Source organism: Tiliqua scincoides, chromosome 6 (assembly GCF_035046505.1).
Source record: "Tiliqua scincoides isolate rTilSci1 chromosome 6, rTilSci1.hap2, whole genome shotgun sequence".
Lineage (NCBI taxonomy): Eukaryota > Metazoa > Chordata > Lepidosauria > Squamata > Scincidae > Tiliqua > Tiliqua scincoides.
This window is the reverse complement of record NC_089826.1, coordinates 21,080,526-21,224,704: the sequence shown is the minus strand read 5'-3', so window position 1 is coordinate 21,224,704 and position 144,179 is coordinate 21,080,526. Positions and strand designations below refer to the sequence as shown.

Genomic DNA, 144,179 nt, shown 5'->3' with positions numbered 1-144,179 from the left:
GTTACCCATGCAGCAAATCCCCCCTCTCCACGTCGCTGAAATTGTCCAATGAAAAGGCAGAGGCCAATACGGTTGGTTCCAGCGGCGTCGCAGGAGTTGCCAGAACATGACTGTGTTCAGCCATGAACTGCCTCAGAGACTCTGGCTCCGGATTTTGTCTCGAGGTTGACTCCTGAAGCCTTTTCCATAACTGGATGTAGCCACAAGGCAGTGGAGGTTTGGGATCAGAGTTTTCCTTCTCTCAGATGAGCTGCCTTCCCAGGCTGACGAGTCCCATCTACCCGGTGGCTGTTTAGTCGCCTCTTATGACAAGTACAGCCAAACTGAGGGCCTATTCTTATCCCCAGCCCCCAGGCTGAAAATATAAACCTAAAAAATAAACACATCTTTGGGCCCAATTCTAGGCTTGTCTACTGAGAAGTCCCATTATAGGCAATGGGGCTTTATGCCCAGGTAAGTGTGGATAGGTTTGCATCATGAGAAAATAAAAAGGGGGGGGATCTGTGCACTCCTAATAGTTCATATTTATGTTCCCATCCTAAACATATGTTTTCACTGAAATTAGTCCTATTCTCTTTATTGAAGTTAACATCCAAGTCCTATAAGCATGCTTAGGATTGCAATCTTGTTTTAATGTTCATTAATGGTTCAGCAAGGGAGAGTTGAACTAGTTGCCCAGGTTTCACTTCCTATGTCCTCCTGCATCAACTAAGATAAAATGGTGAGCTCCAGCAACAAAGGTGCATCACTTGCCTTGTTTAAGTTTATGTCTGCTTCATGTGTTACACTGCTGGGCATGGTTATTACTAAGCAAGAAAACTGGCCCACCTTAACTGGGGGTCACTTAATGTAAAGCAGCTGCCATCTAGTCCTTGAGCACAAAATCTTTGTACAATCAGGTTGCTCACATCCTGCATAAAACAAGGCATTCAGCATACATGAAGAGCTTCCCTGATGGTTTGCTTTCTCCATAGCCAGCATTACAGTGTGAAGTGGGCCTCCCTGTATGAATGAATGAATGGGTGATGCATGCAATGCCTTAAAATTTGCCATTATGCAAAGATGGACATAAGGAAAGGTTGTCTCTGTTGTAATTGACCTTGACTGGTACATTTCCATCATTCCCATAAAACCAATGCAAAAATCAATGGAACCCTCTAATTTAATCATTTCTACATTCTTTTGTTCCACTACCACAAGTAAGTGGGGAGGCTGCTAATAGAAGGGATGAAAGCACCAAGCTTGCTATTTAGAATAAAATAGGCATCTTGATGAGTCATTATATTCCATGTATGAAATTTCAAAACGCTCCAGTGCCTCAACTGGTACAGATCTGTGTAATCCTGCCAGCACACTCCAAACAATGTCCCATCTTTTGTGTTTGACCACAATGTTTGGCAACCTTCAGTCTCGAAAGACTATGGTATAAGTCTGGGGTCGGCAACCTGTGTTTTCAGAGCCGCATGCGGCTCTTTCAGTCCTCTGATGCGGCTCCCCAGTGGGGGCTGGAAGTGGGGCGCCTTCCCCTTGGCCTCCGCACAGCCAGCCCAGCCCCGAGGGCGCCTCACTCCAGCACGATGTGCTGAGGGTGGCTGCTGGTGAGTGCGGGGTGCAGCTCCTTCCCTGCAAAGCTGCAGCTCCTTCCCTGCAGCTCCTTCCCTGCAAAGCGCCCCCTCCGCATGCACAGCAGCTCCTTCCTCGGCAGGCAGGCAGGGGCAGCGGTGCTGTCCTGGACCTGCTCTCCGCGCCCCACTGCAAGTAGGTGAGGGGGGGCAGCTGGGCACCTCTTCCCTGCGCTCTTCCTTCCAAAGTGCGGGAGACGCAGCGCTGCTGAGGCAATGGGCAGGAAGGAGCGAGGTGAGCTGCATTCCTGTCCACACTTTCCCTGGGAGGAAGCCCCGTTCACTCTACTGGGACTGACTTCTGAGTAGACAGGCAGAGGAGCCTGTCCACACTTCCCTGGGAGGAAGCCCCGTTCACTCTACTGGGGCTGACTTCTGAGTAGACAGGCAGAGGAGCCTGTCCACACTTCCCTGGGAGGAAGCCCCGTACACTCTACTGGGACTGACTTCTGAGTAGACAGGCAGAGGAGCCTGTCCACACTTCCCTGGGAGGAAGCCCCGTTCACTCTACTAGGGCTGACTTCTGAGTAGACAGGCAGAGGAGCCTGTCCATACTTCCCTGGGAGGAAGCCCTGTTCACTCTACTGGGGCTGACTTCTGAGTAGACAGGCAGAGGAGCCTGTCCACACTTCCCTGGGAGGAAGCCCTGTTCACTCTACTGGGGCTGACTTCTGAGTAGACAGGCAGAGGAGCCTGTCCACACTTCCCTGGGAGGAAGCCCTGTTCACTCTACTAGGGCTGACTTCTGAGTAGACAGGCAGAGGAGCCTTCCACACTTCCCTGGGAGGAAGCCCTGTTCACTCTACTGGGGCTGACTTCTGAGGAGACAGGCAGAGGAGCCTGTCCACACTTCCCTGGGAGGAAGCCCGTTCACTCTACTGGGGCTGACTTCTGAGTAGACAGGCAGAGGAGCCTGTCCACACTTCCCTGGGAGGAAGCCCCGTTCACTCTACTAGGGCTGACTTCTGAGTAGACAGGCAGAGGAGCCTGTCCATACTTCCCTGGGAGGAAGCCCTGTTCACTCTACTGGGGCTGACTTCTGAGTAGACAGGCAGAGGAGCCTGTCCACACTTCCCTGGGAGGAAGCCCTGTTCACTCTACTGGGGCTGACTTCTGAGTAGACAGGCAGAGGAGCCTGTCCACACTTCCCTGGGAGGAAGCCCTGTTCACTCTACTAGGGCTGACTTCTGAGTAGACAGGCAGAGGAGCCTGTCCACACTTCCCTGGGAGGAAGCCCTGTTCACTCTACTGGGGCTGACTTCTGAGGAGACAGGCAGAGGAGCCTGTCCACACTTCCCTGGGAGGAAGCCCCGTTCACTCTACTGGGGCTGACTTCTGAGTAGACAGGCAGAGGAGCCTGTCCACACTTCCCTGGGAGGAAGCCCCGTTCACTCTACTAGGGCTGACTTCTGAGTAGACAGGCAGAGGAGCCTGTCCACACTTCCCTGGGAGGAAGCCCTGTTCACTCTACTGGGGCTGACTTCTGAGTAGACAGGCAGAGGAGCCTGTCCACACTTCCCTGGGAGGAAGCCCTGTTCACTCTACTGGGGGTGACTTCTGAGTAGACAGGCAGAGGAGCCTGTCCACACTTCCCTGGGAGGAAGCCCCGTTCACTCTACTAGGGCTGACTTCTGAGTAGACAGGCAGAGGAGCCTTCCACACTTCCCTGGGAGGAAGCCCCGTTCACTCTACTGGGGCTGACTTCTGAGGAGACAGGCAGAGGATGTCCCCTGGTTCTGGTGTTATGTGAGAGTGTAAAGAGCATCTCTCTATCCACTCTGTCCATCCCCTGCATAATTTTGTATGTCTCAATCATGTCCCCCCTCAGGCATCTCTTTTCTAGGCTGAAGAGGCCCAAACGCCGTAGCCTTTCCTCATAAGGAAGGTGCCCCAGCACCTACAAGGGAGCTACAAGAAGGGGCTACATTATAAAAATGGGACCTGTAAGAGGGGAGCGCATTATAAAAGTTGCATATACAAGAGGGGAGTGCATTATAAATTGGGACATACAAGGGGGAGTAATAACTATAAATCTCTTTATTATATTGAAAAATACTAGTCATTAGATTTTGTATTTCATTGTACCTCTTTTACATTACTGTGGAAAAGACCCAAAGGTGACTATTTACTGTTGGTCAGGATTTTCTGCTAGGGAGGGCACCAGCCCAAGTCTTGCCTATAGCACCAAATTGACTAGAGCAGGCCCTGGGAAAATAAATTAGTATTTAATTTAAATGTATTTTATTTTAGCTCTTTCATTTTTTATATGTAATTCTAAATTTAAGATTATGGTGATCTTGTAACATTAAAATATTTTACATATTGTTTTCTCTGTAGCAGTTCATTCATTTCAAAAATGCAACACACTATTTTTTTTATACATAGCATAAAGGTAAAAAAAACTATATATGCAGTGTTATCTTCATTTTAGATGTCAAAAGGGTTTTGTGGCTCCTGAGGTTTTCTTTTCTCCAGAAAACGGGTCCAAATGGCTCTTTGAATGTTTAAGGTTGCCAACCCCTGGTATAAATCTACAGCACCCGGTTTTCCCAAGCAGTCTCCCATCCAAGTACTAACCAGGTCTGACAATGCTTAGCTTCCAAGATCAGACGAGATTGGGCATGTGCAGGGTAACAGTTGCTGTGTATTGGTAAAAATATGGTTTTTAAGTAATACATTGATGTTTACATACGGTCAGAAGCAGGTCTGAGAAACACCAGCATCTCTGGTGTTCTGAGGAACCCAACCCTAAGAGAACAGCAGTTTGAGATGAATTGTAGAAAAAATCAAAACATGAAGAGCAACCAGTCACCTGGATTGGCCTGGAGCCTTTGAGAATCAGTAGTCTCCAGGTGACTACTGCAAGCAAACTTGGAGATTTTAATGGGGCCTCCAAAAATGTCCAACATTACATCAGGTTGGAAAGAAAAATCTCCAGTAATAGCTTCAGAGTGTGACTCAAACTAGGCTCTCCACCAACACAGCAGCTGCTGCACTAGCCTGGGGTGTAGGAAATATACAATCAAGGACGTATACAGCACCTTGAGAGTGCCAAAAGGGAGCCCTGTGCCATCCCACCATTGCTACATCTAGAAGGATGGCCAACATAGAATAAGAGTCACACAGGGCAGCGGGGAGTGTAGATTGGTGGCAGACAGGGGCCATTTCTGGGGTGCATTACAAGGCAGGTCAGACCCAGGAGGGGGCGGGATTGGTGCAGCAGGCCACTATATCCTATCCTCCCTCCTGAAAGACCCACACAGGGCTTGGACTTAAGCCTGCTGGGTGGCTGGGATGTCACTCAAGGTAAAGGGAAGATATTTCCTTACCTGAAGGAGACCTTTAGCTGCTCCAAAGCTGTGCTGGATATAGTGTAGGCCATTTGACCCAGATGTGCCAGCATAGTTTAGAATTCGTCTTCCCGTCAGAGAAAACTATGAATATGAAGTTTCCTGTTACTGAGTCAAGCCTTTGGTCCATCTTTCTCTATATTGGCTGCACTGACTGTAAGCCGCTCACCAGGGGGGATCTTTTCAGCCCTTCCTCAAGATGCTGGGAATTGAGCCTAATATGCATGCAAAGCATATATTATACCTCTGAAGTGCTGCCCATCCCTCAAACGTCTGGGCTGTCTGAAGAAAATGCAGCAGAAAACAAAACTGTGGAAACAAGGATTTGAATGGTACTACATTGCAAGTAAATCTGGCATCAGTCAGTGTCATTTCTGCACAAGGCTGTTGAAGAGACAAGAGATGCATTTAAGATTTTCAGTTTAGTGGCAATACAGATTAAAAAATGCAAGCTTTGCTGAATAAAGGTCAGTCATATTGTGCAAGAAAAATTATGTACAATGAAAGAGACAAATTCTGTATACTAGAATGAAGGAGAAAACTTCATGTATACTCCTATGTGACCGATAGTAAAACGGTTAGCATTAACTTTTGGATTAGCAAGGTTTTGCACCATGTTTTGCACCATAGAAAGTCAAACCAAAACATGTTGTTGCAAGAAATTGATTTAAGTCTGAACCCTGCGGTGGATTTATGGAGGGCAAAGGAAGTAATTACAAAGTAGTTGACTGGGGAAAGCATAAAAACAAATGAAGGCCCTGCAGGCAAAATACTTTTAGAAAGCCTTAACAAAAGAAAAATCACTCAGAACATAGGAAACTCAAGAACTAACCAATCCCCAAAGAGTTGTGCAGTAACCTTGATGAGCATAAGAATATTGAAAATGAGGCAAATTTAATGATTGTCATAGGACACAGGGGTGAAACTCATTTCATACAGCATCTGAAGTGCATTCATGATGTCTTTTGAGGGTCAGTTGTGATGATATAAAGCAGGAAATGATGTCATTAAGCAGGTCACACTCAGAAATAAGCACTTTTGTCTCACTAAAGAATTTTTAGCTGCAAATGACAGAACAGAAAATACACTAATCTTGATTATATTTTCAAGATATGCAAGAGCCAAATTATCATGTGGGTTAGCCTTTCAGCAGAGATAAACTCAGCACTACTCCCCACCCCAAAGTCATGCATATGATGTATTTCTTTAAATTACCCAAAGGGTTGCATAAGAAGGCAGTCTGCTTTGCACAGGCTGCAATTCAGTGGGGGGGTGGGGGAAGGTGAATAAAGAGATGCCAGCATCGGAAGCAAGATTCACTCTCTGATATATTGGAGATGATTTTGGGGGAGCCCAAATCAAACAGCCATAGCTTATACCTTTGACATACAATCACATCTTTGGAGTACCCTGGTTTCATTAACGTGGAATTATACAATGCATTCAACTAAATCATGCTGAACCTGTTTTGAATGACTTGTTATGATTGCCACCCAAATACTGGCAAAATTCTGGAAAATCTTGTTTTGTGCAAAAGATTTAAGAAATTCAAAGGCAGTACAGTTTTGAGAATACGGACAATTCAGCGGTAGAAGGTAGAAGTCACACACCCATATTTCTTATAATCAGGACTTTAATAGATATTGTTAGTCACGCTCTGCTGTGCATTATCTGCATCTTTCTTGCAGAGGATTTGATCAGAGAACAGGCAAAGTTGATCAGAGAACTGGGTCTAGACTTGCCACTACGTTTTCACCTTGTGAAATGTTAAGCTTTATTTGAAATTCCTTCCTATTTTTTACCTATTTAGAATATTTTGGCAGCATTGTGGCATCTAAGGTGAAAAAGAAAATAAATCACAAAAGAAAAATACAGAGCCCAATCCAAGTCTATTCCCACCTGCTGGGGCACGCGCAAGCGCGCGCACACACACACACACACACAGCACTGTACCCAGTTGTGGGGGGGATGGATCAGGAGGCTTTGCTAGAGAAAGGGGAATTATTTCCCCTCCCATTCTTCAGTGGGTCTCCTTGGACCTGTGCTAGCTCTGGATGTTGCAAGTCCAAGGAGAATAAAGGGGTAGGGAGGCTTCAAAGAAGAGAATAGGATCCAGCACACACTATCACTGCCATATACCCTCCTGAAGCCTCCCCATCCTGTTTCTCCCCTCTTCCCACTCATGCCTTATTGAATCTCATGATGGACTGAGTAATTAGCATTAATTTTAATTTGAATGTAAAGCAGTATTTATTTATACTATACTATACTATACTAAAGCAGTAAGTATTTATACTATACTATAAGCATATTGCCATTATCCTTTGAAAATAAAAAAGGTGTTTGAAGGAGAATAAGCATCCATAGTAAAATGGGCAGAAACATATCCCAGATGTAGACATCTAAGAAGGAAGTCTATGACTTAAAGAGGTTCATATAAGAGATGGTTCACAACTGAACAAGTTTCTTTTGAGCAATAATTTTTTATGGAGGTGATGAATTTAACTTCCTGATGTCCGCCCTGAAGTAGTTTCATAGATTAAACTGTGTGATTCATTAGCTTTCCCAGATTGTTCCTAAAACAGCCGACAACATGAAATGGCTCAAAACCACTTTGACATCAGCCAATTCACAGAAAATGAGAAATGTGCAAAATTGAATCTTTTACAGCCTCAGTTTCCATTCTCATAAAGAAAACTACAATGAATGATTATGTGCTATACAGACCATGGTTAGGCTTTTCAGCTTTTATGTGCCACCAAACCCCATTTCAAACACCACACACACATATTGTAATGCAGGCTTTAAAAAAAAAAATTCTTCATGCTCTGGTTTATCTGAACATCTGAATGACTACAGGCATAATCTTACCCTGCACTGGAACAGGTAAGCCAAGAGTCTTGTGCTGTATCCAGTACAGGATAGGGGCCCATGACAGCTCAGCCAGAAGCAAGGGGAAACTTTTCCCCTTATCTCTGGATAATATGCCTTTGCCCAATGGGTCTCCTCAAACTTGCGCCACCTCCTGAGGTGTGTGAGGTGAGGTGCTGAGTGGGGCAGCTTCATGCCACTCCAAACTCCCTGGGAATGAGGTTTGCGATCCAGTATAAGAGCTGGATCCCAGTCCCACCTCCTGCTCCCCTCCCCCGGCTGCCCCCGGGGCCACCCACTGCCCGCCCACCCCCCTGCCCAGGATCACCTCCCTCCCTCCTGCCCACTCCAGAGCCAGCCAGGCCAACTCAAGACTCACTGAGGAATCCAGCACGGAGGCCTGTGTCAGCCACCGCAGGCTGGCGCACCTCTGAGCCTCTGCAGGCTACAGCCTCTGCAGGCCAGTGCACCTTCCTCCTGAGGAGGCACAAACATGCCTTATGGCTCAGGATTGCACCCTACATCTTTTTGCACATGATCTCATTTGTGAAATAATTAACTAATACGCTGTTTGGTGCCATTGGTTTTCTTTTTTTTAATTCTGAAGGATTGTAGAAAATGAAACTCATAAATATTAAATATGCTGATATCATATGCTTCATCTTTTTTGTCTTACAGTGGTAACACATTACTCCCCACAGATGCCAAGACACAGGCATACTAAAGCCCAGCAAAATATACCAGTGTTTCTTGATGTCAGAGAGTGTCTACTTTTCAAGCCTGCCCATGCAGCCATGTCTTTAGCAGGAAATCTTGCACAGTTATGTTTCTGCACAGCGGCCTCTCTGGGTGATGTGCACAGCAGTAGTAGGAGACATCGTTACTGGTCAAACTTTTTAAAAAGCTTGGTATTTTCCAATAATACCATCATATTATACATCATTCAGCACATTATTTCTTGCAGAATGCAACAAAACAAACTACGTTGAAGTATCACTTTTCTATCAAAGGTTATAGTCAAAAAACCGGGGGGGGGGGTGGAACAGTGGTGCATCACCACACCCACCTTCCAAGGTGTTGCCCCGCCCATTGTATAGGAAGTGGACCATCATGGAGCCAATGCGCTGGCCTCCTGCATCAGATGACACAAATCCTAGTAATGGCACTGTCCAACATTATTGGATTTGTACCCAGTCGACATGACCTTGAACACAGCGTTGCATAACACTGTGTTCAAGGTCATGTCGACTGGGCACAAATGCAATAATGTTACTAGGAAAGCAGTAACATATAAAACATTATTACATATAAAACAGAGTGTATCAGAATGTATCAGATCTGAACTACATTACATTAAATACAGTGTTTGTTCCTGTCAGCATGTTAGATAGATAGTAGCCCCAATGTGGTCAGGTTTGGGACCATGGCATTTGGGGCTATGTCAACCTTTCCCATTACATCATGATCCTGATTAACACAGTCAAGCTGCTATTTGCCTTGGGAGGGAATTTCCCATTTTGATGGGTCTGTGGCATAAGAGAAAATAGTTAATTACAACCTTCCTGCTCATCATAGTCCCAATCCTGGTCACTCCCCCCCCCCCAACTGTGATTGCTGTTTACTTTAGGGACATGCAGGGCCAAACTATGCATTGAATGTAACATAAAGTTTTTAGTTCAGGGCTCAGTAATCGTGCATTGTTTAGAATCTCTTGCAGATTTTGTACTTGGTAGTCAACAGATCCATAAGAATTACTGGGTCTCAGATGGTGGTCTGAGAAAGACCTTGCAGATTACAGGGATAAAAACCAGGACTTTCTACAGGCAGGTCGTCCATCACTGATAGATGAACTCTTCCCATGGAATAATATAAAATGGGAAAATGTATTTCACATTCCATTCCGATTCACCTTCTATGCGCAAGCAAACCATTAAAAAAACTTTGTGGGCATTTTTGCACTCCTTCCCATTCTTAGTGCTGGAGTTCAAATGGAAATAGTCTGAGCTCAGGACAAGTTACAAGCTGCTTTTTTTCCTGTTTGCCTTCAGCTACAGAGATCATACTGAAACCTTCTAAAAATGTTTATGTGACAATAACACTGTAGTTTCTCTCTGAGGAAAGCAATAACATACAATAAAACCTGAATAAGGGGATAGTTTGTATGACAAACAATTTTAGACGCTCTTACCCCATATGCAAGGGTTGAATCATGAAATTAAGTTTAGCTAAGGGTGCCCCTGCTATGACTTTCAGCCCAGTCATGAGCTCCCATGGTGCATGGCTGCGGCGGCACCGAAAATGGCTACTGCTGCATCGTACGCACCAAGGGCAGGCGCAGGGAGCACCTCAGCAGGTGAGAGAAGTAGCCCTGCAATGGAGCCCCACTCAATTCACTGCTAACCAAATCACTCAATTCATTCAATTCACTGCTAACCAAAAGGTTGCCTTCCTCCGTCCCCACTCTCCCCCCTGGCATGCCTCCTGCCTGCCCTCTCCCCATCACACCTCCTCTCTGCCCTCACCTCACCTCCCCCCTCCCTGGGATGCCTCCTCACCGCTGTTCGGTGGTCCATGCAACCACCGAGTGGTGGCGGCTGGGCACCCGCCCAGTGCTAGCTCAGCAGCACATTTCCAACTGTGCGAGCCGGCTGTAAGCCAGTGCGTTGAGCCCAGGATTGGGCTCTTTTTCTGCTTATTCATTATAACAGCAGAGAAACATTTAAAGAAAAATCCCTGGGCTTCATCCTTGGTTTAGTGAGAACTGACACAATTGTTATTCGTTTCTAAGAATTTTAATAAAGCATGTAATTTGTTATAGATCTTTGTGCGACCAGGGTCTGAATGGAAATTCAATATATGTCTACTGCTTTTCATGGGGCTCACCTACAAAGTGAAGAGGACACATTCAGAGCCAAATTGTATGCAGTACAGGAGCAGTGGTGCCAAATGGCTAGCGCTGCATCCTGTGCTGGATTTGAGCAGGCTGGAGGTCTTACCCCAGTTAAAGCCTCGGCCTGTTCCATGGGGCTTCTTGGAGCTGTGCCAGCTATTTACCTAGCCCAGACTTGAGTAGCCGTGTGTCAGGCTTCCAAGTGTGGGAAGGGGGGATAGGATTTGGCAGAGGGGGCGTCACCAGTTTCGCTCCCTCCTAGGCATTCCCACCCACCACCGTTCTGCCTTTCCCACCCAGGAACGGCTCCGCCATGCCACTGGGCATTTATCTCGTCCCTGCCAGCAGCCAGGATTCCAAATGCAGCATCAGTTGGGCAGTGCAGGTCTCCCCACCGCGACTTGCAGCACATTTGCAACACCCAGTGCTGGTGCTAGGGCAGTGGAGGACTGGGCTGTCCATAAATTCCTTGATCTGATTTCAACATCATCTGAAAGAAAAAATGCCGCTGTGATCCATCACCTCAGGTTTTACTTCACAGTACTGTGTTTTGGAATGGCAGACCCAAGCTCTACTCTATACCAGTGCAGAGAACATACAGCACATGCAATGGGATAACTTCTAAAGCAATGGCACTTACATGGTCTGTGTAAACTGCCACCTTAGATGTGACAATGGCTTGTGATGTCTATATAAGGGCACCCAAGATGCGAAAATAACACATGGGACACACCAACATCTTGAATGCCACTGTACTGCACATAGTAGTAGTAGTAGTTTATTTAATGGTCTCAGACCAGCATAAAAGCAACAGTACATCTCCACAAACACATCATCATCATAAACTTTATTTATACCCTGCCCTTCTCCCTAAAGGGACCCAGGGCGGCTTACAACATGTTAAAAACAGATTAAAACATAATTTAACAAACAGATAAAAACATATTAAAAACACGTTAACAGATACCATAAAACAATAGTTAGATAAAAAGTCAGATAAAAAGAGCATAAAGCAGCAGATCGTAGAGGAATCAGGCCTGTAAAAAATACTAAAAGATGTTAAAAAGATGTTAAAAAGGCCATCGTATCAAAACAATCATAACCAATCTCAAGGGCAACTTAAAAAGAAAAAAAATGATTATATAATCAATGCTTTAAAATTAAACCAAGATTCACTGTCAGCCAATAAATCTGCAAAACCCCACCATACTAAATTAATTTCTAAAACAAACTAAATCTATAAACATAATAAAGACATTTATCCAATTTATCAAATCAGGTAGAAAAAGGAGCCTTGCATGCCAATAACTCCTGGGCATCATAAGGGAGGCATCATCCTTAACCATTTTCCTACGGATTTCTATTACCACCGCGAAGAATGATAGAAGCAAAGAGATATAATATTGACTTGTACGGCCTGGTAATCTGTTCAATAATGGGGAGATAAGCTCAGCGGGATGTCTTTATAAAAACAGCATCTCAATAAGACATGTTCAATAGTCTCTATTTGCTCAGCACATTAGCAGAATTGCTCAGAATATGGTATTTTCTTATAGTGGCCTTCCAATACTGCTAAGGATAGCCCCCGACAGCGAGCTAGTGTAAAAGCTTGTCTGTGTTTTGGTATTTCTAATAATGTAAGATAGGATACTGGAATAGCTAGATACCTGAGGTTCTCAGAAATATAAAACCTTGTATTTTATATATAAAAATATATACTGTATAATATAAATATAAAAACTTGTATTGCACATATTTGCAGATATATCCAAGACAGTAGAACTGATATGATACGTGGTTGTATATGGCTTTGTCATGGTCATACACACATAGCAGAATTCAAGATGATCACACTCTTGTTCTTGTATATGACAAAATACTGGGATTGTTGGGGAATTGGTGGGGAATTCCAAATTGGCAGTGTATTTAGCCAACTGAATTGCAAATCAAGCACTAGTGTCAGGTTATTGACCTTGCCCACTTTGACATTTTCTCCAAATAAAGGGGAGATACCAGTGATAAGAAATTGCAGTTTTCCAGGTTATTCAGGAATTTTGCTACTTTGCTATGTAGACTGTTTTGCTTTGTCAAAACACGGATACACATGTGATGAAGTAAAATGTCTTCTGGATCAATCTCTTCATAAAATGCAAAATGTGTTGCCAGTACCTTGTTTTTTGGGCTGAAACAACCTTGCGGCACAACTGTATGTGACATTTTTCAGTAAATACAATCACATTTTCATTTTGAGAACTGTTAGGAGTCACAATATTCGGCTTAAAAGCCGAACTTCAGAATAAGAAAACAGCTTTATAAAATGCTGAATCAAATAACCATGCTTGTTAGTCTACCACTCACACTGTCTTCTGTCATCACACCAAAACCTTAAATCTTTTTTAACCCTTTAATACCAGGAGAGAATGCTATTCAATTCAAGATGCTGTTCAATTCAATGCTATTCAAGATGCTTTGAGTTTTGTTTGCCAGCTAAGACAGAAGGCCAAGGCAAATCAAGGTCATCATATGATTCTGTTACTACTCAATTAGAAATGCAGCCTTGTCTCAACATTCAGGCTTGTTTTGAAGTTGCAGTCAACCTTTCAAATTTGCAGTATTACTTGAGAGAAGTGCAGGACAGTTCTATACCCATAAAATATAGCTGTTTTGCAAATGTGTCTATACATGGCAGTGTGTAACTTGCATATTTTACCACTCAGCTCCCTGCACGGCAATCAGCAGCTGCAGAAGCTTAACAGTTCTATGCGATAAAATTAGCATGAAGGTCATATTAGTATGGTCCATATTATTAGGTTGCAATTATTATTGCCACACGTTTGTCAGAAGTATATGAGTTGTTGTTGGAGGAAAAGGGTACAACAATCCTGCACAAGCTTCTTGCTCTAAAGCATTGGTTCCCAACCTGTGATCCAGGGGCCACAGGCGGTCCACGAGACATTGAGAAGTGATCCACAAAGTCTCATAAAAAAAATTGCTTTTGATAACTTCCAGCATCTCTCTGAGCAAGCAGTCCCCCATGCACTACCAGAGAGAGTGGAGAACGGACTGCTAGCAGCTAGAAGGAAAAGCAGCAAACCCTAAATCTTTTCCTAATTACAAGTAGCCCACATTATCTGTGGGTTCGGTACCTGTGGATTTCTTCATCTGCGGGTTCCCGAACCTGTGGCGTGGGCCAAAGTGGAGACTCCCAAGGTTAGGGGAGCTGTGCTCCTCCTGCTTCCATAGGCTCTTCTGAAGCCCGCAGAAACAATGTGCATCCACCCACTGCCACTGCGAGCTTCGGAAAAGCTTCCAGACTGATTGGAGCTCAGCTCCGGTTGGGTTTGGGAGTGTGAAAACCTCAGGTTTCAAATACCTGCTCTTTTCCTTTGTTGGGGTTCTAGGAATGGATAATGAGGACTGCCTGAATTTCAAATTTAAATTTATTTTTTGTGTGCAGGGGTGGAAGTGTGCATGTGGTCCCTGACAATTCCAGTTGTCCGTAATCTCCTAAAGGTTGGGAACCACTGTCCTTAAAAAGAGCATTGATGGAACATTGATGGGGCATTGATATAACACAGAAGGCAGTAAGTTGGCAGAGCTCTCTTCCTATATCACTGAAAACCAAGAGCAAAGAATACCTTTTCTTGTACTAAACCGATAATGGTTTAGATAAATTTTGCCACTAAATTAATTGGAAAGGCATGTTTCCATGGCATTCACTCTGTTAAAGTCCTGGTCATAAAAACTACTTGATAAATCTTGTGTCAGCTTATCAGCATCACCAAAGATGTGACTGCAAGGGTGTTTCTAATGGAGTCCTCTGTACATTCAAGTCCCTGTGTAGGTTCCAGTGGGCGTGGTGGTGGAGTCACACAGTCATGCATCCTGTGTGATTTTATGTCCGCAGAGAAATATACAAACAAAAGGAGACAAACCTTCATAACAAAATTCAATTACTCTACAAATGCTTCAGCATTGAGGTACCATTTTGGCTAGAAGTGGAATTAAAACAGAATTTCCACACAACATGAAATATAGTGCTATATTATTAATTATTATTATTATTATTATTATTATTATATAGCATTGCCCTTCCTCATGGCCAAGATGCCACTATAACGTTTACTCACAAGTAAGTCCTATACAGCAAAGGTTAAATAAAAGTTTCCTCCTTCTAGCCCCTCTTTCTTTCATTGTTTCCTGTTTGATGTGACTCAGAGATTAGTGATGAACAACCTTTTTAATTTCACCTTTTACACTGCAATCCCATGCACACTCAGAAGGCAATGCCGCTATGTTCCAAGGAACTTCTCATCAGATTGCAGTCTAATAGCCCAATCCTGAGCTGCCTGCTGAACACCAAACATGGTTGCCACTGCATTCAAGTGTGCCCCAGGCATCTGCTATCTCCTCCTTGGAAGAAGGAGACTTTTGTCCCTTTCCCCCAGATAAACTGAGTAAACCCGCAATGGGGCTACTCGATTCAATGGCCTGAAGATCGGCATATAATAGCCTCCATGTTGGGCAGCCAGCCCAATATGGAGGATCTGGATCCAATGGATGAAAGCTCCACTTGTCCCACCTCCCTCTCTCCACCCAGCATGTCTCCTCCCTATCCTCTTCTCACACACCCTCTGCCTCCCCCCCACCCCAGAACACTTCCTCCCCGCCCCCACCTACTTCTCCACTGCTTGGTAGTCTGTACAACCGCCAAGCAGCAGAGCTCCAGTGCTCCACCAGCGCTGGGTTAGCGCCGGCAAAGCACTGGCACTAGGGGGCCCACTAAAGTGCCTTATGGCTTTGCGACTGTGTGTTGGCAGTGAGCCAGTATGCTCTGAGTAAGACTGGGCCGGAAGTGAGCTCTGAAAATACTTTCAAAAAGTTCCTCCAAACCTTGGACCTGGCGCTCCACTGGTCAATGGACTTATCAGCTTTCATTAACATGCCATGCTAAGATCAAGTGAGGCCCAGCCGCAGTCACCATTACTGTTCTTGACAATCCCATAGTTTGAAGAGCCTACACCTGGAATGCCGATGGAGGATTGAGCAAATACTGTGAATAACTACAAAATATTTGCTTTATGTATAACGATGAGTAACTCACTGTACAATCTCTGTCTCAAGTTTCACTGGTGCAGTGACCAGTGCGCCCGCATGCACTGTCATAAGCAAGCAGTGCAGGGGCTGGGGAAGTTTGGGGGGGGGGGGTTGACAGATGGGTCCTAGCACACTGGAGCCTATCCTCCTTCCCAGACAGATCTGCCAAGACGGTTCCACTCGGACTTGCGCCAGTGAATTAGCATGTACAGATCCTATTAAACCTATAACTACAGCAACTGTTACCCTGCACATGCCCAGTCTCATCTGATCTTGGAAGCTAAGCAGGGTCAGGCCTGGTTAGTACTTGGATGGGAGACCGCCTGGGAATACTGGGTGCTGTAGGCTTATACCATAGTCTTTCGAGACTGAAGGTTGCCAACCAAACCCATAACTGTGACTGGTGCTTTCCCCAGGGCAAGGGGACAAATGAGCTACTTCATCTAGCAGCTATGTTCAGCAAAATGTCATCTGGCAACTAATGTTCAGCAATACACAGCTAAGCAATATACGAGTAAAATTGCTTATAAACTGCAATATAAAATGGGAGCCCTGTGTCCACAGGTTCTATACTTTCTGGGCAGAAACATTTCTAAGTGTCAAACTTGCCAGATGAGTTTTTTCTATAAAAACATTAGAACTTCTTTCTCATTCAAAGGGAAAAGAGAAGAATTGGATCTATAATACTGGAAAGTCAAAGTTTTAGAACTATGACTGCAAACACAAGAAATGCCATATAAATCTTTCTCCCAGAATTCAGAAGTGCCTGCATGTATATTGACTTGGTGTTCATAGTTTACAATAAGGGCTAGACAAAGGAAAAGCCAATAGTGTAATTATTAAAGGTTGCTCAGTGGGTGAATGGATTGCAATAAGGCCACACAGCATGATTCTCAAATGAGAAGTGCATCTGAATTATGTACTGGTTGGCTGGATGAAGGAGGATACAGTCTCCAGCAGTGTAAAGCCAGGTTCCTTAGACTGACACTGATAGAGCTTGCAGTGGTAGAGCTGCTGCTGCTCTCTTTGTACTTGTGACATATTGGATGGGGAATAACCTTTCCATTAACAATGACCGGTGATGCATGACCATGCTATTGGACACCATTCACACTGGTGTACTCAGACCCCAAAGCCCTTTTGCTTGAAGGCATTACTTCATGATTTTTAAATGAGCATGCAACAGTTTATGCGGAAGGAGAATTCCTGCCCTAACTTCCATTTGTCAGGAAGTGGCAGTGAAGACAGGAGATGCAGCAGCCACCACATTCCAGTGCATAGTTGCTTCCTGGACAGGTGCTCTAGTGCAAGCATAAGCTGCTGAGGCCAGCAGGGACAACTGTCCAGTTATCACCCTCCCCCCCAAGGCCGGAGAGCGAGGACCAGATTTCCCCTTTCTCATTTGTGGAAGCCTTTGCAGTTCACCTAGAGGAACACACATCCGGTCACCACTGTATTTAGGACAAAATTAAGCGAAAGCAAAAACATTTTTTTAAAATTGGTCTATATAGAAAATAGAATTAGTCCTGCTTTGTATCATTCAGTAGATTAGCTGGAAAGAATGCTGTCCCGGGGTACGCCTTCCAGAGCCACCTTTCCCTTGCTTGCCCTGGCACCTCCTCTGAATGTGACCGAAGCTGTGTTCCGATCACCTCCAAAGGGTGTGCTGAGCCCTTTGGGAGACCTTTGAGAGAACCACTTCCGGTTTTGGGGGGAAAAGTGGAAGTGATGTTTTTAGAAGACCTTCAGAGGCCTGGGGAGACCACGTGCAGTTCCAAGTCATGTTCAGAGATGGGTGAGCGTGGGTAGCAAGACCCAGTAGATTCCAGCAGCTGCAGTTGGGGGGGACACACATTGCTGTCACCTGGGGTTCTGTGACCCTTGTGACCCCCCTTAGCTATGCAACTAGTAACATTACGATTAAAGCACAATTAGACACTCTGTGGCCCTGCAGTACTGAAGACCACAGGTGATGGTTAAAACAATCTAATCCAGGAGGAAATTAAAGATGAATAACATTGCTTCTACTAATGGCAAACAGCTGTTACACAGGAAGTCTTGTCACTGGGATTGTGAAACTTGGAAAGAAAATAGAACTGATTTTATAGATGGACCACTGAGATAATCAGGACTTAATTATCTTAATAACAATGACATTTTTCAAAATGAGTAATTGTTGACGCTGATGAAGGTTCAGAACTGACAGAGGCAGTTTTCATGCAACTTGTAGGAAACCACAGGGGAATCCAAGAACAGGCTCTTGCCTGAGAAGGAAAAACAAACTGTTGATATTCTCTCTCTCACACACACACACACTTTGTGATTAGAGAGATAAATTGAATTCCTTGATGCCACATCAGGATTAGATTTTTGTTTTAAGTATGTGCACAATTGGTATTATAATATCATATCCCCTTCTCTGGGCAGGAGTTCTGGTCTAGAGGGTAAAGCCTCTGTTAGCCTGAAGATAACATCAGAAAGTCACCAGTTCGAGGACACCGGCAGCTCCCTGAACGGCTGAGAATGGCGAGATCTTGAAGCAGCTGACAAGCCCAGCTGAGTGATTCCACCTGCTCTTGGTGTGAGCAAGAAGCATCTTGGCTGCCCTCCATGTGAGAGATGGAGCTGCTTGTCAGCCTGTGTGGGAGAACTGGAGGCCAGGAGTGAGACCAAACCAGGAAGATCCATTCTGAAATGTTGTTGGTTCTTGAAAGAGAAAACCCTATGATTGTAAAAAACCCCTTGGGAGATGTAGAAACGCCTGTCTATGTAAACCGCCTTGAATAAAGTCGGAGGAGTAATCCGATGGCCAGAAAGGTGGTATATAAATACCTAGTTATTTATTATTATTATTATTATTATTATTATTATTATTATTATTATTATTATTTTTCTCTGTGCAAATGGGACTTTAAAAAGAGGCCAGATCCTTGCCCCAGGCACGCTAGCAGCAGTTAGTGCCAGAGTAGGCGTAGCACGAGCCCATGCTAGGCTAGCACCTGTTGGAGGTAGGCCGCCTGCAGCCCGGCGTTCTGTGCAAAGCACCGGACAGCTGAAAGTTGAGCCAAGGGAAAGCCAAGGGAAGGCATGGGGGGAGGGACAGGACTGGTGAAGCTCAGCTCCTCTGGCTCTAAATAGCCAGCACAGAGTAATGCCTTCTCTATGCTGGCTATTTAGCTGGTGCAGAGTCAAGTAGCCCCATTGTGGGGGCCACTTCCTTAACTTGGGGAAGGGCACAAATGTCCCCCTGGCATTTGAAGCTACCTGTGGCTGCTTGAACAGGTGTAGGATACAGTGTCAGCCATTTTGGCACCACTGCAGCCTTATATGCTGGGCAGTTCTGGACTGTAAAAGTTACAATGTAGAATTCAAAGCAGGGAACAAGAAAGAAAGGGGAAAGAAATGGAGTCAGAGTACACAAAAGATGATTTTTGCAGAAATATTTTCTATAAGATTTGCAGAAAAAAAATTTTCTACAATGTACAGGGAAATGTTCCTGAAGAACAGTGGTGTACTGGTTTGGGAGGTGGACTTAGACCTGGACGATCCAGGTTCCAATCCCCCCTCAGCCACGAAGCTTCCTCGGTGACCTTGGGCCAGTCTCATCCTCACCTACCTCACAGGGTTGTTGTGAGGACAAGAAGGAGGGGAGCAGCTATGTATACTGCCCTGAGCTCTTTGGAGGAAGGGCAGTATAAAAATGTGAAAAATAAACTAAATAAATAAACAGTTGTGTTGAAGGTCATTGAAGGTAACTGTATGTGCTGTCACTCTTTTCAAACTTGCTAGATTCTGGGGATTTATCTGTTCAGGAAACCCTGTGTGTTGTAGGGTTCTGGGATTTCTGGGAAGTGTTTTCTGGGAAGCGTTTTCAAGTAAATATATTCCATTGTTGCAGGATGCTGGCTAGGACTGTGGGCATCATTACTATTTGGGAGTACCTAGTTCTCATGGAGGTAGTAAGCTTGTGTTGGTGCTGTACCACTGATGAATACACCCTACTAAGTGAGACTATTGATCCAATTGGTTAATATTGGCTAAATTAACTGACTCTCCAGCATTTTGGAGGGAGTCTTTCCGATGCTTGGAATTGAACAAGGGACCTTTGGCATGCAAAACATGCATTCTACCTGCACCCTACTGTAGTACAGCAGTTTTCATGATCCACTGGGACATGATTCACTGTTGGTCACAACATGATTTTTGGTGGATAGTAAAAAATCTGCACCCTCATCACCACAATGACAAGCTGATAGTTGACAAGGACAATGTATTGAGCCTGATGGAAACCAAACACTAAACACATGTATGTGTTTACTCACAAGTAGGCAATCATGCCTTGGTCCACTTTGAAGGGCAGACCGAGGGGAATGCAATACCACCTGAGTGGTACTGATCTGGTAATCACAGGCCAAACTATAAAGCCCCCCCCCCCCAACTGACAAGGAAAAATATATTGAGCCCTATGGAAAGCAAGAAAAATATCTACTTCTGCTTCATTGACTACACTAAAACCTTTGATTGTGTGGATCACAACAAATTGTGGCAAGTTCTTAAAGAGATGGACGTACCAAACTACCTTATCTGTCTCCGAAGAAATCTGTATGTGGGTCAAGAGACAACAGTTAGAACTGGATATGGAAAAACTGATTGGTTTAAAATAGGGAAAGGATGAATCACAAGTCAGAGTGCAGATCGAAGGGAGAAATAACAATAAACTCAATTATGCAGATTATACCACTCTAATGGCAGAAAGTGAGTAGGATCTAAAGAATGTCTTGATGAGGGTGAAAGAGGAAAATGCAAAATGTGGTTGAATCTTAACATTTGAGAAACTAAGATCATTGCATTTGGTCCCATCACCTCATGGCAAATAGTAAAGAAATGGAAGCCATTACAGAGTTAATCTTCTTGGGCTCCAAGTTCCCTGCAGATGGAGATTGCAGCCATGAAATTAAAAGACGCTTGCTTCATGGGAGGAAAGCTATGGTAAGCCTAGACAGCTTAATGAAACATCACCTTATCCACAGTGGTCTGTAAAGTCAAAGCTATGGTTTTCCCAGTTGTAATGCATGACTGTGACACCTGGACCATAAGGACAACTGAGCACTGGAGAATAGTGTAAAGGATAAAATGGGTGCTTGAGCAGCTGGTAAAGTGAAACTTTTTTGTAAAGCTAGCTACATCCCAAAAGAGTGTTGATTTTAAAGGTGGGTCTTGGTGCTGAAAAAGTTGGGAACACCTCTGTGGTATATTCCAATTGCAAAGGGGAGTTCATATGAATTCTCCAAAGAATGTCTCCATATGGATAGCAAACTATCATGTCAGTGACAAAGCTAAACTAGAACACTTCTCCCCAACATCTCGTTTAGTTTCCTATGTACTGAGAATTTTTAAGAATAGCGTTCAATTTTGAGAGCCCCCCTCTCACAATATGAAGTGGAATAGTCAAGACACAGATGTAGCCCTTCAAGGAGAAGTAGGCCTAAATGTTCCTCTGAGAGCACACCTGGCACTCCTTTGCAGCTAACACTGTAGTGGCAAGCAAGTCACTTCTCAGGAAAGCTTGCCCACCACCCCTAATACCTGGACCACTGAGTTACCTGGCTCAATTCTGGAAGAATGGCAGCATTCCTAGAAGTGCAGTAGGAAAGTCATCTGCCTAGAGACAAACATCTTAATCAATCCATCATTAATCATCTTAATCAACCCACATGATGAATGCAGTGGTGCCTGCAGAGTCCCCATTAGCCCTGCTCAGAAGATGATTGACTTGCAGCACTGACCGCACTTACAAAGCTGTTTATCAGCAAGGCACATTAGGATCCTGATCTGCCCATTACTTGGCTCAGGTTCAACTTGCCATGTGCGGCCTCAGAAGCTGACCCCTCCCTCCCCCGGCTGCACTGGGACAGTGTACAGTTTACAGCAGAAAGCCTAACTGCCTGCTTCATGAGATACATAGTGGATTGAAGAAATGGAGAGGATTTAAGCTTCACCCAAATCCAAACAACACAAAAGAAAAAAGAAAAAAGAGGACAGAAAGGGCTCTTACAGAAGGAAGAGGCACCGGCCAGGCATGTGCGGCTCGTCCTCCTCCAGGGAGACCCCGGACGAGAATGTCTTCTTACTGCTTGACGCAGAAGGTTGTCATTTCTGGGCTCTTGCCACACAAGGCAGCACTGGTTACACTTGCATTGTTGCCTCTCCTCTGGGGAGACCCTGGAAGAGATTGCCTTCACACCCACAAGCGAGGCAAGTCTCTTTTAGGCTCTCTCCAGAAGAGGGCACTGCAGCCGCTTCACATGCCCTATTACTTCTCCTCTCCAAAGAATGGGGCACTTAAAGTAAAGAGTTACATCCTCTGTACCTTGGGCAGAGCCTGGAGCCAGTCTTGATTCCCCCCCCCCCCAACTTGGCAGAGTGCCCAGAGTGGGTGCCTCTCAGGTTCTGTACTAGTTATGGCTCTGATGGACTGGATTATTCTTTTACTTATAAAAAGTAACTAATGGGAAAGTGGATTGCATTACCCCCTTCCAGATCAATTTCTGGACATTGTGCATAACCCTAACAATGATTTATCCCAATGAACTTCTTAAGCAACACCCGAGAAGAGCACCATCTACCGAGACTTCTCTTAATTTATTGTCTGTCAAACACCCACACTCTCATTAGTTTATGGCTGCCATATATTTTGAGCTGCTTTCTCTATCAATGACTGCTCAATTGGGCAATTAGACTCCACATAGATATTTTCTTTGTTTCCATTGTGCGACTGAAAAGCACTTGAAAAGATTCCTGCAGAGGACAGGTGTTTTGTTACATTAGCAAAGCAATCTGACACCAGGAAACTCTCCCATTAGAAAGTGAAAGGTTTAATTTCAACAGTTTCTAAAGAGGTGGCAGTGAAATTAGTCTGCTGCAGGAAAAACAACAAACCTTGCAGCATTTTGATGGGCACTCTGTGCTGTTTGCAAAAGGGTAACAGTAATTATCTATTGGGGGATATTTAGAATAAAACTGACCACTGTGATCTCTCATCTACAATTGCTCTCATATAGGAATGAAGCTATTGAGAGGGCTTTTTCTGACTGAAATTAGAACCCCATTTTTATCCCCCCTTTCCTCCACCATGACTAGACAACAACTTCCTTGTGTCTAGTCATTGGCCCAGAAGTGGGACAGGATTGGTGGAGGAGGCCTCCACCATATCCTATTCTCCCTCCAAAGCCTTTTCCTCTCTACTAGAGTAGCCCCATTGGGATGCAGGAGATGCCAGATCTGTGAGTGCACATGTCATTAAACATGTGTGGCCAGCCACACAGCTTAGGTGTTGTTCAAAAGAAACAGTATAGTCAAGACACAGGACTGTTTTTAACAACACCTAAGCTGTGTGGCTGGCCACGCATGTTTAATGACATGTACATTCACAGATCACCCACGATCATCGGGCTCCTCCCTTTGTTTTCGATGCATGTGTCTTGACTATACCACATCAAGCTGCAAATCACAGGATGGGATCCTCCTCCATGAAAAGAGATGCCCAACCTAAAAAAGGAGCATGTAAGATAGTAATCTAGGGGTAAGTAAGTAAGTAAGTAAGGGAAAGGAGCATGTCAGATAGTAAACTAGGGGTCAGGAGTAAGGGATATATGAAAGCCCCCACCTGCAGTCTCTGAAGCCATTCTTCAGAGAAAGTTTGAACTGCCTGGCACTCTTATTTCATTCACCAAATATTAACTAACAAGACAGCTCTTCTCTCTACTTTACCGTAAGCACAATGAAATCACCCTGTTGGTGGCATGTGCTAAATGAAACTGTTTCATACTCTTCCAAGTGAAATCTTCACTTCATGCCAAAAAATGTTTGCAGATGATTAGAAATACTATATATGATGAACATATTCAGAGCTGTGCTCATGTCATGATTACACAGTAGCACAGGAAAAAAATTGAGACCGTGATTATGGGTGCAGAATTCAATGCCCTAAGGATTTCAGTTTACATTTTAAAAAAAAAGTTATAGTCCTGAAGACTGTGAAGAGATGCTTGAAAGTATGTTGTAATGCCTGCTGAAATCTCTGAAGCCGAAGAAGAACTGAATGAGATTTTCAGTGATGGGGGCACTGGCATTCCTGAGGGGGTGTCAGGAGGGCAAATACCCTGGCGCACCATGCCTGTGAGGCCAGTGGGGCACTCAGTGGCACTCACCAACCTGCCCTCTGAAGCTCTTCTGAGGGATGGGGAGGCCTCAGGTGGCATCCACTGGCCTTCTAAAAGCCTTCTGAGGCCTTGGGAGGGCTGTTAAACATTAATTCAGGTTTGTACCCTGCACATTGCCTGATCTCGGAAGCTAAGCAGGTTCAGGCCTGGTTAGTACTTGGATGGGAGACCACCTGGGAATACCAGGTGCTGTAGGCTTATACCATAGTCTTTCGAGACTGAAGGTTGCCAACCAACCAATTTGACGAAAACCGGAAGTAATGCTTAAAGGCCCTCTGGAGGCCTCAGAAAGCTTTCAGAGAGCCAGAGGACATTGCTTGAGGTTCTTGACTGACTGGTAAGTAGGGGAAAAGGCAATCTCCTGGGGGGGCGCATTGTGCGGTCTGGGTCCCGGGTGGCACATGGGCCAGGAACGCAAGCGGATGGGGGCCTGACTTCAGTGCTCTGCATAACCTATACCTTTTCCCCATGACTCAGAAATCAAATATACTGTGCAGAGTAAGAAAAATTATGCAGATGTGTAAGATCTGCGTCATTTATATATGTCACATAATCCATCTTTTCTTTGAGTGAAATTTGGACTACCTGGGAGCAGCATCAAATTTCTTCTGAATAAAGTCAAGACTGTGCTGAATACATCAATCTACTGATGGAAAAGTGTTCACAGGACACCTCTAGCCTCCACTAAAAACCAAAGTTAAGTGGCATGTAACAAATACATTGAAAAACTTGAACTTCTCAGGAGGCCAAACCTGCAGGGAAAAGAATAGAATTCTCTTGATAGGCTCTCTTCCTTCAAGGAAAAAACCTAATTTCTAGAGAAAAAAAGAAACCCCTGGTGAAAAATGATTTGGCACCACTTTTTATTCATCTTGCTTCTGACGAAGAAGCACTTCTAACTGCATATAGAGACCAGGAGAGCCCGGAGATTGACAAAGCCCTCCCAGGATTCAACCCAATTAGGTCCAGCAATGCCTACATTATTTGCTCAGCCTCATCAGTGGCTATTCTGCAAGCAAATTCTAAGGAAGTCATTGTTCCAGAGGAATTTCACAATGATGCCTTCTCTGATCCCCACTGCTTCCCAATGAAATGTTTTTGTGTTCACAGAAACAGATGTAGAATTTTACCTCTTCAATAAGACAAACTTTTCTTACATAGACATGTTGTAAAAGTAGGACTTGTATTTTTCTCTTATCAATTTACTGGATTAATCTGTCTTTGATGTTCTATTTACCTGGGTCTGGGTACTTAAAGGCCCCTCTTCATATGTGTCTATGCCTATCCAGTGGCATAATTAAGGTATCTGGCACAAAAATTTTTAATATCCTGTAACACCTTCCCCCCCAAACATCTTAACATCCCCCCCCCCACAAGACATCTTAGAGCAGTGGTTCTCATACATTTAGCACCAGGACCCACTTTTTAGAAAGAGAATCTGTCAGGACCCACTGGAAGTGATGTCATGACCGGAAGTGACATAATCAAGCAGGAAAATTTTGAACAATCCTAGGCTGCAATCCTACCCATACTTACCCAGGAGTAAGCCCCATTAACTATCATTGTTAAAAGAATATACATTTAAAAGTACAGGTCTGTAACATTTCCCCAAATGCAGTCAAATACCATGGTAGCATCAATATATTAAAAATAAAATTTTGAAATGAATGGGGACCCACCTGAAAATGGCTCGTGACCCACCTAGTTTGAGTGGGTCCCTGTGGGTCCCAACAGTTTGAGTGGGCACCTGTGTGTCCCGACCCACAGTTTGAGAAACACTGTCTTAGAGGCCTCCACAAGGCACTTCCAATTTTTGGCCAAAAGTGGAAGTGCCTTTTGAAAGCCACCAGGAGGCCTTCTGAGGCCAAGGGGGCACTGGATACCTTCTCCTGAGTAACTTGCCTCAAGAAGATGTCTAAGAGGCCTCAAAAAACTGGAAATACCTTTCAGAGGCCTCTATGGCCTCTCAAAAGTGTGGTACCCAAGGCAATGTAACCCCCCTTAGCTTCACCACTGGTCCCATCTTCATTTGACTGTTTCTTCAAGTGCCTTTGTCATGTGATGCATGATGGGCATCTGCCACAAGCAAGAGCTTTCAGTGGTGGCACCAGCCTTAGGGAACATTCCATGCAAAGAAGTTCTGCTGGCCCTTATGCTCTCAAATCCTTCCAGCATCATGTTTAAACCTAGCTTCTTCACTGAACTTGTGAGGGAGACTGAAGCATTGACTGGTGGCTGGATGGTAATATTGGAGCTTTAATAATGGACCATGGATGGTTTCATCTATGGATTTTTATAATTTTGCTGCTGTTGTTTGGTGGCAAGTAGTCTGGGGTCAACTTTGGTGAGAAAGGTGGGAGAAAAATATTTTAAAACAAAATTATATCCTCATGTACAACCACAGCTAAGCAGAACGAGGCTGGAGGGATTTTTTGCATTTATGGCAACATGATGACACCTAAGATAAGAAAATGGTATTTCATGACCACAATTCAGGTGAAGTGAGACATGATATACAGCCCAATCCTTACCAGCTTATTCAGAGGAACTGAAATTCAGAGTTCCACTGAGGAACTTACTTCTTACCATTGGGGCTTACTCCTAGGTAAATGAGTATACAAGAGCAGCATAAACAGCAGCTCCTTCTTCTCTTTATGGCCTCCTAACTGTACTATAGGAATCAACAGTTCCTCATCATTACAGTGCCAGTCATTAACTGAAAGGACGATGAAGAGTCACTATCTGCATTGTACCTCCTGCTAGCTCTTCAAGCTGAGCTGTGACCCTCTACCCTTCCCCCCACTACTACTACCACAGAGAAACACCAACTGCCCCGTGAGGAGGAGGAGTCAAAGAGACATACCCCACCACCAAACTTTAGTATTCTACAAATACAGGTTGAGTCTCATTATTTGAGAGGGTTCCATTCCCAGAACTCACTTTTTGCCACTTTTGGATGGCAAAAATTTCACATGCAAATCCATTTAAAAAACAATCTCCCGTTGCTGGGTAATTTAAAAACAGCCTTTTTAAAAAACAATTTAAAACTTTAAAAAAAACTTTTTAAAAAGCAATTTAAAAACAGCCTTGCTGACCTTTTGCAATGCACACAGAGGCAGTCTCTGCAGGTGCTAATGGAGAAGGTGATAACTTGCATTCTTTCACATGCTCAGGGCGAAGGGAGGGTTGTAAGTGCCTGGAGGGAGAACGACTGATGGCTCGTCAGCTGGCTGCTGACATTACACATTAAGGGCAAAATGCTATCCAAATTTCCAGCACCAGTGCAGCCACAATGCAACTCCAAGGTAAGGGAACAAATGTCCCCATACATTGAGGAGGCCTCTGTGACTGCCTCCCCACCACAGGATGCACTGGCACAACTGCATGGGCACTGGAAAATCAGATAGGATTAGGCCCTAAGGAGGTTGTTAAATGACTGTTTTCCTTTAATTTAAAGGGCTCTTCTCATTGCCTTGAGATAGAAAAATCCATGGATTTTTCCCACAGGTGAAAAATAAGAATAGATAAGATATTCTTATCTATTCTAAGAAAAGCAGTTTTTAAAACTGATTTTAAAGGGATGGATTTTTTCCCATCTCCAGGGATCAGCACATTCCTTCTCATTTGCAGGGGCCATTCGTGTTGAGTCCAATGCGTGTATAAAAAATCTATGTATAACAAGGTTGAACCTGTACACAGGAAGAAACACTGTGTAACGCCAGGGTGCTGCTAACAAGCCATTGATCAGTCTCAGGCAGTAATTTCCTGCTTCTTTCATCTAGTGAGAGCAGGGTGGTTTGAGACAAGTTTGAATTCTACTCCCCCTGTAGAGTTTGGATCTGGAGGAATCATTCCTGACCTTTAGGCCAATCAATGCTTTTGGTAAACCAGGGCCTAAACCAGTGGTGTCAGGAGGGTTTGCATCACCCAGTGCAAGAGGCCAGCACATCACCCCCACGATGGACCTCCTCCCATGCAATGGGTGGGACAACGCTCTGGGCAGTGGGTGTGGTGATACATATCCCCACTAGTTTTTTGGCTATAACTTTGGATATAATAGAGATATTTCCGCATGATTTGTTTCCTTGCACTCTGCATGAGATTACACATCAAATGATACACAACATGATCGTATTATTCAAAAATACAAAGATTTAAAAAATTTTTTGGCCAGTAGTGGTGTCACTCCCCTGTGCTCTCAGCTGGTGCAGCCTGCACACCCCCAGTGACACCACTGGCCTGACCCACTCCTGCATGTCGTCTAGAACAGGTTTCTCAATGATTGGGAAGAGGCACAACATGCTAATCTATTTTTAATGGGTCCACTGAGAAATCAATTGTTTTCTATCTGTTGTGTTCAATAAATGCAGAATACAGTCAATAATGCTGGGGGGGGGGAGGAATGCATGAAACAGTCCTAATTGTTCCCCAAACCCAAGACTATGATAATGCGCAGTTGCACAGGGCTATCTTTGCTTACTTTCAGTATTGCTTCTTTGCACAAGGTACAAAGGACACACTGCACAGTCCAGATGAAGGGTGATACCGCCAAGTCAGCTGCATACCACTGAAAATATTGTGCCAATTCATTTTATTTTAGAACCCTTCTATTACTCCATTCCCGATAAGAAACCTGGCTGTTTCTGCTCTATCTAAAATCTTTTAATAACAGTTCTTATCAAGTTTATATTTCACCCAGTGGTGCCACTAGGGTTTGTGTCACCTGTTATGGGAGGCCAGTGCATCCCCCCCATGATGGACCCCCTCCCACGCAGGGCAATGCCCTGGGCGGTGGTGGGCATGGTGATGCACCATTGCTCCACATCTGCTGGGTTTTTTGCTATAACTTTTGATAGAATAGAGATACTTGGACATGGTTTATTTTATTGCATTCCACATTAAATTACACATCAAATGCTATTTTACATGATGCTATATTACACATCAAATGCTATATAACTCAAAAATACCAGTACCCCCTAACAATGTCACTGATTTCACCATGCCAAAAGCAACATATGCAGCTTGTAACTGTTAGGGTGCAATCTGGAGTCACCCTTGGGCTGGCGCAAGTCCCTTGCACCAGCCCAGGAGTGTCACAAACATGCTGTAAAGCATGTTTGCAACTCCTCGTGAGTCAGCTGGATTAGTGCAAGGACTAGTGCATCCAGCCTCTGCGCCGAATCTGCTGTGGAAACTTGAGTTGGCTGAGCTTGGCTGACACAACTGGTCGACACAATGCAAATGAATAAGTATTTTTTAAGTGCTTTTTTTGATCTAGTGATCTCAGTTGTTGGACCTTAGGAAGAATCATTTATATTTAAAATCTGGCTCATTTCTCCATCTCCAAAAGGACTCAGATCAAACAACATTATGGGAAACTATCAATATAACAGTGTTTATAATATTATGCAAAAAGTCCAAGATGTCAATGTATTGTTGATCACTATTGAAAAATCCTGTTATTTTGTTTGCAACATTCAATAAATGTTGAATGATGGGGCAGGGGGGAAAGATGCCTTGAACAATCCTAATTGTTCTCATCACAGTTCTAGGAAAACAGGAAAAAAAAGAGAAAGTTAATTAAATACTTCCACTACAGTGTTTAGAATGGGGGGGGGGGGAAATAACACCTTTGGCTGCCACCTGAGCAGATGTTGTCTTAGGGGCAACATCCAAGGTAGTTAGTAGTAGAACACACACTTTATATGCAAAGGTCTGAGTTGTAATCCTTGACACCTTCTAATAGGCTGAAAAGGAAAATTCCCTGAACCCCCAAAGACCCATTTGCTGGTCAGCATAGATAATATGGAGCTGGATGAACCTAATAGGGCATAAGGCAGCTTTGTATGCTAAAGAGAAACACACTGAGGTGGAGATTGTCAGTTGTCTCACAGGCCATACCCCAAACATTGATGCAGCTGTGCCAATATGGCACCTACTGTATCCCACAGGGTAGTTTCAGCCTCTGGGGTCCTCCTTAGGGGAACTTACCCCGGTTCCCCTTTGTTGCCTTACCCCAGGATGAGCCCATGCCAGCCTGCTGGATCTACTTGGACCTGTGCCAGTTCTATAGCTGGTGCAGGTTCACATGGACCCGAATCAGGGGATTGAGGACAGGAACAGGGATAAGATTTGGGGACGTGCTGCTGCTACCAATGCCATCCCCTCCTGCCCCTGATCCACCCTCCTTCCTGCCCCATTTCTCACTCTCCTTACCCTATTCCGCCTCCTCCCAACCTCCCTCTAACCCTCCTCCACTAAGCTACCAGCACTAGTGGGCATCCCCGGTCCACTGGTGCATGGACCTAGCTGCTAGCAGTAGTGGCTGGCCCACGCCAAATGGCTTACTGTATTTTGCAACAATTGTAAAGGGCCTTACACCACCAGAATTAGTATTCTGGTGGCGTAAGGCCCTAAAAGGAGTGAGCTGTAAACTTTTAGATAAACTGAACAGGTTACTCTGACCTGGTGTCTTTGGAAAATGACTCTCATCTCTGTTTTTGTATCTTCTTTGTCACAAAGTTTCCAACGTGGCATCTCCAGTATCCAGTTTAAAAGCTGAGAAAAGGATGAGAACAAATAGAATAAAAAGCATCCACATAGTGACTTGCCTGCTCTCTTTTTTTTCTTATGAGAGCAGCTCCATTAAAAAAAAAAAAGACACTGAAAGTGATCTTAATTTGGAAGCCAGGTAGGCTGGCTGCCAGACTTAGGAGAATCATTTCGCACATAACAAGCTGCCATAACAAACAGGATCTTAAAGGGCATTTGTGAATGAAATAGATGAGCAAACTGTCAAGCTGAAGCAGACAGAAAGTACACACAGAGTGCAACATTTTTTTTCCCCATCTGTCAAAAAAACTTGCCAAGACAGATGGTTCTTCAAGCTTTCTCACCTGGCATTTAACTGAAGGACTGGGAGCATGGGAAGAAAAGTTGCTTAGGGCAGATAATGGGACCACAAAACAATATATCCCCTCTTCAGTTCTAAGATGCAGATGTTGTTCCAGCTGTTCTTTCTTTTCCCTTATACAATAGGGTTGCAGGCCTATAGCCAGGATTCTAGAGGTGGGTGGGCAATTATATCGGGTATTTATACTTGTTGTGCAAAATGAAAGGATATGTGTAGAGAAGCATCAAAGACCTGTAATTCACCCAAATTTCATGAAGAGAAAATATTTGGGGGGAGGGGGTTGAAAAACACATTCATTATCCATAAAGCAATGTAACAATTTGCATAGAATAAATGCATCTCTGTACGCAATGTAAAATGTATTTGTCTACATAGAAACAACATGCAACATATCCTTTCATTTTACATACCAACGCAATACACAGGCTTGCATCCCTGCAAAAGTAAAACATATCACTGTGATGCAGGTAGTATTTACGGTACTTGTATTGAAAGCCTTTCATTTGCCGATAACACATTACTGATACATTGAAACATACTAAAATAAAATATATTTACTTTACATAAAAGCAAGAAGATATGTAAGTCAAATACAGTAATGCCATTGGAACATTAGTTTTTTTTTACAACATTCATTACTTTTAAAAAGCAAAGTACAGAAGATTTGAATGTATTGAACCTATCTAGTAGAGCTGAATTCTCCTATCTTTCTGAAAGTTGAATCTCCTTAGAACCAGGTGCAGATCCAGTGTCTATATTGGGGGGGGGGAGTACCATGAGCACTACTTTCAGAGCCCAGGTCAACCAAGCAGGTAGAACTGAGCTCCGCCTGGACTTGGAGTCCAGGTCTACCAACCAGGTAGACCTGGACTCCCAACTGAGTTTATCATCTCTGTTGCTATTTGCTGGGTGGGAAGACCTGGGCTCCTGATTAAGCTTATAGGCTCTGTGGCTATTTGCTGGCAGATAGACTTGGGCTCCCATTCTAGCCAATTTCCTTGGCACCTGCCCAGTGGGTGTTCCCCTGGCACACAAATTTGCTCTCCATTCCGGCAGGTGTCCTTCCCTGCCAGCAGGACAGTTTGGGGGGGGGTACACATCCATGGCCCCCCACATCAGCCCCTACTTAGAACCTTTTTCACATTTGTGTTCTTGGTTCTCTTTAGCTCAAATACTTTCCATGCTTTCTTCCACCAGAAAAAGGGTCTTCCCAGCCCCCAAGCAGCAGCCATCAATTTAAAAAATATATCTGAAAAGCAAAAACCTCACCATGATTTCTCCAAACAGAAACATTTCTCCCCGCCCCCCTAGCAGCAATACCTTTGTAGTAATTAACATGTTCCATACTAGAAGAAACAGCACCCTCCCCTCCAGCCAGTACAAGCAGAAATCTTTCCAGATCTTCCTTGTAGCTGCTCTCGACCAGCCTTGCTCTCCATGTGCTCTGGACAGGGACAGGGTGACCAGGGGTCATAACTTCCAAGAAGCCCCCCAGTCAGAGGCGTACCTGGAGGGGGGCAAGTGGGGCAAATGCTCCAGGCGCCAACCCCTGCAGGGATGCCTCCTCAAGCCTCACCCCCCCCCCCCGCCACCCATTTGCCTTTTCTCTTTAAAGGGAGAGAAGCCGGCAGCTCTGCCAGCTTCTGTCCTTTTAAGAAAAAAGCCTCCTCCCAATGGAGGAGAGGTGCCTGGGAGTGCTCCTGGACAGGCAGCAGATAGCTGCCTCTCTGGCAGTGATCCAGCGCCAGACTGGGCCATCCCCATCTTCCCTCCTCCTTTATAGGAGGAAAGGACCGCCCTAGAGAGGCAGCACGACAGGAGTTGCACTTCCGTTGCTCTAGGATGGGCACCCCTTTCCTCTCCTCCAGAGGAGGGGAGAGGGCACCCTAGAGAGGCAACATGATGGGAGTCATAACTCCTGCCATGCTATTGTTCTAGGGCGGCCCTTTCTTCTCCTCCTATGAGGGTAGAGGAGAGAGGGGGTGGCCCAGTCTGGCGCTGAGGAGAGGCAGCTTCTCACTGCCTCTCTACAGTGCTCCTGGGCACCCCTCCTCCACGTCTGAGGGCGTCTCTCAGAGTCAAAGGGGAAGTGGTGCACGCCTCCTCCGATTTCAGAGGAGACACGTGCCACTTCCCAGGCCACAATGGAGCCTTATGTGCTGCTTATCTCCTTTGGAGCGGTCTGGGGCTGCTGGAAGTAGCACCCAAAACAGGCAAACTTTCAGCAGCCCCAAACTGCTCCAAAGGAGACCTCTGCATGGCTTACAAGCAGTGCAGAAGGCTCCTTCGGGGCCTCGGCTGCCTCCTTCATTCCCCCTTCTTTTCCAAAGGTGGAATGGAGGAGGTAGCCACATGGAAGTAATTGTGGTGATAATGATGTCACCACAATTACTTCTGGGTCAGGGGTGGGGGGCAGAAAAGGGGTGTGAAAACAGGGTGTGCGGGTGCAAAACAGGGGGGGTTGCCCTGGGAGTTGGGACCCCCAGGTACACCACTACCCCAGGACCCTGTTTTACTCACTCTATGCACATGCACTCTCCCCCTCTCTTTCCCCTCATCCCTGCCAGAAGCACCTGAGTGTCCTTCCCTCCTGTGCATGAAAGAAACGTTGCAAAAAAGACTTCAACTCACCCCCAACTGGCACTAGACCAGAGCTCAGCAGACTGCAGGACCCTGCACTGGGCATGCTCCCAGCTCTGAAGAAAAGATGGAGGGTACCAGAAAAAGCACATTCAGCTCAGCAGATTTCTTCATGTCCTCCTGTTCCATGTCATGTGACTATCAGGGGATCTCTATGAGTGACCCTTAAGCTGAATTACTAAGCGACAGCAGCCTGAGCTGATTGGAGGAGGCTGCTGTGGAGAGGAGCTGAGCCTTCAGGGAACAGAAGCTATAATGGAGGACAAGAGACTGAAAAAGAGGACAGGATCCGAAAAAACGCTAGGGGTGCAAACTGCTGGCTCAGGGGGAGCAAAGCCCGCCCCCGTGGTGTTGCCCTGTTCTCCCTGCATCTTTCTCTACTGCTTGATTAGTTGTTGGCACCTCAGTCCCAACCAGTTTCCTTTGCGATACTGGGATTGCACACACATCATGTAGAGAAGGAGAAGGAGAGAAGTTGATAATGATCATGGTCTCTTCATGCTGCAAAATGCTTCACTGACTAATTTCTGCACAGCAAGCTGCTATAAAATTCACAGGAGTGAGTCAGGTCTCTGATCAGTTGGCAACTCTTATGCCCACCCTTTGGTCCAGTAAAGAGCAGGGAGAGGGCTATCTTTCACAAAAGAGAGAGAGATGACCTAGACCAGGGGTCTCTAAACTTTTCAGCTGAAGGGCTGCATCAAATGTCTGGCACAGTGTCGAGGGCCCCCCAAAAAATTAAATATAAAATTGAAATAAATACATTAGGGATGAAACTTAGATTAATAAATAAATGGGCTCAAACATCCAGGATTTCTCCAAACACCAACACAGCCCAAAGCACACACTTAAACGGACCCCCATTCCTCCACCCCACAAGCACAACTCTGGTTGTGTTTGGTCAACTGGCGCAGAGGCTCTCAGGGGATCAGAGGTTGGCCACAGGCCAGATAGAGGCTCACAGTGGGCTGCATCTGGCCCCCAGGCCAGGGTTTGGAGACCCCTGACCTGGACATATATCTGTAGCCCTGGTTCAAAAATCATACTTTAAAAAAAAATTCTATCTGGCCCCTGTATGACAAACAGCTAGAGGCTGATTGATATCAGTGGAAAACAAAAGCCTTGTTTTATATATGACATTTATTTCAGAAGATTGTCACAAAGCCTGCAATCCTTTACATGCTTACCTGGGAGCAATTCTTCCTGAATTGAATGGGACTGACTTCTGAGTAAGCATGCATGGAATTGCACTGTTAGTTTATCATATATTCTACTTCTTTTGGACTGTAATGTCATTTGCTACCAAGAATTTGTTAAATCAGTGACAGCAGGGTGCAAATCATGAAAATCAACAGAAATTTCCCAGTTGATTACCGCAACATGTGTTTCAATCAGATAAAGAATGATCTGCTTGCTATGCTGAGGAATGAAAAAGAGATGGGGAAGAACCCAGGTGAGTAGAAATTCCAGGTGAGTAGTACAGTTTGTGACACAGCAACCTATGGCACCCACGGACTTTTAGAACCCAATCCTATGCCTTTCTACTCAGAAGCAAGTCCCATTGCAATCAATTAAGCTTACTCTCAGGAAGGTGTCTCAGCAATCCTGAGGCTGCAATCCTATCCACACTTACCTGGGAGTATGCCTCATTGACTATAATGGGACTTACTTCTGAGTAGATATGCATAGGCTTGGGCTTCCAGTCATCAACTCGCTTTCTTGGGAGTAACTCAACTGAGCCAAGTGGAACTTCATGTCTGAGGGCCCAATCCTATCCAATTTTCTGGCAGCGGGGCAGCTGCAATGCAGCCTCAAGGTAAGGGAACAAATGTTTCCATCCTTTAAGGAGGCTTCTGTGACTACCTCCCCACCACAGGATGCACTCACACTGGAAAATTGGATAGGATTGGGCCCACAGTAAACTTGAATTGGAACTGGCTGAAGCAGCCCTATGTACACTTGGGAGTTCAGGACTTACCCATACTTCCAAGTAAACACTGCATCATGTTTGAATTGCCCTCGAGCTTTCACACAGGCTCTTTAATGGCTCTGATGAAAACAGGGTGACCAGATGCAAAGGTGCCTGTCCCTTTAACCACTGTATAGAAGAGGGAATTTGGGCAGGTGCAGCTTTTTAAACCCTTCCACGTTGAGCTGCACCTGCCCAAATTCCCTTTTCTATACAGTGGTTAAAGGGACAGGCACTCTGTCCTCCTTTGCATCTGGTCACCCTGGATGAAAATCACAAGGCGTTTGTGGGGTTGCTTGGTGTACACGAGACTGGCACAGGAGGAGGGGGAGGAAACGAACATGCTGACCAAACCAGTCCTTGCCCAAAACGTGGTGGAAAGGACGTCGAACCAGTGGCGTAGCTAGAGGGGGGGGCAAAGCACTAAGTTTTGCAGGGAGCCTCACTGCAGCGCGCAAGTGGCCCCCCTCCCCTTCGGAGCCATTCCAGGCGCGGGGAGCACAACGGAGGTGGAAGCCTGGCATCCCTCCGAAGGAGAGAGATCCCTTGTACGGAACTGGAGGCGTCCGCCGGTGCCGGCGCACGCGGGGAGGGGGGATTCGCGCTGAAAGGCGGTGCTGGGTGCTGAAAGGCGCGCTGAAAGACAGCTGCCCGCGATCGTCCGCTCCGTCGGTTCCTGGGCACTGCCAGCGCACGCTCTGGACCCAGGCTGGCCAAGGGAGGAGCAGCGCGGAGGAGGAGGGCGGGAGCCTGGAGCAGCCTATAAGAGGGGCTCCGGCGCCCCCTCGCCCCTTCCGTGGCGGCGGCGATCGCGCCAGGCTGGCTGGCAGGCAGGCAGGCAGGGGTGCGATCTCCGGGCTCCGGGAGGAAAGAGAGGCGCTTCTGCGCCCCGGGAGGGCTGGGAAGATGACTTCGGTCCCCGCCGCCAACTGGAGCGAAGCCGCCTGGAACGAGAGCGACGCCCGCGGGAACGCGAGCCGGGGCGGGAACGCGTCGGCGCCCTTCTCCAACCAGTTCGTGCAGGCGTCGTGGCGCATCGCGCTCTGGTCGCTGGCCTACGGGGCGGTGGTGGCGGTGGCCGTGCTGGGCAACCTGGTGGTGGCCTGGGTCATCCTGGCGCACAAGCGCATGCGGACGGTCACCAACTACCTGCTGCTGAACCTGGCCTTCTCCGACGCCGCCGTGGCCGCCTTCAACACGCTGGTCAACTTCATCTACGCGCTGCACGGCGACTGGTACTTCGGGGAGGCCTACTGCCGCTTCCAGAACTTCTTCCCCATCACCGCCGTCTTCGCCGGCATCTACTCCATGACCGTCATCGCCGTGGACAGGTGAGGCGAGTCTTGGGGCAGCTCCGGCTGCAGGTGCCTGCCTGCCTGCCTGCCTCTCGCGCCCCGCGCTTTCTCCCCCGGTGCTGTCGCGAGAGCGGGTGCAGAGCGCGAAGGCTGCGAGCCTGTCCGCACTTGGGACTTACTTAGGAGGAGACACGCCTAGGATCGTGCAGGAAGCTTCGCCGCAACGTGCAAAAACACCTCCGCCTTGCTCCCCCCTAGTGGCTCTGGAGCCCCTTGCACAAGGCAGTGAGGCTCCCTGCAAGACTTAGTGCTTAGTCTCTAGCCACACCGCCTCCACTTCCAATATGCTCAGCGAACATGATCGAGTTCTTCCCGTCCCTTCAGCATCCCCCCTTCCTCTTAAGAACCTGCCCGCGGGTATTAGATGCGTGGACAAACTCACTTGGGCTCCGCCTCCAGACGGCAACGATCCACCTTTTTAGGTAACAAAACAGAACGTGTATATTGCACTAATTCCAAAAGGTCATCTAGAGCTCAGTCCGCGGCACGTCGACCTGGAAGTAAGACCTATTATAGAGGCAGCGGGGCTTACTCGCAAGTAAGCTGAGCTTACTGAGCAAGTAAGCTCGCGGAGCCCAACCCTGAACTCCGCATGCCAGCTTACTGCCAGCTTGCACTGTTTTGAGCGCCCATGCTAGCCCAGCGCTAGCGCGGGTGCCCAGCCCCCGCCACTCTGCGGAGAGGAAAGTGGGGGCAGAGGCAGGAGGTGGGGAGAAGGCCATTACAGGGCTACTCCCTTTCCCTGGCGGAAGGGGATGAAAGGCCCTTCTCCCAAGGTGCCGCCCGCAGCTATCTTGGGTGGGTAGGATATGGCAGCAGCCATTTTCGGTGCTGCCGCAGCCAGGCGCCCCTGGCAGCTCAGGTTTGGGCTCGAAGTGTGGTAAGGCTTGTGGCCTCACATTCCAAGCCTATGCTTGCTTACTCAGAAGTAAGTCCCATTGAGTTCAATGGAACTTGCTCCCAGGAAAGTATGCATAAGATTTGCAGCCTCGGTCCTTTATCACATTCCCACACCTCACCTGAGCAGCGCTATCCAGCTCAGGTACGACCTTTTAGTAAAGATTCCTCCCCCCCCCCATTTTCTTCATCCTTCATCAGCCTCCCCCTTATTCCTGCATGTTCTTCACAACCCTCTCTCCTCCGCTCTGATCCTGCAAGCAGATAATACAGCTGTTCAGTTTCCCTCTCTGTAGTATTCTTCAGTGACACTCGGATCGATCGCTTAGAAACAGTGGGAGGGTTTGATTTGTTTATTCGGAATTTCCGAGCGTGTTTGCCAGCTCTCTTTTTCCCATAGCAATTGGTTCAGGTCCATTTCACCTCCTTCTGTGGTCTTTTTTCATCAATGAGATAAGGGTGGCGCTGGGAGGCGTGGACCTGGCAGGCATGGTACGTTGAACAATTGTGAGTCTCCCGCCTTCATAACATCAGATCTTGTACGGTTTTCGCTCATGAATGAATGAGATCATCTTGTTCTGGTGGTGTTCTTGGTTTCAGCAGATTGACTTAACTGTACTTCTTATAATTAAATGTACCATACTACTTTAAAAAAAAACTAGAGTTCCTTCTATCAATAAGAAGCATTTTACTTTTGGGTGGCCCAATGTTTCCAGTGTGGTTTATTTTTAGATGCATTGATATACTGTGCTTTTATTTGACCCTGTTACAGATTTGGGGCTTAGATGCCTTTATTCAACTTGTAAGTTGCTCTATCCCAGCGATTTTCAACCTTTTTCATCTCACAGCACACTGACAAGGCTTTAAAACGTCAAAGCACACCTTCAGTTTTTTGACACTTGTCAAGGCACACTGTGCTGCTGACAGACGGGTTACACCCCCAATGGCCCTACTAAGAAATGACTCTCCCCGAACTCCTATGGCACTGCTGTGAACCATTCACAGCACACCAATGTGCCATGGCACACTGGTTGAAAATCGCAGCTCTATCATCATAGAAAAGCAGGATATTAACTAGAACTTGGGAATTGTTATGTTAAAACCAAGGCTGACTTTACGTCAGTTGGACCAGTTGCTCCCAATTGTGCCCCATGTTTAAGGGGACCCTGTGCTCAGATAATCTACTCTAGTCACATTGCAACAGACACCTAACACCACATCACAGGTTTTATAGAGAACAGCAACAATTCTAATTGTCTTTTGAATTCTTAAAAAGTCAGTAGTGTTTGTTTAGATGTTTACATTTTGAAAATGGCTAAGAACCTGGGACTCTGCAAAAAGAAAAAAAGTTTCCAAATTTGGCATCACAGCTCCTAAGGCTGGGCCTGGCTAAATCCTATTAATGCATCACTGAAAGTAAGTCCCATTGAACTTAGAGGAACTTGATTCTGAGCAAATATGTATAAGCTTGGTCTGGCTTAGTGCTCTTGGGATAGAAACAAAGTTATCTCATCTTTTGCTTTAATTGAAGGCAGAGGTGGTACTTTGTTTTTTCAGAAAGAGGTGCTGGGATGAGTGGGCTCACACCTGCCTTCAAACCTTGGGGAGATCTCTCCATAATCTACTATGTATGAAAATTGACTGTTGTTATTCAGTAACCAAGGAATGCATTCTCATTCATTCTCATACATGCCCAGCAGCAGTCTCTTCTTGTTACCTGGCATGTTGAGGGAATGGAAGTGAAATTTGGTCCTATAATTCAAATTAAGCGCTGAACTTCTTACCATCAAGTAGCCACTGAATCACCCATTGACATGTTTGACATGATAGACATGATGAAGTGACTAGAGAGACTTTTCCTTCTCTTACTCATGATCATCTCATGAAATTTAATGGCTGCAGATGCAGAAGAGACAAAAGGAAGTACTTCTTCATACCACGCCTAATTAATTTATGGTATTTTCTGCCAAAGGATGTGGTGATATGAATGCCTCTAATTTTCAGCACTTTAAAAGGGGATTAGACAAAATCATGGAGAATAGATTTAGCAGTGGCTAAGAACCATTGTCCCTCTATGGAAATTCATTATAGTCAGAAGCAGAGTGTATCTGTGTTTGGGGAGCAACTGGAGGTGTTACCTTTATATCATGGTTGTGGGGTTTTTGAAGCATCCCATTGGCTACTGTGGGGAGTAAGATTCTGAACTAGATGAATGGCATTTTGATCCAACCCAGAATAGGTGGTCTTATGTTAATGCATTGTCCATATCTTACAATCTATTGTTATACTGTATCCTGTGACAGTGAAATTTATTGCTTAGTTTTCACTCAAGGAATGCTTTATTCCTTTCTTTAAAACTTGCTTCCCATGAATAGATTATTTTCTGCACTTTCAGAATGACTGAAGTGACTTAGGTCAACATGAACATATGTTAATAACTGAGATTTCCCCCTGTGGCTGTGGGATGCATCTGCTGAAAGCAATCAACTGGTTTTTCACTGATTTCAAGATCACTACTCAGTTCATTGCAAACTTTCCCTGACATTTCCTACAGATTCGTTTTGCCCAAATAGGGCCTGAATGTCACCCTGAGCTTCTTGAAAGACTGTGATATCAAGAAAAAGAGCTGAAATGCCTCTCAAGGAATTCTTTACTGAAATTCTTTTTGCTTCTCCCAAGATTTTTTCAATTTGCAGTAACAACCCAGGGATGTACAAACCTAACTCTGAGATATTTTCCTTATCTTGTCAGGATTCCTTTTACACCCCTCAGAATTTCTTAGTTATTCAACCTTGGAAGGAGCCTCCAAAGTTGTTTTAGATGACATTTTGACGTCCATTCTAGTTTCAGACTTTTTTTGCAAGGGAGACAATCCATCTTCCTGATTCCCATTTAGTTGTCATTCCTTTTTGTCTCTCTTCTTCTTTCTTACTTGTTTCCTTATTTTTTCTAACACATCATCTCTGTTCTGCCCAAATTCATTTTAGTACCTGAAGCAAGTGTTTTTTCCTATGATGGTAAAAATATTTTAATAGTCTCAAGGATTATTATTATCTCAACAGGGATGGGAACTCAAGACAGGTGACTTGAGTCTCAGTCACAAAAACGTGTTTTTTGCTGAATTATGTATACTCGTCACCTGTGTCAATGACTCTGACATTGACCTGAGTTTGAAGCCACTGACTTGGCACTCAGTTCCCAGGCATGTAGACTCCAGTCTGTGTCTGGGTGTGCTTGCTTACTTTTTTTTGATACATGAAAACCTCATGGGCAGTGGTTTCCAACCTTTTTCACTTGCATAACCCTTGGCAGCCCATTTCCATAAATTGTACTCTTCATATTAGCAAAATGTTTGTAATTAATAATACAAGCCCTCATCTCCTCTGTATGAAAGCCCAGGCTTCATGTATTTATCACAGTGTTTTCTCTTTTCATCTGTTTGAAGAACAGAAGACTCTGCCTTTGCACTGTTTTGCACCAGAGGTTGGCAACCTTCAGTCTCGAAAGACTATGGTATAAGCCTACAGCACCCAGTATTCCCAGGCGGTCTCCCATCCAAGTACTAACCAGGCCTGACCCTGCTTAGCTTCCGATATCAGACGAGATCGGGCATGTGCAGGGTAACAGTTGCTGCAGTGTGTGCTCAGAAATTCTGGGTGATTAATCACTTTCCATGTTATATTTCAGCTTTTTTACTGTGCTGGTTTTCAATCACTGGTTCACAGATGAATTGATGACCCAAAACTAGCTATTGGTGGGACTTTCACAGCCAACTAGCTACCTTCCTTCTGCCTTGCTGGCCCTGCAAGGCATTCTGGAGCACGACCTGCCTTTTTCTGCCAATTTGCCATTCTTTTTCAAGTACCCCTAAAGGTTCTGTTGTGTGCCCCTGGGAGTACATGAATCCCAGGTTGGGAACCACTGTTCTACTGGTATGTTGTTCACAGTGCACGGATAGTGTTTACAAAAAGGTGGTGAAGACCAGAATTTAAAAAGAATAAAAATGTTTTACTATGATCTTACTAGATCTTACTAGTAAAAAATGTTTTAATGATTTTACTAGATCTTTTACTATGTTTTTAATAGAGACTGTACAGTTCTTAGGTAACAATTAGTGATAAATTATTTTTCAGAATCTGACCTTGGGTAAAATCAGTCAAAACTATAGTCAGACACCCCCTTAAGTTTAACCCCCGACTTATCCGAGGGTCACAGAAAATTTCATACAAATACAAAAACAAATACAATCTTAATAGTCTTCAGGATATGTGGAATGAAGAGTTGAAGAACCCCATTTTAGATCAATGGAAGATTGTGATAGCAAATGTAACTAAAATATCTATGGACCTTAAGTTATGATTGATCCAACAAAAAATTCTTTTTAGAATTTATTGGATTCCTAAATGTTTGTTTAATAAGGGATTTAGGAAGGAATCAAATTGTTGGCGATGTGGTGAGCATAATGCATCATTTCAACACATGTCTTGATTTTGTGCTGTTATACAAGTTTTTTGGATAGAGGTCAGTAGTAGTATTAATCAGGTTTTGGAGAAATCAGTGTTCTTTATAGATATGTATATTCTTTTAAATTATATTCCGACCTTATGGAAACTTTCTGAAGGACAACAAATATGGACTCGCTGAGTCCTGACAACTGCAAAAATACTTAAATATTGGAAGGTCAAATGCCTGCCCCCTATTACCCAATGGAGGGAAGATCTCCTGGTGCTATCTGTATTTGAATCTGTTGCATACAGAAGACAACTTTGTGCTGATAAATTTTTTGATATTTGGAAACCTTTTTTATATAATTTTTTTGTACACAGGTGCAACGTATTTATCCATGGATTTTTTAAATCTTCGGATTTGTCTCAAGGAGATTCAGGTGGGAGGAATTCAAAGTCGCACACACCTTTGCCTCCTTTGCCCTGCGCTGGTGTCTTGATTTGTTTCAAGGCAGCCCAAAACACTGCAAAAAGGCTCCGCCTGGCCAGAGGGGATTGCTAAATTTCTGGAAATTTTGAAACTTGGAACAAACCTAGTTTTTTCTGAAAATACCGGAAATTTTTGGAAAAATTGAAAAAATGCTGCATTAGCACTTTTTTGCTTTTCCAGATTGAAAGTCATTTTAGGAAAATAATAATAATAATAATAATAATAACAACTTTATTTTTACCCCGCCTTTCTCCCCGAAGGGACTCAAGGCGGCTTACAACATATTAAGAACATAATTTAAAAACAAATAAAAACATATTAACACATCATAAAAAACAGCAGTCAGAGTAAAAAATAGGTAAAAAGAGCATAGAGCAGCAGCAAGTCATAAAAGAATCAGGCCTGTAAAAAATATTAAAAGATGTTAAAAAGATGTTAAAAAGGCCGAGAACTCAGAGGGCTTGTTTAAACAGAAGGGTCTTCAGGCCTCGCCGAAAGGTCTCAAGAGAGGGAGCCATTCTTAAGTCAAGCGGAAGGGAGTTCCATAGCATTGGTGCCACTACTGAGAAGGCCCTATTTCTTGCTGCCGCCCCACGTACCTCCCTAGGCGGCGGCACTTGTAAAAAGGCCTTCTCTGATGACCTAAGAGGACGAGCCGGATTGTACGGGAGTAGGCGATCTCTAAGATACCCTGGTCCAGAGCAGTATAGGGCTTTAAAGGTCAATACCAGCACCTTGAATTGGGCCCGGAAACGAATGGGCAGCCAATCCAGCCGCTGGAGAAGCGGACTGACAGAGTCGAACCGCCTATCTCCAGTAACCACATGGGCCGCCGCATTCTGCACTAGTTGCAGTTTCCGAACCGTCTTCAAGGGCAGCCCCACATAGAGCACGTTACAGTAATCTAATCTCGATGTCACTGAGGCATGGATCACCGTGGCCAGGTCAGCACGATCCAAGTACAGCCACAGCTGGCGCACCAGCCGAAGCTGAGCAAAGGCCCCCCTAGCCACAGCCGCCACCTGGGAATCCAGGAGCAGCTGCGAGTCCAGGTGGACCCCCAAGCTGCGGACCTGCTCCTTCAGAGGGAGTGCAACCCCATTCAGCGCAAGCCGATAGTCCAGCACCTGCATCGAGGATTTCCGAACCAGGAGAGCCTCTGTCTTATCCGGATTTAATTTCAGCTTGTTAGCCCCCATCGAGATCCTCACTGCCTCCAGACAGCACTCCAGGCCCTCAACCGCCACCCTGGAGTCTGGAGAAAAGGAGAGATAGAGCTGGGTGTTATCGGCATATTGATGGCACCCCACTCCAAAGCCCCGGATGACCTCTCCCAGCGGTTTCATGTAGATGTTAAATAGCATGGGGGACAGAATTGAGCCCTGTGGCACCCCGCATCTCAAGGGCCAGGGTGTCGAACAGGTATCCCCCAGCACCACCATCTGGGAGTGACCCTCCAAGTAGGAGCGGAACCACCGCAAAACAGTGCCTCCAGCTCCCAACTCGGCCAATCGGCCCAGAAGGATACCATGGTTGATGGTATCGAAAGCCGCTGAGAGGTCCAGCAGGACCAACAGGGACGCACTCCCCCTATCCAGTCCCCGGCATAGGTCATCCACCAAGGTGACCAAGGCGGTTTCTGTCCCAAAGCCCGGCCTGAAGCCAGATTGAAAAGGATCCAGATAATCCGCTTCATCCAAGACCCTCTTGAGATGGGACGCCACCACTCGCTCAATTACCTTGCCCAGAAACGGGATGTTGGAGACTGGCCAGTAGTTATCCAACACAGTGGAATCCAGGGAGGGCTTCTTCAGGAGGGGGCGAACCACTGCCCATTTCAAAGCGAGTGGTAACGTCCCCTCCATCAAGGAAGAGTTGACCACCCTCTCAGCCAGCCCACCCCAGGCAGCTCTTATCAACCAAGCTGGGCAAGGGTCGAGCAGGCAGGCAGATGGCCTCACACTCCAAAGGAGTCTGTCCACATCCTCAGGCTGTACAAGCTGAAAAGAATCCCACAACACAGGACAAGCAGTTGCCAAGGGGACATCGTCAGACACTGTCAATGTGGCATCCAAGTTGTGACGAATACGATCGATTTTATCTGCAAAATGTTGCGCAAACACGTCACAGCGGCTGACCGTGTATTCCTCCTGGTCTACTGGGGGGGGGCCTGATGGAGGAGGCCCCGCACCACACGGAACAGCTCTGCCGGACGGTTGTCAGCAGACGCAGTGGTAGCAGAGAAGAACGATCTCTCAACATAAAATATGACTATGGACAATTTGACTTGACATAAAATTATCACAACTAACATATTAAAAATATAGTGTATCCAAACAATTATTACAAACAGAATTTACTTTTTTACAATATTTATTTGTAATTGTAACAAATGGAGCAACAATCTCCTGAACTGTTTACTAGTTTATGTGGAACAGACAAGAAAACCTCCACAAACAATTTTTAAAAATCCAGAAGTAACAATTAGTCATATTTCCTCCCCACAGTATTAAATAAAAATTAAAAAATCCATTCTCATAAAAAGAATTGAAGAGGGGGGAAGTGTATAGAAGGGAGTGGGACTAAGTTTCAATGAAAGGGCATGAAATTTAATCAGAATCATTTTCTGAGCTGTAATTATCACTTTCAATCTCTGCTTCTACAGCTCTTCTGTTGTGTCTGTCATTATCACTGTTATTATGGACTTCTAAAAACTGAAGATTTGCTCAGATTGAAACAAGCTTCTCTACCCTTTCACGTGTCAGTTTATTTTTTGATTTAATGGGAATGTTTCCATAGACCAGATTCTTTCACATGCTGCAGAAGATGGAGGAATCTGAAGAAGGCGAGAAGCCTCTTGCCACCATGTTGCAGGAGGAATATGTTTGGCAGAATCCCAGATTGCATAAGAGCATTCCTGGACCAAATCCCTGAAGATGTTCTAAATTCTGCAACATTTGAAAGTACCTTCCCAACATCAAGTCCTAAATGTGATGCTTGTTTAGTAATCCAGTCAAATGCAGTAACAGTGTTATCATCACTTCTATTTCCACCTTTGAATCTTGGATCTAGCAAATTTTCAGCAGCATGATTTGGATGGCAACAAAATTCTTCCCTTTTTAAAATAAAATCTTTCACTTTACTTTCTTTTGTACGAGTTGTAGTTGTAAGTGGAGATTTACTGATATTGTCAAAACAGTTGTTTTTATCTTGCTCATTACATAAGGAATTTCTGAGAAAAGTGCACTATCTGATTCAGATGCAGTGATTGCAATTGGCTTTAGAATCTTCAGGGAATTTTGCAGCGGAACCCAGAAGACATCCTGATCAAGAACAGTTTCTCACACTCCTGGATACTTTAAGATCTTCAACCATTACTGTTTCTTAAAGAGCTTCTTTGTTTTTTAGTAGACTTTCAAAGGAGATCACCACTCCAGCCCACCGAGTTTGACTACAGAGCTTCAGTGTCACTATTTTATTCTTTGCATTTTTTTTCTACTTTCTTCTTCTTGAAAACTAAAGCTACAATATGAGTACCTTTTACGTTTTATAACTTCTTTTGCTCATCTATAGATCATTTGAAGGGTGTCCAGTTTCATAAGCTTCCTGCCAGTATGTATTTTCAGTTATTGAAAATGGTGCTGCAGAAGAATATATTGCTCTTGCAAGAGCTTGATAAATTTTTTCCTGATCTTCAGGAGTCCTCTTGCCTACAAATGAAGTTATTGAATAATTTTTGGATGCAGCTGTTTTCTGTTTACTTGAAGATGCTGCTGATGGGACAACACTTTTTGTTGCTGCTGATGTTACAGATGGAGTAGAAAGAGGACTTCTTGAACAAGAACATTGAGGAAAATTATGTGCATTTTCATCATTGTGGTCCTCTTCACTTAGATCCATGAAGGATTTTTTAATATCCACAGGACGCTTGATACATATAAGAATGTGTTGTGTCATCCTGGTAGCATTTGGAAATGCATATTTCATCAGACAATATTTGCAAATCACATTTTTCTTCTCAGAAGAACTTGTAATGTGAAAATGCCTCCATATGCGAGATGTTGGTCTCACCAACATCTGGAATTCTGAAATCAGATAAATGTAAACTCTTACCTTTTTAAATTAAGTATACACTTTCAGGTCCTTTTTGTTGCTCTGTATTTTCTTCCAGTGCTTTGAGGCCTAGTGAAGAGGACAGAACCAAACATACCCACCCACATGCAAAAACAAAACTGAAACCTTTTTCTTTCCTTTTTTTTCTTTTCTTTTGACAATAGTAGCACCACCTAAAGGAAGAAGTCCATCTGGTTCTTGCATTGGAGAGTTCAGTTTGTAACCTAGGAGATTTGCTTGTCCTCAGTGCACAGAAATTAGAATAATCTGATACCATACATATTTTTTAGAAATGATTTGGAAAATATTTGAACACTTTGTCTTATAAAAGATTTTAGTCATCATGTTAAAATAAAACATTCCATAATCAATGTTTTTCTTTTTCTTCAATTTTTCCAATTTTTCAGAAAAATACAAAAAAGGCTTCAGGAAAAAATGGAAAAAAAACCCTGGTTTTTTTTCTGAATTTTTCTGGTGTTTTTCCCGGTCTTTACATAGAGATGTAGTTCACATAGAGCTACTCACATAGAGAGTAGTTCACAGAGAACTACTGAGCTGCAGAGTGATGTTGGAATTGGTGCAACTCCGTATGCTCTCAAGGGGTGGCAGGAGACTGTCCTAAAAAGGGTTAAGCCATAGCCCAGTGTCCTTTGCAATCTACCTGTCCACTTCTAATGACCTATGTGGGAGGGGCGTGACCCAGACCCTATATAACTCCTGAGCACGCTCTCCTCCCCCCTCTTACCTCTTCCTCACCACAACTGAGCAGACAAGATGAAATGCAGCAGGGATCTGCTGGCGCCGCCATCTTGACCACATGGCATGCAGGACGAGGCAGCTATAGGGCCTTGTTATCTAAGTCAGTGTACCTCTGATTCCTAAATCAGATGCTGTAACCTTACTTCCAATGAACTGTGAGTAAATGAATCTGTTCTTGCAACTACAACCAGCCAATGTTGTTTGTGTTTTTCTTGACTAGCAGTCAGCCGGGTGTGGGAGGCTCCTTGGGGTTGATTCCCAGCAAAGGGGGGTTCTGCTGCTAAAGCGACTCTGCTCCCCCCCCAACGGAGGAAAACAGGTTTAAGAGATTCCTCCAACAGGTTATGGGCCCAGGGACCGTGCACTGAGAAACCCAGGGACCTTACACTAAGGGACCCAGAGACCAGGTACCAGGAAACCTAGGTGGGTTGTGCATTGGGAAGCCCAGATACCTTGGAAGGATATTTTTGATTTTTGGGAACTCTCCCCACCCAATCTAGAAGGCTGAACTTGCTTGGAAAAACAAGCAATGGCAGAAGGAACAGAAGTAGGCGCCTTAGCCAGCCAACCAACGGCCAGGCTGAACCCCAAGAGCTTCCATAATTGGCATTGCAGAATTTTGGCGGAAATTCAGATGCATGGAGCATCGTCCGCACTAGAGACAGAGCGTCCAACTAGTGGAGAATCTGCAATCGCGGCATGGAACAGAGAAGATGGCAAAGCAAAATGCCTCATTCTCAGATCGTTAACTGACCTCCAATTGCCCTATGTGCGGGAGGCTAAGACTGCAAAGGAGATGATGACAATATTGACTGATACCTATGCAAAGATGGGAGTGAAGGATCAGTTCAGATTGATCACTGAATTGTGTCGCCTCAAGTTGGAGAGGAAAGAGGACTGTGAGGAGTATTGCAGTAAACTGACTGAGCTTTTCAGTGACCTAGCGCTCACAAATTTGGTTTTTTCGGAAGACCAGAAGGTGGCATACCTCGTAGGATGTCTTGATGAATCAATTTTTGGGGGCTTTGCATCATCTGTGTTTGGAAGAGAGAGAAGGGAGTATAAGATAATACTCCAAGAGCTGAGGTCATATTGTGCACCCTTCAGGCAAGAGGAACTTGCAAGTGGCTCAGGTTACAAAGCAGAGTATAAGTCACACAAAAGACCCATCTGCTGCTTTGTCTGCCACGAGGAAGGTCACATGGCAAAATTTTGCATCTCAAAAGAACCAGGGAGTAGGGAGCATCACCTGAGCTCCACCCAAGACAAAGGAAAGGGTCGCAAAGAGAGGCAAAAGAAAAGTAGTAATCCCGCCCACAAACCTGCAAGAAACGGCTCAAACCATGAGAGCAATTTCAATCACTGCCTCAGAGAAAAGGTGGAACATAAGGAGTGGATTGTTGATTCAGGATGCTCGTTTCATACCTGTTCCATCCACAGTTTCTTTCAGGAAATGGACACAGATGAAGAAGGTCAGATTACCATAGCTGACGGTAAGAAGGTCCAGATCCAAGGAAAGGGAACAGTGAAATTGAAATGTGTAGTAGATGATTCAATTAACAACTTTACCATAAAAGATGTTAAGTACTCCCCAGAAATAAGTGGAAACATGCTGAGTGTGTCAAAGTTGGTCAAAGGAGGATGCATAGTTGTTTTCACAGAAGGGGGCTGTGACATAAGACGGAAGACTGATGACCTTTTAATAGCTCAAGGTTTTGAAAGGAATGGAGTCTATGTCTTAGATTTGTGCAATGAGGAAGCACAACTAAGGAGTGCCAAGAAAAATTGCAACAAAGACTGTTTGGATTTGTTGCACCGCAGGCTAGGACACAGGGACACAGCAGCAGTCCTGGACTTGCAGAACAAGGACATGGCAAAAGGGATACAGGTGAAGCACTGTGAGAATCATCCGGAGAGGTGTGTGTGCTGTATCAAAGGCAAAGTGGTCAGTCCATCCTTTCCAAAGAGGACTGGACAACGCAGCACCAGGGTTCTGGAAATCATACACAGTGACCTGGTAGGTCCAATGCCAAGTCCCTCACTAGAGAACTATAAATATATACTAACGTTTGTAGATGATTTCTCTAGATATACAGTGATTTATCTGCTGAAAGAGAAAGGTGAAGTTCCCAACATGCTGAGCAAATACCTGGCAATGGTAAAGAACAAGTTTGGGAGAAATCCTGGCGCACTGCAGACTGACAACAGTGGTGAGTACACCTCACGACACACAAAGTCAATACTAGAGAGCCAGGGAATTAAACACAGGCTATCAGTGCCATACACACCACAGCAAAATGCCGTCGCAGAATGCAAAAATCGGAGTCTGTTAGAGATGGCCAGATACATGCTAACAGATGCAGGTCTGCCTACAAATTTTTGGAGTGAGGCGATAATCACTGCCAACTATTTGCAGAACAGACTACCTACAAAGGGTGTCGTAAGTGACAAAACCCCTTTTGAGCTGTGGTATGGCAGAGCACCAGACATGAGTCATCTTCGCGTGTTTGGATGCAAGGTATATGCTTTCGTTCCAAAGGAGAAGAGGTCCAAACTAGACCTGAGAGCGGAAGAAGGTATCTTCATAGGATATACTCCTGGAACGAAGGGTTACAAAGTTATGGACATGCACACCGGAAAGGTGACCACCAGGCATGGTCTGTACTTTGCAGAAAATGAGGAAGCTGATAGAAGCAAGAGATTTATTAATGATCTATCTCAGACAGATGAGGAGCTCACGTATGTGCCAGTTTGTCACAGCAGCATACCAGGACCCTCATCACCAGAGTCTGAGGCAAGTGCAGCAGAAGAGGAGACCAACACAGAAGAGGAGGCTGATGAAGGAGAGGAACTGCTGGAGCCAGAAGTTGCTGCAGACGCAGACCAAGTACCAGCAGAACCCAGACGTTCATCTCAAGAGAACAAAGGCGTTCATGACTTGGGCTGACCTACCTCGCAGGGTCGTCGTCACAACGCGAACCAGAGTCCTGGGAAGAGGTAGAAGCGATGCCCGCGCATGATTCAAGTAAGTGGAAAAAGGCTGCACAAGAAGAAATAAGTGCATTACACAAGAACAAAACTTGGACACTTACTAAGCTACCACCAAACAAAAAGGCGATAGGGTGCAAATGGGTCTTCAAGGCCAAGACAAATGCACAAGGACAGATAGAGCACTACAAAGCAAGGCTCATAGCCAAAGGCTTCTCCCAAAAGTATGGAGAAGACTTTGACGAGGTTTTTGCTTCTGTAGTGAAGCACACTACCATAAGACTGCTTCTAAGCATAGCTGCTTTCAGAAAATTGTCTGTCCAACATTTGGATGTAAAACTGCTTTCCTTCATGGAGAAATTAAGGAGGAGCTGTACATGAAACAGGCACCTGGTTTCATAGATAGCAAGAAGGCACATTTGGTATGCAAGCTTCAGAAGGGGCTGTATGGCTTAAAACAATCAGCCAAGGCCTGGAATGAAAAGCTGCACCACATGTTGACACAACTAAACTTCACACAAGGTGCAGCAGACCAGTGCCTGTACACAAGACAAAAAGATGGAAAATGGACTTATGTATTGGTTTATGTGGATGACTTGCTATGTTTCTATGAGAGAGGACAAGACTACAAAGAGTTAGTCAACCACTTAAACAAAGAAGTGGAAATCAAAGAACTGGGAAAGGTGACTCATTATTTGGGTATGCATGTGGAGAGAGAACGGGATGGAAGTTTTCTCCTCAGCCAGAGAACAAAGATTTTGGACTTGTTGGAGTCACTAGGACTCAAAGATGCACACCCAGTAGCTACACCGATGGAGACCAACTTTCTAAAACAAACAGATGAAAGTGAACCTCTCCCTAACAACACACAGTACAGAGAAGCAGTAGGCAAGTTGCTTTATCTTTCAAACACAACTAGGCCGGACATTGCAACTGCCACTGGAATTCTGTGTAGGAAAAACAATTCTCCCACAAAATGGGACTTGCTTGGAGTGAAAAGGGTTGCAAGGTACCTGAAAGGCACCCAAAACTTCAAATTGAAGTTGCCAGCCAGTGAGAGACCCAAGTTAGTGGTCTACAGTGACTCAGATTGGGGAGAAGATAGAACTGATCGGAAATCGACCAGTGGACATTTGGCTCTGTATGGAGGTGGAGCAATCAGTTGGGCAAGCAGAAAACAAACCTCTGTTGCTCTTTCCTCTACAGAAGCAGAATATGTATCTGCATCAGAGACATGCAGAGAGGTAATGTGGCTTTGCAAATTGTTGGATGATTTGGGTATAGAAGAACCAAGGCCAATCCAGATGTTTGAGGACAACCAGAGTTGTATCAGGTTGGCACATTCAGAAAGCCACAATGCATGCACCAAGCACATTGACATCAGAAGCCACTTTGTGCGTGACATGATAAAGAGAGGACTTGTCAGGATGGACTACTGTCCAACCCAAAAAATGACAGCAGATATCCTGACCAAGCCGCTGACAAAAGAAAAGTTCCAGAGTCTACGAGAAAGTATGAATTTGCTGGACTTGAGCATCCGGAGTTGAGAAGGGGTGTTGGAATTGGTGCAACTCCGTATGCTCTCAAGGGGTGGCAGGAGACTGTCCTAAAAAGGGTTAAGCCATAGCCCAGTGTCCTTTGCAATCTACCTGTCCACTTCTAATGACCTATGTGGGAGGGGCGTGACCCAGACCCTATATAACTCCTGAGCACGCTCTCCTCCCCCCTCTTACCTCTTCCTCACCACAACTGAGCAGACAAGATGAAATGCAGCAGGGATCTGCTGGCGCCGCCATCTTGACCACATGGCATGCAGGACGAGGCAGCTATAGGGCCTTGTTATCTAAGTCAGTGTACCTCTGATTCCTAAATCAGATGCTGTAACCTTACTTCCAATGAACTGTGAGTAAATGAATCTGTTCTTGCAACTACAACCAGCCAATGTTGTTTGTGTTTTTCTTGACTAGCAGTCATCCAGGTGTGGGAGGCTCCCTGGGGTTGATTCCCAGCAAAGGGGGGTTCTGCTGCTGAAGCGACTCTGCTCCCCCCCTAACGGAGGAAACCAGGTTTAAGAGATTCCTCCAACAAGTGATGGCTTGGCACATCTGTGGAGGTGTGCATGCATGCACGGGGAGAGGCAGCATTGGGGGATTGAGGCAGCATGAGGGGCAATGCTTTCTTAGGTGTCTGGAGATCTTGAGACACCTCTACTTCACCCCATATAGAGCTTATGGCTTTTTCTCATTCTTTCAGTGCATGTTTGTGGCTCTGTCCTACTGTCGGTGGCTGATAGGTGGCTCTGTCCTGCTATAGTGAGTATAAGAATAGAGCTATGAGCTGGAATTCCATGGCTGAGCACTTGAACATTGGCAAATACTGTTTACATATAAAGTTCTTGTATGTTCCAAATTTGTCCAAGTTGCATCTCAAGATTCTTTCCGTATTTGCAATGTTAGGGGTTTTGTTTAACTGCTAATACAGCATAAAAGGCGAGTCAGGGTGATTCACTTGGGTGCTGTTCTTTCTCCGCCAATGAGTCATATCTGAACTGCAGCTTGAACACAAAGATCAGACTAAGGTTTGTCACACTGGAAACTCTCCTCAAGGAGTCATTACACTCAGTCAAAACAAAACCTCAGAAATCTTTCTCTGCGTGGGATGCAATAAGTATAACCCAGTCCAGTGGTGCAAGAATAGTTCTTCAGGTAATTGCCTGGTTCCCTTCAAATAGCTGATCTGAAATTGATCAAGCAGGAGACAATCCCTGTTTGTTCCTAATTGACTGCAACAAGAAAAACTTTGCTTCCAAAGATTCATTCCATACATGATACAACAGTAAACCTGAGCTGGCCATACAGTGTATTCTCAACAGGGGGCAGCAGTCAGTTCTGGCTCTTGGGTGAATGTATCGGTATGATGCGTGAGCTTCCAGACACAGGTTTGCCTTATTTACATTTTAGGTGTGCATCTAGAAATGAAATGTATGGAGCAGCCCTTTAATTTGACCGCCATTTTTATTATAGTGCCCAAATATAGACTTGGTTAGGATGTGCAGAAACCCCCACATTGTACAAAATCTTATTTGACTGTTTAAAGAGAAATTCCCCTCAAATTCTCAGATATTTCTCTTTGGAAGAAACCCTGAAATCCACCTGAAATTTCGGTTGTTCAAGATTGTAGTGCCAACCCCCATTGTCAATACATACGGGTCATGCCTCATTATCCACTAGGATTCTGTTCTAGAACCCTCAGTGGATTAAAAAAAAAAAATCAGTGGATACCAAATCAGTGGAAAAATAGCTTTAAAGACCCACTTCCAGGTTTCTTGTCCCTCCACTGTCACCCCAGAATGCATTGATATGTAGACACTATACTGCATTCAGCTGGAATAGCTTTTATACTGATGAATTCTATGGGAACAATGGAGGAGCAAGAAACCCAGAAGTGGGTCTTTAAAGCTATCTTTAACCCCTGAGAGGCTTGCAACCAGTGTAGTTTAACAGTGCAAAGTAGGAGATGAGATTTTGGCCCTTTTTTCCATGTTACAAGGCCAAAATCCATGTTTTTCCATGTTAAAGTTAACCCCCCCCCCCCCGTATCAGTGGTTACTCAAATCAGTGGATGCCAAATCAGGGGGTACCGAGGCATGACCTGTGTTAAAGGCAGAAATATGGGGTCGTACAGCTTGCATTTCATGGGCTTTGGGCTCTGTTATTTGCCATTTTTTCACCTTCTCTGTCTACATGCATTAGTTTGCATCCATGTGCCAACAAAGGGTTATACTTCACAGATCTGGTGAAGTGGTCTCCATAAAAGCATACGCCCTAATAAATCTGTCAGTCAGAGCTTTGTGGTATTTTAAAGACTAATATAGTCATCCCTCTAGATGCTGTTGTGCATTTTGTGGCATATGCCTGTGTGAGCTTTGCAGCTTCTTGTTTCTCATTGTAGGAGGAGAGGTCTTTCAAATGTGGGGACAGCTCTGCTGCACTGTTCTTCCTTACACTTGTACAAGTCACTTGCAAGATTAATGGAGAAAGAGATAATGTAATGTGCTCCATAACATTTTTGTCTCTTCATATTTGCTGAGGGGAACAGTGATGCTCACCATATGTCCAAGTTTGTTTCTCAATTTGTTTCTGCTGTTTCTGCACAGCTGCAGAGTCATATGGTTCATTAAGTCTACAAAGAGAGCCTGGCCCTTTTTATTACAGTGTTGGTGATAATATGGGGAACCTGTCCCTGTACTTGTCAAGGGTCAGACTAGTAGTCTACCTAGCTTATGGCCCAGACCTAAGGGTGCATTTTGTCTGTAGAACATATGGTCCACAGGCATAATGTGCTTTGCAGCAGTTGCAAACATGATGCCGCGGCAGGCAGCAAGCAGCTAGGCACATGCGGTGACTGACTGAGGATGGCTGCCGGTGCAGGTAAGGCCGCACAGGGGACTGGAGGAAGGTGGGAAGGGGGTGAAATAGAGCAGAGGCTGGGCAAAATGGGGAGGAGATGGGGCAGAGTGGAAGATGGATCAAGCCCAGGAAAGGGATGGGTTCAGTGGTGGCAGCAACTGCCAAATCCTAACATTCCCAGGCCTGATCCATCTTCATCAGTCAACATGGACTTGTGCCAGGCCTCAACATGTCAAAATTTCCCTGCCGAATACAGCAGATGGAAGATTGGTGCCATTGCACTGCTGCTCAGGGATTTGTGGTGGATTGGACTACATGTACTGTATCCTGGTAATGGATCCCCAGATGTTATATTGATGCTATTTTGTTGCTTTTGTTGACCATCAATACCTGATAGTCAAAGAGATGCTGGCATTGATAATAGTATGATCACCACCACCAGCTACTGGTGCCTCTTTAAGTTTGTTCATAGAAACAATCTCTGCCACTTACAGTGTCTATAGAAACAATATCTGGAGGAGATAGAAGAGGAGGAGCGGGAGACAAGAAGTAGGAACCAGTGAGGCATATCCTCCTCCCCTCAAACCTTTTTCCTGTTGTAATGATTTTCCCATTGATAGATTTTCTATAAGCCACTCTGGGAGCTTTGATGGCTGAAGGGCAGGGCACAAATCACTATAAATAAATAAATGTAAATAATGCTTTTGGCAGCACAGTCTGACTTACTCAGAAATAAGTCCCATTGCATTCAATGGGACTTACTGCTAGCATAGTGTGTATAAGATTGAAATTCCACTTGAACTAATAGGATAGTGTGTGTGTAGTGAGGTATCACTAAGGCTTGGGAGGATGTCATGTTGAGCTTCTGTACTACAAAATTTATCACTGCTGGGGTGATCTGGGTTCAAATTCCTACCTATCTATGAAGCTCATTTGCTGAAATTGGATGAATAATTTTCAGGCTAACTTGCCTCAAAGGGATGTTGTGAAGATAAAAATGGAAGAACTCTGAATGTCACCCTGAGCATCTTGAAATATTGTGATATCAAGAAAAAGGGCTGAAACATGTCTCAAGGAGTTCTTTACTGAAATTCTTTTTGCTTCTTCCAACATTTCTCAGATATTTTTCAATTGCAGTAACAACCTAGGGATGTACAAGCCTAACTCTGAGATATTTTCCTTACCTTGTCAGGATCCTTTTTATACCCCTCAGAATTTCTTAGTTATTCAACCTGAGAAGGAGCCTCCAGAGTTGTTTTAGATGACATTTTGATGTCCACCCTAGTTTCAGACTTTTTTTGCAAGGGAGATAATCAATTTCCTCAATTCCCATTGAGCTGTCATTCCTTTTGTCTTGCTTCTTCTTTCTTACTTGTTTCTTTATGTTTTCTAACGCATCATCTCTGTTCTGCCCAAATACATTTTGGTACCTAAAGCAAATATCTTTTCCTATGGTGGTAAAAATATTTTAATAATCTCAAGGATTATTGTCTCAACAGGGATGGGAACTCAAGACAGGTGAGTCGAGTCTGAGTCACAAAAATACTTGTGGTACACTCGTCACCTGTGTCAATGACTACAGCATTGACCTGATTCTGAGGCCGCTGACTCAGCATTCAGTCCCCACGCATGCTGACTTGAGTCTGCCTGTGTCTGGATGCGCTTGCTTATTTTTTTCAGGTGTGAAAACCTCATGGTCCATCATTCAGATTGGTCAGGCAGCAAGAAAGTTTTAGCCAGGAGGCAGGGAAGGGTTGATGTTTTGGTCTTGCATCAAGTGGGGTGGGCTTTCTTGTTCATCTCTGAAGGAACCGAAGATAATTGGATAAAAGATTTTCCCTGGGTGAGTGAGAGGAGAAGGCAGGGGGGAGGCGGTTTCTAGCTGTCCAGGAGAAATGATGTAGCTCCTGCAGGCTCATTGAATTTCTGGCCACAGTAGAACTACTTCTGAGTAGAGCTGGAAAGGAATGGGTCATATTGGTAAGCCTCCCAGCTGCTGTGTGTGACCCTCCTCCCTCTTGCCATTTCTCTTTTAGAGTCCCCAAAATGCTCTGGGTGACTTGGAAATCTGCCTGTTAGGACTTGCTTTCATGTTGAGTTAAAGGGGGCAGAAACTTGTGACTCAAGTCAAGCTGCCCTTTCATACCATCTCAGAATGGGCCTTCTGAGGGAGGCAGCTTCATCCCCCCTAGTTAGGGCCAGGTCTACACCCTGACTAGATGTAAAAATGAGTGCTTAAATTACTCTTCATTGTTAAGTGAGGAATCGCTGATATTATAGTAGCAAGTGAAGAATTCTTTCTATTTTGTTCTTCGTGGAACGCCTGAGAGCTTTAAATGAATGTGAGTCTATTGTGCACTTTGATTTCAGTGAACAATGCCAAGCAAAACATTTCATTTTTGCAAGCAGATCACTCCCATGGAACTGGGTGTATTGCTGGCAACATTAAAAATCATCAGCAATAATTGCCACTTAATTTTATACGAAAATGAAAGAAGGAAAATGGCTTCAAGTGGCATTATTTGTTGGTGTGGCATAGTGACAGGCAGCCCAATCCTATCTTTCCTAACTTTCCAGCACTGGGGCAGCTGTATCAATGACCATGCACTGCACCTTGTGGTGGTGGGCCAGTCATGAACATTTGTTCTCTTACTTCGGGGCTGCATTGCGGTTCCATCAGTGCTGGAAAGTTGGATACAACTGGGCTGTAAGAAAGTTGGATAGGATTGGGCCCTAAACTACAAATCCTGCTTTGAATCTTTGAACGAACTTACTAGCTGATCTTAGACTAGTTGCTCCCTCTCAGCCTCAAATGCAATGCAGGAATAATCCTTACTTTACTTGAAAAGCATTCTACTATGTGATTCTACCAAGTATCATGAATAAACTGATACAAGGAAAAGTTACAGGAGGCTTCCAAAGCTTCTGGAAACTAAAGTAGAAACAATAAGATAGATAGGAAAAAAGGGAAACCTTTTCAGCACCATGCACCAAATCCACCAGAACAATATCCATGAAATGGGTTAAAGGTACGTATTTGTCACTTTCTGCAACCATTAGATTTTTGCGGCAGAAGTTCGGTTGTGCTCATTTCTGCCCTGTCTTAGCAGTTGAACTGGACAGACATATGTCAGCAGCATTAGAACATAAGAACATAAGAACAGCCCCACTGGATCAGGCCATAGGCCCATCTAGTCCAGCTTCCTGTATCTCACAGCGGCCCACCAAATGCCCCAGGGAGCACACCAGATAACAAGAGACCTGCATCCTGGTGCCCTCCCTTGCATCTGGCCTTCTGACATAGCCCATTTCTAAAATCAGGAGGTTGCGCATACACATCATGGCTTGTACCCCATAATGGATTTTTCCTCCAGAAACTTGTCCAATCCCCTTTTAAAGGCGTCTAGGTTATACGCCAGCACCACATCCTGTGGCAAGGAGTTCCACAGACACTTTCCCATTTTTCTGACACTTCAAGTTGGGCACTACCAGTGGCATTTCTAGGGGGGGTACGGGCCACACTGGGTGACGTGCACGGGGGGGGGAGTGACACCACTACTAGCCAAAATTTTAAGAATCTTAGTATATTTGAACAATACCATCATGTCATATATCATTCAATATATAATTTCATGCAGAATTCAATGAAACAAACCATGTTGAAAAATCTCTATGCTATCAAAAGTCATAGCCAAAACCAGCGGGTGAGGAGAGATGGTGCATCATCATGCCCACTGCCTGGGTCTTTGCCCCACCCACTGCATCGGAAAGGTCTATCATGGGGGTGACACATTGGCCTCCCCCCACTGGGTGATGCACACTCTAGTGACTCCACTGGACACTACATCACCTCACAAGGCATGTCTAGAAACGGTTCTGAAGGAAAATGTGTTCTTCATGCCCCATTTGAGACCTTCCCCCCCCCCATGGTAAGCACAGGAAGCCAGACATGCAGGAAGCACCCAAAGTACTGTCAGCTGTGTGAGCTAGTGGGACACATGAAATTGCCTTATGTGAACTCGGACTATTGGTGTAGCTAGTCAAATACCATCTACTCTGATAGTGGCTGTCTCAGGGTCTTGGACAGAGAGAGGTCTTTTCCAAGATAAGTAGGACTGCTACCCAAGAGCCTTTGGAGATGCCATGAATTTAATCCGGGATATGCTGCATTCAGAACATGTGCTCTACTGCTGATTTTTGGCCCTTCCTCTGAATGTTTACTGGTACGTTACATGGCTTAGAAGCACTGAAAGAGTGCCATTCATTTCTAGGGTGGCAACCAATGAGAGCAACTGATCTGCTAAGATTTTTTGACCTCTGAATCAGTTGCCAGCTCTGTGTGTGTAATCCCTGGTTGACCTCTGGAATGAAGAAGTCACCCAGATTATCAAGAGCAGGGGTGTCCAAAGTTTTTGGCAGGAGGGCCACATCATCTCTCTGACAATGTGTCGGGGGCCGGGGAAATAATTAATTAATCTACATTTAAAATTTGAATAAATTTACATAAGTTTACATAAATGAATATATTGAAGATGAACTTATATAAATGAATCAAGGTCTTGCAATAGCTCTATGCCTATAAGAGGCCTTGCAAAAAGCAAGGCTGACCTTTCCTTAGCTGCCGCTGCTGCATCACAGACGTGAAAGAGCAAGCAGTGGAGGGAGCTCTCATCCCACAGCTCACACGAGAGGTCAAACAGTCGCCCTCACGCTGAGAGCAGTTGCGTTGGGCCAGTGTGGGCTTCAACAAATCTCCGGAGGGCCAGAGGCTCATTGGAGACTGGGGGCTCCCTGAGGGCCGCATTGAGAGGCCTTGAGGGCCGCAAGTGGCCCCCGGGCCGGGGTTTGGGCACCCCTGATCAAGAGGACTGCAGCTGCACATTTCCTATCACATGTTGGAGCCAAATTAGCTCCTCGATTTTCTTAGCAAAGGGTGAAGCTAACTCTAGTTAGTTCCAAGCTGCTGCAAAAGGAGCCTTGTGTCGATCCTACCATGTTGATCAGCCTCTCTTCAGTGTTCTGTTTTGGGCAGGTAGCTTAAGGATCAGGTGCTGAGAGATGGACCTGTACATTATTATTTCCCATACTTTCATTCCTCTAGTGAGCCATGCCATTGACTTCTTCCCTTAGAGGTTCTATATCATTGGAACCCTGTGGAAAGCAACCAATACTGCCTTGGCTCCCGTACCATTGAGGTAATGTCAGAACAGGCTCCCAAGTCTCATGAAGCTGATAGCACTTCTCAGTTTGTGGCAGCAAGAGAAAGGAGGCTAACCTTTTCAGAACAGACCCTTCATCGGTGCAAAATTGGAAGGGATGCTACCCTGGAGTGGAAACTATGAATGAACTTCCTTCTGGATTTCACCTCTGACTGTGCTTAATGTAGGTTCATTATTTCTAAAGTGGCAACCAAGTATGACAAGTTGTTTTGCATCTTTCAAAAGTTATCTTTTTATTCCACCCAATAGTTTTAAGTGTATGGATATGCTAGGATTGAAACAATATAACTCTCCAAGTGTGCTTAATGTTATATTGTCATAACAGTGGGAAATGTTTGGATTATTTCTCTTGGGCTTTTGCAGAAAGACATTCTCTTTTTACAGTGCTCTTAAAATGATAATTCCAAAGAAATTGTTGTGGAAAAATTCTCCAAAATAAACCCTCGTAAGAACTCCCCCCCCCTGCATTTTATGGACAATTACATATGTTTTCCCCAGTATCATGTAGCATGTAGGAAACTTTTCCTCAGTTGGTCTTTACCGTAATGAGGCTGAACAACATTTGCTTTCTGCTAGCTAACTGAAATAGAAATCTGATTGTATGATTGCTAGAGGCAAAATGTTCATTTAAAAAAGAGGATACAGAATAATGTATTTAACGCCTCTGCAATTCTGTGCTAACATTGCCATCTCAGGGGCTGCACCAGGTTGCACTGGTTTTCCTCCCATGTTACCTGGGAGAACCTACTTCAAAAGGCTTACTGGATAAGTGGGTGGACAGCAATTGAGAGGGTGGTGTAGGGAGGAGGGTTTTAGATTCATGAGGCACTGGCAAACGTTTTGGGACAAGCAGGGCCTGTACAAGAGGAACGGGCTTCACTTGAAACAGAATGGAACCAGACTGCTGGCGCATAACATTAAAAAGGTGGCAGGGCAGCTTTTAAACTGGCCTCTGGGAGAAAGCCGACAGCAGCTGAGGGGCATCTGGTTCGGGACTCCTGGGGAGGTTAGAGAACAGCAAGGTAAAGACAGAGTAGGAGAAGAAACTGGGAATGATGGGATACGATAGACTGCTTGGCACAATGAGAGGATGCAGGGATAAAGGAGCAAATGAGCAGCCCATCCTGGGGGATTTTATGCACAAATGCTTTTATGCAAATGCCCAAAGTCTCCAAGCGAAGATGGGAGAACTGGAATGTTTGATGACCAGAGAAAAGTTTGATGTAGTGGGCATAACGGGAACCTGGTGGAATGCGGAGAATCAGTGGGATACCGCAATCCCGGGCTATAAACTCTACAGGAGGCACAGGGAAGGGCATGTGGGAGGTGCGGGTGGCCATTTATGTGAAATAAGGGGTAGAATCCAGCAAAGTAGAGACTGAAGGCAGGTCCGACTCCACCATAGAATCTTTGTGGGTTAAATTACCAGGCCTGAGGAGCGATGTAATACTGGGGGTGTACTATCGTCCTCCAGACCAGAAACCTGAAGGGGACCTTGAAATGAGGAAACAGATCAGGGAGGTGACAAGGAGGGACAGGGTTGTAATCATGGGGGACTTCAATTATCCTCACATCGACTGGGTCAATTTGTGTTCTGGTCATGAAAAAGAGACCAGATTTCTTGACATGTTAAATGACTGTACCTTAGAGCAGCTAGCCATGGAGCCCGCCAGAGGTGACTCTGGATTTAATATTGTGCTGTACTCAGGACTTGGTTAGAGATGTCAGTGTTACTGAGCCATTGGGGAACAGTGATCATGCTGCAATCTGTTTTGACATGCACATTGGGGGAAGAATACCAGGCAAATCTGTCACAAAATCCCTTTACTTCTGACGAGCGGACTTCCCTCAAATGTAGGCTGATGGGTTCTGAGCTGTTTGTGACAGATCAGGAGAGAGATCTTGGGGTGGTGGTGGACAGGTCGATGAAAGTGTCGACCCAATATGTGGCGGCAGTGAAGAAGGCCAATTCTATGCTTGGGATAATTAGAACAAAACAGCTAATATTATAATGCCATTGTACAAATCTATGGTAAGGCCACTCCCGGAGTATTGTGTCCAGTTGTGGTCACCACATCTCAAAAAGGACATAGTGGAAATGGAAAAGGTGCAAAAGAGAGCAACTAAGATTACTGGGCTGGAGCACCTTCCTTATGAGGAAAGGCTATGGTGTTTGGGCCTCTTCAGCCTAGAAAAGAGGCGCCTGAGGGGGGACATGATTGAGACATACAAAATTATGAAAGGAATGGACAGAGTGGATAGATAGATGCTCTTCACAATCTCACATAACACCAGAACCAGGGGACATCCACTAAAATTGAGTGTTGGAGAGTTAGGACAGATAAAAGAAAATATTTCTTTACTGTGGTTGTTCTGTGGAACTCCTTGCCACAGGATGTAGTGATGGTGCCTGGCCTGGACGCCTTTAAAAGGGGATTGGACAAGTTTCTGGAGGAAAAATCCATTATGGGTTACAAGCCATGATATGTATGTGCAACCCCCTGATTTTAGAAATGGGCTATGTCAGAATGCCAATGCAAGGGAGGGCACCAGGATGCAGGTCTCTTGTTATCTGGTGTGCTCCCTGGGGCATTTGGTGGGTCGCGGTGAGATACAGGAAGCTGGACTAGATGGGCCTATGGCCTGATCCAGTGGGGCTGTTCTTATGTTCTAATGGTGGAGGGTGAGGACAGAGAAGAGTCTGAGTGTTGACTCTGCCCTGCTCTCACCAGCCCACGACCAAGGGTCTAGGACAGTGGTTCCCAAACTTACTCCAGTCACAGCACCATGCAGTCATGGTATCCTGTCACAGCAGCACCATTGTTCTGCTCTTCCAGGAGTCGCTATCTTGAATTGCATGAGGTCTGACATGAAACCAGATGGCGGTGCCTAAGAGAGTTGGTAAGAAATGGCTGCCGGGGACATACTGCAGTGCTCCTAGCCAACCCAGGAGGGTCACAAATGTGCCATAAAGCATGTTTGCGACTCCTCATGAGCAAGCTGCCCCAATGCACAGAAGTGCGCTAGCACATGAAGGCTGAATCCAACCTCCATGGCAGCTTGCGGGGTGAGCCTTGCATTGGCCCAGCTAGGGTGGGAGGGGAGGAGGCAGGAGGGAAGCATTCTGGGACAGGTGGTGGGTGGGCCTGGATGCAGGTGGGTGGGGAGTGGGAGGTGGGGCTGGGATCCAGAAACCGCTCCACTCTCCTCAGACTTGTGCCACCTCAGGACGTGGCGCAAGTCTGAGGAGACCCATAGAGACCAGAATGCCTTACCCGGAGGTAAGGGGGAAAGTTTCCCCTTACCTCTGACTGGAGCCACTTTGGGCCCCTATCCTGCGACGGATACAGTGCAAGCCTCTTGGCTTGTCTATTCCAGCGGAGGGTAGGATTGCGCCCTAAAATGGTCTAGCACTGTGGACCATTGTTTATCTTGAAAGTTTTTTGTCTAACGCAGGGGTACCCAAACTCCAGCCTGGGTGCCATTTGTGGCCTTTGGTGACCCCCAATCAGTCCCGTGGGGAGCTCTCAGTCTCCAAAGAGCCTCTGTCCCTCTGGAGACTTGTTGGAGCCCACACTGGCCTAATGTAACTACACTCAGTGCGAGGGCTGACAGTTTGACCTCTTGCATGAGCTGCAGGCCAAGGGCTCCCTCCTCTGCTTGCTGTTTCACATCTGTGAAACAGCAGCAGCAAAGGAAAGGCCCGTTTTGCATTACGCAAGGTCTTTTATAGGTCCTGAGCTATCACGAGACCTTCATTCATTCATACAAGTTCCATCTCTAATATATTTATATAAATTTATTCAAATTTTAAGTTAAATATTTAAATTAATTATTTTTTCCCCGGTCCCCAACATTGCATAAGAGAGATGATGTGGCTCCTATCAAAAAGTCTGGACACCCCTGGTCAAAGGATTATACACTAATGGGCAAGGTTAACCAATATTATGAGATTAGAAGGTTGTACTTGAGTGTTCAGGATTTCATTTCTTCATGCAGTGCTTTTGTTCATAGCACAATAGTGAGAACAAAAATTGGATTACTCATGCCTATCACCCAAGGATAATGTGATCACCAAGGAGCCATATTCATATAGCTCTCTTTTGAATTTTAGGCATGACTGTAGTAACAAGGGAAATAATCCCAAACCAAAACACTAAATGCTATGCATATAAAAAGATAAGGTATCAGATCTCACAAAAAATACTTATTCATTCAACAATGAAATATTATGCTTTAAAAAAACACATAAAAATGGCCACCACTGCATCCAATGATAGGGTGGGTTGCAGGAATCTCCTCTAGGCATGGAGGAGATTTACTCAAAGAAAAGCCTGCACAGCACAGACCAGTCTACTTGGTCCTGCAGTAGCTCAATAGCTGTTGCAAATTCTTGTTGACCTGCACCACAGGATCAGGCCTGGGAAGGGGGTCAGGATATTGGTGGTGCTATTTCCACTGATTCTGCCCCTCCTGGGACACGGAGGGAGAGTTCCAACATGCAGTTTCCCTTAATCCAGAGTGGTATGGTCTTAGCAGGACTGTGATTATATTTTAATCATTTCACTCTGCTGTAAGAGGTTGGCCTTCCTATGCTTAGACTCAATGCATTCAATGCACTACATTGCTCTGTTCTTTTTAGGAAAAAACATGGTAAGGAAATTTGGTTATTTCAGTATTTAAATACCACCTTTCTTGTAGACGTGAGTCTCATAGAGACTCAGGTATGCCTACCATAATCCCCCCCCCCTTTTTCAAATGGGGTTTTTACAAGCGTTATTCTATGAGAGATAGAGCCCTCCATTTCTCCAGATGTTTCCCCTCATGGTGCAGTCATTATCCTGCAGCTCTTGTCCTTTTCAGGCTTCCACAGGCAGCTGCAAGACACACCTCAGGCTGATTCTCAGGATATTATCCATTTCTTGCCAGTTGACGCCTTCACATTCCTTTGTCTCTAGCCAGCAGTTTTCCCACCATCCAAGCTGGGACTCAAGGTGATCCTGCTTAGCTTTTTCAGGCAAGGCAATAGCTTCTCCTCCTGCCTTTAGCAGTTGCTGAAGGCTAAACAAGATGTTGCATTAAGGGCACCGCTGGTAGTTAAGGATGAATTTAAGAACAGCAAGAAGCAGCTGTGTAGAGCCACAATTTAGATTAGGACTGAGATTGGGGTGTTTAACATTTCACTCTCATACTTTTTCCTTTTTATCTGGTGTGCTCCCTGGGGCATTTGGTGGGCCGCTGTGAGATACAGGAAGCTGGACTAGATGGGCCTATGGCCTGATCCAGTGGGGCTGTTCTTATGTTCTTATGTTCCTACAAAAAAAATCAAACAAAAGCAACAACTGAACCCTGAAAATGCCATTTCCTACTTTGGTATTTTCAGGATTAAGTGGGACACTGGATTGCAAATTTCAGTGGGAAAATAGTGTTGAAGAAAAAGCACTCAACATTGGTACTTGCAAGCCATGATTCCAATTAAACCTGTGGCCACAGGTGGCTTCTACTTGTGAGTAAGTTGAATTCCCTGAAGTAGACAAGGGCAGCCCAATCCTAACTAGCACTAGTGTAGCCAGGCCACATGGCCAGCACTGTATCCAGTGCTAGTTGGGAGCAGACCGGAGGTCTCCCTGGGGTCAGTGGCGGCACTAGGGTTCGCATCACCCAGTGTGGGATGCCAGCGTGTCACCCCCATGCAGTGGGTGGCGCAACACCCCAGGTGGTGGGTGTGGTGATGTACCATCAGTCCGCCCCCACTAGATTTTTTGACTGTACCTTTTGATAGAACAAAGATAGAACACATTCTGCATGAAATTACACATTGCTTGATATATAACATGATGGTATTCTTCCAAATTCTGATTTTAGGATTTTGGTCATTAGTAGTGTCATATTCCCCCCCCCCCCGGGTGTCAACTTACTAACACCTTATTGCAGCAGTTCTCAAACTTTTAGCACTGGGACCCACTTTTTAGAATGATAATCTGTGCAAGACCCACCAGAAGTGATGTCATGGTGGAAGTGACATCATCAGGCAAATTAAAATAAATAAATAAGTATAAATAATTAAAGTAAAACAAATAATTAAATAATCAGAAGCCAGCCCTGTTCCACCAAGTGAATCTACTCTGTAGCCTGCCTGCAATAACACCCCCCTCCAAAATCAGTAAGGTTTTCAGCCCTACCCAGTGCTCAGTTCATTTTAAGAACTTCTGTTTAAACAGATCACTGTCAGGGTCCACCTGGCTTTGCAAGTCTCAAAAAAGTTCACCTTATCAGCTGAAGCCTCTGTTTTGATCCTTTTCAGTGGCAGGTGGGGGGGGGGAGGCTGCCTTCTGGAGCACTTGTTGAGCTCCAGTTCCATCAGATCAGGACCATTCTGGTGGCTTCACATTCCCCTTTGCCTGGTCTGACCACCAGCCAAGGCACATTTGCTTATTCATGAGTAAATGCGACCGTGAGGCTTAGTTTCATTTTCCATAGGGCTCAATACATTTGTCTACTTGGAAGGAGGGACTTCCATCTCAGGTGTTTTGGGGGGCTGCATTCATTGAATAAAGACCATTCTGGTGTCATTGGATTCCTCTCATCCTACCCTTTCCGGAGGACTAAGGCAAGGTCACCTACTCATGAGTAAACGTGCGATACGGCTCACTTTCACTTTCCATAGGGCTCCTTGCATTTTTTGTTCTCCATTTTTTGGCCATAACGTTTGCTAGAAAGTTGATATTTTGCTCTGGTTTTTTGCTTTGCATTCTGCTTGAAATTCCGCATCCAACAGTATATAACATGATAGTATTACTCCTAACCACTGTGATTTTAGTGTGTCACCCCCCAGTGTGCATCATCCCCCCTGTGCACGTCACCCAGTGCAGCCCACACCCCCTAGCGATGCCACTGCTTGGGGTACAAGGACATTTTCTCTCCTACCTTGAATAATGCCCCAGTCTGCTCTATGGGGCTGCTTGGGTCTCCGCAAGCTTGCAGAGGTCTGAGCAGCCCCATGTAGTGCTGGCTGGCCCAAGAAGGGGTTTTAAGTATATGGTGGAGGAGGTCTCTGTTGATCCTGCCCCCTTCCCGGGCCTGATCCACCTTATTATGCCTTCCCCCACCCCCTCCACTTACCTGCCTGTGTTGGTGGCTGTTGGCTCAAAATGCAGCGTTGGCAGGGTAGCGCTGCTCATTCCACTGTTGCTGCTTACTTGCCAGGTGTTGTGATGTACCTTGCAACACATTTGCAACACCTCCCACGGGCGCAGCAGTCGCTGTGCCAGCCCAGTGCTCAATTGGATTGTGCTCTGGATCATTTAATGTCTTGTCTAGCTTGGCCCTGAGTTGTAACTCGTTCCAGAGGCCAAATGTAAGGCCAAACATGATTGAGCCAGTAATATCTGGCTTCAGTAAAAGATACTCAGCTTTGCCAAAAGGCTACAAAATAACTAATTGATCTTATAAAAGTAATAAATCTAAGGTTCAAATCAATAAGAAAATTGTGTTCTATCTACTTTGTCATCCAACTATCAGTCAAATAAAATGGTTATCAGCTTCAACCCCAGTACTAATGTGATAAAATTTAGCCGCCTCTGTAGCTCACAGGCTGGGGAGGAAGCTTGTAATTCACTGTTCCAAGGGGGTAGATGGGGGCAGATGTAAGGAAGGAATGATTTGAGGACTGAAACTGCATGGAGAAATTTAACTTGCACCAACATAAAATATATTGCTTCCTAATTCCTTCACCCAGTCCTTACCATATAGTTTTAACATCCTAGTCCTTATTACATTTACACCGAAGGAAGAAGGAGCCAGTGTAACCCAGAGGTGAAGTACATGTGCTACATGCCAAGAAGTCCAAATCTCAGCTCGGCACTGGTGTGATCAGTGAATATGCATTGGAGAGGCTCCACTCCCAGTCCTGTACACTGACTGAATGCTTGAAAAAGCCCCCCCCCCCCCAATATGTGTGTGTGTATACACAGAGCCTTGTTCAGGCATTCAACAAATGCATGGGGAGCAGAGTCTGTTGTGACAAAGTTGCCCCCCCTGCATGTTCATTGAACACATGGGCAATGATACTAAAACCAGTTCAACTTAAAAGAGTTATGAAGATGTCCAAGAAAATGGGCATACAGAACTTTGAATGGTTATGAAATGGTACTAATAGAAGAAATCCTCAATAAAATGTTGCAGCAACTAACCACCCCCTAACATTAGTTGTTTGTTTTTATTAAATAAATGTCTAGGAAAGAACTTGTGTGTGCCTGGCCTTTCTGCACACATTATTCTATTTGTTTTGTCACCCATTTTGCACGAAGACTCTCGCTCTATCTCTCTCTCTCTCTCTCTCTCTCTCTCTCCAACATGTCCTTTGCTTTTTCTTGGTTTTTCTATTCCCCCCACCTTCCTTCAGTCTTTTTATAGTTTTTCTTATCTTTTTATATCTTTGTCACATTTTGTTTTCAGTGTTTACCTATTCTATGCACGACTTTCTGCAGGGCTCCCCAGGTCTTAAAAAATGAAAACAGAGCGATCATGCTCCACTTCTGGTTTTGCAGAGGTAGAGTGTGATCGCTCCGCTTTCACTTTTTAAGACCTGGAGAGCCCTGCAGAAGGTCGTGCAGGGCTCGTCACACCCCTGAGAGGCTGCTGCAGGGCTGGTAAGTAAATACCAGTCCCAGCGTCCCCTTAGTGATGCAATCCTGGGGATCGCGTCGCTGCCTCCTCCACCGCCTCCTCAATGACTTACTGCAGTTCAAACTCTTCTAGAGAGTTTGAGAACCACCAGTGTAGGAGATTTAGGTTTTAATCCTCACTGGGTAACTTTGGCCCACCCACTCACTTTCTCTCTCAACCTAGTTTACCTCACAGGGTTGTTGTGAAGATGAAAGGGGGCCCCATTTATGCAGCCCTGAGCATCGTGGGTGTGACACAAATATAATGAGTACAATTTTAATTTCTCTTAATTTCTCTTTCACTTGTAGGATCTGTGATGTGATGTGACAAGAACTTGTAGAATCTAATCTGTGATGTGACAAGGACCTTGAACCAAAGTGTCTTCTGTTTCTGTTATTTATAAGAGAAACTGTTAGCTCCAGCTATCAATATTCCAGCCATTTCTAATTGTCTAACATTTGCATGGTATTTTTTTGTTCCCACAGATACATGGCCATTATTGATCCTCTGAAGCCCAGGCTGTCTGCAACAGCGACTAAAGTAGTGATTGCAAGCATATGGGTTCTGGCGTTTTTGCTCGCCTTTCCTCAGTCTCTCTTTTCGAAGACAGAAGTGGTGCCTGGAAGGACTCTGTGCTATGTTTCATGGCCAGGTGGCATGAAACAGCGGTTTACGTAAGTAAGAGTTTGAAACGCATGCTTTTCTGTCTTACAAGAACTTGCTGGGATGGATCAGTCCAAAGAAGCTAGGGATGAGAATTTCAATGTGAAATAACAAAAAATGCTCATGCAAAGCGCTCCTTAGGAAGGTGACATAAAGAAGGTTTCATTCCTCTTCTTGATTTTAAGGAACGAACCATCAGGTTCCATTGCCTCATACACAACCCTTCTCTTTAATACAGTCTTCTCTTGTTCTCTAGTGGTTCCCAGGGCCTAAGACTGGGGTCGGCAACCTGCCATTCTGGAGCCGCAAGCGGCTCTTTCAGCCTTTTGCTGCGGCTCCGTGCAGGGCCAACCCGTCTGGGGGGAGGGGCTCGCCCCTCCTGCGACGCAGCCACCGCTCAACAGGCCAAGCGCAGCTCCCACGCGTCCTGCGGCTGCGCCCCATAGGAGAGAGTGCGAACGGGCTGGCGGAGCAGCTCCTGCCCAAAGAGCCCGCACTGCGACTGAGGGCGAGCCCCCGCCACCGCCGCACGTTCCCTCCTGCGCAAAAGCAAGCAATTGAGTGCAGCTGCTCAGTCCTCCTCCCAAGCTCTGAGCACAATCCTGTGCGTGTCTCCTCAGAAGTAAGTCCCATTGTGCTTACTCCCAGGAAGGTGTGCCCAGGATTACAGCCTTCAAGCTCCCCAGTCAGCATTCCCCCCATCACTCACTCACACTCTCACTGCTCCATTTCCTTCACTTGGAAACTTGAAAGGGGTTTGGAGACCCCTGCACCAAACCCCAGACACCAGAATACAGATGGTATTCTGTATATGTTTGTATACTGTATGTGTAACGTACTGTATATGTAGCACCAAAGCATATTTCATTGTTGGGAAGTAATCACTGTTAGTATGCCTTTTATTTTATGCAGTTTTGAACTCTTAGCTTGTTTGTTCAGGAACACTTTTGTGAACAGTGTTAAGTAGTACTAAGTGGTCTTGTTCAGAGGTAGTATTGTGTGTAAAGGCATTTACAAAAGTACAGAAGTAAATGACAGTAAAGAATGACAGTATCCTTCACAAGCAGTTCACCTGTGCACAATCTAAAACAGTTGTTCTCCAACTGTGGGTCTGGACCTGATTTTTAGTGGGACCTATAAGAGGAGAGTGTATTATATAACTGTGACCTACAAGAGGGGAGTGTATTATATAACTGGAACCTATAAGAGGGGAGCACAAACTATATATGCAGTGTTATCTTCATTTTAGATGTCAAAAGGGTTTTGTGGCTCCCGAGGTTTTCTTTTTTCCGGAAAACGGGTCCAAATGGCTCTTTGAGTGTTTAAGGTTGCCGACCCCTGGCCTAAGATATCAAAACTTTCTCCCAATACCAGTGTTCACCACATATTCAGATACTAGACCTCTTCCCATATCAGTTGCTGGAAGAATACAACGAAACAGAGAGAGTGTTTCTTCATCAGTATTTTATTAATATTTCTTCCTTATTGATATTGATAAATCAGTGATCAACCAAAGATCATTGCAGCTGCCTCTGGGGCAAAGATTTACATGCAGAAATATAATACATTTGAAGGGTGAAAAATTATATACATTACTCTACAAAGCTGAGATCTTCCTCTTCCTCTTAGTTCTAAGGATTTCAGGAATAAAGCATTCCAGAAAGGCAGCCCATCTGCCATTAGCTTTGTACACTGTATTCCTTCATTTACATCACTTACTCTCAAGATGTCATTCTAGAAGAAACATGGGTGAAAGTTTTTCATCTCATATATGCACTGCTCAATGAATGCTGGTGTGTTGGTTGGAAAGTACTCTGATATCCCTAATGATGAATTGCCACATATCAAACTACCTTGTTTCTCCATCCTCCTTGCAAAAACGGTTTATTTTTAATATTCTACCATTTAAAAGCAATGTTCTTGACCAAACAGGCTTGCAGCAGCTTCAGTTCTTGAATGTTCATCTCAAAGAGTACACCGTATAATGTTTTTTGTGTTACAGATACCATATAATTGTGATCGTGCTGGTCTATTGCTTTCCACTGCTTATAATGGGCATCACTTACACAATCGTTGGAATCACCCTTTGGGGAGGAGAGATCCCAGGTGATACATCTGACAAATATCATGAGCAGCTGAAAGCAAAGAGGAAGGTATTGTATAGTTGAATTTGGCTTAATTATCACTATTTCTAATTTATGTAACAAAGCTATGATCACAGAAGGGCTTCTGAAGACCTGGCCCCTCAGGGATATTTCAGATCTCCCTGAATGTCCAGCTTTCGTTTAAAAAACTAAGGGCGCAATCCTATCTTTGTGCTGGGACAGGCAAGCCAGGAAGCTTGCACTGTATCCAGCACAGGATAGGCAGTGAAATGCTAGGGGGTGCAGGGGGTGCGGGCCGCACCAGGTGAGGTGCACGGGGGGGTGACATGCTAAAATCGCGGTGGTTAGGAGTAACCCCATCATATTATATACCGTTGGATGTGGAATTTCGGGCGGAATGCAATGCAGAAAACCAGAGTGAAATATCTCCTTTCTATCAAACGTTATGATCAAAAAACTGGAGAACAAAAAATGCATGGATCCCTATGGAAATGAAAGTGAGACATATCGCGTGTTTACTCGCGAGTAAGTGAACTTGCCTTAGTCTATCGGAAAGGGCAGGCTGAGAGGATCTCAGCCACAACAGAATGGTCCTGATCCAGTGAATGCAGCCCCCAAAAACACCTGAGAAGGAAGTCCCTTCCTCTAAGCAGATAAGGTGAACCTTTTTGAGACTTTAAAACCCAGGCGGTTCCTGACAGTGATCTGTTTAAACAGAAGTTCTTAAATTGAACTGGGCTCTGGGGGGGGGGGGCTGCCTCTAAGCGACCCTATGGAAAATGAAACTAAGTCTCAGGGTCACGTTTACTCGCGAGTAAGTAAATGTCCCTTGGCTGGTGTGGAATATCAGGTGAAGGAGAATAGAAGGCTACCAGAATGGTCCTGATCTAACATCTGCACCTAAACAAGTGCTCCAGAAGGCAGCCCCCCCCCCACTAAAAAAGATCAAAACAGAGGCTTCAGCTGATAAGGTGAACCTTTTTGAGACTTTAAAACCCAGGCGGTTCCTGACAGTGATCTGTTTAAACAGAAGTTCTTAAATTGAACTGGGCTCTGGGTAGGGCTGAAAACCTTACTGATTTGGGAGGGGGGGTGTTATTGCAGGCAGGCTACAGAGGGAATTCACTTGATGGAAAAGGGCTGGCTTCTGCTTATTTCCCCCCCCCCCCCCAACAACCTTTAATGGCAGTTTCTGCTTATTTAATTATTTGTTTTACTTTAATTATTTATACGTATTTATTTATTTTAATTTGCCTGATGATGTCACTTCCACCATATCATCACTTCTGGTGGGTCTTGCACAGATTATCATTCTAAAAAGTGGGTCCCAGTGCTAAAAGTTTGAGAACTACTGCAATAAGGTATTAGTAAGTTGACACCCGGGAGGGGGTGTGACACCACTAGTGACTAAAATCATAGTTTGGAGGAATAATACCATCATGTTATATATCAAGCAATGTGTAATTTCATGCAGAATGTGATCTTTCTTTGTTCTATCAAAAGGTACAGCCGAAAAACCAGTGGGGGCGGAGTGATGGTACATCACCACACCCACCATCTGGGGTGTTGCCCCGCCCACTGCATGGGGGGGTGACACGCTGGCATCCTGCACTGGGTGACATGAACCCTAGTGACGCCAGTGAGCATAGGTGCCCAAAGTGGCTCCCACCCTGGCCCCAATGGGTTTCCTTTGATTTGCACCACCTCTTGAGGTGACACAAGTCAGAGGAGAGCAGAGTGGCTTAAAGCCGCTCCACACAGCTCAGGGAACTGGGTTGGGATCTGGCATAAATGCCGGGTTCCAGCCCCACCTCCTGCTCATCACCTGCCCACCCCAGGGGCTGCCCCCCACCCACACCCCGCCCCGAACGCCTTCCTCCTGCCCCCGCCCATTCCAGAGTCTTGCTGAGCCTGACCGCAAGGTTCGGTGCCTCCATTGGCATGGAGGTTAAGTCAGCCTCCGCAGGCCGGCGTACTTTCACCCACCGGCCTAGCCAACTCACAAGGAAGTGCAAACGTGCCTTATGACCTGTCAGGTTTGCGCTGTCAGTTTCTAGTCCTTTTACTCTTATGAGAACAAGAATGTGGGCAGTATTCTACCCAATTGTTCACTAATATAACAAATTAAATATCTTATAGCTCAATCCTAACTAGGGCTGTGCTGCCCTTTATGATAGCGCAGGGGTCTCCAAATTTTTGGGCCAGAGGGCCACATCAAATATCTGGTGTGGTGTAGAGGGCCGGAAAAACAATTTAAATATAATATTTAATAAATAAATTAGAGATGGAACTTAGATGAGTGAATAAATGAATGAATGGGCTCATTCATTCAACCTCTCTGGCCCTCAGAACACCGTCCAGACATAATCAGAGCACAGTTCTGGTCATGTTCAGTTGAGTGGGCCAGAGGCTTTCAGGGTACAAGAGGTTGGCTGCAGGCTGGAAAGAGACTTGCTGCGGGTCGCATCTGGCCCCTGGGCCAGGGGTTGAAGACCCCTGTGATAGCAGAACACAGTTCTGCTGTCATAAATGGCTGTATGGTAGCACACTGTGCATGCCTGCAGTGGTCATTTGGGGGCCACCACCTCAAATGGTGGAGGCCCCAGAGGTGCACTGCCAGTACCTTGGGCAGCAAAGGTAAGCCGGTAGTGGAATGGGTGGAACAGGGCAAAGGTGGGGGAGGATAGGGGAGTTTTGGGTGGGGAGGGTGATGGGCAGGAGCAGAACAGGGAAGGGAGGGGGAATCCCAGTGGCACCAGCAAGCTCCCAGATCCTAACCCCATTTCTTCTCCCTTACTCTCCATGAACTTGTGCCAGCAAAATAGCTGGCAGTGGCACCTGTGGCACACTTTGTTTGAAGTGTAAGAGAAAGTTAAAAACTTTCACCAGGGTTCTTTTTCAGCTAAGTGAAGACTCATCAGGCTAGGCTGCATTTGTTTCAGGAACTTCTTGTTTTATTAAAACAGCTGGTTTGTCACCAGTTACTCAACATTTCTGACCCACCCACATAGGAGCAAGCCCTGTTGATCATGATAGGACTTACCTCTGAGTAGACACAGACAAAACTGTGCTTTGAGCCAGGGATGGAAACAGGCATGCAGGACAAAAGAATTCAAACTTTGTATACTTCATTCATGGCTAATTTTTACATATGCACTAATACAAAGAGATCTGACTCATGCCAAATAAGACAAGGTTTTACATTTGGACCAGTCAGAACCCAAAACAATACAGTGATTCTCTGAGGAAAGGAAAGGTACATATTCAATCAGTCATCCATGCATGTTTTAGTACACAGCATTCCCTTACAGATCACAGCATTCCTTCTTTCCTGAGAACTAACTTTTGCATTCCTGAGGAAGGGGCTCTATTCTTGAGCCTACACAGAATGTTTATCTCCTTTGCTCAGCATTTCCTCTAGAATGTGAGAAGATGAGGTTTTCAGTTTCTTAAGGGGTTGCTTTTTTCATTTCTACCAAACTAAACTATCCTTCAGTCTCAGAAGACTATGGCGTCACGCTCCGAATGGTGGCTCTGGAACAGAGTGTCCTCTCCAGTGCGCGAAGCCTGGGTAAAGTAGGTATGGAGGATAGGCTGTTACCCATGCAGCAAATCCCCCCTCTCCACGTCGCTGAAATGGTCCAATGGAAAGGCAGAGGCCAATACGGTTGGTTTCAGCGGCGTCGCAGGAGTTGCCAGAACGTGACTGTGTTCAGCCATGAACTGCCTCAGGGACTCCGGCTCTGGATTTTGCCTCGAGGTTGACTCCTGAAGCCTTTTCCATAACTGGATGTAGCCACAAGGCAGTGGAGGTTTGGGATCAGAGTTTTCCTTCTCTCAGATGAGCTGCCTTCCCAGGCTGACGAGTCCCATCTACCCGGTGGCTGTTTAGTCGCCTCTTACGACAAGTACAGCCAAACTGAGGGCCTATTCTTATCCCCAGCCCCCAGGGGAAAAATAGCCCATGAAAGTACAATTGATAATACACAATGCAACTCAATAACTAACCAATTAAAATGATAAAAAATGAAATTGACGCTGCATTTCCTCAACAGAAGCTGTTCCTAGATATTTCTTCCCCAATGTGACATAACATTAACCCCAGGATGCCTTTGTGGCAAAAATCCTTGTAGGCTTCCCTTACTCTGAGGAGACCTCCAGCCGCCTCCTAACCTGCACTGGATACAGTGCAGATCATTCAGTCTAGCTGTTCTGGCACAGGTTAGGATTGGGCTGTCTGTGTGTTTTCCAGTTCTACCATTTGTAAAAGCTTTCTTCTTAAACTTTGAAAATGCTGAGCTTCATATAATCAAATCCTTCTGGCCAGAACAGTGAGCTTGAAACGAGATGTTCTGGAGGGCACATGGCAGGCAGCTAAAACAGCAACCTGAGGTCTTTCAGAATTGTGTGACATGACATCGCCAGGCTGTGCGTGTTGCTACGAGTGTTCATTGATAGCTATTTCAGAAGTAGGGAAACTCCATGCATGATGATGTTGCATTTATATTTATATTAATTATATATAATTTATATTATATTTATATTATATTTATATTACTTTATATTACTACCCATTGTCCAGGAGAGGGATACATACTGTGTTTCCCCAAAAATAAGACACTGTCTTATATTTTTTTTTGCTCCAAAAAAACACACTAGGTCTTATTTTCAGGGTAGGTCTTATTTTTTCAGTTAATGGGACTTACTCCCTGGAAGGTATGGAAAGGGTGTCCCCTCAGCGCCCAGGAGGATGCCTGCCTGCCTGCCTGCCTGCCTGTCTACTCAGAAGTCAGTCCCTTTATAGTTAATGGGACTTACTCCCTGGAAAGTGTGGAGAGCCTCAGAGCCTGGTAGGCAGGTTTGCCTCGCTTGCTGCTTCCCACCTCAGCGCCTCCTCAGTGCCCTCTGCCCAAGATAGCACAGCAGGCGCTTTCTAGGTGACATGCACGGGAGTGCAGCATTCCTGGTCACCTTGTCCACCCACCCCCACCCGAGGACCCCTTCCACCACCACCCCCATCCTGGCCCTGATCACAACTAGGTCTTATTTTTGGGGTAGGTCTTATATTTCAGCAATTCTCAAAACACACTAGGTCTTATTTTTGGGGTATGTTTTATTTTTGGGGAAACAGGGTACAAAGTTACTGGTTTTTAGCAGCACATAAGGTCATGTTCCATCCTGAGCTGCCCGTTCCCCAATTACTCTTGTAATTGAACTCTCAGCCTGCCTCAAATAAAGCCACTGTGATCCATGAACCTTGGTGTAGTAGAACATTCTCTGCTCTTCTGACTCTGGTTTTGCAATTGCTTCGGAAATACTTTTTATGTTGTCATGAAAGGTTTTGGTTTAAGTATCAATCTGACTTTATCCATGACTTTAATGAAGTTCTATTTCTCTGTTTGAATATGAGCTGCCTTTTCCATAATGCATGGGATGGATGTTTTGTCATTCCTGTCACAGAAGGTTTCCTCATTTTTCCAACACTGAAATGCCTGAAATTTCAGAAACATTGTTCACCCACTGCATGGGGTTTTGATGATCAGTCGAGTACACTGTGTGCCTGTTTTGGTGTATGCTATTTCAGAGTACGATACCTGTCTCTCTTTCTCTCTGCTATTATAATTCGAGTACTTTGACCAGCTGTGAAGTACCAGCTTCTGAAAGAGGGCAGAATATAAAGTTAAATAAAATACATGGAAGCAATGTTGGAGACATCTAAGTTCTGGCTTTTAAGGGCAGGGAGAAGTGGTCAGGATCAGAGACACAGGTTGTGGAATAAAAGTGGGGGGGGGGGCAGGATGGACCATCCTACTATTTCCTTGCCCCCTCTTTGTATCAATGTAAGTGGAAATACTTTTTTGAATACTTTTTTGGCTGCTCTCCTAAGTTGGATAGAATTGGACCCTGAGTCACGTTTCAGTTTGGGGAGATGGATTTCAGTTTTTATATCTAGGATTAGGCTGCCCAGCTTTTCCATAGCAATGCAGCATGGAAACAAAAAACAAATGCATCTCCCCAAACTGAAACATGATGCAGAGCCCAATCCTATGCAGCTTTCCATCACTTTCCATCACTGATGTGGCCATGCCAATGGGTTGTGTACTCTGTGGCATTGCTAGGGGTGCGGGCCAAACCAGGTGATATGCATGGAGGGATGACACCACTACTGATCAAATTTTTTTAAATCTTGGTAGCTTTGAATAATAGCATTATTTCACTTGATGCGTAATTTCATGCACAATGCAATGCAACAAACCATGTTGAAATATCTCTATTCTTTCAAACATTATAGCAAAAAACCAGCAGGGGCAGGGCAACGGTGTATCACCACTCCCACCACCCAGAGGTCTATCATGAGGGGGGCCGCACTGGCCTCCCACACTAGGTGCATCCTGCAGTGGGGGCAGACATGGAGAGCTGCTCAAGCTATCTCAGGGTTCCATGGCAACTGCAGGAAAGTTGGATAGACTGAGCCCTCAGAGTCTAAAATAAAAAATATACAAATTTGAATTCAGTGTTGATACCAAAATTCCATTTAAGATGCAGGTATCCAAATGAAGTGTAAAATATGCTGAGTGAATGTTTTTCTTTTAGAATACTGACGGGACAGCACTGAGCGCAATGCTTAATGAAGTAGTAGATAGAAAGCTATCAGATTTGTTTAATATCTGCTGAAGCCATTGAAGAGTGCCACGTTTAGGTCATTAGCATGGTTCTACAGTAGAGGGAGTATCATGCACAGTGTCATCCATTGAAATATTTCCTGCTAGCTTCTCAGAGAAATACAGGTTGAGTCTCATTATTCGAGAGGGTTTTGTTTCCAGAACTCACGTGGAGGGCAAAAATTGCATTCAAACAATGTTCTTTTGCTCAGTGATTTAAATATAGCCTTGCTGACCTTTGTCAATCAAGCAGGCAATCAGTCTGTTTCCAAGTGCTTAGAAAGGCTTCACAAGGGAACAGCAATCTCTCCCTTTACCAGGAGCTGCAGCCCAGGCGAGGGGAGGAAGAATGGAAGAGGTGATAATCACTGCATTGGCATTCTTTCACATGTTCAGGGGCATGGGAGGGTTCGCTTGCCTCAGTGAAGTTGTTCTAAGTGCTTGGAGAGAGGATGATGGATGGATGATCAGTTGGCTGCCCTCTCTTGCATCAGCAAGGCTATTGTTAAAGGATTTTTACCTTTAATTTAAAGGGCACTTCTCATTGCATTGAGATAAAACTACAGGTGAAAACTCTGTGGAAAATTAGGTTATACCTGTTTGATCATGAACCCAAACCAGACAAATTTTTTACAAAGCAATTTTCTGGATTATTGCCACCAGCTCCTTTTTGGTTAGCAAAGTCCTTCCACTGCTAAGGATTTGCCAGCCTCTGATGATAAAGTGAGAAGCCACTTGCTGTGACAGATGCAATTTGCAGAAAGCTGTTTGTAGAAGGACATTTATTTTAAAAAGCCAACCTTGGAACAAAGCAATCTCTCCAGCTCCCATTAGGAAGGTGTGTTACCATACTTGATAGCAAAATGACTGTTTTTTATGTAGCCCAGGATAGCTTTGAAAGTCATCAGAAAGAAAACTGGTACTAATGTCAGTGGCAGGAACATCCTGAGAGGAAACACAACCTCTGCAACTATTCACCATGTGAGTACTTTGCTCATAGTAGACTGAGGCATTTGGAAAAAAATATACATTAGTAAGTGGTCACTCAATGGGGTGATTTATATGGCTTTGGGCTTCAGATTAGTTTGTGGTTCCCTCATCCTGGAATAAGCCACAGCTAGCTTTTCATTGGAATGAATAGCAATGTTGTTTTGCAAGCTACTTAGTATGCAATTAGCCAACCTCTCAGGGGGCTATATGCAATTTTACGTTGATTAAGAAGGAGAAATACACTGGGGTGCTTTCCATGATGCTGAGTGCTGAGGTACAGCCTAAAAGCTAAGAGTAACTGGAATGGTGGCAAAGCTTTATTAACAACAAGAAGCCCATAACAATTTGCTGGAGACCTTTTAAAGCCTGAGAAATGTTGCCAAGAAAGAGTAACTATGATACAAATACACACCCACAGAGTGCAAATTCAAGGAACTCACAAAGGGTCCAAGGAGTGCTGGCCCCTGTTCGCTCAACAGCATGGCTCTTTCAGCTCACTCCATCTAACTTCTCTTGCAGCAATGCAGAGACACCAGCATGTCATCTGCTGTATTCTCTGGGGGAGTTTTGGCCTGTAGAGGCCTTCTCAGGGCAAGGGAACATTTGTTCCCTTGCCCCGAGGAAGGCCCCAGCTGACCCAGTGAGTCTACTTAGACCTAATTCAGCTATATAATTGAAACAAGTCCAAGTGGGCCTATGATGGTGGATTGGGAAGGGAATGGATTCGGCAGACACCGATGCCCCGGAACATGTCCAATCCAATCCACTCTCCTCCCTGACCCGTCACCTCCCTGTACTGCCCCTTTCCCACCCCATTTCACCCACTTCTCACTTCCCTCCAACCCCCTGCACCCATTTTTCAGTGCTGGTGGGCATCTCACTGCTTGTCCACTGGCCACTCACTGCTTGTGGTAGTGGCCAGGCCAGGCCACATGCTCCATCATGTCACATTTATGACAGTCAGAATGCACATTATACCACCAAAACACTTGTTCTGGTGGCACAGCTAAGCATTACTGCTGGGCCATTTGTCACCTCCTGGGTCACCAAAGGCTATTGTTAGCTGTAATAATGCTAATGACTTCATGGGATAGAAGGATGGAAGGAAGCGTCAAACTCAGTCAATGGGTCCCTCTACTCCCCCTCAATCGAAAACAGCAGTGTTTTCCATGTTGCCCAAAATGCACGCACCGGCATGCTAGAAACAGACTTCTGTACTGGCATAGAGAAGATCCACATGCACATTTCTCTGGCCAGATCAAGCCAAGGATCTGTAATACACCCCCTTTCCATTTCTCATTCCAAACATCCTGAGAAGGAAAGGAAGAGCATTTTTCAGCTATCTCATTTACATTCTCATGGCCATATCCAGTTTGAATTATGCTAGAATGTAACTGCTCCAGTTCCACACTACTTGCTTAGCCATCCCACTACTGATGGCCATGAATCACATTTCCTGTACGATGATGCAGTTTTGCTGCTGCTAATAAAATAGCAATTATAGTAGAACCTCTTTAAGTTGACCTCCCAACGGACTGGAGGAAATTGGTCAACATAGGGAGGTGGTCAACATATGGGGGGGAAAGGTATTTAAATTTGTTTAGCTCCCAGGACAACAAATGCAAGACCAAGTTATTATTTAGATTGGTTTTTTAAAAAGTTTTATTGCAAATATCAATGGGAATTGATCCTCTTGTGATGCATACTATCTATATCTATATCAAGAGACAGAGAATAAACAGCCCATAATCAGTGTTTAAAAAACCCCTGAAAATTCATAAGCTTAAAAAAAAATGTAAGTTTAAAAAAAATACCAATGATATCCCTTGTCAGCCCATAGCATGTAGCATGTTACATGGCCCCAACAGCTAAAAAAACAACAACACTTTTTTACTTAGGCTGCCTGGCCTCCACTGGGTCTCCTCAGATTCACTAAATGCCAGAAGGTGTTTGATACAGTCCCTCATTAAAGGCTGTTGAGAAAACTCCACAGTCAGGGAATAAGAGGACAGGTCCTCTCATGGATTGGGAACTGGTTGAGGACCAGGAAACAGAGAGTGGGTGTCAATGGGCAATTTTCACAGTGGAGAGAGGTGGAAAGTGGAGTGCCTCAAGGATCTGTTCTGGGACTGGTGCTTTTCAACATCTTCATAAATAACCTGGAACCAGGGATAAGCAGGAAGGTGGACAAGTTTGTGGATGACACTAAACTTTTCTGAATGGTGAAGACCAGAAGGGACTGTGAAGTGCTCCAGAAGGATCTCTCCAAACTGGGAGAATAGGCAGCAAAATAGCAGTTGTGTTTCAATATAAGTATAAAGTAATGCACTGGTGATGGGGACCAAAGGACAGTGGCTTCACTATGCACAAGCAGTATCGCGTTCAGTGGGCAACTTATGGAGGGTAAATTAATCCTCTGTGCAATAGTCGAAGTGGTCAAGATACAACTTACGGAGGTGGTCAATATCGAGAGGCTGGTCTCCCATAGTGTATTTGCAGTGTCTGTTCATACTGTGAAAATTAGGTCAGCTTAAGGAGGAGGTCATTACAGAGAGGTGGTCAACTTTGGAGGTTCTACTATAATTAAAATTTTCAGCATTTAATTTATAATGCATCAATCTGTACAGGGCAGGCACTGTTGTATAACTTTGAAATGAATGGGTATCAAGTGCAGAAGTGCTTCCCCACTTGACATTTTCTAGTAATTGATCCAAATGTAAGGATTTCTGCCAACTAACCACAGCTAGCAATATCAAGGCAATGATACAAACAGCAGCAGAAGGAGAACAAGTTATAGGTCTGAAGTCAACTCCCCTGTCTATGCAAGTACTGGAAATGGGGCGAGACCAAGAGCAAGAAATGGCAAATCATTTGCAACCAGTTCTTCAGGAGATTAAAAATGGAACACAGCGCAAAAAAGATAAAGAAAAAATGGAACCCTCAGCAAAAGAGTTACTCCTACAACTGGACATGCATATGTAGGAAGAGAAAATAGTTGAAGGTGCGATGTCAGGCTTCTTGACACTGACTTCAAAAGAATAAAGCAATGTTATTGCCTGTCTGGAGAGAAATGAATTAAAAAGGAATGTGGGAGATGTAATTCCTCAAACTGTGACCTCATCAAAAGAGGATATTAACCACATCTGATGACTTTAGGATGGAGGAGCACCTTACTTCAACCACACAGACAAATGCATCTTTAAACCCTAAGACAACAACGTCAGTGACTGTTCATCAACATCCTATGGGAGATTGGAAAGAAGGGGCATTGAGTCAGACAAAATATAGCCCCATGAAAGATCCAACTTCATTTGAGGACATGGACAGAGAAAAAGAAAGAATGCATTCTGGAATTGTAAAAGGACACAAGGAGGAGAGTCATTAATCTGCAGCTGGAATCCAGTTGCATCACTCTAACAATAGATCTGTGCAGATAGATGTTCCAGATGGAGAGGTACAGAACCTTTCAGTAGACATTTAACTGCTCCTCCAAAGCCCTCCTCTTTGGAGTTCCTAAAGATCCTTTCATAGAATATAGCAGGCTGGTGGAACAAAGCTAGTGATTGGGCCTTTTTGAACTATTTGGGTGGCTTTGATGTTGTTGTTCTTCAGGAGACATGGTCATTGACCCCCTTTCAGGTCAAGGATTTTAAAAATTATACCTTGCCTGCTTACAAAAATAATACCAAGGGTCAAGAGTGGATTAGCCACTATTCTATCTACTAAAATAAATTCAGAACTGGTTGTTATTAAGAAGACCAGTAATAACTTTCAAGTGGTCAAATTGATACTCACGGAAACCCCAATAATAATAATTAATATGTATGTTCCTTCTGGCCAGGATAATTCCGACCTCCTTCAGTTTTAGAGTTTGTTGGCCACAGAAAACTCAGAATTTTAAGGAAGAAAAAAAGAGAACTCTAAGAGAAAGAGAGCGTGTCCTTTCAAGAAGAAGAAGAATCTGTGGATTAAATCCAAAAAGAATAGAATGGAGAAAATGGAAGAAGAAAAGATGGGGATCAAGAAACATAAGAGAGTTAAGGAGGAGGAGGAGGATTGGAAGGAGCAGTGGGAGGAGTAAGAAGGAAAATACCAACAAGACAGAGAACAAAGTACTAAGACAGAAAGTGAAAATGGCTGAACAACAAGTAGAAATTTTCTTTGTAGATATTAATGGACTGAATTCTCTTCAGAAGTGAGTATTCCATTAATCATAAAAAATCAAAGCAGATGTAAGTGAAAACAAATTTGGAACACAAATATTAAGATCACTAAAGTGGTATTAAGATAATTAAAACAGTATCTTCTAAAGAGAATTTATATAAAATGTTTTATAGATGGTATTTAATTCCAGAGAAAATAGCAAAAATGTACCCTTGGTCATCAAATAACTATTGGATATGCAAAGAGATTGAGGGAACTTTTTATTATATGTGGTGGACTTGTGGAAAAGCAAAGAAATATTGGAAAATGAAATATAAACTGTTGATATTGATATCGCTGATATCAACTGTTGATATTGAATTGTGTAGTACCATTCAAACCAGAAATATTCCTCTTAAAATGTGACATCAGAAATTAAAGACCAACATAAGAAACATTTTATTGTACATATCAGTATAGCAGCAAGAATATTGGATGTGCAAAATTTGAAGCCTTTTTATGACTGAATAGATAATTTTAGTTAAATAATATAGACTGTTTAGTTAAATCATTAATTAGTATAATGACAAATATGATAATTTTTGTATTGATGACTATTTTTCTTTTCAGTCATTGTTGATTTCTTTTTTGGATTAAGACATGTTGTAATCTATGACCAATACCCTCATGTGTAACCTGTGTAGTCCCAGCTCTAAGTTTAACCCATTTTCCTTACCTTATCTAATAAATAAATAAACTTTGCACACAAAAAAATTAAAATTTATTTTCCATCATCAATCAAAAATATTTTAGCGAAATATCTTCTTCATAGATATCTATTTTATGGTCTTCTCATATTCTTGTTCTTATTTGCAATTCATTCCACCAGTCCAGATTTATTCCTTTCTCTTCCAAATCATTTTTACTTAGGAGCTCTCCTTTAATATTTAGCAACTTGCTGTATGTTTTATTTTGATCTTTTTTGATCCAATTTGGATTGGTATTTTTTATTCCATTTTAACCTGAAACTGCTGAAACAAGTGTTCCAAAAATTCCACACTAAGATCACTCTTTGGAGTCTGTGTTGGTAATCTTGGCTGTTTTGGTTGTTCTTTTGCTTGCTCCATTGTGTTAGTTCTTCTGCATGTTGTCATATTGATATCTCCCAGTTATAAAAGCTTACATTGAAATGTGAGTGGAATTCTGTATATTACTCAAAAGAAAAAAAAACAAATTCCAAATATAGTTCCAGTTTCAAGCTGGCAACAGCAACCTGGTTTAAGTCTCCTGGTGTTTTCCCAAGCTGGAAATTCAGCCTGCCATGTTGACTCCCCCATGTGACCGGCCATCCGTTCCAATTTCTGTACTAAGTTTACTAAAGCTGTATAAAGGCAAAGTCTTCTATGAAAGAAATATTTTATCACTGAGATGCTGAGCATCAGCTCTACTGTTCAGAGCTACACATAAGATGCCCTTAGTAGGCAAAAGGCCTTGCAGTATTTCTTGCAAATACTGTAGCTGCTCTTGTGTGCCAGAGCTGCAGCTACTCTTCCTTCCTCCCATTCCTACTTGAGACAAACAAATGTGCAAGTTGACCTTAGGAGTTGTCAGTCAAAAGGGAACTCCTTGTTCATAGAACCTGGAGGGGTATGTTGATAGAAAGGGGTATCTGGCAGCTGGGCCCAAGAAGGAAAGGTTGCTAGAAAAAGAGGGAGAGTGCTTAAGATTTGAAATGCTGTTTATTGATTTGCCCTCTAAGGATGTCCTTGTTTTACTTCCTTAATCCACTGAAAGATTGAAATGGATCGTATTACAGTATAAGAATTGTCATTTGCTGCTTATTAAAGGATTATGTTTCTGAAACTTTGCCCTACAACATCACCACACTTTTTACAAGAAATATGGTTTGGTGGTTAAGGGTGCTTCACTTCTGACCCTGCCAGACTGACCTGGTGAACCAAGGAAGCAGTGGTAGCTAATGTTGGGCTCTGCGCAAGATGCTAAAGGCCACAATGCAACTCTGAGGTAAGGGAACAAACATTCTCTAACCTTGAGGAGGCCTCTATGACTGCCTCCCCACCTCAGAATGCAGCGCAACCCTGTTGGCATGGTTACATCAGTGCTGAAAAGTTGGATAGAACTGGACCCTAAATGTCACAGAACTTCTAAGGATATACTCCTGAGGTGCCCTTGGGTCGGCGCAAGTCCCTTGCTCTGGCCCAGGAGTGTTGCAAATGTACCACAAGGCATGTTTGTGCCTCCTCATGAGTTGGTTATGCCAGTGCACAGAGTTGCGCCGGCCCGTGGAGGCTGAATTCAGCCTCTGCACTGACGGAGGGACCAAGTCTTGTGTTGGCCAAGCTTTGCCAACACAAGACTCTGGGGTGAGCAGGAAGGAGGCATGGAGGGGGCAGGAGGGAGGCGTTCTGGGGCGGGGGGCGGGTGGGGGATGGCCCCAAGGGTGAGCAAGCGGGGAGCGGGAGGCAGGGCTGGGAGCCCTCAGGCAGTGGCGCAAAAGGGCTGCAGTGATTTATCCAGGGGTAAGGGCAAGAGTTTCCCCATACCTTCCGCTGAGCCACTGTGGTGCCCTATTTCGCACTGGATACAGTGCAAACCTCCTGGCTTGCCTGTTCCAGCACAAGATAGGATTGTGTCTTAAGTCTGAGAATTGGGTGCCACTTTTTTCAACATTTTCCAGTGGAAAAAAACACTCTGGCAGGGGCCATGGAGATGTCCTAAAGCAGGAGTTGTCCTGAGGGGGGGGGGGAGAGGGGTTCAGCTTTCTAACCCATTTGAGCATGTCTTACTGACACACTCTATGTAAATGGCATAGTTGAGAATTGCAGGCTTGCCTCTGACCTTGCTCTTGTGTCATCATGTCATCTGGCTCCTGGTTAAGAACATAAGAACAGCCCCACTGGATCAGGCCATAGGCCCATCTAGTCCAGTTTCCTGTATCTCACAGCGGCCCACCAAATGCGCCAGGGAGCACACCAGATAACAAGAGACCTCATCCTGGTGCCCTCCCTTGCATCTGGCATTCTGACATAACCCATTTCTAAAATCAGGAGGTTGCGCATACACATCATGGCTTGTACCCCATAATGGATTTTTCCTCCAGAAACTTGTCCAATCCCCTTTTAAAGGCATCTAGGCTAGACGCCAGCACCACATCCTGTGGCAAGGAGTTCCACAGACCGACCACACACTGAGTAAAGAAATATTTTCTTTTGTCTGTCCTAACCCGCCCAACACTCAATTTTAGTGGATGTCCCCTGGTTCTGGTATTATGTGAGAGTGTAAAGAGCATCTCCCTATCCACTCTGTCCATCCCCTGCATAATTTTGTATGTCTCAATCATGTCCTCCCTCAGGTGTCTCTTTTCTAGGCTGAAGAGGCCCAAACGCCGTAGCCTTTCCTCATAAGGAAGGTGCCCCAGCCCCGTAATCATCTTAGTCGCTCTCTTTTGCACCTTTTCCATTTCCACTATGTCTTTTTTGAGATGCGGCGACCAGAACTGGACACAATACTCCAGGTGTGGCCTTTTTTTGCTGCCAGAACTGGACAAAAATAATAAAAACCAACACAGTCATTCCAGAAAAAAACCAAAGCAGGCAGAAATACCTTCACTTATTCCATTAATATTTGAAAGCTGAAATATCAGAAATACAGGGAAAAAATCATTTTCCCTTTGCTTTAGGTAAAAATAGAATAGTAGAAGCATTCAAGAGCTTTGGTGAAGCCAGCTGACTTAGCACCAAGACCTTGATTGCTTTGATTGATGAGGTCATATGTCTGTCAAATCAGTGCAAGGAGCATCCTTAGGGAACTGGAGTAATGGAGTGTAGAAATTGCAATTTAGTATGAAAATTAATATATGATTTATGGCAAAATAAAATTACTTCTACCAGTACTGGGTATTGCTTTTTGGTCCGCCAAAGATGTCATGCTGTAGACAAATAAGTAAGCACTTCTGGAACTTAAAGCAAAAGAGGGGGGGAGACTATGTTTTGAAGGCAAAGTCTGGAAGATAATGTGGGGGAGAGGGTTAGTTGAGCTTCAGCATTCCTGAGCCTGAAGCTGTGAGCTAGGCTGAAATAGGGACAGGAACAAGAGCTGGAGGCTAGGATGCAGCAGGCCAAAGTTCTGTTTTGTGGGCCACACACAGACAAAAACTTCAGATTTCTAGGATTTATACCAGCCCTGGCCAGTCCAGACGCTTCATACTACTTGCCAATCCCAGGGGCCATTATAACCCATCCTTTTTCTTCTGCCTGAGGAGCAGTCTCCAAACAGAAAGTTCCTGGCTCAGATATCTTGACAATATATTTTATTTACAGTGGCACTTTCAAAATCTGAATACTGTTTCTCTTTGCCTGATCGCATAGGGGTTGGCCATTGTTTGGGATTCAGCTAGGCAATTGGGGAAGGAGGAATGGTACTGCATGTGCAGTCCTCCTTTGTCAAACTTGCCCATCCCAACAAATAATGCCCATCCCAAAAATAGACAGCGCTGATAATCTGCACAGGGAACACATGGATTCCAGTGCTTCCCATCCAAAGAGATGATTAGCACTAACCAATGCAGAGTAGGTAGACGAACTCTTTCTGCATGGCAGTTTGCATAAGCCCACAACCAGTTGTAAAAATCTCTTGATTGAGGAATAAAGTAGACTGGTTACAGTCTGAGTCTAAATTAATATATATGGAAGTAACTGACTTGTTCTCCTGATTGCGTGCTTAAGAGGTATGCTTAAAAACATAAACACCTCAGTCATTTCTCCACAGGCAGTCACCTGGGGATCATCTTAATCAGACTCGAAACAGGCAAAGTTAATTTCTCTGCTTGTGCCGTGTTCCCACATGTTCCCTTTCTCTTTGGATGCACACCAGCTATTTTGCTGGCATAAGTCCAAGGAGACAAAGGGGGCAGTTCCAGGCTAGGAAAGGGTAGAACCCAGTGTGCATAGCTGCCACTGCAATCTTCCCCTTCCCGCCTTCAAACTTCCCCCTGGTTTGGCCCATTCCCTGCCCTGAACCACCCATGTGCTTCCCATGTCCCACTCCCACCATCACCTTACAAGCTCCAGTGCAGCCTGGGTGGTGCCTCTCATAGAGAAAATGCTTCCTGGGGCCAGTTGGGGTACTGGTAATGGGTCCCTTCTTCCCCAGTCCCCTTCCAGGAGTCTTTCCTTTGTCTTCAGAGGTGCATGAAAGGGGATTGACTCCTCTTTTATCCTTTCCTCACCTTCTGCTCTCAGCAGTAATTGGTTTTAGCCGATGAATAGGTGAGGAGCTATCAGGTGAGGAGCTTAGAGGTGCTGGGTGATGACATCATAGCCGAACATGTGCAGTGCTGTCCAGAGCGAGCCTTGGGAGTATGGGATCCATGGTACTCCACACCATCACACAATCTGCTCTAGGTTTCAAAAGTTTTCATTAACAGTGGCTTCTGTGTTATCGCATTCCTTGCCTTAGCAGTCAATACACATAGATGTGCATTTTCAATAGTGTTTATAGTACAAGCAAACACTTGTACTGTGTGGGTGCCTTGTTCGCATCTTGCACTTAACAGCTGACGGCGTTAAGTATGTCAGCAGCAGCACTGCCTTAGATATAAACTGAAAATGAGAAGCATGTTCTTATTTCCAGATAGGAAAAATATCCCCCCTTTTCTTTCAGATCAAGTCTATTCAGTTTGTAATCTGCCATGAAATTACCTGGAGGTGCACTCCTTAGTATACAAATATGCTGTTCCTTCTGTTGATGGACTTTTCGTTTCTGCAGATGAGATTACCTGCCATTCTCTTGTAGGATGAAGAGTGCAATGTGCTCAGGGAATCATTAGTATTTTTATTATACAGTTTGGCAAAGAATATAAATCCAGCCTCACCACTTTATCACCACTTTATCACCATCAATTTATTATCACCAGCACCAGTGCTAGGATGCTGGGGGCCCTTGAGAAAACCCTTGTGCTGCACCCCCCGGGTGGCTCCCTGTTGCTGCATTAGGTACTTCCACTACAACTGCTACTTATGGCTTGACCTGGTCAGGTGGGCCCTCAGCCTGACCATCTTCTGACACCACCCCTTTTACTGCCTGTCTTCCCTCCTGGGGTCTGGCTTGTTCCAATGTGTGGTGCATCTTTAGAAATACCATGGTAAAAGGGAACAACTATATCCACTCTTTGCATGAATAAGAAGAATTTGTTGAACTTCACTTGAGGAGAATTTAACACCACAGTCATTAGCTACGCCACTGGGAAGCCCAATCCTATCTAAACATCCACATAGCGATGCTGCATTCCATGGAGGGGTTGGTTGCTGGAGGTCTCCTTGGGTAAAGGGGCATTTGTCGCCTTGCCCCAGGGTAAGCCTCAGCGATCACTATGGGTCAATTAGATATCGCTGGCGCAAGTCTGCACTGACCTGTGCAGTTGGATCAGGCCCAGGAAGGTGAGGAGGGTTGGATTCAGCGGGTGCTGCTGCCGCCAAATACGCCCCCACTTAAAGGCCTGATTGGCCCATCCTCTGCCCCATCTTTTCCCCATTCTGCTGCTCCCCTGGCTGTTTGACACAAGCCACATCATCCACTTCATGGAGGGGCTGACCCTTTTCTCCAGTGATAATTAGAGTGCTAGTGCCCATGTTAAGGACTGTATGATCAAATGATACCCTTTTAAAGATGCAGGAGCATTGATCAGACTGTCAGAATAATATATCACATATGCTGGTGTTATCCATCTTTACATGAGGACAGACGTTGGAGCAAATTTGAAGATAGACTTAGGAGCAAATTACTGCTTTGGGGCAAGTAGCAGCTTTGGAGTGGGGATGTTTTCTGCAGGAGAAATCAAACGGGAAAATGGTTTTAACTCCCCCACATGTTCTGTAGTTTCAATCCAGATCAGTCTCCTATTGCTTCTTTTTATAAAGAAAACAAGAAAAGAGTAAGTTTGCTAGACTTAAAGTGCATCTCAATGATGCGCTTAGAATAGCCTGTTGTCAGTACACTTGATCTTGGCTCAATGCTATATTTTCTGATGCTTCAGTGTTTCTTCCTTTTTGCACAATATGCCTGTAACGCATGGTTTCTCAAACTGTGGGTCATGACCCACTTGGGTCCTGAGCTGATTGTTGGTGGGTCACAAAGCTTTTAACTGATAACCTAATAGCCAAGAAGGCAAATGCATAGAGCCCTATGGAAAGTAAAACTGAGCCACACTGTGCATTTACTCGTGAGTAGATGAACATTCCTTGGTCCATTGCAAAGGGCTGGTTGAGTGAAATCCAATGCCACCAGAATGGTCCTGATCCAATGAATGCAGCCCCCAAAAAACACCCAAGAAAGAAGTCCATCCCTCCAAGCTGAATTGAGCCCTATTGAAAGCACAACAAAGCTACATTGTCACATTTACTCATGAGTAAGAAACTATGCCTTGGCCTCTATGGAAGCAAAGGTGAAGGAGAATGCAAGGCTACCCGAATGGTCCTGATCCAATTAACATGGAACTCAACAAGTACTCCAGAAGGCAGTCCCTTTCCCCATAAAAAGAGGCTTGAGCAGGTAAGACTTTTTTCTTTTTTAGTCTTGCAAAGCTAGGTGAGCCCTGATAGTGTGTGATTTTAAAAAGTAGGTTCTGGTGCTTAAAAGGTTTGGAACCATGGCTTTATTGGAAATGGTTGTTGTCTTTTCTAAATTCCTCCCCCCCCCCCACATAGTGGAGCCTCATTTCTTCTCATCATCATTCTGAGGTTTTTATGCTGTTTTAGAACAGTGATTTTCAACCTTTTTCATCTCATGGCACACTGACAAGGCACTAAAGTTGTCAAGGCACATCACCAGTTTTTTGATAATTGACAAGGCACACCATGCTGTTGGTGGGGGGTTCACATCCCCCAATAGCCCTACTAATAAATGACCTTCCCTCAAACTTCCACGGCATACCTGCATACCATTCATGGCACACCAGTGTGCTATGGCACAGAGGTTGAAAATGGCTGGTTTAGAGCAGGGGTCTCCAAACATTTTGGCCAGAGGGCTGTATCAAATATCCGGCACAGTGTTGAGGGCCGGAAAAAAAATTTAAATATAAGATTTATATAAATAAATTAGAGATGGAACTTAGATGAGTGAATAAATGAATGAATGGGCTCATTCATTCAAACTCTCTGGCCCTTATAACACCCTTCAGATGCAACCAGAGCACAGTTCCGTCATGTTCGGCCAAGTGGGCCAGAGGCTTTCAGGGGACAAGAGGCTGGCTGTGGGCTGGATTGAGGCTGGTCGAGGGCAGCATCTGGTCCCCAGGCCAGGGTTTGGAGACCCATGGTTTAGAGGGAAGCCTTGAATCTCAATCCAGTCCTAATAAAAAGCATGTTGGATTTAAAATGGATTCAGCCCCAAATTATACTGAACCAGCTTACATATAAGAATTTAAATTGAACTGAGACTGGGTAGGGCTGATAATCTTACAGATTGGGGGGAGGGAGAACTTGAGGTGTTTGCAGGCAGGCTACAGAAAGAATTAACTTTGGTAGAACAGGACTGGCTTACCCATCTCATCTCCCCTTATTTAATTATTTGTTTTACTTTAATCATTCACAATTACCGCAGATACTCGCCTATAAGTCGATCCAATAGTGGTAACATGAAGTAGGAACAGAAAGAAGAAAGGTGGGAGGGCAACAAATGCAAGGAAGTAGTGGAAACCTCAAAAGTGCACACAGTGTGGTTTATTGACTGAATGCATTTCAAGTTTGTCAGTTCTCTCTCTTCTTCAAAAGCAAACAGTGACCACAAATATCTTCCACATCGTCTCAAAATAGCAGTTAAAACTCAAAAGAAGTGTTTATACTCCCTTTTTTATGGGCCCCATCCCACAACCCCATACCACTGGCGATCCTGCCCCTGTGCTGCCCGCTGCTGCCAAGTTGAATGCACCCCCCACTGGGGACCTTCTGAAGACTTGGAAGAGACCACTTGCAGGCCTTCTAAGGGCCTTGTCACTTCTGGTTTTCAGGTGAAAACAGGTTTGGAGGGCCACGGAAACTGTGTGCGGCCTCCTCCAGCCCTCTGTAGGCCTCTGGGTGGGGCGAGGAGGGCGGCAGGGGGGTGAAGAAGGTGTAGTGCCCAGGGGTATTTGCTCCCCTCAATGCCCCTAGGTACACCAGTGCGTCATACTTTCATCAAAGGGAAAACATGTAACCAGGTCTTTATAGATGACCTGAGTTCTTAGACAGATTCATCCAGATGTGCCGCTGCACATATTTTGACCATTCATTTTAAGCTCCTTAAATTCATAGCCTGTTCTTCCAGGTATAACCCACCAGCTAGTGAACTGATTAAATTTAATAATGCAAAACAGGTTCAATTACACTGTCATTGCCATGTTCCACTGCCCTCACCTACAAAGAGCAAAGGAGCAGGGTGGAGACATTTGTAAGGCAATAACATCACCTTTTTGCATTATTAAACTCTCCCAGGGCAGATAGGGGGACAAGGCAACATGAAGGCATGACTTCTGGCTACTGCTACACATCAGTTATAAGATCTAGGTCTGGCCTAAACAAATAGCTTATTTTCACTTCAGTCAGTAAGTACCAAGAGATCAAATTTCCTTCACCTATTTTATGACTCTGTCGCATAGATCTGAAACAGACATGAATTATGGAGGGATGGGGGAAGCACATTATGCATGAATAAAAACTATTTTTCTATGGCAGTATGCAGCCTAACCTTTAGGCAGAAATATAATTTTCTTGTTGGTAGACAAAGAAATTACAATTATCTATACAATTAATAGATAAATGCATGCTGTTGAAATTTTTAGTGAAAGATAATTGACATTGGTTATGGCAGGGGCATTCTGGATTATAATTTTCTGGGTGTATTTATGGGGCTGAAGAGGCGTTGAATATAGTAATTGTTTTATGCACATGCCCTGCAATTCTCAGAATTCATATCTGTAGCAATGATTTAGTATATACTGTATGTTTAAGGTCCTTGGATGACAATGGATATAAACCTAATAGAATTGTATCATTTGCAACTACATAAGTCTCTTATTGCTGAGGATCAAGATAGTGCTTTCAGAAATTTTAGTATTTTGTTTTCATATTTACCACATATTAAGACGTCATTTTTTCACTGCAGTTTCTCTCATTTTTCATGTCTCTCTCTCTCTCTCTCTCTCTCTCTCTCTCTCTCTCAGTTATATTTTTGCTGAGCTAGGTCCCTGCTTAGCAACTTTTTTGTCAGATGAACATTTTAAGAAGGGAGCAGTGGAGGGGTCACTAAGAGAAAAGCCCCATGCCCCTTCCCCAAATTGCCTACTGCCATCTTGAATTGTCATAGAGAATGCTCATGCACATCCCTCTTTTCCATCTCAGATTAGAAATGGAGGCAAGTGGCATCAGTCAAGGCAATGGATTTGCCCCAGGGGGTTTCAGTTGCTGATATCAGGCTTAGATAATAAAACATAACCCCTAGACCAGGAGTGTCAAACATAAGGCCTGTGGGTCCAATATGGCCCATGGAAGCATCCCCCCCCCCCCGTGATAATTGGGCTCTCCCAGTACCACCATCAGCTTCTGATGAGGCATCACTTTGCTGAACATCTCTTAGTTGCTGAACTGCAAAGTGATGTCTCTCCTGAAGCAGTGCTGCTGAAAGGGCAGCCTGCATGATAGTTGAGGGTCTCCCATATCTTGAAAATATTATCAAGGTTTGCATATTTTCTCTTCTGTAATTTGCAGCTAATGTTCCAACGTGAGGAAAAAAGTACTTATTTCTAGTTGTCACCTGCTTAATGTCATTTCCAGCCCTCAACAGGCACGATGAAGTCTATTCAATCCGCTAAATGAAATGAATCTGACACACCTGACCTAAACAATTATAACTGAAAATCCATGGATTTATCTAAATAAACGCAGTCTTTCTTTTTAGGTTTCTAAATACCAACTTTGATAGTGTTTTGTTTTGTCAGTTCTACTGCCCAAAGCAAGTATAGTAGAAGTATTTAGCTGAATCTGCAGTGACCCAGGGCAGACAGGTCATTATTTGAGATAAGAGCTTTATAAGAGGCTTAAGGAAAGGTTATTTTCATCATCCTATCATACACAATGTTCAAACAGACAATACCCACAGGAAAAGCAAGACATGAGCAAACCCACTTTTAATGTTGTGTGTCAAGGCTTTGTGGCTTCTCTGGCAGCTATCATCCAGAGGGAGAGAAATAAAGGAAACAAAAGAAAATTAATATTTAAAGCCTTTTACAGTCACTTGTATCAGATGAAAGGAATGTAACAAAAAGTACCCATTCCTGAATCTCTGCATTCTCCTAAAAACATCTCTGGGCACTGGGGGAAGTGCTCTGCAATCACTGCACTGCAGCTTATTTTGGCATTTCTTTTGGTGCCCAAATCCTTGAGGTTTTGTACCTTTCAAAGCACACAATTATTCTGTCTTCTTTTCCATTACATCACATGGACCTTTCTCTTCTTAGCTGTGCCCTGCTTCCATGAGAACCTCAAGCGGTGGATTCTGTATTCTGTTTATGAGGGTGGCTTCTGAAACAGATGAAAGGAATGAAGATAGACTTCTGAATTTGTTTAGCATTCTCAAGTGGGGCCAGTTGGTTGCTTCATGGCAAGTCTGCTGTTTGTTTGTGTATTCATTAGGAGTCCAGCCCTTCAACCCACAGAGTTACAAAGTGGCCAAACAATGTGGTTAGAAACAATGAACATCAAATTAAAATGGAAACAATTAAAGCAATTGAACAAACAGTTTGCAAGTGGGAAATAGCATTCAGGCAAGAAAAAAAAAGGAAACCGGTATACCCCCCTGTGATCAAGGATGATAAGGTGGCTCCACATCTTCATGTATCTCCACATCTCCTAATGTTTGAGTGGGGCTTCACTTTTGTGGTCTAAATGGGCACATGATCCATCTGTTTTAGGAAGTCTTTGAGCTTTTGTTCTTTTGAGTTTGTTACTATGTTATTTTTGTCCACAATTTAAATAGTTATGGGATTTTACTGATTTGCTCATCTTTTCTGATGAACTTCTTAACCTGATCATTAACTGCGTGGAGTGTAAACGACAAAAAAGTGGATGAAGATATATACAAATAAATCAAACATTCTGGCATTTCCTGCCTTCAAGTCTCACAGGGACCTAAACTGCCCAGGCAGGAGCAGGAACCCAGACTAAGGGTTGCACTGGAAACTATGGGTCAAGCAGAGGAGGGATGACTGGGGCATGAGGGAGCTGTGGGAACTATGGGGAAACAGATTCCATGGCAGAGGTAGAAAAGAAGAGTGATATTGATTAAGACCTATCTGTACAGCACAGTGCAGTTCTCCATAGACTGGTTTTTTATACGGTAATAGAAATTGCATATGTGGAAGTTTCCTCCATATGGGTAAAAAAAACCCACACATAGCAAACCAACCTATATAAGTACGTGTTCTATCCTGCAACTTTCTGTTTAGCATATTTGTGTTCTATATACGGTTTTTTTTTTAGTGGGAGGACATTCATGCTTGCATGCATCCACAGCATCACTACGGCCTAGCAAGAGCTTACACCACATGATTCTGCTGATTCGTACTGCTTTCCTGTTAGCCTGTTAGAATTACCTGATCTTGAATCGGAATACTGGTCTATCCAGCCCAATATTGACTAAACCAATTGACCCCTCCTGCCAGAGACAGAGCATCACAGACATGACAAGGCAACTCTTCTCAGCTGCCAAGAAAGTATCATCCACATTTTCACAGTAGTTGGTATATGACGCTTCAGAGCTGTTTGACCAGCTGTTTTCTATGCTTTTCTTTTCCCAGCTTTTAGAAATTAGCTTCTTACTGTTCGGGGGCCTTGTACTGTTTCATAGGCCTGAAACTTGGTTTGGTATAAGCAGGACAGATCATGATAATGTTCCTGTCTGGCTTTAAGGTGCAAGTCTGTGCATTAAGTTAGTCAATCAACGGAGCACAACGTGATACACGATTAGCTGATTCAATCAAGTCCAGGTCCTATGAAATTAACCGCACAAGAACATAATTAAGGTTGCCTCTATAAGTGATTGTGCTAAAGATTAGCACAATTTTTTATACAGCAGATCTGGATTTAAGTCCAGATCTGGATTCAAGACACCTCCTCTGGTGACTCAAAGCTTTTCCAGATTAGTATATAGTGCAACAGATACACAGTTCTTCATTTGTGACAGGGGATATAGCCAGCTATCTTTTAAAAAAGGAAAAAGGCACTTCTTTTGTGGGGATATCAAGTACCATAAAAAATCAAATTACAATTATGTGTTGTTGGGGAAAATTGCTACCACAACTGGAATGCGGTCACATGAATCTCATAGCTATGTATTGGTGGTGCATCATTTCGCCATAAAATCTGGCCCAAACCCAGTTAAAGTTAATTGTTAAGGGCACCCCAATCCTACTGAAATTCCCCTGTACTGATGTAGCAGGGCCAACTTGGTTTGTGCTGTATCCTGCAAGGGAATTTTCCTGTCTGGAGATCTTCTTGAGGAAAGGGGACATTTATGCCTCTGCTGCGGCAACAGGTCTACACGAACCTGTGCCTACTAAATTGTCAGAGCAGGTCCAAGTGGATCCATGTTGGCAGATCTGGCCTGAGAAGGGGGATAGGATATGCAACTCTCTGCTCCCCGCCAGCCAGTTAGGTTTCTCCCAGGTGGTCCTGCATTTTCACAGAAGTCCTGGGAGAAAGTTGGCAGCAAGGAAGCACCTCCTGTTCCATTGTCTAAGGCAGGGGTCTCCAAACTTTTTGGCCAGAGGGCCGCATCAAATATCAGGCATGGTGTGGCGGGCTGGAAAAAAATTTAAATATAAAATTTAAATGAATACATTAGAGATGGAACTTAGATGAGTGAATAAATGAATGAATGGGCTCATTCATTCAACCTCTCTGGCCCTCAGAACACTGTCCAGACACAATCAGAGCACAGTTCTGGTCATGTTCAGTTGAGTGGGCCAGAGGCTTTCAGGGGACAAGAGGTTGGCCGCGGGCCGGAAAGAGGCTTGCTGCGGGCCGCATTTGGACCCCAGGCCGGGTTTTGGAGACCCCTGGCCTAAGGGTAAGGTGTAGGCAAGAAATGGCCCTCATGCTTTGGTCTTGCAAGCTGAGGGGAATGGGGGCCCCCACATGCACACAGGAGCTCAGATCTTAGACATTCCCCAATGCCTGGCACATCTTGTTGCAGATTTCCTGAGAATACTGTCAGTTAGCGCATTACTCATCTGGTGTTGCAAAGCAGATGCCTGTTGCTGGTCTGCTTTTCAAAATTGACCCTTCTTTTTCAGGTGGTAAAAATGATGATTGTCGTCGTGCTGACATTTGCAGTCTGCTGGTTGCCATACCACATTTACTTTATAGTAACTGGTATCTATATGAACTTGAACCGATGGAAATATATTCAGCAAATCTACCTAGCCATCTTTTGGCTTGCCATGAGTTCCACCATGTACAACCCCATTATCTACTGCTGTCTCAACAAGAGGTAAGAATATTTTATTCATCTGTAATACATGTATTCCTGTAAGTTAAGAAAAACTGCAGGTACTCTCAATATTTTTTTTTCATTCATATTTTCAAGTCAAGAAAGCAGGAAGATATGCATTTTAGATCCCTACCCACACGACAATCGAAACCTTGGTGATCCCAAACTCTTAATGAGCTCTAAAAAGCTCAGTTAAATTTTTTACACTTTTATTCCAGGTTCCCCAGTCCAGAACAATATTGACTCTCTGGTTATTTTTTCACAATCACTAACAGCGCAATCCTAACTTGTGCTGGAATAGGAAGGCTGGTGAGCCTACGCTGCATCCAGAGCAAGTTTGGGGCTGGCTGAAGCTCAGCCCGAGGCAAGGAGAAACTTTTCCCCTTACCTTGGATAGAGTTGCAGTGACCCCAATGGGTCTACTCAGATCTGCACCACCTGATGAAGTGGCGCAGATCTGAGCAGAATGGAGCAGCCAGCAGCCGCTCCGCACTGCCCGGGAATGGGAGCCAGGATCCAGCATAACTGTTGGGTCCTGGTCCTGTCTCCCGCTCCCTGCCCATGGGCCCGCCCACCTCCCGCCCTCCTTTGTCCTGAAACACCTCCTCCCTGCCCTCCCCAGACCCCTGCGCTGGTTGAGCTTGGCTAGTGCAGACTCACCTGCTGCCACTGCAGCAGAGACTGGATCTGGCCTCTGTGGGCTGGTGCACCCACTGGTATGGGCCAGTGTGCGCTGGTACGGCTTACTCAGAGGGAGGCGCAATCGCGCTTTACGGCACATCTGCGACCCTCCCAGGCCAGCGCAAGGGACTTGTGCTGACCCAGGACACACTCAGAATTGCACCCTAATGGAGATTAGACTCATATTTCAAAGGTCAGTGCAATACAATGCAGGCTATATGTATTGCACTGGAAGAGAATGAGCTAAGCCAGTGGTTCCCAAACTCTGGGTGAAAACTCACTGGTGGGTCATGACCTGATATTTGGTGAGTCACCAAAAGGTGATCGAAAGATCAGATAACTAATTGCTTCAAGCCCTGAGGCTATTCAAAAATCAGATACTGTAGTTGCTAATTACCCTACAAAGAGTTCAGCTCCTGCAGTATGCAAGCATGTGTAAATTTAGGGAGATAAATGTTTGAAGGGCTTTTTTTCCTGGTTATTATTACTTATACATAATTCCTTCTATATCTCCTTTTTAAAAGTTTAGTAAATCTGGCTGGGTCCCGATAGAGTATTGCTTAAAAAAGTGGGTCCTAGTGCTAAAATGTTTGTAAACTGCTAAACTATTAATTCAGAACAATAATGTGTTATCCTAACTGGACCATATCACGTCACACTATTTCCTGGCAATCATTAATTCCATAATTCAGATTAAACTTCAGCCCCTAACCTCCTCCCACTTTCCCTTCTACCCACTTTCCTGACTGCTGGCTCTGGCAATGGTCCAGCCCTAGCAGCTCATCCCCCCCTCAGGTGCGTGGCTTGCTGCCAGTGCCGTCGCTAGGGGGTGCAGGCTGCACCGGGTGACGTGCACGGGGGGTGACACGCACAAGGGTGGTGACGTGCTAAAATCACAGTGGTTAGGAGTAACCCCATCATGGTATATACCAGGGGTGTCCAATGTTTTTGGCAGGAGGGCTATATCATCTCTCTGACACTACGTCGGGGGCCAGGGAAAAAAAGAATTAATTTACATTTAAAATTTGAATAAGTTTACATAAATGAATATATTAAAGATGAATTTATATGAATGAATGAAGTTCTTGCAATAGCTCATGGCCTATAAAAGGCCTTGCACAAAGCAAGGCTGGCCTTTCCTTTGCTGCTGCTACTGCATCACAGATGTGGAACAACAAGCAGTGGAGGGAGCCCTCATCCCACAGCTCACGCGAGAGGTCAAACAGTCACCCTCACGCTGAGAGCAGTTGCATTGGACCAGTGCGGGCTCCAACAAATCTCCAGAGGGCCAGAGGTTTATTGGAGACTCGGGGCTCCCTGAGGGCCACATTGAGAGTCGTCAACGGCCGCAAGTGGCCCCAAGGCCAGGGTTTGGGCACCCCTGGTATATACCACTGGATGCGGAATTTCGAGCTGAATACAATGCAAAAAAACCACAATGAAATATCTCCTTTCTATCAAAAGTTATGACCAAAAAACCAGAGAACAAAAAATCCAAGGAGCCCTATGGAAAGTGAAACCGAGCCGTATCGCAGGTTTGCTCATGAGTAGGCGAACTTGCCTTAGTCTATTGGAAAGGGCAGGATGAGCGGAATCCAACAACACCAGAATGATCCTGATCCAATGAATGTAGCCCCCCAAAAAACCTGAGAAGGAAGTCCCTTCCTCCAAGCAGACGAATGTACTGAGCCCTATGGAAAGCGAAACTAAGCGTCACAGTCGCATTTATTCCCAAGTAAGCAAACGGGCCTTGGCTGGTGGTGGTCAGGCCAGGCAAAGGGGAATGTGAAGCCACCAGAATGGTCCTGATCTGATGGAACTGGAGCTCAACAAATGCTCCAGAAGGCAGCCCCCCCCCCCCCCCACTAAAAAAGATCAAAATAGAGGCTTCAGCTGATAAGGTAAACTTTTTTGAGACTTGCAAAGCCAGGTGGATCCTGACACTGATCTGGTTTAAACAGAAGATCTTAAATTGAACTGGGCACTGGGTAGGGCTAAAAACCTTACTGATTTTGGAGGGGGGGGTGTTATTGCAGGCAGGCTACGGAGGAAATTCATTTGGTGGAACAGGGCTGGCTTCTGCTTATTTAATTATTTTTTTTTACTTTAATTATTTATATTTATTTATTTAATTTGCCTGATGATGTCATCTCCACCATGACATCACTTCTGGTGGGTCTTGCACAGATTGTCATTCTAAAAAGTGGGTCCCAGTGCTAAAAGTTTGAGAACTGCTGCAATAAGGTGTTAGTAAGTTGACACCTGGGGGGGGATGTGACACCACTAGTGACCAAAATCACTAAAATCACAGTTTGGAGGAATAATACCATCATGTTTTATATCAATTAATGCATAATTTCATGCAGAAAGTGATCTATCTTGTTCTATCAAAAGGTACAGACAAAAAACTAGTGGGGGCGGAGTGATGGTACATCACCACGACCACTACCTGGGGTGTTGCCCCGCCCACTGTATGAGGGGTGACACGCTGGCATCCCGCACCAGGTGATGCGAACCCTAGTGACGCCACTGCTTGCTGCTACTGTGTAAATCATGCACAAGTAGACCTGGGAAATGCAGTTGTTCAAAGGTCTTCAGTGCTTCTAGGGAAACCTGCATTTCTGAATTTATCTCCACTAGCTATGCTAGCAGGCATGAATCAGGTGAAGGGAGAAGAGATTTTCTGCTGCCACCAGGACTGCTGCAGCTGGCAGCCCATAAATGGAGATAGAAGTGAAATTGTGTTTGCGGACTTGTGACAGAAGAAAAGACTTGTGGTTCAGTGAAGCCGGGGCTTGGGGGATTTGCTGGGGGCATCAGACCCCATAGCACTCCCAATGATATCATGTTGTTGGCATCCTTCAGTCTCGGAAGACTATGGTATCATGCTCTGAATAGTGGTTCTGGAACAGAGTGTCCTCTCCAGTGCAAAGCCTGGGTAAAGTAGATATGGAGGACAGACTCCCACGCAGCAGATCCCCCCTCTACACATCACTGAAATGGTCCAATGGAGAGGCAGAAGCCAATATGGTTGGTTCCAGCGGCGTTGCAGGAGTTGCCAGAACGTGACTGTGTTCAGCCATGAACTGCCTCAGGGACTCCAGCTCCGGATTTTGCCTCGAGGTTGACTCCTGAAGCCTTTTCCATAACTGGATGTAGCCACAAGGCAGTGGAGGTTTGGCATCAGAATTTTCCTTCTCTCAGATGATATCTCAATGATATCAGTGAGCCCAAAATTCAAAGCACTTTGGCACAGCACACTGCCAGTGTGTGTGTGGGGGGGGGGTTCATATCCCCCGATGGCCCTAACAATAAATGTCTCTCCCCCAAACTCTCACAGCACACCTGCAGACCATACAAGACACACTAATGTGCCACAGTACACAGGTTGAAAATGGCTCCAAGTCAGTGGTTCCCAAACTGTGGGTCGGAACCCACTGGTGGGTTGCAACCTCATTTCTGGTGGATCTTTAAAGGGTGATGGAAAGATCAGGTAACAATAACTAATTGCTTCAAGCCCTGAGGTTATTGAAAAATCAGAGACTATAGCTGCTAATTGCCCTGCAAGGAGCTGAACTCCTGCAATTTGGAAGTATGTGTAATAGAGAGATAAAGTTTGAGGATCTTTTTCTAATTATTATTACTTATAAATAAATAAATAAAAATTTCTAGATCTCCTTTGTGAGGCTTTTGGGGCAGAGCCTCTGCTCAGGCTGACTGGCCCTTTAGGGGAATCCTGAGAAGTCCTCAGACCAGCTCAGGGAGAGGGGTTCCAGCAACCTGGTCCTCTTCCCTGCCTGGGCTTTGGCTGTCTGGGTCCTGGGCAGAGGCTACTGGCTGCAAAGCCTCCCAGCTTCTAGCCAGCCCCTGGATCACTAGCCTCCCAGCTTTTGTAGGGCCAGCTATCCTCCCCAGAGCCCCTCCCCTTCCTTTCAGGAGACATAAAAAGGGCAGTTCCCTGGGAGCCACCCTTTCCTTGGCGTAAAGGCCTCCCTTCTTCCCCTGTGCTGCCTTCACTTCACCCTTCCTTCTGGCTTCTCTCCTCTCCTGTTGCCTGGCTCCCCAGCCCCTGAGCCTTCTCCTGAGGTCAGGTGGGGGCCCGGGTGCAGGGTGGGGACCCAGACATCCTTTTTTAAAAGTCTGGTAAACCTAGGTGGGTCCTAATAGATGGTTGTTTTAAAAAGTGGGTTCTGGTGGTAAAAAAGTTTGGAAACCACTGCTCTAAGTGTATTATAAGAAATTGTCTTTTTGCTTCCTGCAGCTTTGTTACTTGTTCCCTGAAATGTTCATTTTATTAGCCTCTTAGCTGCCATGTATTTTCATGCTGCCGCTTGTCAGTTACTTTAAGAAAACATTAATACTTTTCACCTGTGACAGCCACAGAACAGCTAAACATTTCTCTTTGGCTTTTTTAATGCCAGGGTTCAGCCTTGAAACATACGCATGAATAATAAAGAGGGAAATGTATCTCTGCAGGTGCACAGTGCCTTTCCTTCACTACTGAGTAATAAGAGATCACTTTTTATCTGATACATTTCATAGTCATTTTGTGATCAAAATCTTTCCCTGTCAGGATTTGACAAATGCTGGTACCCTCTTTGGGCAAAGGCACAGGGCTTTTGTAGCTAATTTAAAAAAAGTTTAAGCATTGCTTTCTTTAGCATTGCGCTCTGACCTGGATGATCCCTGCACCAAGAGTCACAGAGGACCAGCCCAGCTGCAACACTGACTGAAGCAGCTGCTAGAGGGCTTACAAAAGAACACAAATAGAGCTCTGCTGGATCAGGCCCAAAACCCATCTTGTCCAACTTTCTGTGTCTCACAGCAGCCCACCAGATGCCTCAGATGCCTTACCAGATTAGCACTTGCAACTTGCTGCCACTCCCCTGCATCTGCCATTCTATTTACCCTCACACACCCCACTGAAGACACCAGATTGATTTAACTTGTGCTACTTTATTAAACACAGTGACCAATTTTTAATGCATGGAACCTACTGAACACAAACTTCCCGCCCTCGCCAGTCTGGGGTAGGCAAAGAAACTGCCACCCGTGGCCAATTTGGATGACAGAAAAAAATTCCTACCTGGCCCTCATAATGAGCGACCAGCTAATCTCAGACTGTACATACCTATCATGGCTTGTAATCTATGGTGGAGTTTTGCTCCAGATATCTGTCCAATTTCCTTTTAAAGGCATCTAGACCAGATGCCACCACCACATCCTGTGGCAAAGAGTTCCACAAACAGATTACACACTGGGTAAAGAAATATTTTCTTTTATCTGTTCTCGACATTTTAGTGGATGTCACCTAGTTCTGCTGTTGTGTGAGAGGGAAAAGACCATCCCTCTATCTACTCTATCCATCCCCTGCATAATTTTGTATGTCTCAATCATGTCCTCCCTCAAGCACTTATTTTCTAGACTGAAGTGCCTCAAACACTGTAGCCTTTCCTCATAGGGGAGGTGCCCCAGCCCAGTAATCATTCTGGTTGCTCTCTTCTGCACCTTTTCTAGTTCCATTATGTCCTTTTTAAGATGTGGTGACCTGAACTGAACACAATACTCCAGGTGTGGCCATACCATCGATTTGTACAACGACATTATAATATTAGCTGTTTTATTCTCAATCCCCTTTTAAGTGATCCCTAGCATGGAATTGGCCTTCCTCACTGCCACCACACATTGGGTTTTCACTTTCATTGAGCTGTCCACCAGAAGCCCAAGATCTCTCTCCTGAGCTGTCACAGACAGCTCAGAACCCATTAGCCTATGCGTTTTTATTTTTTGCCCCAATGTGCATTATTTTACACTTACTTACATGGAAATGCATCTGCCATTTTGCTGGCCATTCTCCCAGTTTGGAGAGATCCTTCTGGAGCTCTTCATAATCCCTTCTGGTTTTCAGCACCTGGAAAAGTTTAGTATCATTTGCAAACTTGGCCACCTCACTGCTTATCCCTGTCTCCAGGTCATTTATGAACAGGTTGAAAAACACCGGTCCCAGGACAGATCCTTGGGGCACACTGCTTTTCACCTCTCTCCATTGTGAAAATTGCCCATTGACACCCACTTTCTGTTTCCTGAACGCCAACCAATTCTTAATACATAAGAGAACCTGCCCTCTCATTCTCTGACTGTGAAGTTTTCTCAGCAGTCTTTGAGGACCATGTCAAATGCCTTCTGAAAATTCAGATATATTTTATCTACAGGTTCTCCTGCATCCACACGCCTTTTGACCTTTTCAAAGAATTCTAAAAGGTTTGTGAGGCAAGACACAGAACTTACAGAAGCTGTGTTGATTCTCTCTCAGCAAGGCTTGTTCTTCTATGGGTGCAATCCTAATCCCTTATGTCAGTGCTTTCCAGCACTGGCATAGCGGTGCCAGTGGGACATGTGCTGCATTCTGCAGTTGGGTGTCACTCACTGAGGTCTCCTCAAAGTAAGGGAATGTTTGTTCCCTTACCTCAGAGTTGTATTGGCCTTATGTCAGTGCTGGAAAGCACTGACATAAGGGGTTAGGATTGTGCCCTAAGTGTTTTAAGATTTTATCTTTAATGAGGTTTAATGAGGTTTTCTGCTACGTATCTTACCTGGAACAGACGTAAGGCTGACCAGTCTATAGTTTCCTGGATTTCCTCTTTTTCCTTTTCAAAAGAGTGGCATGACATTAGCTATCTTCCAATCCTCTAGCACAGTGGTTCCCAACCTGAGGTACATGTACCCCAGGGGTACCTGCCAGGAACTTTAGGGGTACTTGAAAAAGAGTTGAATAATGGCAGAAAAGGCATGTCTGTATTATGTAGAATGCCTTGAGGTGTGGCAAGGCAGGAAGAAATGTAGGTAGCTGGTTGCAAAAGCCCCAGCAACTGCTAGTTTCTGGTCATCAATGTGTGTATTATCAGATATGAATCAGTAGTTGAAAACATATAAATCTGAAATAAGAGCACCTATATTAACCACAAACATTTTGCTAATATGAGGGGTACAATTTATGGAAATGGGCTCCCAAGGGTACACAAGTGAGAAAACACAGGAAACTACTGCTTAAGCTAGAGATGTAAAATTTCCAGAAATTTTGAAGCTTGGAAAAAAACCCAGTTGTTTTTTTTTGGGGAAAATTTTTTTTTTTTTGAAAAAAATTGAAAAAAATGCTACATGAGCACATTTTTTTTCTTTTCCAGATTGAAAGTCATTCTGTTACTTTAGGAACATAAAATATGACAATGGACAATTTGACTTGGCATAAAATTATCACAACTAGTATATTAAAAATATAGTGTATCCAAACAATTATTACAAACAGAATTTACTGGTAACAAATGGAGAATTTAATTTAATTGTAACAAATGGAGCAACAATCTCCTGAACTGTTTTGAACTGTTTACTAGTTTATGTGGAACAGACAAGAAAACCTCCACAAAATGATTTTTTAAAATCCAGAAGTAACAATTAGTCATATTTCCTCTCCACAGTATTAAAAATAAAAAACCCATTATAAAAAGAATTGAAGAGGACGGAAGTGTATAGAAGGAAGTGGGACTAAGTTTCAATGAATGGGCATGACATTTAATCAGAATCATTTTCTGAGCTGTAATTCTCAGTTTCAGTCTCTACTTCTGCAGCTACTCTGTTGTGTCTGTCATTATCACAGTTATCATGGACTTCTAAAAACTGAAGGTTTGCCTGGATTGAAACAAGCTTCTCTACCCTTTCACATGTCAGTTTATTTCTTGATTTACTGTGAGTGTTTCCAAACATAGACCAGATTCTTTCACATGCTGCAGAAGATGGAGGAATCTGAAGAAGGCAAGAAGCAAGAGGAGTCAGACGCTGTGTTGTGCAAAGACCTTGCCAACATGTTGCAGGCGGAATATGCTTGGCAGAATCCCAGATTGCATTCCTGGACCAAATCCCTGAAGATGTTCTGTATTCTGCAACATTTGAAAGTACCTTCCCAATATCAAGTCCTAAATGTGTTGCTTGTTTTGTAATCCAGTCAAATGCAGTAACAGTGCTACCATCAGTGCTACCTGTTTCAATGCTTTTGTAAAAATTGGTTGAGGTGTTGTTATAACAAAATTTATAATTCCTTCTCCTCTTACATTTGTCCATCCATCTGTAAGTAGTGCTTCATTAATTTTTCCTTGCACAGATTCCATTAACATTCATATTCCGACTCCAAAAGAGGCTTGCTTGAAGAATGTCTGCTGGGCAAATGGTATGATAGTCTTGTTGGAGGAAATTAAAAATAGTTTCCTCTTTGGGGGGAAGCAGAGTAGCTTAAGCAGCGGACCCCCCCCCTTTGGGTATCACCCCAGAGAACCTTCCTCACCTGGCTGACTGCTAGTCAATAAAAAGACAAAGAGGCAATGGCTTGTTAAAGTTGCAAAGAAAAAAGGTTGTTTTACTTTCAATTCCATAGAATGCATATTTACAGCATCTGGTTAGGATCAGAAGTTCAGCTAACACTTAGAGATAGCAAAGCCCTGGAGCTGCCTCACCTTGCATGCCTTGCATGCCTCAAGATGGCCTGGGCATCAGAGCCCTGGTGTGCGCATCTTAACAGGCCCGTGGTCAGAGGACAAGAGGAAGTGCTCAGAGAAGGGAAGGATAAAGGGTTAGGGCCACACCCACAAGGATCACAGAGAGAACAGATAGAAAGGCTAGAATCACTGGGCCATAGTTTGACATCATCCACCCCCAACTCCAACAAGTCTTAGTAATTTCAAAGCTTCCTGCCAGTATGTATTTTCAGTTATTGAAAATGGTGTTCCAGAAGAATATATTGCTCTTGCAAGAGCTTGATAAATTTTTTCCTGATCTTCAGGTGTCATCTTGTCTACAAATGAAGTTATTGAATAATTTTTGGATGCAACTGTCTTCGGTATCTGTTTACTTGAAGCTGCTGATGGGACACCAATTTGTGTTGCTACTGATGTTACAGATGGAATAGAAAGAGGACTTCTTGAACAAGAATGTGCATTTGCATCATTGTGGTCCTTTTCACTTAGATCCATGAAGGATTTTTTAATATCTACAGGACACTTGTTACATACAAGAATGTGTTGTGTCATCCTGGTAGCATTTGGAAATGCATATTTCATCGGACAATATTTGCAAATCACATTTTTCTTCTCAGAAGAACTTGTAATGTGAAAATGCCTCCATATGGGAGATGTTGGTCTCACCATTTTCCTTAGAGGAGTAGGAAAGAAAAATAATTTAATGGCTAGTTTCCAAGAAGACACTAATCTATGTTTGTGGGTGAAGGAAGTAAAGAACCAGATTAGTAGTAATTAAATCATTATTTACACAAAGGTTATAAAGATAAACTAATGTAGCTAAATGATTCAGTTTTCTGAAATCAGATCAATGTAAACTCTTACCTTTTTAAATTAAGTATATACTTTCAGGTCCTTTTTGTTGCTCTGTATTTTCTTCCAATGCTTTGAAGCCTGGTGAAGAGAACCAAACATACCCACCCACACGCAAAAAGAAAACTGCAACCTTTTTCTTTTCTTGTGACAATAGCAGCACCCCCTAAAGGAAGAAATGCATCTTGTTCTTGCGTTAGAGAGTTCAGTTTGTAACCTAGGAAACTTGCTTGTCCTCAGTGCACAGAAATTAGAATAATCTGATACCATACATACTTTTTAGAAATGATTGGAAAATATTTGAACATCTTGTCTTAAAATATTTTATTCATCATCTTAAAATAAAACATTCCATAATCAATTTTTTTTTGAGGTGGCGCAGGAGATGCGCAAGGAGGTACTCAGGAGGTGGTGCAAGTCCGAGGAGACTCCATAGGTCTCCCCATAGGTCTCCATAGGGGCCAGGGTGGCTTACCCGGGTAAGCGGAAAAGTTTCCTTTACCTCTGGCTGAACCACTTTGAGAACCTATCCTGCACTGGATACAGCGCAAGCCTCTTGACTTGCCTGTTCCAGCGCAAGATAGGATTGCGCCCTTAATTCCTTAGTCAGGAGAGACGATTCTGGTAGTGCTGTCTGCCCGATGTCTTCTGCCATGAAGACAAATGCAAAAAACTGATTTAATTTCTCTGCCATCTCCAAGTCCTCTTTTTTTGTCTAGTGGGCCAACTGCCTCACTGGTAGGTTTCCTGCTTTTAACATACTTGAAGAAGCTTTTGTTATTCCCCTTTCTGTTGCTGGCCATACATTCCTCAAAGTCTTTCTTGGCCTCTTGTATCACGTTCTTACATTTCTTTTGCCAGAGTTTGTGTTCCTTTTTATTCTCCTCATTTGGGCAAGACTATGGAAGGAAACTTCCTTGCCTTTTACAGCCTCTCTAACTGCTAATTAGCCATGCAGGCACCTCCTAGACTTAGTTGAGCCCTTCTTCCTTTTGTGGTATACACTTCTGCAGGGCCTTGATCACCGTTGTTTTAAAATACCTCAATGCACTCTGGAAGGATTGGACTCATTTTACCTTCCCTTTCAACTTCTTTCTAAACAGCCTCCTCATTTGAAGGAAGTCTGCCCTTCGGAAATCAAAGGTTTTTGTTCCAGATTTGCTTGGTGAAACGAATTGCAGCATGGTCACTGTTCCCCAACAGCTCAGTAACAGTCACATCCCTAACCAGGTCCTGAGTACTGCACAATATTAAATCCAGAGTCACCTGTCCTCTGGTGGGCTCCATGACTAGCGGCTCTTAAGGCATAGTTATTTCGCATGTCAAGAAATCCAGTCTCTTTCATGACTAGAGAACGAATTGATCCAGTTGATATGAGGAGAATTAGAGCCCAATCCTGGGCCCGACGCACTGGCTTACTGCCGGTACACACTGTCGCAAACGTGCGGTAAACCTTACCGCTGGGCAAGCACCCGTGCTAGCCCAGCGCTGGCTGATGCTGGGTTGGTGCCAGGCGGGCATCTGTCCTCTGTTGCTCGGCGGTCACATGGACCGCCAAGCCACAGCACAGTAAGCGGGGGCAGGGGGTAGGCAGGGAGGAAGTGTTCTGGGGAGGGGGGAGGCAGGCGCCCCTCCCTGTCCCTCCTATAGAGTTTATAGTCTTGGTTTTCCACATTCCACCAGGTTTTCGTTATACCCACGATATCAGTGTTTTCCCTAGCCACCAAACATACCAGTTCCCCCATCTTTACGGGCTTTTGCATAAAGACACCTGTATATGGGGTCCTGCAAAAAGTGCTGCTTATTTGCACCTTTATCCCCACAGCCTCTCATTTTGCTGGACTGGTTGTCATTTCCCATCATGCTTCCAGTCCTAATTCCTACTCTGTTATTTTCTTGTTGTTCTCTAACCTCCCCATCCTCATCCCCTAGGGATGAGGAGTCCCAAACTGTATGCCACTCAGCTCCTGTTGGCTTTCCCCTAGGATTCAGTTTAAAAACTGCTTTGCTTTTGAAAATGTTTTTAATGTTATGTGCCAGCAGTATGGTTCCATTTTGGTTCAAGTGAAGCCTGTCCCTCTTGTACAGGCCTAGCTTGTTCCAAAACATTCCCCAGTCCCTAATGAATCTAGCCTCCTCCTCCCAACACCATCATCTCATCCACGCATTGAGACCCCCGAGCTCCTCCTGCCAAGCTGGCTCTGCGCGTGGAACAGGTAGCACTTTGCAAGAAGGCTTTGGGGGTTCTGGCTTTGAGCTTCCTAACTAACAGCCTAAACTTGGCCTCCAAGACCTCTTGGCTACATTTCCTTACATCATTGGTGCTGATATGCACCACAACTGCTACTGCCTCCCCAGCACTCTCTTCCAGCTTTAGACAAGACATGATGCCTGCAAGGGAAGCAAGTCACCATGCGGTCCTCACATCCATCACAGACCCCCCTATATTCCTGACAATCAAATCGCCCACTTCATGAAGCCCCTGGCCCCCCTCCCGCCAAGGAGTATCCTTAGTGCAACTGGATATGGGTCCATCCCCTGAAGAAGGGGTCCCCCCGGGGATTGTTTCCCTCTTCTCCAGAATGACGTCCTCTAGCCCTGAGACCTCCTACCTCAGCAGCTGAGGAACTGCGTGCCTGAGGGTAAGACAGCACCTGCACATCCCCGAAAGTCTCACCGTGGTCCCTCTCTTCCTATCTCTGCTTCTCCAGGTCTGCAACCAAGGCTTCAAGGGAGCAAACTGAGTCCTTGGAGCTCCTTGCACCGAGGGCACACCCATGACTTATGGCCCAGAGGCATATTGTCATACGTGTGACACTCAGTGCAAAACACTGGATAGCCCCCACCCTGCTGCTGGCTGTTTAACTGCACAGCTATGTTTATTTGGTATTTGCTGCTCCTCTTCTCAAGGGAAGTCAATAGCAGTCTCTGAGGCCTTGGCTTCCTCGCCCTGCTGCTGAACTTGCATAACTTGCTTACCTTGCACTTGGTCCCAGAGAGGCACCTGCTCCTAGGAGGCATTTGATCTCGAGTGCCTTGAAGAAGGTATGGCTTGAAGAAGGTGTGAGCTGACAAGTGGTGTCATGCCTGCCCATGGTCCCCTCTGGCCCACTTTTCATCCAGCTGCTTCAGTTGGTTCTCTGGTTCACTGAATGTGAGCAAAAGGAAGATTGATGCAGCATCAACCCACCTATTCATCCAATGATCACAGTGGCAGTGCTGCAGAAAAGAGGAGCAGGGCAAGCCCATTTTGATAGTTTCCTTCATGTATGTTCAAAATAGGACCACTCCACCTCCTTCTTGCCCACCCAACAAGAAGGCCAGGCAGGAAAGTAGGAACCTCCTCCTTCCTCTTACGTTTGTATCCACTGCCTCCTCTTGCTTGTTCCCAACTGTCCACTCATGTTGAAACAGGCTGGGCAGACTCACCCTGTTTGAATACAGTTGGATGGACAGCAACAAGCAAAAGGAGGCAGCAAATGCAAAGATAAGGAGGAGGAGGAGATGTGGGGGACGTTCCTGTCCTTGTTCTATCTGGCTGTTTTCTTAAACAGCTGAGCAGTAAGGTTGTAGCAGCAGTGATAGGGCCATGCATGCTAATATGCACATGACTAAAAATGAGGGGTTATCAGAACATAGATGCTGATGGGGCAGTGGATCAACTGAATCAATCAGTTGGTTGGATCAACTGTTCTTGCATCAAACACGCTGTACACCAGCGTTGCTCAAACATTGAGGGAACTTTACTCCCTCAGTAAGTCTTTGTGGAGGAAGGGCTAAGGCAGTGATACAATTCCCCCCGCTAAGGGGGGTGATGGGGGTGCTTTTCACTTAGTAGGTAGGACTGCAGCAGGCTGCAGGAGGTATGGGGAGCTCTGCACAGCACTCCACGAGACTTGGAATGTTTGGTAAAAGTCCTGTTTGGTAAAAGTCTCCTGCAAAATAGAAATGCTTTGCGTCCGCTTTTACCAAATGTTCCAAACCTCAGGGAGAGCTGCAGAGGGTTCCCCGCCTGCTGCAGTCCTACCTGTAAGACGTACGTGAAACTTCGCACCCCCACTTTGCACCCCCCCATAGGAACGTGATCCTGGGGATCACTTCCCAGCCTCCCCCCTACACCTCCCCTTTAAAGGGATGGGAGAACCTTTACATGAACTGGTGGGTTTCAAAACAACTGCTATACACAATTTGTCATCCAATTATATTAATACATTGTGGCTGGACTTTCTTCTCAGATTCCGAGCTGGTTTCAAGAGAGCTTTCAAGTGGTGCCCTTTCATCGAAGTGTCCAGTTACGATGAACTGGAGCTTAAAACAACCAGGTTCCATCCCACCAGGCAAAGTAGCTTATACACCGTTTCCCGAATGGAATCCAGCATGTCTGTAGTGTTTGACCCTGGCGATGGGGAAAGCACCAGGTGCAGCCGCAAGAAAAAAGCTCCTTCGCAGGAAGTCAACTTCAATGGTTTTTCGCACAGGAGTTCTAAAGCAGCCTCAACAGTGTCAAGTTATGTCTGCTCCCCCTATACATCCGTGGATGAATATTCCTAAAGCTTTAAGTAAATGCATCATGGATGTGGGGGAAAGAGGTATTGCTAATAAATCAGACAATGCTATTCTGCCTTACAACCAAACCAAGTTTCTGGAAGGCAACCGGCTTCAGTTCCTGTGCACTGATAGCATGTGTATGTGTATATATGTCATGCCTTCCATGACCCAACCTGTCTTTGTGCTTTGGAAAGTGACATGACATCTGTTTACATTAGTGGAATGACATCATGCCAAGTTGTAAATAGGAATGTTTGTATGAATTGTACAAAATGAACTCACAAATCTAAATGTAAAAAAAAAAAATTAGGTTAACAAATGGCGCTTCCCTGACCTTCTGAAATATAATGTTTCCGATTAGGATGGCACAAAGGTTCTACCTGTGTTAGATTTTGTAATATAATAGATAACATTTTTAACATTGTTAAATAATTATTTGAGAATCAGAATTTACTAATCCCTACAGGTGCACCACTGGGACTAGTCTCCACCAGTGGTGTACCTAAGGGGGGGTCCACAAGTGCAAGTGCTCCCAGGCAGTATGGCTGGGTAGGCACCACCACCCCCCAGCTGTGCCACCCGTGGTCTGCCTGTGCCCACTGCCTACCCATTTGGAGGCATTTTGAGGGCCTTCTAATAAGGCCTTCCGTTTTTCTTCTAAAGTCTTCCTTAGGAAACCAGAAGTGAGGTTTTAAAGCCCTTAGAAGGCCTTCTGAGAGAAGTGAAACCAGAGGTGACATTTTAAGGCCCTTAGAAGGCCTTAAATAGAAGGCCAGGGGGCAGCACTTTCAGGCTTTCTCTGGGATGACACAATGGCCAGGAACACCACTGGCCTCCATTCCTAATTAAAGAACAGCCTACCTTTCAACGTAAGGGCTCCTCTGTAGGGTTGTCAAGTTGCAACTTTGAGATTTGCTATGTCCCTTTAAAACAAACAATTCACCATGCAATGCAGCAGTTATCTCTTATCTGTTTCTTTCCTGATACTGTCATGTCACCAACTTTTGCATCTGCTGTTTGGCACATCTGGAATGGGAAAGAAGGCAGAAGATGGAAAAAAGGGGCCAGGAAGAGAAAAACAGGAACTGCCATAGTTGCTGTGTCTCCCACTTCATCAGTAGTTTTCAAGGCACCCAACAAATCTCAGAGTTATCACCACACCAACCCTATGCCTAACCTGTTTTTAACAAGAAAAATGTAGGGTTTCTGAAGGTTAAGATTGTCAAGTCATGGTGCTTCAGGTGTCAACAAAAATTGGGCCTACCAAAATTCCTTCAACAACACAGCAGTTAAAGATGCAGAAGAGCACTATTGAATAACTGACCATTCCTGACCTAATTCATCAAATTAGACTTCCACTGGGAATTCCTCCATGCCTTGGAAGTCATACTTCCCAAATATCCTAGGCTAGATACCGGGTTTACTAGAAGCCCAAGGTTCCATCTCTTATACACTAGTTATACCCCAGCAGTTCCCAAAATTACCATGGTCATAGCACCCTTAATCACATAAGAACAACCCTGCTGGATCAGGCCATAGGCCTATCTAGTTCAGCTTCCTGTATCTCAAAGTGGCCCACCAGATGCCTCAGGGAGCACACAAGACAGCAAGTCTTGCAAGAGACCTGCACCCTGGTGCCATCCCTTGCATCTGCCATTCTGAGGTAAACCACTTCTAAAATCAAGAGGTTGCACATACACATCATGGCTCATAACCCATGATGGACTTTTTCTCCAGAAATTTGTCCAATTCCCTTTTAAAGGCATTTAGGCCAGATGCTATCACTGCATCCTGTGGCAAGGAGTTTTACAGACTAACTACATGCTGAGTAAAGAAATATTTTCTTTTGTCTAACTCTTCCAACACTCAGTTTTAGCAGCTGTCCCCTGGTGGCCTCCTCACCACTATCCAAAGACCCTTGTGTCGAGCTTGGCCGACACAAGCCTCCCTTCAAGGTCAGCGCAGAGGCTAGAGTCAGTCTCCACAGGCTTGCGCATATCCCTGTGCCAACCCAGCAGACTCTCCAGGAGGTGCAGAAACTTACACCATCCCAAGGGCACCTTAGGATTGTGCCCTTAGTCATTCTTTTTTGCACCTTTTCCATTTCCACTATATCCTTTTTGAGATATGGCAACCAGAACTGGACACAATACTCCAGGTGTGGCCTTACCATCAATTTGTACAACTGTGTTATAATATATTATTATATATTATATATAGCCGCCTTGGGTGCCCTTCAGGGAGAAAGGCGGAATACAAATCTAATTAATAAATAAAATATTATATATCTTATTATATAATATTATAATAAAACTGCGTTTTATTCTCAATACCTTTTCTAATTATTCCAAGCATAGAATTAGCCTTCTTCACAGCTGCTGCACATTGGGTTGACTCTTTAATCAAGCTGTCCACCAGCATGCAAGATTCCTCTCCTGATCTGTCACAGACAGCTCAGAACCCATTAGCCTATTTGTGAAGTTTTGATTTCTTGCCCCAATGTGCATGACTTTACACTTACTTACATTGAAATGTATCTTCCATTTTGCTGTCCAGTCTCCCAGTTAGGAGAGATCCTTCCAGAGCTCCTCACAATCTCTTCTGGACTTCATGCGAAAAAGTTTGGTGTTGTCTGCAAACTCAGATACTTTGCTGCTTAACCCTGTCTCTAGGTCATTTATGAACAGGTGGAAAAGCACTGGTCCCAAGATCACTGATCCTTGGGGCACACTGCTTTTCACCACTCTCCCTTGTGAAACTTGTCGATGGACACCCACTCTTTATTTCCTGGTCCTCATCCAGGAAACTCTTATTTTACAGTGGCCTTTTCCTGGCTCTCCCAGGCACCACCATTGGATTGTGCGAGATCACTCACAAAATAGCTGGCATAAGTCCAAGGAGACCCATCGGAGGCCAGGCAGTCTGGGTGGGGGAGTAAGTAAGAAAAAAATTATTGACCTCTCCTTATCCATCTGGTGGCCTTCCCATAGCACACAATGTGCACTCTAATCAGCAGTGCTGTGTGCCATAGGCTGGCAAGGATAGGATTAGGTTCTAAGCCACTGAAGGGCTTATGGTCAGAATGTGCCTGATGAATGTCTACATGAAGTTCCTGCGCTTGTTTCAGACTGAATTAATAGACTGAAAGTTTTGCAGTGTGGATTTGGTTTGTGTTTGTTGATATTTTATTTTTATATGGCTTTAATAAATCCATGTTAGTTTTTAATACTAAATGCCACATTTTTTGACCTGGATTCTTGCTGTTCATATGCACATATTTGTGCCAAAGGTGGCATCACAGACCATAGAATGAATGGGCTTTGAAAAACAAAAACACATGAGTCAATATCCAGTTGGTGTTTCCTAGTGAACATACAATATTGTAGCAGTTGTAATCCATAATTGAGGGCACGGCATTGAATGAAAGTGTACGAATTGCTGATAAATATAAATGTGTGTACATTGTAAGGGCATTTTTTTCCACTTAATTTAAGCAAGTTTTGTTCGTACAGATTTAATATTGTTATATTTTGTAAAGGATATGTATTTACAAATGTGCAATGGTACATGACCAAATGAAAAAGAGAAAAAGAAGAAAAACAGAAAACTGTTTGGAAATTTATTTTTATTGCTACTGAATTATTCTGGAATTGTCACTTTTTTATCCATGCAGTGGATAAATTGGACCTTTAATATTCAAATGTTGCCATCTTGTTTGGAGAGTCCTATAATCCCAGCCGACATTTATCACCTTTGATAAATGATAAATACCATTATGATAAATATTTCTCAGACTTTTTAATTGTATTTTATAATGCAGTTCTTTTTTTTCCTCTGTTCACTCATTTTAAAACTGGGGTTCCCAACCCATGGTCCGTGGACCACTGGGAGTCGGCAGCACCCTCCCAGGTGGTCCACAACCTCTCTGGTGAAAAAAGAAAAAAAAAGCCCTTCCAGGAAGAAAAAAAGTCTCTGCAGTGCCAGCAGCCAATCAGAGCAACTCAGAGCCAATCAGAGCCTTTCTCCGTCTCCTGCCTCCCCCCTCCACCTCCCTTCCCTCCTTGTCTGTGAGTGCCCAGACAAGCAAAAAAGTGAAGGGCAGGCATCTTGTAAGGTGCGCTCCTTTGTGCAGCCTCCTGGCTCAGCTGCATGCAGAGGAGAGGTGCCCTGCCGCTGCTGCCTCCATTCCTTGACCCTGTGCCTTGAGGTGAGGCCTTGCAGCCTGGTTTTCAGGAGTCAAACCAGGACTGCAGCCAGCCTGGGAAGTCTCTTGGGTGGGGGGGGGCTTCTGCTGGAGGAGGAGGTGGGGGGGCCTGAGGAGGGAAGGAATGGGAGTAATAAAGAGGAGGAGGAGGAGGAACAGGCTCCCAAAGGCATCACTGGCTGGCTGGCTGGCTGGCTGGCTGGGGGGGGGGGTTCCCTGGGAGTGGGTTTCTCTGGATGCAATTTCCCTGGGAGTCCAGACTCCAGCTGGCCAGGGAACACAGAGGAAGGGAGTTGGAGGCAGTGTGGCAGCAGGAGAGGGGAGAAACAGTATGCTCCACCCCCAGCCCTGATACCCCCTCCCCAGTTGGCAGGATTGGGCCCCCTGCATGTGCTCTTTTAACGCCCAGGGGTGGAGCAAGGGATCCAGGTAACCAGGTTTTGGCACCCCTTTTGGAGAGGGAAACAGGCAGCACCTCTGCTGTCTTACTGCAAGATGCCCACCTGATCCCAGAAGTTGCAGAACAGGCACCACCGTAGCCAAGTACAGCAGGTGTAACCCCTGACTCTTCCTCCTCAGAGAGCAGCAGCAGCTTTGTCCATGAGGAGCCCTCCCCCACCCCACACTTGGCCAATTCTCAGATTGCAATCCTATGCATGCTTACCTTGGAGTAAGCCCCATTGACTATAATGGGACTTACTTCTGAGTAGACGAAGCTGTTAGTCACACTGTGGCTGTGATGAACTTCTCCAGAAATTTCTCCAATCCCCTTTTAAAGGCATCTAGTCTAGACACCATCATCACATCCTGGGGCAAGGAGTTCCGCAGAGTAGGCAGCTGTTGTTTTGTGGCTGCAGCCTACCTATAGGCTTGCTCACACTCTCTTAGCTCCACTCTCTTAGTCCACAGCTAGAGCATGACAGCAATTAGAACAGGAAGTGAAGAGAGGCTTTTTCCCCCCTTAAAGACCTTGCAGTGCACACCAAAAGAACTTTTCTTCCTGAGACATGCAGCAGCCATTCTGAGATGTCTCTCTGAGCTGGTGCTTCCTTAACACGTCTCTTCTCCTTCAGACCCACCTGCCTAAATTGTGTTGAACACTTTCCTAAGGGCTCTGGACCCACAAGTGGGGGGAAGCAGGGCCATGGCTGTGTAACAAAAGGAACTGTGGAGGGATGTGTGTACTTTTTGTTGGCTCATTTAACTACCTTGCATGACTTGTCTATAATCTCCTTGTGCTTACCCTCTTCCTTTTTGAGGTGTTTTTCCACACTTAAAAGAGGCAAGGGCTGTGCGTAATGTGGTCTGGTGTGGGGGAAAAGAGACTGGATTGAATTGGGCGGGCGTGAAAACCTCTTGAGTTGGGGGGAATTATTATGTGATTCATGTATTCCATGTAAACCCAAGACTTTCACAGCTAGTGAAGCAAGTGCAAGCACAACCATCACATTAACTATTAAATAATCTTTTATGTATTACAAATTTAATTGTATTTTTTGTGTGCAAGGGTGGGGGGATTGCATGTGGTCCCCACTGTCTCAAAATTTTGCCGTAGTGGTCCCTGAGCTCCTAAATGTTGGGAACCACTGTTTTAAAAGAAAGGCAGCTAGTGTTCCTGTATGGCACACTAGCAACGATTGCTAGGCTTGACCCCCTATCAACCGACAGCAGGGCTTTGCTGCCAGCTGATTGGCTGGCTGGCCTTAGGGGGCGGGTCAACTGAGCTTGATCTAGTGCGCAGGCGCTAGACCTGGCTCAGATCTATATTGTAGAAGCAGAGGGAAACATGGGGCACAGCTGAGCCAAGTGAAGCATGTTGACACCCTTAGCTCTCTTCTGCTTATTGCCAAACTAGATTTGATGGGGGAGCTCTTGGTGAGGCTTCTGGCATCCTTTTCTCAAAAAAGATCCTCTGGATTGGCTCAGGATGAGGTGCAAGGGGGCTGCAACAAGACAGGAGGATCAGTAGAAATAAGCAGGGATGGGCAAGTCAGGTGTGGCTTGACTAGAGTTGAGGCACGAGTCTCCGCCCTCATGCAACTCAACTTGAAAGCGAGTCATAATGGGGCACTTTCCAAGTCACCTGCAGCATTTTCGCAACTCAAAAAGACTTGAGTCATTCCCTTTAAAAAGCCCAGTGTGGGGAAAAACAGGACTTCTGCTAGGGTGTGTGTATGTTGGAGTTCTCTTTAAACACTCCCCTGCTGCCCCATCCCATCTCTAAAAAAGGGTTGGGACAGACTGTGTGAGAGCAGGAACAGAAGCAGCAAGAGGGAGGAGGGTCGTGTGCAGCAGCTGCCAAGCTTATCAGGGTGACCCAATCCTTTGCAGCTCTACTCAGAAGTAGTCCCATGTGCACCAGTCATTCAGTGAGGCATCCTCCTCCCAAGAAAATGGAGCCCACCAGTGGCAACCGTTACCCTGCACATGCCCGATCTCATCTGATCTCGGAAGCTAAGCAGGGAGACCGCCTGGGAATACCGGGTGCTATAGGCTTATACCATAGTCTTTCAAGACTGAAGGTTGCCAACCAGTGGCATAGCTAGAGGGAGTGCAAAGCACTAAGTTTTGCAAGGAGTCTCATCTCAGCTTGCAAAGCACAGAGCCTCACTGCATCTGTGCAAGCAGCCCCCTTCCCTTCAGAGTGGGGGTGGCAGAACTGCTCCATCATTGTCCATGGAAAAGCATTTTCTGCTTTCTCAGGTATAAGGAGAGCCTCCTCAGGTGTAAGGAGGCAGGGCAGCTATGGTGCTTTTCCATGGACAATGACAGGGCAATTGTGCCTCACTTGCCACCCCTACTCTGAAGGGGAAGAGGCCGCTTGCACACCTGCGGTGAGGCTCCATATAACACATAGTGCCTTGCAAGCCAAGGTGAGGCTCTCTACAAAACTTAGTGCTTTGTGCCTCCTCTAGCTACGCTACTGGAGCACACAGGAGCCAACTATGTGGTTGGAAAGAGTGATTGCTGTAAATTGCCTCCTCCCCCTCCCTGGGCTTCTCCAGTCATTTCCAAGACAAGAACCCCCTTGTTCTCCTCCTTTTGTCCTCCCTCATCCAAAGAAAAAGACCACACCACCCATCCTTCGTCCAATGACCATAGGTTCCTTTAGAGATGGGCAAGAGAGCCTGCTCCCACTTCCCATCCAATGCAAAAGCAAAACCCTTCCCTGCCGGGAAATTCCGGGCTAGAACTTCCCTGCTGCTCACCCTGGCTGAATGATGGCTCCACGAGGTCTTTCACACTGCAGAAAAAGTAAGCATGCACACCCAGACACAGACAGACTCCAGTGTGCATGCATGGAGAATTGGTGGCAAGTCAAGTGACCTCAGACTCGAGTCAATGCTGGAGTCATTGGCTCAGGTGACTCAAGTCTCCATGAGTCAGTGAAAAATGCTGATTTTTGTGACTTGGAGTCCAGTTCCCTTACTTAGTATACTTAGGCGACCCATTCCTCGCGATGTTGACGTTAGCTTCCTCTGCACGGGTCCTAACATTTCTTCCATTCTTCATGGCACCGTTCTTTTGTCAACTAATGTTGGGTGACTCTTGCGTCCCTCTCATTGTTCTCAAGTGCGAATGTGTCCACCCAGCATGTTGGTGGTCATCCAGGTGGTCTCTTCCAGTTTCTCGGATATCACTCCAGCGTCCTCATGCTCCAACGATCATCGGTTCTTCTTACAATGTTGCCCGCCCATCAGTGCTTCATCTTCTTGACGTGGATGAGTGGATCCTTCACACCAGAGAGCCTGTGGATGTCCTCCCGGTGGAGCTGTCAGCCTCGCTACTGTCTGATGAGTCTCTGTTCTAGAGAAGTGTGGGCCACTTGTAGCTGCTCCGCAAGGGCTTTGGTCAGTGACCACATCTCAGCTCCATAGTAGGAAGGACGGGAAGTTGGAGAAGAGCTGCGTCTGTAGGCTGGAGTTTCTGGTGGCGTCGACGACTGCTCTAATGGAGGGGAAAGCTGCCCAGCCAGCTTTATGGCATTGTATGAGCTCTGGCTTGAGTTTATTCTGCACATTGATGAGGCAGCTGAGGTAGACATACTCCTAGCTGCATTGCGTTGACAGAGACAAGTGATGAGTCTGCAAATCGGTTCCAGAGAGACTTCGTCTTCTTGATGTTTATCTTCAGGCTGACAGTGATGCTCTCTTGGTGCAGGTCCTTGAGCATCCGTGAAGCATCGATCGATCGATGAGTGGCAAATGAGGACAACGTTGTTGGCAAACCAGAGGTGGCTGGGTCGGCAGCCATTGATGTTCACTCCTCAGTCGTCCCAGTTGCAGCAGCAGATGACACTCTCCAGGCATGCCGAGAAGAGGTTCGCAGGATCGCATTTCCTTGTCGAACGCCTTTCTCGATGGCAATAATCACATCTTGTTGGAATGGAGTGAGCATCGTCGTGCAATCAGAGTAGCATGCATTAAGGATGTTGATGTACTTGGCATCAATTCCTTGCTCTTCAAGGCTCTCCCAGATGCACTGTGGCTCCACGCTGTCGAATGCCCTCTCGTAGTTGATGAAAGTCAAGATGAGCAACATGTAGTGCTCATGCACTGCTTCGAGTAAGCGATGGACTGTTGCAATATGGTCCACGGTGGAGAAGGACTGACAGAATCCAGCCTCCTCAATGGGCTAAGCATCTTTCCAGGTTGCAGCAAATGCGGGCAAGTACGCATCTTGTGAAGACCTTTTAGATCATGGAAAGGAGCGTGATTGGCCGGTAATTTCCAAGTTCTTCACTATCTCCTTTCTTGAAGAGTAGGACTCTCTTTGAGGAGCGCCATGCTGCAGGGACGTTGCTACTGTTGAGGTAGCGGGAGAAGTGTGTGGCAAGAGCAGTATAGAGAGGGTGCTTTCCACATGCTTTCAGCAGCTCTGCTTTGATGCCATCCACTTCTGGCACCTTTCCACCTGGGATTCCTTTCACTGCAGCTCGAACTTTGCTTGTGGTGAAGTACATCTTACACTCAGGGTCCAGGTCTGGCAGCAAGGGTGGTCTTGGCATGGGAGGACGTGAGCTTCAGTAGAGTCCCGTGTAGAAGGACTTCATCTCCTCCTCAATGAGTAACTGCAAAGTAGTTCGTTCTCACACGGGATCATTCATCAATACTCAGTGATGTCACATGCAACTTATTTGACGCTCTTCTTTGCTTCAGCTGCTTGCATCAGTCTTGTCCACTCATATGCCTTGTGGCCTCTCAGCACTGCTTGAACAGGTTGTAGAAGAGGGGTGAGGATCGGTTGGTGTATCTCCTCTTCTTGAGAGGAGAGCAGTCTACTTGTGTTCTCTGAGATTCTTCATGTTGTGTGGTTTGGGCTGCAAGACGTCGCCTGCTTCCCAATGCTGACGCGTTGATTGTAGCCCTTGTCAATGTCGTTTGTCTCATTGAATGAGGCATGAGTGGTGATCTTACGGGCAAGGTCTATGTCAAGCACATGACATGGCTGTCTGCTTCTCAGTTTGTCCAACTTCGCTCATTGCAATTGAAGTGGACGTTCACTCGGACAATGGTTGCTGCTGGTGGAAAATGACAGGATGACTGCGACATCCATGAAGCACAGCTTGTTACTAAGAACGTGGTCCATTTCGTGCTTGTGGGTTCTGTCTGGGCTGACGTGCGTCCATCTCTTCTCCTTGGGTTTGAAGAAGTGACTGTTGCCATGCCACAGTCGGTTCGCATCACAGAAGAGTGTGAGCTGATCTCCTGATTCATTCCTCATCTCCTCTCTAAATGCTCCGGTGTAGATCTCTCCAGCTTGTCGTGGGCCAACTCTCGTGTTGAAGTTGCCAACAATGAACTTGTAGTGGCTTCTGCATTTGCTGAGTGTGTCCCTAAGTCTGTCATAGAAGTCCGAGTGCTCTTGGTCATCCGCGTCCATTGTGGGAGCATAGACTTAGATGGCTCCATCATGAGCCAATCAGCTCTTCAGTGATGGCAAACTCAAAGACGGCGAGACAATGAGAGAGGAAACGGACGTCTGAAAAGGAGTGAGGAGCGATGACGAATCTGACTCCTCCAGATATCGTGCCGTCCTTGCACGCACCGATGTACCCTCCCAATACGTCGTTCCACTTCCACTGCAGAGCTTCCTTCCACTTTGCCTCAGAGATGCCAATGATGTCGTACTTGATGTGCGAACACTTGTCGAGAAGGCGGGAGAGTTGAGCTTGTGATGCGACGGAGCATGTGTTATAGGTGCACAGTCTGAGGTCTGTTCTTCAAGTCTGAGGTTGGGGTCGTAGTCATTGCATGACAATGCTGATGTCCATATCCAAATGATGGCCTATGGCCCTGTGATTGGACGGCCTCTCCTTGTGTGCTGATCTGGCACCATCATACCGGGCAGGGACGAGGTGCAGGGGACTGAGGCGCTTGTGAATGTTGTTCAGAGCTGGGTGATGACTGGAGGTCCCCTACAAATCCTATCCGCTGCCTCTTTGTAGTGTAGGGGAGTCACGGGAGGGGGGTGTGAGGTACGGCAGGAGCTCAGCTCTGGGCAGGTTCAACCAAGCTGGGAAAGGGCCTTCCATGCCGAAAGGCGTCCTGGGTAAAATAGAGGGTACTGGAGTAGGGCCAGCCACTCAAGTTCTAGGCCACCCTAGAAATCAGTACCTTCTGCTTGTCAAGGGACTCTCAGGCTGTGTTCTTAAGATTTCATAGCAATTTCAGGTGTAATGTGGCTTGGGACCCCAAATGTGCAGTGGGAAGGGTTAAACCCCTCCTTCTCCTTAGGCACAACCCCAATCTAGTTAAGTCTCCCCTGCCTTCTTTTTGAGAAATGTACATCACAACCTCCAGTGCTGAGCTACATTCATTCCTTTATACAATATACCACTTCTGTTCAATGGGCAATCCTATCCTGCACTGGAACTGGGCGGCTGTCTAGCCTGCCCCATATCCAGAGTAGCATTGGGGCTGGTTGCGGCTCATCCAGCGCAATGGGGTTATTTGGATCTGTGCAACCTCAAGAGGTGACGCAAATCTGAGCAGACTGCAGCTGCTCTGGGCTGCCTGGGACTGGGGTTAGGATCTGGCACAAGTGTCAGCTCCTGACCCCACCCCCTGCTCACCCACAACCCAACCTCCCCCATCCCAAAACGCCTCCTTCCTGCCCTCCCCACACACCCCCAGACCCATGCGCTGGCCTGACTCGGCCAATGCATGCTTACCGTTTGCACCAGCCCATGAGGCTTGGGCCTGCCTCGTTCCTCCTGGGTTTTTGAAGAAGTGCCTTATGGCACCTTTGCAACACTCTTCGTGTTGCCGAGGGCGCCTCTGGGATTGTACCTGAAGACTCTCAATTATCATTCATTTCTTTCTTCCAAGAGTCTAAATATACTTGGCACTGTAAAGCTTATAAAATGATCATGTCCCTGCAATTCAAATGGAGTATGTGGAAGGAAATGGGGAAGGGAACTTTGCTAGATGCAGGGGCATCACTACCTTTGCTTGGATCCAGTGCGATGACTTGTGGTATCACCCCACCGAGCACTCAGACATGGGAGTAATTGGCGGTGATGTGATGACATTTTCAAGTGACGGGATGACATTTTCCCATTCTGTTCTCTGTCCTACAGAGCTCATGAAAGATGCAGTGTTTTGAACTAAGGGGAGTTACCCAGAATATTCTAAGCATCAGGAATAAGGAACAATTGCGGCAAAGAAAGGTCGTGCGACAAGCCTAACCATTTACTTGATTATTAACAGTGTGACAATGCCCCAAATGGCCCTCAAGGTCTTTGAAGATGTAATGGGCCTTCTCAGGTGCCTAGGAGATTCCCTCTATACCAACTGAGGCTATGTAATATTCCCAAGGAAAATCTAGTCCTCTCATATAAAGGTTGAGCCACCACAGGACTTACACAGTAATAAATCTCACAGCAGTGACACACTGTCTCAACTATTCAGATAAAGTTTCTATGCAATGTTGTAGAGTCTCCATGTGTGGACTAGCTGAAAATCTGCATTGTCAAGAACAATTTTCGTCTTCGTGTTCCGTTCCAGAGGTAGGTGCTCAGTTGAGATGTCAGTAGAGCAACCATCTCTCTGGGTTGTAAACTATGTATGTTAGTTATGAGTTAGCACCACTGAAACCAAGAAGGAAGTCATGATAACAGTCCAATTCTATGGACCTTTTGTGACAGAGGAACTTCTGCTGTTGCAAAAGGTCCAGCAACAGCACAAGGATTGTGACGCTGCCAGGCCTGTCTGGAACTATGCTGATACAGACTCCAGGCTCCACTACTCATGGTAAATTGGCATGAAGATGCCATAGGAGGAGAAATGTTGCAGGGAGGAGAGGGGCAGAGGGAGTTTCAGGGGTAGGGGTGGATCAGAAGAGGGAAGGGGTGGATCCTGGCAGTGCCAGCATGCACCAGAATCCTATCCTCTCTTCTTTGCCCAGACCCTCCCCTTTTCTCAGACTTAATGCCAGCTACGTCTAAGATCAAAGAAGACCTATATACAATCACATAGCCTACCAGCAGGTAAGTTAAAAAAAAATAAAAACTCTTACCTCTCACTGGCCATCTGATTACCTCCCTCCCACCCCCCACCCCCAATAGCATGCTGCATGTGCTCTGTTGGTGCAGCTGCATACTATGAAATGGCAGGGGATAGGACTGGGCACTTGGTGATCTTAAATGAAATGGGACCAAATAGGCTACACACTAGGGGACTGAAGGAGTCCCCTTCTGGTCACGATAAGGAAACCGGATTTCTTGACGTGCTAAATGACTGTGGCTTAGATCAGCTAGTCACGGAGCCCACCAGAGGACAGGTGACTCTGGATTTAATATTGTGCGGTACGCAGGACCTGGTTAGAGATGTAAACGTTACTGAGCCATTGGGGAACAGTGATCATGCTGCGATCCGTTTTGACATGCACGTTGGGGGAAGAATACCAGGCAAATCTCTAACAAAAACCCTTGACTTCCGACGGGCGGACTTCCCTCAAATGAGGAGGCTGGTTAGAAGGAGGTTGAAAGGGAAGGTAAAAAGAGTCCAATCTCTCCAGAGTGCATGGAGGCTGCTTAAAACAACAGTAATAGAGGCCCAGCAGAGGTGTATACCGCAAAGAAAGAAGGGTTCCACTAAATCCAGGAGGGTGCCCGCATGGCTAACCAGCCAAGTTAGAGAGGCTGTGAAGGGCAAGGAAGCTTCCTTCCGTAAATGGAAGTCTTGCCCTAATGAGGAGAATAAAAAGGAACATAAACTGTGGCAAAAGAAATGTAAGAAAGTGATACTGGAGGCCAAGCGAGACTATGAGGAACGCATGGCCAGCAACATTAAGGAGAATAATAAAAGCTTCTTCAAATATGTTAGAAGCAGGAAACCCGCCAGAGAAGCGGTTGGCCCTCTGGATGGTGAGGGAGGGAAAGGGGAGATAAAAGGAGACTTAGAGATGGCAGAGAAATTAAATGAGTTCTTTGCATCTGCCGTGAAGACATTGGGGCAAAAAATCAAAACTTCACATACAGGCTGATGGGTTCTGAGCTGTCTGTGACAGATCAGGAGAGAGATCTTGGGGTGGTGGTGGACAGGTCGATGAAAGTGTCGACCCAATGTGTGGCGGCAGTGAAGAATGCCAATTCTATGCTTGGGATCATTAGGAAGGGGATTGAGAACAAAACGGCTAGTATTATAATGCCGTTGTACAAATCTATGGTAAGGCCACACCTGGAGTATTGTGTCCAGTTCTGGTCTCCGCATCTCAAAAAAGACATAGTGGAAATGGAAAAGGTGCAAAAGAGAGCGACTAAGATGATTACGGGGCTGGGGCACCTTCCTTATGAGGAAAGGCTACGGCGTTTGGGCCTCTTCAGCCTAGAAAAGAGACGCTTGAGGGGGGACATGATTGAGACATACAAAATTATGCAGGGAATGGACAGAGTGGATAGGGAGATGCTCTTTACACTCTCACATAATACCAGAACCAGGGGACATCCACTAAAATTGAGTGTTGGGCGGGTTAGGACAGACAGAAGAAAATATTTCTTTACTCAGCGTGTGGTCGGTCTGTGGAACTCCTTGCCACAGGATGTGGTGCTGGCGTCTAGCCTAGACGCCTTTAAAAAGGGATTGGACAAGTTTCTGGAGGAAAAATCCATTATGGGGTACAAGCCATGATGTGTATGCGGAACCTCCTGATTTTAGAAATGGGTTATGTCAGAATGCCAGATGCAGGGGAGGGCACCAGGATGAGGTCTCTTGTTATCTGGTGTGCTCCCTGGGGCATTTGGTGGGCCGCTGTGAGTTACAGGAAGCTGGACTAGATGGGCCTGTGGCCTGATCCAGTGGGGCTGTTCTTATGTTATAAGGAGCTTGCAGATGTGATCTCAGAGCACCGTCTTGTATATCTTTGAGATCTCCAAGAATTCCCACCACCAAGTGACAAGAAGTTGCACAGTACTCAGCAGCTGCATCTCTCCTCACCAGACCATAGTTTTCCCCACTGCTCCATCTCTAGCTTTCTCTCTTTTTTCCCTGAGCAACAGTGTGCTCCGAGGGTCCCTCAGGCAGATGGAATCTTGTGCTGCTGTAGGGATTGTGCTGCTATTTTGTGAGACTAGGAAAGAGACAAACCCAAACTGTTGTTTTTAATAGGATTCTAAGGATGAGAAACTTGCTCTCTTCCTTTAACAATGGAAGGCAAGAGTCACAGGATAATGAAAGAGCCAACAGGTTATGTCATTCATTTATTTAAAGCATGGGTGCCCTGTTTTTCTTCCCATGGCAATTCCATTTAACCAGATTCCACTGCTGCATCATGCACAAGAGTGCACCATGGAATTTTATTAGGCTCTCAAGGAGTTTGACATAGATGGCTCTGTTGTGAGCCATCCACTTCTACAGGGAGCAGATTTGGGGCACTATTAAAAGGCACCAGAGTTGGTTGTTTAACTTTTCCTTTTTGTTTTACTGTGGGAAAACACCAAGGGGCTGCACTGTTAAAGCTCCACCATTTCTCAAAAAAACAAAAAAACAAAAAAAAAACCTCCTTTGGAAGTGAAAAACAAGTACAGCAAAGCGGTTTATACATAATCTGCCCAGGAATGAAGAATCTAGAGATTACAACTTGCCTATAGTACGAATTTTTACCAAGTAATTATTTTTTTTGCCAAGTAATCAAGCTCCAATTATCACTTTGCCTTATCTCCAGGTCAGTCACAGGGCAGAGCCTTTCAACTCTGAAAAGTTTCTTTCTCAAGCAGCAGACAGGCACTGCTCATTAGAAGCAATTCAGAGATCATTTGTTTCTACAGCAACTGGGAAATTCCAGCCAAAGTTAACCTTTTATTCTCCTTCCTTCCTTCTGCATATGCTTGCAAAGCAGGTCTGTTTCACCAGGATGGGATCCTCCTTTCCATTTGAAACAAAGTCCCAGGCTACAATTCAGTGCACCATTACTTAAGAACAACACCCATGGAAAGCACTGGGTCTACTTCTGAGTAAAAAGTCTTGCAAATATATCATCTCTCTGCTATGAATTGAATTGCACACTCTCAGTTATGTGTTATGGGTTGTATGTTGTACGTAGAGCTTAGCACACCAGACCCCTTAAAGGTGGATTTGATTCATGGATCTCCTGCAGTGGTTCCCAACCTTTTTCACTTGCATATCCCTTGGCAGCCCATTTCCATAAATTGTACCCTTCATATTAGCAAAATGTTTGTAATAATACAAGCCCTCATCTCCTCTCTATGAAAACTCACACTTCATGTATTCATCACATACTTTCTCTTTTTATCTGTTTTGAAGAACAGAAGACTCTGGCTTTGCACTGTTTTGCACCAGAAGTGTGCTGGGAAATTCTGGGTGATTGATCACTTTCCATATTAAGTTTCAGCTTTTTTACTGTGCTGGTTTTCAATCACTTGTTCATATATGAATTGATCACCAAAAACAAGCTATTGGTGGGGCTTTCACAGCCAGCTAGCTACCTCCTTTCCTGCCTTGCTGGTCCTTGCAAGGCATTCCTGTCTGGAGCATGACCTGCCTTTTTCTATGTTTTTAACAAATTAGAGATTACAGTTCTTAGGTAACAATTAGTGGTAGGTTATTTTTCAAGATCTGGCCTCAGGTAAAATCAGACAAAACTATAGTCAGACACCCCCCCTAAGTTTAACCCCCGACTTATCCGAGGGTCATAGGAAAATTCCATGATTGTTGGCTCAAAGCCTGCCCTTGACTTATCTGAGGGATCGACTTGTAGGCGGGTATTTGAGGTAATTAACTTCCCATAATGAAGGTTGGCAAAAATAGAAAGGAACCAGAATCATACCTGCATCTCTCTTTAAAAAGTTACTCTCTTATTTTGTTCAACAGAAAAAATAAAAAGCTTGAAGGTTATTCCCCCCCTCCTTTTTTCCCTCACCCCTTGGCAATTGTCAGGGCATGCATGCACTCATTAGGAATAATCACCGTAATTACTGATCAGATAAAAATGTCACAATAAAATCATCACACTGAACACTTGGAAATATAATCCCTTGTCACTGTCAAACCACATAGTGAGTGATTGCCAGTGAAGCCAGGTTTCCAGCACAACAAAAGAGAGATGTGAACTTCATTGGAAGCTTCACAAACAATATTCTGAGTAAGAACAAAACAATGACTCCCGTGATCCATAGTTCAGTTCATACAGCAGAAGATGCTCTTCAGGGAAACAGCCAAGCAAGAGCAGACTACTGAGCAAGACTTTCAACTGGCACATCTCCCGATAGAGACTTCTCTTCTGGTGAAGTGTGCAGTGCAGGAAAGACAGCAGTCCTTAGCCACTTAACACCTCTCAGGCTTCTCCAGTTTCAGTTGCCAATTGCTCTTTAACCATAAGAGCTTTGAGTCCTGGTAGTCAGGCCAATTTGTAACCGTGCTCCAGCCTGAGCCTCCCTGACTTGGCTTGAAGCCAGGAGCAGGTTTCTCTTACTAGGGTCTCCAGGTCATACCTCAATCACTCTGGATTAGCTCCCACAACCAAGTCCCCTTGTTCCATCAGTCCCAATAATCCAGTCAGTTGTAATAGATAGGATTTATTGAATAAAGATTTAAAGAATAGTTACACAGACAGGCACTGTATCAGTCATAGATTTCAGCATTTAGGATAGAGCATATCAATACAATACAATACTCAGCGCTAATAAAACAATAAAAAGCTAACTCTTAACTATCACTCACCAAAGTCTTTACTCTTTCAGAGTTCCAGTCAAACCCATCCTTGCTGCTGTCAAGGTGGGTCCCTCTTGTCAGAATGGTCAAAGCCCAGGCCCCCTTAGCCAGAGACAAAGCTATAACAAAGGAAAGCTCTTTCCTTTCACCTTTATAGGTCTCCTGACCCATCCACCAATTAGAACTCTGATCCAGCCGAACATTGTAGGTGTGAACGTGCCACAAGCCTTCTTGCTCATGGTGGACTCCCACTCCCAACCTGAAAAGTTCACAGCTGTACCTTGTTGTTAATCAAGTTGGCATTAGAGCCAATTTAGTAGCCTGGTACCTTATCTTGGTACCCTGTGAAACTGCCGCCTCCACAATTCTCTCAGACCTGGTATGCACTAATTAGAAGTTGGTTACAGCTGGGCCTTGTAACACAGGCCTAGCAACATGGCTAGAAGAGGAAGCTGTGGCACCCTAGTAAGGGGGGGATCTTCATGCCAGTTTTTATGATCCCATCCACCCTAGTAAGGGGGGGTCTTCATGCCAGTTTTATGATCCCAGCCCCCCTAGTAAGGGGGGGAGTCTTCGTGCCAGTTTATGATCCCATTCACACACACACACAAATGGAGGGGGGATCTTCCACTATTTCACATACCCGCCTGCTCACCTGCCCCCTTGCCCTCCCTCCTTCGCTTGCCTGGGCTGCCTACCTGCCTGCCCATGTGCTGCTGCCTGCCTGCCTGGCTGGCCAGCCAACCAGTCCTCCCTCCCTCTGGAGGGAGACATGCTTCCAGCTGGGCTGGGTTCCCCTTCCTGGTGATCTCTCTTTCTCTCTCCTGGCTCAGGTTGCAGGAGGAGAGGAGAAGGGAGCTGAGCGAGCAGAGCCCAGCCCAGACCCTGGGCAAGAAAGAAGACTAGCACGCAAGCGCACAGGGACCTTTATAGTGGGAAGTAACGCGAGACCTGCAAGTCTCACGTTACCTTCCCACTATTAAAGGCCCTGCAAGCCGGCTGGGCTCGTCTTTCCTTCGCTGCCACTGAGCTCAGCAGTAGCGAGGGAAAGCAAGGCGTGGTGCTCTTACAGCAGGCCAGTGTGGGCTGGGACGAGGGCCGAGTGCCCATTGGAGGTGGGGGGGACCCCCTGGGGGCCGGATGGGGACCCATGGTGGGCCGCAAGTGGCCCGCGGGCCAGGGTTTGTGCATCCCTGTTCTAATGTATTCTTATCAGAATACTGTGCTGAGAACATCTCGGCCATGATTTAGCTTGCTTGCAATCTGAAAATTTTCAGAGACAAAAATGATTTTTTTAGCATACTCTGAAGCTGAACGTCTGTTTCAAAACTGCAAACCCTTTGCTCTGCAGACAAAGGCCTGTTGATTTAACACAAGTGCCTTTGTTCAAATGTATCAACCTTGTTCTGTTGTGCGGAGAAGATTGACATGCCGCCAAGATCCAGGAAAATGGTTTGACTTTTAAAACAGACCTTTTTTTTCCTTTACTCTAACTTACATACAGCCCGACCAGAAAAATGCTGTTTACGTTTCAGGTGAGCATCCCTGTTAAACTTCTACTGATAACATAACTAACAGTCATACTAACTGACTGTTAGTATGACTAACAGTCATACTAACATAACTAACAGTCTATCAAGAAGGGCCCTTTAAATTAATGGAAAACAGTCTTTAATAATGCCAGAGAGGGCAGCCCACTGACAATCCATCAATCATTCTCTCTGCAGGCTTCTCTCCTCCCTTCCCCCTGAGCATGTGAAAGAAGGTTAAATGGCAGAGATTATCACCCTCTCCATTCTTTCCCCCTCCTTGGGGCTCCTGGTGAAGGGAGGGATTGAAGTCTAAGCTCCTGGAGAGAGACTGAATGTCTCTGTGTGCATTACAAAGGTCAGCAAGGCTGTTTTGAAATCACCAGAGCAAAGAAACTTTGTTCTTTAAACTGATTTGCTGTAGTTTGTTTTTTGCCATCCATGGGAGTTCTTGGAAAGGAACCCTGGAGAATAATGAGTCTCAACCTGTACTTGATTCCATGCCAATCTTTGGCTCCACCCATCCCGCCTCCCTCCTCCTTCTCGCCTCCACCTAATCTCACCACTGCTCCACAGTCACTGTGTGCTAAGCTCAGGATTGGGCTCTTAGGCACATGTAATTTGACCTAGGCCACATCCATTGCAACAGGTTTTCAGATAGCAATGAACACTGGTAGGGGAAAGATGCTATCATAAATCAGTCAGTTCTGACATTCTTCTCCCTGTTCACCTTCAGTAAGTATCATTCTTTATACATCATGGTCCCTATACTCTGGTGGTGTTTTTTTTTTATTTTATGTTGGAGATGCCTGGTTGCAATCTCATTAGTCATTCCCCTTGCTGGGGAATTAAAAATAATGGGTCTCCATAGTGATAACATTGGTATTCTGCTAATTAACTACATTTCTAAAGAAATTTATAGATGGTATTATGCTTCTGTGTTTAAATGAATACATCTATGGGGTGAAATTCATTGGCTAATTTTCCACCTGCATAGAGTTATATGCCTGAAAATAAATAACCTATGATTTTGCACTTGAGCAATATATTATGGCATCTGGATAAAATTTGCTGTATTTTGTCATATTCTGCCTTCCTGTGGGGCTGATCACCATTACCATACTCTTTCAATTAAGCATAATGTTGCATGATAAAAAGAGTAGTAAGTATTATTATAGAATTATACCATTGCTAATATTACATATTAGCTGGAGCCTCTTGAGAAATAAAGTCCTGAAATCCCAAATACAATAATTCATTTCCTAATAAAGTCTCATTAGATGTACTTAAGCAATATTCCCAATGTAGGCAACTTTCCTCCCTCCCTCCCTCCCTCTCCACCATAGCCTTTGCCAAATGGTCAATATTCAGCTGTAGTGTGTGGGTGGGGAGGACATAGGATCTCTCCTGCTTCCTCTCCAACATTTAGTAAACTGAAAGGCTACCAGGTGAAAAGAGCTTCTGTTGTGTCCTTAGCTAAGCCTCTCAAGTCAGAGAATCTTGACTGGCTGATGGTTCCATTTGGTTCCATGTCATGTACAATTACATTGTAATTGTTTTCATTGCAGACTGCCCGCCTTCAAAGACATCCCAGCTAAGACTGCTTTCCCTGCATTTGGAAGTTCCCTGCCCCTTTCTTCTTGTTGGAGTAGCACCAGTTAAAGAGCTGGCACAAGTGCGAGGAGACCCATTGGGAAGCAGAATTTCACTCTCCCCTCCCAAGTCTCCTAATCTGCACCCCCCCCCCCATGCAGTGTGTGCCTTTTTTACATGGCTGCTTTGGCAGGGGTGAAAGGATAAGACTGGGCTGAAAGTGTAATGACATTAGTATACCATAAAAGGGAGATGGGTTCCTTTCCCATAATCAGTGATTTGCACATGATCCCCCATTTCTTGCATGCTATTTTCCTGAAAGTTTGTCCCCTTTGGAGTGAAAACATAAATAAATACAGATGCAACCTTGTTATACATGGATTTGACTCAGCAGGAATGGCCCTTGCAAATGAAAAGGAATGTGCTGATCCCTGGAGAAGGGGAAAAATGCATCCCTTTAAAATCAGTTTTAAAAACTGCTTTTCTTATTATTGTAGAGAGAGTCATGCAAGGGATTGCAGGTATAATCTAATTATCCACAGATTCTTATATCTCAGCTTGATGAGAAGGGCCCTTTTAAGGAGGTCTGGAGGGTAGAGCCTCCATTTGCCTGAAGATAACATCCTCAGGTCGCCAGTTCGAGGCCACCATGTGACCTTGAAGCAGCTGACAAGCTGAGCCGAGTTATTCCATCTGCTCTGAGCGTGGAAGGATGGAGGCCAGAATGTGAAACCAGATCAGAGTGAAACATCTGGACTGTTGTGGTTCTTGAAAGATAGAACCTTCTTTCAATTGTAAAAATCCCTATTGGGATTTAGTATAGCCTGCCTATATAAACCGCCTTGAATAAAGTCTGAGGAGAAATCTGTCGACCAAGAAAGGCGGTATATAAATACCTGTATTATTATTATTATTATTATTATTATTATTATTATTAAAGGAAAACAGTCCTTTATAATACAGTCCTTTATAAAACAATAGCCTTGTTAATGTGAGGAAGGGCAGCCATCTTGACTATCTGTGCTTGCCCCAAGGCAAAGCAACCCCTCCCTTCCTCCCCCACCATGTGAAAGAAAGATCAATTTGCTCTGGGGGAAAGGAGGGGTTGCTGGCTTGCCTGGAGAGAGACATTGATGGATCATCTACCTAATGACTCTGTCTTAACATCACAAAGGTCAGCAAGGCTGTTTTTCAATCACTGGAGCAAAGGGACTTTGTTCTTTAAACTGATTAGCTTTAGTGCATTTTTTTTTGCCATCTGTGTGAGTTCTGGGAATGGAACCCTCAGGAGTAATGAGATTCAACCTGTACTCAAAGCTTATTCTTATTTTGCATCTGGAAAATGTGAGACCTGCTCTGATAGCATAATCATTTAAGAACACCAGGTGGTTGTCTCCTTGCAGGACACCTTCTGCACTTGTATTGCAAACCTGAGGAACCATCTTAACTATTTGTGTTTGCCCCAAGTTAAAACTCCCAGCAGAAAAGTGTGCCTCTTTAGTAAGATCTGTCACTTTATGGGACTGTCAAGAGTTCCCTTTAAATTCAGCACATTATTCTTTGGCATCCTTCAAACAGAAAGGACATGGCAAGTGGCATGTCTAAAATAGTGTTATTTTTTTACACAAAGAAGTGGCTGAAGGAGCTGAAATTGCCTGAGGACTGCTCAGCTGTCTGACTGCAGTCAGGCTGGCTTGAATATTTAAGCCTTCTAAATACAACTTCTTAAGGTCTCAGGTGGAGTACTGGGTCCAGATAATCTCTTCAGAGAGAACCTGCTGAGAACCATCAGTGGACGAACAGAATTTGCTTTCCAAATATGGAAAGCAACTTGAGCCTTGAAAAAATGAAAGGTATATAAAGCAAATGACAAACTTTGACACGAATATCTGTCATCCTGAATGGGCCTTAGAAATTATCCTTGTTTGGGACTGTCCTTTAAAATAAAATTAATTACATCATGGTCCTGACATGTCCTCACTAAGTAGCTGGATCCTTTCAAACTTGACACACTGATCAGTTTGAAAAGATTTATTTTAAATATTGCTGTTTTGGTTAAGTTAAACAGTTCTACTCCACCAAAGGCAGCTGCTGAGATGGGGTGGGGGGGTAGATTGGGCCTGGGAGGGGATGGAATCTTCAGTGCCAGCAGGCACCATGTCCTAACCCCCTTCCCAGGCCTGATCAGTCTGCACGGATTTGCACCAGCAATATAGCTGGCACAGGTCTGAGTTGACTCATTGTAGCTTCTGGGGTTTATTTTGGGACAAGGGGACAAAGATAACTTCAGTACCCAAAATTCCCCTGCAGGATACAGCACAGCGCCACTGCATTGCCATGCAGCAATTTAGTTAGGATTGGGCTGTAAGTAATTATGAAAGAGAAAAGCTAGAAAGTAACAATACATTTATCCTTCATCTCAGCAATGTGATTGATGAAAAATAACTATCCACAGCTCAAGTAAAAGGATAATTATTCTTTGTGTATAAAGGTTGTTTCGTGTCATCTATTCTGAATGCATGTGAAAAACAAATACCATTTTCTTTAAAACTCAAAGTTATAAATGATACATATCCTAAGATGTTAGTGAACTGGACATTATGCTTTTTTCATGGGTTTCAGTAAAAACATGAGTTTTGTTGCTGCAAATAGTCTGGTCTATTATAATAATTATAATTATTTATAATTAGAATAATTTATAATTATAATTACTATTATTTTAATAGTCCTTCTGAAACTCACCCTCCCTGGCCTTTTCACTGAAGGCCTCTACCCTACATCTTGCTGGATTTCTGAGGGTCTTAGGCAGTGTACCTTGTAAGGTGTCAAACTCAATTTTTATTTTTTAGGGTACGTTTGTCATCAGAATTGTAGCAGGGAAATCATTCCTGAATGTCATTACAAATGAATAGCCGCAGCTGGCTTCTTAACTGGAACCAATAAAAAGAGGCTAGGTAAATAAATCAATCCTTAGTTCTCTCTCTCTCTCTCTCAATCCCTTTCTATTAGTCTGATTGCTTGACATTTTCACTGACCTGTAAGCTATGAAAACAAGATCAGCGGGCAACGTGCACTATTCAGACACTTTTTCTTAACAAAGAGCAGCAAGCCAAGGCTAAACTGGTAATACTAAGATTTCTAACAGTCCTGGGCTGACTTGCATGGTGCAGGGAAGTGTCCACTGCATCCTGCAGGCCAGCTGGGGACCAGGCCAACCAGAAGAGAAAAGAAAAAATGTATTTACCACCTTGGCCTCTGCATGGTTCCCTATGGGACTGCTAAAAATTATGCCCTGATCTGCTTCCATTCACAGCGGAGATCTGCTGATGGCTGATCTGAAGTCAACACCATGCAGCCTTCTGGGTCTTGTGCTAGCAACAACTCTTTGCAGAATGGCAATCGGACAACCTGCAGGAGTTAAGTAAAAACATTTTGTACTTACCTCCTGGTAGAGTTCCTGACCACCAGTGGATCTCCTTGAACATATGCCACCTATCAGTGGTGTAGCTAATGATTGCTTAGCCCAGTACAAAGCTCAAACTGATGCCCCGGAAGTGATGTCACACCCAGGCTTTTTAAAAAGTGAAAATCAGAGGAATACCTGCCTCCTCCCCCCAGAAGCTCCCAACCCATTTGCTCTGCTGCTTCCCCCCAGCCAGTGGCACAGCTAAGGCATCTAACTGCTACCTGGGGTCAAAGAAGATTTTGTAGCCCCCCACGACAAAATCAAAGTTAATTAAGTAAATAAAAGTATGCCCCTTATTGGTTAGAGACACTATGCTGTGGTGAAAAGGGACAGTTATTCTTCCCCTGCTAAATATAAGAGGAGCACCACTTGAAAAAGTACCTCTTTACTCATTTAGCAGGGGTAACTGTATTATGATACATAGAAATGATAGCTGACTCATATCAACACCCTATTGGTTCCATGTTGTATCATAACATCTCATTGGCTCTCAGAAAAATCAGTTTCATAGGTCAGTTTTAAGTTTAAAAAATCCACTTTTTGTTCCATAAGGCAGTTGTGTTTTCATTCTCTGGTTAATTGGTCATAACTTTTGATAGAATACAGATATTCAAATGAGGTTTGTTTAATTGAATTCTGCATTAAATTATCTTTCCAACGATATATAACATGATGGTATTATTCATACATACCAATTTTTTCACAATTTTGGACAGTAGTGCTCAGCTTGTTGCCCCCCTAAAGATTGTTGCACAGTGCAACTGCTACCCCCTGCACCTCCTTTTTTTAATTTTTTTTTTTTTGCAATACTTTATTTATTACAGATACAGGTAAGGAACATTGGATAGACTTAGGTGTGGGACTACATAGGTTACACATGAGGGTATTGGCCATCGATTACAACATACATTGATCCAAACGAAATTATTAATCAATATGAAAATTACCATATTTACCCCCTGCACCTCCTTAGCTACGCCACTGCCAGCTATTTTGTGGTATATGTTGGAGGACAGGAAAGGAGAAGAAAGGGGTGGGAAGATTTGAAAAGGAGGCTATAAGATCCAGTGTGCACCATTGTCACTATATCCACGTCCTCCCCACATGCAGATCCTTCCCCTCCCCACCCAGCAATGCCCCCATTCCTCCCACTCCCTCCGCACCCTTCTCATTGCCCTCCACCACTGCCAACACCCCAGCCCTGCTGGTTTCGGACTGCTGTGGTGGCCTCATTGTGATCTACTGGCGGAGACAGCAAATATGATTGGGCTGAAAGTAAGGCAGTTAATATTGGACAGATAAGTTCTGAAAGCTAAACTAAAGCATAAGAGCACTTAACAATGGAATTTATTGCACCTGACTCTGAGTGGAAGCTTAAAACTATTAATGCATTCCAAACTGGGAAACGGAATGATCACAATCCCTGCCCCAAAATATTAACTAAAAAAAAATCTCCTTCAATTTTTTCATGAGTGGCCTGTTTATCCTGATGTGCAGCCACTGGCACTTTTGCCAAATCTTGTCAAGTCGACCTCATTGAGCAAGAGACAGACCTAAAGGCAGTGTGAACAGGCACAAATAATGTCTTCTGACATTGGCAGTGTAGCTTTCATTGCATTGCTAGGGAGACGCTGTCCATGAATTAATTTAGGTTAGAGATCAGCCACAGATTTCTAATAATTGGAAGAATAAAATGCTGGAACCATTTTATTAGTAGGACAATTGTGAGAATGAAATAAATTGTTTCATTTATACATTGGGCAGGATTAAAAGATTAGAGAGGGGGCTGAATGGTGGGCATAGATTCCTCTTGCAGCCAGAATCAAAATGGCACACTTTTCCCCACTGCTCCTATTCAAGCCACAATTACATTCCACATGCTAGTTCCTTAGCTCTGGATCATTGCAGCTGACCACTTCTTTGGGGAGGCCACACCTGCCACGCCTTTGGGAGTGTACCTGTTGGTGGGCCAGGATGTTGACTGCTATTCCCCCAATGGAAATTCATGGTTAAGAGATGGTCAGAGGTTTTTTGAGTGTGTTTGAATGGAAAAGCATCAGAGCTTGGGGTGGTAACATATATTGCACTCCAGTTTTGGAGAGGAGGTGTTACCAAAAGGACTGTTTTGTTTCAGGGAATTATTACACTGCCCTTATTGGAACATTAGGATCGTAGGCTGGGATGCAGAGAAATTCCCTTTTGCTTAAAGAGGAGACTGACAGAAAGATAACTTGCAATAAAAGATTATGTTTTATTACAAAAGAACAAAGGTAAACATAATGCACATGGAGAATAGATAAGGGTATGTTTCTTGGTCCTAATGCTTGAATACAGTGTACCTAGCTTTCATGGTGGTTGCGTGTGAAGAGTATTTAGTGCATCTGAGGAAATCAGAAAAAGGAAGGGGGTTGTAGGGAAGGATTTTAGGAGTCCCTGCTATGCGGATCCCAGCTGCTAACTAAAGATGGGGATAGAAGGGAGGAGAAAGGGGGAGGAAGAAGGGAAAGAGTTCCAGGTGCAAGATAGTTACCTGTCCTGTAGAGCAGTTGGGGGGGAGAGAGTCCTGTGGAGAGGACCCTCTGATACAACACAGTGTTGGGCCTGAGAGAGACAGAGGAAGACCTCTCTTATAAGGTGGTTGGGAGACAGTCTGAGCTGGAAAGTAGCTTGATTGCTGGTTGCTTTGTTTGCAAGGCAGATAAGCAACTCAGAACGACTCGGTGAACAGGGATGAAGGTTCACAGGCTTTTATTTGAATTGTATACAATTCATAGGACTCATGTCCAAAGCAGTCTAGGAATTAAACATCGATTACTGGATTGCATGGCATAAACTGGATTGCAAACATCAATTAGATGAGGAGCGCCAAGCTCAGCATGTAGAGCCCCCGATTAAACCCCTGAAATCACCAGAATCAAAGGGGATTAAAAGCAAACAGGAAGCAGGAAGTGAATGTTCACTTTTAGTCTCCTTTCTAGGCTGCAGACTGTCTGCTCATCTGGCTATAAGCTTTTTGATTACAGAGTTTGTTCAAGCAAGATACCTTATCACTTTGGGGCAATGTAATTCATATAGACAAAGGTAAAAGGGTTGCGGGAACCCATAGATACTGGATCCACAGATATAGGGGGATTGAGTCTGTATTGAGTTGAATGATGAGGATGTGTTGATGTTGCCTCTAATTCTACAGGTTCAGGAGCTGTTTTGCCAGATTCCAAGGCCAAGCTCCACCTAGAGAATCATGCCCACTTTCAGCTAATTAGCTCCTTTCCCCGAACATGACTCTAGTTCTGCCTTACAGCATTGTTGGATCCCACCACCAGGGTAGCTCACCGGTTCAACATGCAGAGGTCATCCTTCCTCCCCTCTCCTGCCAGCAGCACCTCCCACCACTACAGCAGCACATTGGTCCTCCGCAGGTCTTGGGCGTGGCAGCCACACACTCCAGTTTCTCCAGCAGCTGCCAAAGTCTATTCACACATCAGTCCATCAGCAGTTCATTAGCCATTAATCCTTTAACCCATTCTCCTTTCCTCAAACCCACACCAAGCTCTCCCTTCATCAGGTGCATTTATGCCTTAGGGCCCTATTGCCTTCAAGTGGCTGCAGCTGTGCAGCACACTCCCTGCTGAATGTCCAGGCCTTAACCCTTCAAGGGGCCACTGCTGACACCATATCCTACCTCCTTACCAGATCTTCCATGATTCCAGTACAGGAACTTATTAAAATACAGAAGAAATCATTACCTACATTATTCCCATTCAATTCCTGAAAATGGGATCGAGTCTGGGAGCAAAAACATTAAACGAAACCAGACAAATATCAGTTCAGACAGCTTTGTGAATGGCAGACTTGTAAAAACGGGTTTTATGTTATGACCCTGTGGCAGCTTGAAAGGGCAGCAATAGCCCAAGGAAAAACTTTTACTAAGAACAAGCTTTGACATTTAGAACGCCGACAAAATGTAGTGTTAAATTGAATGAAACCGTATTGCATGCATTGCCTAGAGGGGCACAATAGCGAAGTGGTGACAACTTTTGGTGGCAAACAGATATAAATTCAAGTTTCTCCTCTGAGCCCATCCCTGAGCCACAGAGCCCAATCCTGTGCTTGGTGGCATGGCTCTGTGCCGCCAAGCACTGTCGCAAATGTGCCATAAGGCACATTTGCAAGCCTCACCGCCGGGCTCCCGGCCAGTGCTGGGCTAGGGCGGGGCGGTTGCCCAGCTTCCATGGTTTGGTGGTCTCCCGGACCGCTGAGCTGCAGCATGGTAAGCAGGGGCGGGGATGGGGGTGGGGAGGAGGCGTTCCAGGGAGGGCGGAGGCTGTCAGGGGGCAGAGAGAGGGTGGGGGAGGCATGCCGGGGAAGGGAGGGAGGCGGGTCCGTGGAGCTCTGCTCCACAGGATCCAAGGTGCTCATGGAGGGCTCCATGCCCTGCATGAGTGCCTTTACCTTACCGCCGACATTTTGGTCACCGCCGACATTTTGGCTACCACCGACAGCCCTGTAATGGGGCTACTCACTTTACCGCCAACATTTTAGTCAGCAGTAAAGTGAGTAGCCCCATTACAGGGCTGCTTACCTTACCTGGGAGACCCGAGGTGCCTCCTGTGGTAGCCCGGGGCGCGCAGGATCCAGCGGCAGCCCTTTTCGGTGCTGCCAAGCCTGGGTGCCCCGGGCAGCTCAGGATTCTGCTGACATTCTTTGGCAAAATTAGTTACCAGCTGCCTTTTTTGGCACAAAATAAATCAAATCCAAAATTACTCAGATGATTGCAGTTGCCAGCTCCTGCCCTTCCCCTTTGCTTGTATCTATTAGCAGACAGAATGTAAGAGGGTTAATATTTTCCAACCACTTCCCCGCACACCATTACAATCTTCACTTGCTAAGCTAAATTTCTATCTGCCAACTGGAAACCACACAAATTTGCAAGCTTACCTTAAGCACAGTTGATACCCCCCCCCCCAAGAAAGAAAGGTAGCACAGGAACCAATTTGAATTGGTTCATGAAGCCAACATGAAGCCATCATGTTAAAAATGCCCAGGTTTTGAGCGCTCAGAAAGGACTATGAAAGTCGATGAAAACAGGAATGCTCCTTTCGAGCATTTGGCAGCCCAATCCAATGCCTGCCTCCATCAGCAGGATGAGCATGCACACTGTCGCAAATGTGCCTTAAGGCATGCTGTGCCAGCATGGAGGCTGGTCCGGCTGGTGGAAATAACTGTGCCAGCCTCCTGCCACCGGTCAGAGGTCAGTGCCCGATGGAGAAGTTAGGCACTCAGCAGGATGACAGGAGAGTGGGAAAGGGTGGAACAGGGGCAGGGAGGGGTATACTGGGAAGGGGTGGGAAGGTGGATGGACCTTCTCTAGCTACTTCTATTCCTTCGCTGGATACAGCTGAGCCTGCAATGGCCCTGCTGCATTGCAGGGCAAGAATTTGGTTAGGACTGGACTCTGGATCTTTAACCAGTATAAGCCAATGTTGCAATGTATTCCATCTCCAGAAACTTTGCAACGGGAAACTATGAAGTCAGTCTTACTTTTTGCCAATCACAGTTTTAGATTCCATGGCTGTGAACCTACTTGGAATTTGGCTTTGATTTCAGAAACAAATTTGTATGTTAGAAAAGATCGAAGTGTGAATAATAGCTCATTAAGCCAAGTGTCTGAAGGTTATACAACAGCAATCAAATGAAACTTTTTGCTTTTTATAAAAAAAAGAAGAAGAAGATACGGTCTTAGACAAAACAAAATGTAGACCTGAAGCAATCTGAATAGAGTTTGGTGTATTTCAGAAGCATAAATGGGAGTTAATGTGTTGTTATATTTAAGTCCTTTTGAATCTTGGCTATTGACTTGGCGTTCAGAACTTACAATCTTACTGAAAAATAGACAGCAGAGTTTCACAGTATCCCAGTCATTCTTTGCCATTCTCAGAGCATCTCGGATTCTGGAGCATCTCTACCCTTTTGGTCTGGCAAGGTATTCCTGCTTTTAACAGCTATTCAGTAGTGAAAAATTAAAGAAACCCTGGGAGGTGCAGGCTGAGAGTGTAAATAGAATGCTAGATGCAGGGAGGTGGCAGCAAGATGCAAGTATCTTGTGGTTCTGTGTGTGCTCCCTGAGGCACCTGGTGGGCCACTGTGAGATACAGGAAGCTGGACCAGATGGGCTGTGGGCCTGATCCAGCAGGGCTCTTATGTTCTTAAACCCACCCAACGTAATATTAATAATCTGCTCATGTAACCTTTTAAAATCAGAGCAATTTTGCTGCATGATCTGAATTAAAACTGAAAGTTTAGTTTGTTTCTTCATCTGTAAAGTCCACTTGAATGTTTTAGCAATATTTCTATTCTTCCTATTAAATCACAAATGCACCTGAGATTAAAGGCATGCTGCCTTTTATTAGATGCAAATCATGTCAAATTTTTTTTCTTTTTTTCCTTCCAAAATTAATGCATCTCATTTTAAGGCAGGCTTATTTGCCTTAGTTCGATTTCATTATCTTAATTGTCACAGCAAATTGTGAAAGGTTGATAAGGTCTGTATGATGAATGCTTTTAGCCTGGTTTGGTTCCAGGGAGGAAATCATGGAAGATCATCATTAACCATGCAAGCAGATGGACAATTTTATCTTTGCTGAGTTGGTCCTCACCACATTAGGTCCATCAACGTCAATAGGCCTTTTTGAGCACGATCAATTGTGGGTGCAGATCCAAGGAGACTGATTGGGGCTACCTGATCGCTACACAGGTTAAGAGAGTGTAAGTTTCTTTATGCCATCTAGCTGTGGTGCCGCTTCCCAGCCCATCTGGATGCAGTGGTATCCATTTTGGAACTGCTGCAGCCCTGGGCACTGGGAAGCATAGGACTGGGCTGTTAGTCAAGCTATAGCAAACAAACTCTGTTTAAATTACATTACATTTGTTTAAGGGCGCAATCCAAACCTGCGCTGGAGCAGGCAAGCCAGGAGGCTTGCGCAGCATCCAACGCAGGTTCATTGGGTGCAGCGAATCAGCCAGTGGCAAGGGGAAGCTCTTCCCCTTACCCCTGGGTAAGGGCTGCGCGCCCCAATGGGTCTCCTCGGACCTGCACCACCTCTGGAAGTGGCACAAGTCCAAGGATAGCGGAGCGCCTCAAAGCCACTCCGTTCACCCCAGGGACAGGGGTTGGGATCCAGCATAACTGTCGCGTCCCAGCCCAGCCCCTGGCCCCGCACACCCACCCCCAGGGCTACTCATCGCCCACCCTCCCCCCCACCCAGAAACGCCCCCCTCCCGCCTCCTCCCCCCCATACCTACCTTCGCCGCTTGTCGGCATGGGTGCGCCAGCACAAGCGGCGGGGAGGAAACTGCTGCAGAGGACTCCGTCAACCTCCGTCAACCTCCTCCCACGGAGGCTCAGACGTACTTTATGGCACGTTTGCGACCTTCCAGGCCTCCTATGCTGGCATAACTGCCGGTTAGGATTGCGCCCCAAATTACATTACATTCTCATAAATAATAATAATAATACAGGTATTTATATACCACCTTTCCTGGTTGTCAGATTTCTCCTCAGACTTTATTCAAGGCGGTTTACAAAG

The 144,179-nt window shown here is 45.0% G+C and overlaps 1 protein-coding gene and 2 pseudogenes across 1 annotated transcript; 2 read left to right on the top strand and 1 right to left on the bottom strand.

The window, feature by feature from the left end:
* Positions 1-16,058: 16,058 nt before the first annotated feature.
* LOC136656292 (5S ribosomal RNA) lies at positions 16,059-16,178 on the top strand (annotated as a pseudogene).
* An 18,810-nt stretch (positions 16,179-34,988) lies between these two features.
* On the top strand, positions 34,989-112,632 carry TACR3 (tachykinin receptor 3). Its single transcript, XM_066632330.1, has 7 exons — positions 34,989-35,061; positions 35,960-36,372; positions 36,574-36,908; positions 69,405-69,593; positions 71,585-71,735; positions 97,827-98,023; positions 112,317-112,632. Exons 1-7 carry the CDS (start codon positions 34,989-34,991, stop codon positions 112,630-112,632), a joined length of 1,674 nt encoding a protein of 557 aa, XP_066488427.1.
* LOC136656489 (5S ribosomal RNA) lies at positions 41,348-41,467 on the bottom strand (annotated as a pseudogene).
* Positions 112,633-144,179: the final 31,547 nt, after the last annotated feature.

Bases quoted from the DNA above. Each gene is read 5' to 3' on its own strand.
- TACR3 (XM_066632330.1), top strand. From the start codon at position 34,989: ATGTGTTTCAATCAGATAAAGAATGATCTGCTTGCTATGCTGAGGAAT. The intron at 36,909-69,404 runs GTGAGGCGAGTC...TTGTTCCCACAG, and splicing joins ACCGTCATCGCCGTGGACAG to ATACATGGCCATTATTGATC. The intron at 69,594-71,584 runs GTAAGTAAGAGT...TTTGTGTTACAG, and splicing joins GGCATGAAACAGCGGTTTAC to ATACCATATAATTGTGATCG.